General features: G+C 49.4%; 2 protein-coding genes and 1 pseudogene across 22 annotated transcripts; 1 reads left to right on the forward strand and 2 right to left on the reverse strand.

Moving 5' to 3' along the window:
* The first annotated feature begins 21700 nt into the window (after positions 1–21700).
* Positions 21701–51255, forward strand: LOC118585437. 21 transcript variants are annotated; one of them, XR_004945194.1, is made up of 11 exons: positions 21968–22126; positions 22218–24993; positions 28637–28827; positions 31247–31325; positions 38621–38722; positions 42489–42587; positions 45030–45117; positions 47555–47686; positions 48883–48992; positions 49334–49703; positions 50992–51255. XR_004945194.1 is itself a non-coding variant. In XM_036190007.1 (10 exons), the coding sequence occupies exons 3-9, from the start codon at positions 28679–28681 to the stop codon at positions 48987–48989; spliced, it is 756 nt and encodes a 251-aa protein (XP_036045900.1). In that variant the 5' UTR covers positions 21968–22126; positions 22218–24993; positions 28637–28678; the 3' UTR covers positions 48990–48992; positions 50992–51255. The 21 variants fall into 21 exon arrangements, 5 of the variants coding, with proteins under 5 accessions (XP_036045902.1, XP_036045904.1, XP_036045905.1 ...); XR_004945196.1 differs by having other exon boundaries at positions 49632–49703; XR_004945191.1 differs by having other exon boundaries at positions 21971–22126; positions 48883–49472; positions 49632–49703.
* Positions 51256–66480: 15225 nt separating this feature from the next.
* On the reverse strand, positions 66481–80678 carry Rhbg (Rh family B glycoprotein). Its single transcript, XM_036190344.1, has 10 exons — positions 80469–80678; positions 71964–72150; positions 71426–71576; positions 71175–71322; positions 69621–69787; positions 69231–69368; positions 68943–69076; positions 68190–68311; positions 67091–67164; positions 66481–66962 (listed from the first exon to the last, which is right to left on the reverse strand). The coding sequence occupies exons 1-10, from the start codon at positions 80647–80649 to the stop codon at positions 66894–66896; spliced, it is 1371 nt and encodes a 456-aa protein (XP_036046237.1). The 5' UTR covers positions 80650–80678; the 3' UTR covers positions 66481–66893.
* On the reverse strand, positions 68679–68807 carry LOC118586492 (annotated as a pseudogene).
* Positions 80679–116265: the final 35587 nt, after the last annotated feature.

The following is a 116265-nucleotide window of genomic DNA, read 5'->3' on the forward strand; positions in this document are numbered from 1 at the left end:
TCGGGAGGCAGAGCCAGACAGAACTCTGTGAGTTCGAGACCAGCCTAGTCTACAACAGAGCCAGATCCAGGACAGGCACCAAAACTACATGGAGAAACCAGGTCCCAAAAAATAAAAAAAATAATTGCTTTTATCAGCTTGGACTGTGGCCATGTCTGTGGGACAGCTGTCTTGATACTAATTAATGTCGGGAGGCGTGGTCCACTGAGGACAGTACAGGCAGGTGCTCCTGGGCTTTAGGAGTAGCTGAGCTTAAGCTGGGAGAGGAGCCAGAAGGCAGCATCCCTCCCTGGTCTCTGCCTCAGTTCCTGCTCAGTCTTCCATGTGACCGACTATGACACAGAAGTGTAAACCAAACCAACCTTCCCTTCCTAAGTTGCTTTTAGTCATGGTCTCTCACAGCAATTGATCAAACTGGAAGAGGCCTGTTTCAGAAACCGATGGCCAGTCTGTCCTAACCAGTACTAGTAGTTTCTTGTTACTCTGGCAAAATACTCAGCCAAGACCTTGAGGAAGGCAGGATTTGGGCTCACAGTCTGGGAGCTGAAGGCAGCTCCTCACCTTGCATACGCAGTGAGAAAGCCGACTGTTTATCATCCGGGGTCTACTTCAATTATCCTAATGAAGACCAATCCCACGGGCATGCCCAGAGGCTCCTTTCCTGGGTGATTCTAAGTCCTGTTGAGTTGCAAACCATCACATCCACCAAGCCCAAGTTCATTTAACCTTTACAATGGAGCAAATCAGCAGTCAAGTAGCAGCTTTCAAAATCAGGCCCTAGGGACAGTGATGTGGTTCAGAGATCTTTCCCAGTATACAGGAAGCCCTGGGCTCAAACCTCAGCACCAAAATACGTCAAGGGTAGTGCCACACACCTGAAATCCCAGTAAGAGGAGGCATCAGAAGTTCAGGTTCATCCTCTGCTATATAGTGAGTTCGGGATAACAAGGAATACATGAGACTCCGTCCAAGAAGTAAAGAAGATGAAACAGCAGGGTGGTAGTAGTGCTGCCTCTGGAGACAGTCAGGTGGATCTCTGTGAGTTCAAGGCCAGCCTGGTCTACAGAGTGAGATCCAGGACAGGCTCCAAAGCTATGCAGAGAAACAAGAGGAGGAGGAAACTAAATTCAGGTAGCAAACACTAATAATCCATCACCTACTTCTGGCCCTCCTCAGACCACACATACATGCACACATTTTTTAAAAAAGATATTTATTTTATTTTTTGGTTTTTCCAGACAGGGTTTCTCCGTGTAGCTTTGCGCCTTTCCTGGAACTCACTTGGTAGCCCAGGCTGGCCTCGAACTCACACAGATCCGTCTGGCTCTGCTCCCCCACCCCCGTGCCGGGCTAAGAAGATTTCTTTATTATGTATACCGTATTCTGCCTACATGCCAGAAGAGGGCGCCAGATCTCATTACAGATGGTTGGGAGCCACGATGTGGGTGCTGGGAATTGAACTCAGGACCTCTGGAAGAGCAGCCTGTGCTCTTAACCTCTGAGCCACCTCTCCAGCCCCCACACCATTTTTTTTTTAAAGGAAATTAAAAATATCCCAAGTTGTAACTTTTTGTCACTTCTCTCCTTTTAAGCTGAAGGGCAGGCTCTTTAAGTATTGCCATATAAAATGGAACTACGGTCTGGGTTTCTTAGCAGAGGCCAGAGGTTCTTAGGAGGCCGGCAGCAATGGGTGACGGCTGATTGTTCGAGCCACGGGAGCCTGTCCAGTCATGTTCTGACTCACCCTTAAGTCCTATGGGCTAACTTTCCTAGACTTGTGATTGTGTGGAAACTTAGTTAAGGAACAGCCGATGTGGAAGGGACCCAGGGCCATCCCACCTCAGGCTCTAAAAGCGGCTCCTGGTGGAGCCAGTACCCCGGCTTGAATGTTTGCAGCCTGCAATCCCCGGGTCTCCGCGTGGACAAAGGGCAAGTCCACTCTCCCGCCCTGTAGCGTGCACGGCCTCGGGTGTTCTTTGCACACACATGAGCGCGGTTCCTTGGCAGGCATGCTGCTGGTCAGCTCCGGCCTCCGAGGCAGAGCGAGGGTCGGATGGCCCCTGGCGCCGTGCTAGCTCCGCTCCACCTCCCCGCGTCTCCACCCTCGCAGCACAGCAGCCCACGACCACTCCTATTTAGGACATCAGCCGCCACGTGCACAGAGCACGCTGGCTGACCCTGGGGAGGGCAGGACCTGAAGAACGCCGGGACACGCGCCCGCCCGGCACCGCCCCCACGTGACCCGAGGTGTGTTCCGGCGGGCGGTGAAGTGCTTCCGGGTTCCAAAGCAAGCTTCCGTTCCCAGGAGAAAGGGGGAGGTATAGGAGGCAGGCTGTAGAGTCCCCTGACATCCATTTCCGCACGTTTGGCCCCACAGGCGTCCCTGAGCGCGTGGCTGCCGTTCCCGGGCTTATGCGCGCCAGAACGTGCTCCGCAGCGGCCCGCAAAACCCCACGGCGCCTGGAACAAAGGCCTCCAGGCCCCGCCCGGCCCCGCCTGCTGTTCAGTGGGAAGTAGGTACCTAGGCTCATTCCATTGGCCCTCCCGGTGAGTGACCCTCCCGGTGAGTGATGGAGGCATCGGCCAACCGCTGCCGGCACAGGACGCATGCGTGCTCAAAGAATTAGCACTCCAGGGTAAATTCGAGTTAAACCAGTGCTTTCTGCAGTCTCTCTGGGGCATCGAGAAGGTGCGCATGTGTGAATCGCCACAGTCAACTTCCTAATCCGATTGAGAGAGTCAGTGCCCCTCAGCCCTCTTTCGTAAGATTTATTTATAATGTATACAGTATTCTGCCTGCATGCGTCCCTGCAGGCCAGAATCTCATTACAAGTGGTTGTGAGCCACCATGTGGTTGCTGGGAATTGAACTCAGGACCTCTGGAAGAGCAGTCGGCGCTCTTGACCACTGAGCCATCTCTCCAGCGAGACCCACTTTGCAGTTTTAGAGATTGTCCGCACTGCCTAAGATCTGGCATTGTCATTGTCAAAATTGTTACCTACAAAGTTCACGCTGAGGTTGAGTTAATAAAAGAACGAGGAAAAAAAGGCCGGGCGGTGGCGGCGCACGCCTTTAATCCCAGCACTGGGGAGGCAGAGCCAGGCGGATCTCTGTGAGTTCGAGGCCAGCCTGGGCTACCAAGTGAGTTCCAGGAAAGACAAAAAGCTACACAGAGAAACCCTGTCTCGGGAAAAAAAAAAAAAAAAAAAGTCGTGGGGCTGGAGGTGTAGCTCATTTGGTAGAGTTCTCCCCCCGCATGCAGAGAGCCTGGGGTTCGATCTGGTATTGCATAAACCAGATACAGTGGCAGATGCCTATAATCTTGGCACTTGGGAGCCGGAGTGAGGAGGATTAGGAGTTCAAGGCCAGACTACGTACAGAGTTCAGGGCTATCCCGGAATATATGACACCCTTGCCTGGAAAAAAAATGCCACAAACGATTTTGAGTTGGGTAGTATTCATAAATACTCTCCGCCTTAATGGGCCACAGGTTGGACACGCCTGACTGTATTTTCCTGTCCTCTGAGAGTGAGACTATAGTGCTAATAGCCTGAGAGCTATTGGCCTGAATCTGTAGAAGCCACGTAGTAGTAAGAATAATGATTCGGAAAGGTCCCCACAGTCCCTCCAGTGGGTTGGAGGTATAGTTTAGTGGCAGGGCACTTGCCTAGCAGGAGTTCCATCCTCAGACTACAATGGCCAACTAAACCCAGTAGAAAGGTGGGTAACCAGATCACAAGTTTAGGATTAGGATGTTAGCATCCCAAAACTGTCAAAGTGAAGCAGCCTAGAGCCCCCATCTCCCCACCCAGGGCTTTCTTTCTTTCTTTCTTTCTTTTTTTTTTTTAATTTTTTTAGCTGAGGGTCGAACCCAGGGCCTGTGCTTGCCAGGCAAGCACTCTACCACTGAGCTAAATCCCCAACCCGGCTCTTTTACTTTTAGGAGCTACCTCCCTGCTAAGGAACTGATGTCAAGTAGGAGTGGTCTTCAAGGAAGAGCATAGTTACAGTCAGAACCCTGAGAAGATGGCTTCTCTGTGGTCTAAGAAGCAGGGGAGGGAAATGAGCACAGAGCACACAGCTTGTACCTGGAGGGGTCAAGCTCAGTGACCCAGGAAACCTCAGAGCACTGCCAACACCTGAAACCAGTGTAGCACGAATTTTAAAAGGTCTTATTAATAAAAACAAGCCCGGAGCCAGGTATTGGGGTGAACACTGGAAGATCAGAGAAACAGAACAAGCCACATCCAACCTCACCTCGTCAGTTCCTCAGCTGATCTTGTTTCCTCAAACTAGAAGCCTCTGAGTCCTCCTCCAAATGGATCTCAGCTGAACTGCAGCTCAAAAGCTAAAAGCTTAAAAAAGCCTCTAGTTCCTGGTCCTCACGCCTTACAAACTTTTCTGCTTCCTGCCATCACTTCCTGAGATTAAAGGTGTGAGTCACCATGCCTGGCTGTTTCCAGTGTGGCTTTGAACTCACAGAGATCTGGATGGATCTCTGCCTCCAGAAGGCTAGGATTAAAGGTGTGTGTGCCACCATTTTCTGGCCTCTATGTCTACTGGCTGTTTTGTTCTCTGACCCCAGATAAGTTTATGAGGGTACACAATATACTGGGGGAGACAGTATCATCACAAACCAGCTCTTACAGTTTAAAGACAACAAAATTAAAAAAAAAAAAAAAAAAGCTTTGGGAGAGTAGAGGAATGATAAGCATGGGATGTGTTGATAGTTACCCTGGAGAGAGAGAGAGAGAGGCAGAGATGGAAAAGAACACAAGTGGATGCTATGGGCAACGTCCTGGTCGCTGGGTTAAATCCTGGGTTTCTGGCTGTTCATTTTGTGTGTATAAAGGGTGATGGTGAATTGACCTAGTGACAGAAACTCCTGGGAAACTAAGGACTGCAATGCAAGCCTGGCCTGATCTGCAGAGCAAGTTCAAGACCAGTGTTCTAGTTTGCTTTCTAAAGTCGTGATAAAACCTTCTAACCAAAAGCAACTTGGGCAGGAAAGGGTTTATTTCAGCTTACATGTTAACATCCATTATCAAAAGAAGCTGGAACTGAAGTAAAAACCATGGAGGGAACACTACTTACTGGCTTGATCCCTGGCTCCCCTTCAGCTACGTTTTTATACTGTTTTAAAGATTTATTTAGGAGCTGGAGAGGTTGCTCAATGATTAAGCACACTTGTTCTTTCAGGGGACCTGAGTTCAGTTCCCAGCACCCACATGGTGCCTCACAGCCCTCCGAACTCCAGTTCTAGGAGATGGGACACCCTTTTATGACCTCCATGGGCAGCAGACACAGGACTGAGTACAGACATACAATATACTCATACACACAAAATAGATAAACCTAAACAATAAGATTTGTTTAGTATATGTGTGTGCTTATGTGTACCACGTGTACACAGGTGGCCAGAAGGGGCCATTGGACCTTCTGAAACAGAAATTACAGGCAGTTGTGAGCCACCTGATGTGAGTGCTAGGGTCCTCTACAAGAGCAGCAAATGGTTTTAGTCCCGAGTCCTCTCTCCAGCCCCTAACTACCTTTTTTGGTCCCCTTCCTTCCCTTCCTTCCTTCCTTCCTTCCTTCCTTCCTTCCTTCCTTCCTTCTTTCCTTCCTTTCTTCTTTCCTTCCTTCCTTCCTTCCTTCCTCCCTCCCTTCTTTCCTCCCTCCCTCCCTCCCTTCCTCCTTCTTTCCTTCTTTCTTTTTAAATATAACTAGCTGGGTGGTGGTGGCTCACTCCTTTAATCCCAGCACTCTGGAGGCAGAGGCAGGTGAGTTCAGCCTGGTCTACAAAGGGAGTTCCAGGACAGCCAAGAATGTTACACAGAGAATGTGTGTTTATTTATTGTGGTGCTGGAAATAGAACTCATGGCCTCATTCATTCAAGACAAGCATTCTACCTCCAGCCCCCAGTTATCTTTTTATACAGCCCAGGTCAACCTGCCTAGTGATGATAAAGTGGCCTGGGCCTCCTAAGTCTATTAGCAAAGAAGAAAATACCCCCAGACATGGCCACAGGCCAGTATGATGGAGTCAGTTCTTCAATTGAGGATTCTTCTTCCCAGGTGTTAACAACAAAGCTTAGCCATCGTGGCCAGTCTGGGAAGTTTATGAAGACTCTGTCTCAAAGGCTCACAACGATCTATCTAGACAAGGTGGCAAACGCCTGAAATCTCAGCAGGAAACTGAGTCTAAGGCCAGTCAGGGCTACATGGCAAGTCTTGTTTAGAAGAAAGAGGGTTGGAGAGATGTCTCAGAGGTTAGGATCACTGACTGCTCGTCTGGGGTATCAGGGCCAATTCCCAGCACCCAATGGTGACTCACAGCCATCTGTAAACCCAGTTTCAGAAGATCTGACACCTTCTGGCCTCGGAGAACACTGGGCATGTGCATGGTGCATAGACGTACATGCGGCAAAACGCCCACACACGGAATATTAGGAAGAAAAGAGAGAAAACGAGGACAGCAGAATGCTTACTTGGAGTGTGTCAGTCCCGGGTTCAATTCCCAGTACTTCAAAATAGGACAAATTAGTACCGAGAAGAGTTTAAGTAGATAAATTAAAACACAAACGCAAGGTGCCCAGTGTAAAATCGGGTGCTGATGGGATGTGCTGCCCTTTCCACTCTAAAGAACTCGGTGTGATGTTTGCCAAGGTTCTCAGGACTCTGTTGGTGTGGCCAAGTGGCAGAGAGCTTGTCAAGCATGCACACTGTTCTGGGACTGACTCCCCAGGAAGAGGGAGAAAAGGGCAGTGCCATCTGCATGAGTGTTTAATTAGACAACAAGAGCCTTGCATAGGCTGCACTTGGTTCATAAAGCGTTTCTACAAACTCTGTGGCAGGAGGCCCTCACACACACAAACCTTCCTGTGTTAGAGTTATTTATGTAGTTCTGGCTGTCCTGGAACTTACCATGTAAGGCTAGCCTTAACTCACAGAGATCGCACTGCCTCTCCCTCCCATGTGCTGAGTTAAAGCTACCATGATTTGCTGCTTGACTGGAGGAAGGTGCAAGTACAATTAAGTCGGTAACAGTAGAATGAGGGATTACCTGGAAGGATCTAGAAGGGCTGGAACTGGTTCTGAACATTGGCGTTCACAGAGTAAGCTGTTCTATGCCCTTTCCTTCTCTGTCAGAGAGGGTGGGCACTAATGAGAGCTGTGGTCTGTTGGCACAGTTTTAAAGTAGTCTGAGTTTAGTGGGGCATGGTGGCACACACCTTCAATCCCAACACTCAAGAGGCAGAGGCAGGCAGATTTGGAGGCCAGCCTGGTCTACAAAGTGAATTCTAGGCCAGCCAGGACCATATAGACCCTGTCTAAAAAAGAATCTATCTAAATTGGTTGCTAACATTTAAAAATTCTATTTCAAGGGCTGGAAACATGGCTCAGCAGTTAAGAGATCATGCTCTTCCAGAGGACCTGAGTTCAGTTCCCAGAACCCATTTCCAATAGCTCACAACTACCGGCAGTTCCAACTCTAGGTGATCCAATACCTCTGACCTCATCTGAACTCTGCAGCATGTGAACTCATGCACAGCCCCACACAAACTGGCATACGCATAATTAAAAAAATAAATAAAAATATTTCAAATAATTTGGATTTCCAGATACTTCTTTAAAACTGGAAAATGAGTTCAGCATAATGGCACACACCTTTAGTCCAAGTACTCCAGAGGCCGAGGCAGGCAGATCTCTTCAAGTTCCATGCCAGCCTGATCTACAGGTCGAGTTTCAGGACAGCCAGAACTACACACAGAGACCCTGTCTCCAAACAAACAGGAGACAGAAAAGTGCTGGGGTAAGTGGCACAGGGGAGTTTGGTTGTACCAAAAGTCCTTGTTTGCCACAAAGGGTGGGGGCACAAAACTGTAGCCTTCTAGCAGGTGTCCTGTCTGCCTGGTCCACACTTGTGTGTCCAGCCACTGGGGTTGAGCCCTGGGCTATTTCACAGTGTATTTAACACAGACATGGCAGCTTCAGCACTGAAGGCATCAATTTCTCCTAAACTGTGTTAGAGCTACTGTCTTAGATGCTCACATTATGTCTCTCTCCAAATGTGAGTGTGCACAGAAGGGGCGTGTAGGTAAGAAGGTATTTCAAAGACTAGGGACAGGAGGGGTGAGAGGGCTCAGCAGCTAAAAGCATTTGCTGGGCAAGCCTGATGACCTAAGGTTGATTCCTGGAACCCATGTAAAGGAGGAGGGAGAGAACTCACTCCAAAATCATCCTTAGACACACACACACACACACACACACACACACACACACACACCACACACACACACACACACACACACACACACACACACACACACCAGTTATCTCAGTGGTTAAGAACACTTGCTGCTCTTGCAGAGGACCCAGGATCCGCATTTGGTTCCTAGCATCCACATCAGGGAGCTGACAACTGCCTCCAATCCCAGCTCCGGGTCCAGGGAATCTACCGCTGTCTTCTGGCCTCTTCAGGCATGAAATACATGTGGTGCACATACACAAAAATCAGGCTCCGGTAACAGTAAATTTAAAAGAGCAATAACAAACATCTGTGACCTCCCCCCTTCCTGATTTCGGGTTTATTTTTGTCATGTTAATGAGTCCGTTTCTGCATCTTTTTATTTTAATTTCATAGGTATGAGTGTTTTGTCTGCAAGTGTGCTTGTGAATTACATGGGTATCTTGTGCCCATGGAAATCAGAGCAGGGCTTTGGATCCCCTGGGATTCAGGTCATCCATGTGGTTGCTGGGAATTGAACCCAGGTCCTTGGCAAGAGCAGCCAGTGCTCTTAAGCCCTGAGCCAGCTCTCCAGGAGTCCTCTCTCCTTGGGATGTTCTCTGTCAGCCTGTCCCTCCCCCCCCCACCATCACAGCTCTTTAGGTTAGCCTCACCATCATTTTTCAGGAAGATTCCCAATTTTACCTTCTTAATTATCGGTAAGCTTTCTATTTAAAGCATAGTTTTCCCCTCCTCAGTTTTGTGGATTTTGCTGTTGTTGTTGTTTGCTTGTTTGATTTTTTTCTTTTTGGTCTTTTTTGAGATAAGGTCTTTTTCTCTGTAGTTCCTGCTCTGTGTAGACGAGGCTGTCCTCAAACTCAGAGAATTTGGCTCTACCCCTGCCTCCTAAGTGCTGGGATTAAAGTATGTGTTCAGTTATATTTTGTTAATAGACAGTACTCTCCTCACCCCAGACAGCTCTTTATCAGATATTTGATACCTTCATAAAATCTTTGGCCTCAGTGGACTGTACTAGTGAATACCTTTAATCCCAGCACTCAGGAGACAGATAGGTGGAACTCTGTGAGTTCAAAGCCAGTCTGGTCTACAGAGCGAGTTACAGGACAGCCAAGGCTACACAGAGAAACCCTGTCTTAAAAAAAAAAAAAAGCAAAACAAACAAAAATCTTTGGCCTCTAAGCTTGAGCATGGAGCTTTGCTCCTTCAATAAATAATGTGACTTTCCTTCCCTCCTTCCTTCCTTCTTTCCCAATGCAGAAGGAGTGCATTCTGAAGTTCTTGTGAAGAAAACTGAACCCACCATGCCTCTGTGCAAGCCAGTATCTCTGTCAAAAGGCACAGTGCATTCTCATATTTGGCCGCACTGAACAAGGTGTTCTCTGAGCTCATTTGATGCGGGGGTCCAAAGGATTTTTCTAATAAAAAGAGTAAACCAACTGCTACTGATATGCAGCGTCATAGCACCCTCTCACTGTTGAGACAGCCATGTTTAAACTGAAAAACCTCAAAGCATGTTTTAAGCATCATTCTTCATGTGGTGAATCACACCTACAGTTCTAGCACTTGAGAGGCTGAAGCAGGGTTGCTGTGAGTTTGAGGCTAGCCTGGGCTAAAGAATGAGACATCTCTGAAAACAGACAAAAAAACAACAACAATAACAACAGGGGGTTGGAGAGATGACTTGGTGGTTGAGAGTTTTTCCTGATCTTGCAGAGGACCCAAGTTCAGTTTCCAGCACCCCAGCACCCCCATCGGATAGTTCACAACATCCTGTAACTCTAGTTTCAGACAATCTGGTTCCCCTTTTCTGGACTCTATAGGCACTGAACTCACATGTGTACACACACACACACACACACACACATATACACACACGAAAGAGAGAGAGAGAGGGAGAGAGAGAGAGAGAGAGAGAGAGGAAGGAAAGAAGGAAGGAAGGAAGGAAGGAAGGGAGGGAGGGAGGGAGGAAAGAAGGAAGGAAGGAGGGAAGGAAGAACAGGAGATGAAATCACTCCTTGTTAGTAAAAGTCTGTCTTGGTTACTGCTCTATTGCTGTGGAGACACATGACCACGGCAGCTCATAAACATAAGCATTGAATCGGGGGCTTGCTTACAGTTGCAGATGGTAAGACCATGATCATCGCCGTGGGGAGCATGGCAGTGGGCAGGAATGGTACCGGAGCAGTAGCTGAGCACTTACATCCTGATCTCCAGTCAGGAGGCAGAGAAAGAGAGACATAGAGACAGACAGACAGAGTGACTGAGCCTATCGTGGACCTTTGAAGCCTCAAAGCTACCCTCAGTGACACACCTCCTCCAATATGGCCAGTTCCTAACCAGTTCCATAAACTGGGAACCAAGCATTCAAACATGTGAGCCTATGTAGACCATCCTCATTCAAAGCACCAAATCTTAAATGACTCTTGTTGAATGAGTTTCTAACCTTTTAGTCTAACACCAGAGTGTTCCAGTCCTACCTCCTGACAGTGTTTATCATCTTCTTCTTTTTTTTTGTTTTTGAAGATTTATTTATTATGTATGCAGTGTTCTGCCTGCATGTGTCCTTGCAGGCCAGAAGAGGGCACCAGATCTCATTACAGATGGTTGTGAGCCACCACATGGTTGCTGGGAATTGAACTCAGGACCTCTGGAAGAGCATTTCTCCAGCCCTGTTTATCATCTTCTAATGGCAACTTCTAATTCAGTGTGGCTCAGTGGTGAACGCTTGCCTGGCATGTGCAAAGTCCTGAGTTCAGCTCCAGCCCCAAAGAAAAAACATCCAGGGCTCAGAGGTTAAGAACACTGACTGCTCTTTTGGATGTCCTGAGTTCAATTCCCAGCACCCACATGGTGGCTCACAACCATCTGTAATGAGATCTGGCGCCCTCTTCTGGCCTGAAGGGATATATGCAGCAGAACACTGTGTTCATAATAAATAAAATAAATCTTAAGAAAAAGAAAGAAAGAAAGGAAGAAAGGAAGGAAGGAAGGAAGGAAGGAAGGAAGGAAGGAAGGAAGGAAGGAAGGAAGGAAGGAAGAAGGAAGGAAGAGCACCAGCCACACATCCTACAGTGTCTTTGTGAAATCGAAGACCATTTAGCTGACAACGTGCATCTTTACCAAACACGCTGTCCTCCTCTGTTCTCGACGTTGCCCCTTCTGTTTTTTGTTTTTTGTTTTTTTGTTTTTGATACAGGGTTTCTCTGTGTAGGTTTGCGCCTTTCCTGGAACTCACTTGGTAGCCCAGGCTGGCCTTGAACTCACAGAGATCGGCCTGGCTCTGCCTCTCGAGTGCTGGGATCAAAGGCGTGTGCCACCATTGCCCAGCAATTTTTTTGTTTTTTGATGTTGCCCCCTTCTTTAAGGCGTTTCTTCCTCTACCCAGCTCCCACTGTCAGACCAATCTGTTGAAATCCTACAAGCCTGACAACCTGTGTTCTGCCCTGGAAGCCATGGTGAAGGTAGAGAACTGGCTCTCTCAAGTTGTCCTCTGCTTGCTACATGCATGAGGTGGCGTATGGGTGCACACACACACATACACAGTACGTAAATAAACAAGTGTTATAATTTTGTTTTGTTCTGCTTTTTGAGACAGGGTCTCGCTATGTAGCTGTGGCTAATCTGAAACTGTGTAGACCAGGATGGCCTTGAACTGAGATCCACTTGCCTCTGCCTCCTGAGTTCTGGGATTAAAGGCAGAATTAAAGGTGTGCATCACCATGCATGGCCCCTAATGTTATAACTTAAAAAAAAGATTCATTTATTTTTATGTGTATTGGTGTTTGCCTGCATGTGTGTCTGTGTGCCACATATGTGCAATGCCCACAGGCAAGAAGAGGGCGTCAGACTGCCTGGAACCAGAATTACAGATGGCTGTAAGCCGTCACGTGGGTGCTGGGAACCGATCCCTGGTGCCCGCAAGAGGAACAGGTGCTCTTCACTAGGAGCTGTCCCACTAGTCCTGTGAAACAGAAGTCCAGTCCAGCCGTCCAGATGCCCCCTTTCCAGAAGCCGCCTGTTAAAGCCCTTAGTGCGTCCTACCCCTCATATCCCTCTTTCCTCATCTCTGGGGCAATTGGTAAATGCCCTAAATGCCCTTTCTCTCTGGAGGCTCCTGCCTTCTACTCGGTACAATTGAATCCAGAATATTCTCTTCCCAACTACACACTATCCACAGCTTGCTGGTGGTGGTCTAGGGCACACATAGTCCAGTGATGGAATGTACACAAAGTCCTGGATTCAAACTCCCTCAAAACACAGAATAAAAATGTAGCGGTGTGTAATGTCTACCTTTTTTTTTTTTTTTTTTTGGAAGCTGAGGATCGAACCCAGGGCCTTGCACTTTCTAGGCAAGCGCTCTACCACTGAGCTAAATCCCCAACCCCAAGGTCTACCTTTTTTTATCTTGACAGATTTTAATTATTCAAGGAGAGGCTTGCCAGTTCCCATTAACCTGTTAACATCTGCATCTGGGCTCCATAAGGTGAGCGGTGTTGCTGTTTCCTGGGGTGTTTGAATATATCAGAGGTACCCCTAAAAAAAGGGGGATACTTTTTCTCCTAGGCTCTGATGTTAATAGCTCTTGCCTGTGGCTTTTAATTTTAATTCTACTGCATTTTAAATTTTATGGGTTAAAATCTTATTCATGGGGGTGCTGGAGAGATGGCACAGAGGAATTCCCAGAACAACCACATGGTGGCGCAAAGCAATCTATAATTGAGATCTGGTGCCCTCTTCTGGCACAGAGGCATACATGCAGGCAGAACACTGTATGCATAAAAAAATATATCTTAGGAATGTTTTACCAGCACGTATGTCTGTGCACCACTTGTGGGCCCGGTGCTCGTGGAGACCTGAAAAGGCTGTCAGATCCCCTAGAATTGACGTTACAGACAGTTGTGGGTCCTGGGAAACAAACCTGGGTCCTCTGGAAGACCAGCCAATGTTCTTAACCACTGAGCCATTGCTTCAGGCCCTAATTCTTGCCTAACTTAACTCAGTTGTTTCTGTTCTGAGTCCCTGAAGAAAATTCCTAGCTCCACTATGACTCCTTGTAGGACGGGGTGCTTGGGCTCTTGGAACCTACAAGGACTTCACGGGGTGGAAAGAATTAAACATAAAAATGTTAGAACAATGCCCAGGGAGCCAATGAGCTTTGAAAACTCTTAGAAAGGGTGTTAGTAAGTGGAAGTGGGTGGGTTTTGTCCCAGTGTGTCTGCCTTCCTGGAATCCCGTGTCAATGCAGTCAAGGGACTGCTTCCCGGTCACTGTCTCCTTGGGTCACACATGCACTTACAGAGGACGATGCTTGTGGCCACCAGGAGGAGCATTTGTGCCACAGAAGTCAGTTCAACTGTCCCACAACAAAAGCCAGCCTCAGTTTCCTGGCCACCTCTTGCACCTCTGGAGAGAACAGTTTGTGATGTTCCGTTTTGAGATGACACCGTCGGCCCCTTCCCCCACTGTGGTCCCGCCAGCGTGGAGCTCTCTAGTGAGCCAGGGGTGGTGACTCTCCCATTTTGCCTATGAGGGGTATTCATTCCATATGAGGCTTAGTTAGGCACTATAAATAATGAAATGGCGCTGGAGAGGTGGCTCAGAGGTTAAGAGCACTGCTGCTCTTCCAGAGGTCCTGAGTTCAATTCCCAGCACCCACATGGTGGCTCACAACCATCTGTAATGAGATTCTGGCCTGCAGACATACCGCATACACATTAAATTAACCTTTTAAAAAATGAAATACCCTGACGTAAGTCTGGTGCTCTGGTGTACACCTGCATGCAGCACTTAGGAAGCTGAGGAAGGATCGCCAAGAGCTTAAGGTCAGCTTGGGCTACATCATTAGTTCCAGGTCATTCTGAGACCCTGCCTCAAACAGGCAAACAACAATAAATAAAGTGATCGATATAGATACAAAATCCCTGTGTGAACTACAAGTACCCTGCCCTCCCTCCTACCCAGTGTCTTCTCGGTGTGCAGTCATGCCCAGAAGCCTGTGCCCTGGACTGGACAGGATCCCGGAAGCCCTTGTCTCCACTTCTGGGGGAAATGAGCACGAGAGGTCAGGACATTCTGAGGACAGAGGCTGGGCCCTCTTCACACAGAGCCATCAAGAACAGCTGGACAACATCATTTACAGAGACATCTGGAGCCATGAAATCACCTGGTCAGAGGGAAATTTTAATTTTTTTTTTTTCTGAAAAGTTGAGTGATTTGGTAAATAAAATAATGAATTAAATTGGGCATGACAGCCTGTAATCCCAATAGAGAGCCAGGAGTTCAGGGTCATCATTAACTACAAAGTAAGCTCTAGGGTAGCCTGAGCTATATGAGATTCCTCTCAAAAAATTAATAAGTATGAATGCGCATGTATGGTCCCTCCCTGGGATCGCCATTTCGCCCTTGGTACACTAGGTGGCAGCACAAAGCAGCAGAAGAGGAAACCAGGCTGGCCCAGGGTCCAGGATCCAGGGCTGCCCCAAGAAGGAGCCTTATTTGTATCCCCTGACTCTGAGCCCGGCTTTTCTCTCCCCACAGAAGGTCTCTCACTCCGTTTCAGTGTTGGGACACAACCAGCAGGGAGGAGGACAGCCTGGAGGAGCCAAACACCTAGGGTTCTTCTCAGAACCCCTGAAATTAAAGTCCTCCAGCTCTCAAAAGGAAAACTCGGGCCTGGCATGAGAAATGGGAATAAGAAGACATAGAACCCCTAATCTACACTGAAGGGGCAGAATGAGCCACAGGAGTGGCTCCCTGGGGAAGTGTTGCCTTGCCAACCCCGCCTCTCTAATTTCTTCGAATAGCTAGACCATAGATAGCTTCTCTAGCCGTGTTCTTCAGAGAACTTCATTTTCTGCCTATCTTACAGCGGATCTTTGCTATAGGACAGAAGCCAGGGGCCACTGGTAAACCTCTTATGGTCAGGAAACTCTGAAAAGCCACTCTTGGCTATAGACAGCTACAGGGAGTTGATCCAGCCACCTTTGCCTTCTGTTACAACACAGCACCACCCACTACTCTGTGGCTTCACTGTCGACGGGCTTTGGGACACTGAGTAAAACCATCCCCTTCCTGCTCCAGCCATTATACAGACTTTTATGAACAGCCACTGTGTGCTCAGCCCTACATCAGTCACTTGATAGAGGAATGAAGGAAGGGAACATGACACCTGCCTACACTCTGCATCTAAAGAATCACGGTTTTAATCATCCACCCCAAAGAGAATTCCTTCTTCATACCTTAATTGGCCATTTATGGTCTTTTCTGGTGGCTTCCGTGGTTTTTGTTTGTTGTTTTTTGAGATAGGGTCCCATATAGCCCTCTGCTGGCCTTGGAGGATGTCTTAATCACTGTCCTGTTTCTGGGAAGAGACACCATGACCAAGGCAACTCTTATAAAAGACAGCATTTAGTTGGGAGCTGGCTTACAGATTTTGAGGCTTAATCCATGACCATCATGGCAGAGAACATGGCAGCAGGCAGGCATGGTGTTGGAGTAGCTGAGAGCTACCTCCTAATTCACAAGCAGAGAGAGGGAACAAGCCTGGGCCTAGAAGGAGCTTTTGAAACCTCACAGCCCATCCCCAGTGACACACTTCCTCCAACAAGGCCGCACCTGTGTGAACCTATGGGGCCATTCTTATTCAAATCACCATACTATACTACTTTGCTTTCTGGTGCTTTGCTAAACGCCATGACCAAAAGCAACTTGGGGAGCAAAGAGTTATTTTGGCTTACACTTCCCCATCACAATCCATCACTGAGAGAAGTCAGGACAAGAACTCAAGGCAGGAATTTGGAGGCAGGAACTGAAGCAGAGACCATGGAGAAATGCTGCTCACTGGCTTGCTCCCCACAACCTGCTCAGTTTGCCTGCTTATACAACCCCACCTGCCCAGGGTGGCACAGCCCACAGTGGCCTGGGACCTCCAACATCAATCAATTAACGAAGATAATGCTCCACAGACCTACCTCCAGGCCAGTCTGACTGAGGCATTTTCTAAATTGAAGTCTCCTCTTCCCAGATAACCAGATCTGTGTCAAGTTGACAAAAAACTAACCAGCACAGAGGATGACTCCGAACTTAGGCTCTTTCGGCCTCCACTCTCCAGTGAGGAGACCCCAGATGTGCATCACCAAATGCTTGCCTGTTGCTCTGCACGTCTCGCCCTTACCTCCCTCATTCCCAATCCTGGTCCCAGAGTCTCCTGTATTGTTAGATAAGTCTGACCCTCTTCTGCCCAGACAGCCACTAACAACTACAGACAGACACCAGGTCTCCAGGAATCATTTCTTCCTCACAAATCTTCACCTCAGGAGACACTCTTTTTCTCAGAGTTGTTTGAAGTATTCCTCCCATGTGCCAGGCACTTTGCAAGGTCACGTCATCTTACTTAATGGTCACCATAACCCTAGTCTAAGATGCCGACAAGGGGGTGGGTGAGGTGAAGAAGCCAGCTACCCACTGCCCCACACCACCTCATGCAGCAAGGGCCTCCCTGCCTGTCCTCTTCCTGGGGCTGTCTCAAGAGCCAGCCTTCTGTTCAGAGGGAGCCCATCTCAGCGGCTCTTGTCTCCCCCTTTAGTTTGGATAAGGCCATTCAGGGAGCCAAGGACCACCTTAGCAGTCACATGGCAGGAGCGGCTCACAATGGGCTAATGGGTACCTAGATACCTGAAATCTTGGTCTCTCATACTGCCTGCTTTCCCCACACCCTGTGTGCTCTGTGACACACTCATCCTTTGGAGATAACCCAGCTCATACACCTTCTATGACAAAGCCATCCTGATTCTGCTCTGCTCTGGGGTGTTCTCTCTCTCTCTCTCTCTCTCTCTCTCTCTCTCTCTCTCTCTCTCCCTCCCTCTCTTTCTCTCTCCCTTCCTCCTAGCTTGTAGCCTCCCATGTGCTGGAATTGCAGGCATGTGCTGGAATTGCAGGCATGTGCTGGAATTGCAGGCATGTGCTGGAATTGCAGGCATGTGCTGGAATTGCAGGCATGTGCTAGAATTTCTACCTATATTTTCTGAGCAGTAATCAATGCCCCTGTTTTCACTTTTTTTGTTTGTTTTGTTTTGTTTTTTGAGACAGGGTTTCTCTGTAGCTTTGGAGCCTGTCCTGGACTAGCTCTGTAGACCAGGCTGGACTCGAACTCACAGAGATCCACCTGCCTCTGCCTCCCGAGTGCTGGGATTACAGGCGTGCGCCACCACCGCCACCGCCACTGCCACCGCCCGGCCACTCTTCACTCTCTTCACTTATGACATATCCCCAGACCAGACCTTTTTTTTTTTTGGGTCCCTTACTACCTTACACACGGAGGCACCCAGCAAACATTTGTCAAATGAATCAACTTAGGAACTAAGAGTTCATCATTTGTGTCTGAAGCCAAAGCCTCAAAACTTCCCATCTTTCTCTTAAGTGGATGGCCATCTCCTAACATCTGACTGGGGCTCATTCCCTGCCCCGATTCGCAGCCCATCAGGAATGCTCCCAGGCAACTTCCCAGCAGCCCTGGGGGCAGGAGTCAGAGGGCAAAGGGCACCATGCCCAAGATCCCACAGCTGGAAGGAGCAGAGCCATTTGCTTTCTCTGCCCCCACCTCAGCTCTCTTTCTAAATGAAGTATGTCCCCCTCCTGGGGATCAGTCATTCGTGGCCATCACCCCAAATCAGCAGTTGTTTGGCAGAGCTGGGGAGACTGGCTTCTTCAGATTGACCCCCTTCAGGTCCTTGAGCAGGGTAGAAAGCAACTAGCAATAGGTGGGAACAGCGTCAACTACGGAAAGTGCAGAGATGGGCTGCTCCTGGGATGTGGCCTCCACTGGCTCCATGCGGAACTGGCTGACCTCCTGACATCTAGACCATCTCCTCAGTAAGGCCCACTTTCACTGTCTTGTGCAGTTTTCCGTTTCTTCCCATGGCAGTCACTATCTTTATTTTTATTATTTCTTTTACTTTTTCTGTCAGTGTGTGAGTGAGTGTGAATGCATGGTGATGTGTGTGCATGTGTGTGCATGCACATGGAAGCCAGAGGTTAATGGAGGTGTCTCCCTCTATTGCCTTCCTCCTTTTGTTTTTGAAGTAAGGTCTTTCTCAGAACCTAGAGCCCACCTTCCTACCAGGTTGAACTCGACTGGCTGGTAACAACCCCCCAGGGTTCTCCTGTCTCAGCCTTTCTGGCTGGGATTGCAGGTTCATGCCACCAGCTTTTGCACCCTGCTGGGGATCCAAGCTCCGGTCTTTGGGCTCCTGTGGCAAGCACTTTGCCTCCTTAGTTTGGGTTCCTGTTGCTGTGATGAAACACCATGACAAAAGCAAGCTGGGGAAGAGCGGGTTTATTAGGCTTACTCTTCCACATCCCGGTTCATCACTAAAGGAAGTCAGGACAGGAACTCAAACATGGCAGGAACCTGGAGGCAGGAGCTGATGCAGAGGCCATGGAGGAGAGCTGCTTACTGGCTTGCTCCCCACGGTTTGTTCAACCCACTTTCTTATAGAACCCAGGACCACCAGCACAGGGATGGCACCACCCACAGTAGGCTGGGCCCTGTCCCATCAATCACTAATTGGGAAAATGCCCTACAGTTTTGCCTACAGCCCAATCTTACAAAGGCATTTTCTCAACAGAGGCTCCCTCCTCTCTGAAGATTCTAGATTGTGTCAAGTTGGCATAAAACTAGCCATCACACCTACTTATCCATTTCCCCAGCACCTCACTGTCTGTCCGTGTGTATTGTTAGGAAGGAGACTGATAAAACATTGTTCCTAACCTCCCCTCTGGTTTACCAAGTCCTTCTAGACAAGGGTACTAACCAGTGGCTGAGCAAGCGGGAATAACCCTCAGAATCAATGCATGGAGAGTAAAAACATATTAGTGTTTATTGAATTTTTGTGCCCTTTCCCCATAATTTTGCCAAGGGACTGATGAAAGCCAGACGTCAGTAATTATGTCCCGGTATGCAAAATAACTAGAAAGAGACCAGAATTGGCCTGGGCTAAGGTAGCCTCAAGGCAAAGACAGCAGGATGGTGGGGGACTGAATAGTCTGTCCCATACCTCCACAGGGGGCTGATCCTGAGAGACCCCTAGAGCTCTGGCCCGCCCCTCTCCCTATTCCCATCAGGGAAGGCTCTCTGGGAAGAAGGCAGGTCAGGAGCCTGAGTGACCTTTCACACCTCAGACAAGCTAAGTTTGGTTTCTGCCTTTCTGTCCAGGGCTCAGTTGGGAGGGGGTGGGGAGGATGGGGTGGGCCTTTTCCATTCTCTTAGTACAAATACCCCAGAGGGGCTGAAGTGGAGGGAGTAAAGGGTCTATTTATTTTGGCTCAGGAGGGACAATGTAAGCAGATGGTCTTTGATGGGATTAGCGGCGTAATCTCTAAGACCCTGGTAAATTGGAAAATGATCCATTATATTCCAGAACCTTTGGCGGCTTCAGCTCCTGGGGGAGGGAGGGGCAGGCCGAGGGGTACCTTGTTAGAATGGACCCCTCTGGGAGCAGTGGAATCCCGCTCTGGAGAGTTTGGGGGGAGTTCTTTAGACTCTCTTCCTTGGAGACAGAAAGGACCCCAGCCCTCCAGCCTCACTTTTCTTCGGCATGTGTCCCAGGACCCTCCTAACCCCGGGTATGGGAGTGGGGTGGGGGTGGCAAAGATAATGTCGCTGAATCTCTTGCCTAGGAAGGAAAGAAAGTCTGTCTGCCTCAAGATCTCCATTCATGTCCTCCCCAGCATTCCCAAAGCTACAGCTCAGGGCATCTCCTGGTCCACACTTAAGGGTTGTTACAGCAGACCCCAGGGAAGGCATCCACTGTGGGGGCATGGGACTGAGAGACTGGAAAGGATGGGAAAGGCATAGCAAACTGGGCTCCCTCCTATTGAGCTCCCCTGAGTGGAGCTCTGTCCAGACACCAGCATGGTGAGATTGTGGGTGTTGATGGAGGTTGTCTGTGGCCCCACTTCAGCTGACTTCTTGCAGTTTATACAGAAAGCTTGATTGCAGGATTTCAGGCCTGGAGCCGAGTGAGGAGACACTGGAATGGCTGGAGAGGGGGTGGGTGGTTTACCTGAGGTCATAGGGTAAGCAGCAAGGCTGAAACTGCCTCCACACCCATGGCTTTCCCGTGTCTCAGTCCTCTGTCTTCCCCCTGCTCTCTCTCCTGTTCTCCCTGTCTTCCGAATACAGAACCGAGCTGTGAGCCGCACCTCTGTCTCGTCCAGCTGTTCTAGTCTGTACAAGTGGGATAGTGTTCTTTGTCTCCTTCAGTTTTAGCCTCACATCACTGCTGTGCTGTAAAACCTATTCATGCTGATGAGCAAGTCCAAACTCTCCCTTTCCTGAACATCGTGTCCATCTAGTGTAGCATTGTAAGTCATTTCCCAAACATTTGTTTTGTTTTGTTTAAGACAAGGTCTCTACATACTTCTGGCTAGCCTGGAACTTGCTATGTAGATCAGGCTGTCATCAAATTTATGCGTTTCTTCCTGTCTCTGTCTCCCCAATGCTAGAATTACAGGCTTACACCACCATGCCTGGCCTACACATCCCAATTTATTGTTGCATCTGCCTCTGGATAAGTATCTGAGTGAATTTAGTACAGATTTTACTTTGACTATTAAAAACTAAAGCATGCTGGGTGGTGGTGGTACATGCCTTTAATCCCAGCACTTGGGAGCCAGAGGCAGGTAGAACTCTGAGTTTGAGGCCAGCCTGGTCTACAGAGTGAGTTCCAGGCAGCCAGGGCTACAAAACAAACAAACAAAAAAGCAAACAAGCAAACAAAAAACAAATGAACAAAAAAGCAAGCAAACAAAAAAAAAAACAAAACAAAACAAAAAAAACTAAAGCATAGAGCTAAACATAGTGCGGGGTGCATGTCATCCCAGTACTTGGAAGGTAGGAAGATAAGCAGGTCAAGGCTAACCTTGATTATATAAGTTTGAGGCCAGCCTAAGCTATATGGGCATTATCACAAACAAACAAACAAAAAATACAAAAAGAAAAAAACAAAACTCAAATCAAAATATGTACCATGTTCACAAGTCTCCTAGAAGGAATTCACAAATAAAAGAAGTGGGGGCTACGGATATAGCCCCATGATAGAGTGCTTGCCTACCGTGCACAAGGCCATAGGTTCAAGACCCAAAGCCCCCCAACACATACCCAAAGGAAAGAAGAAACAAAATACAGATTATTAAATACAAATTATTAAGCCAGAAGGGTTGCTATGAGTTCAAGGCTAGCCAGGGCAACAAGCAAAACTCTCTCGAAATAATAATGCTGCTCCTGGTGGTAAGCTTAGAAAGGCAGTACAAATTCAATTCCAAGTAGGAGGCACGTCAGTCTGGGCTGGGCCTCTGTAGAAGAAAAAAAAATCCCAACGTTTTAGAGAGTGTCAACTCTAAAAGATGCCTCAGGCAGAGGCCCTGAGAGGAATCTGATTCATACAGCGTTTTATGTCAGGCTATTTCAATGTACCGTGAATTGTTTTATGCCATTTTTTTTTAAAAGAGCGACAATATGCCATGTATCTGTTTATTTGAGAGAAATTGACGGGATTCAGAAGTGGGGTACAGGCAGAGAGGAGGGACAGTCATCCACCCAACCCTAAACTCCGAACCAAACGGAAAACCCGCGCTACCCTCCTGGGCGTGTGAGAAGAGCCCGGCCCAGGTACAAGACACCCGCCACCCTGCCACCCGCCACCCCGGGAAGCCGCTTTGGTTCTGAGCCGGACTGCGCGGCGGTCGGTGCCCTTCCCACCTGCCCCGGCCCCAAGCGGCCAGTCACCCCAGCCCGGCCCCCTGCGGGTTCTCTGCATCCCCAGCAGAAGCCAGGGAGTGGCCCACACCCACTGGCGCTAACACCCATGGTTTTGATGAGGTCCAGAACTTTGTGGGAACAAGTCCACTGACCCACCAGCTCAGGCTTGGTCTTGGAACTGCAGTCACATTTACTCATTCCCTTCCTACAGGAGGGGCTGCGGGAACCTCAGACCAGAGCCGGGAAAGTGGCCACGAGCTCGCGGCGGCCCGCTCGCCCAGCAGGAAAGACCTGGAGGCCCCGGAGGTTGCTCAGGTTTCGGGGAGAATGAACTGACCCAGCAGGAGAGTCCCGGTTGCTAGGGTGCGGGGCCCAGGACGCCCTCGGCGCCTCCAGACCCGGTGCCAGCTCGCCCAGCCTAGCCGTGGGATGCCAGCGGGAGCCGCGGCGGGGAGCGCAGCGTCCGGCAGAACCGGGCCGCTAGGGACGAAACGCGGGAGCGGCCGCGGTCCCGGCTCCACGTCCTTCTCCCGGGCCAAGCCTCTCGGCCACCACCCGGGCTCCGGACGCCGCGGGGCGTCACTGGCGCGGGCTCCGCGGCCCGCCCTGGGTTCGAGCCTCTGGCCGGCCTCGACCGCGCTCCACCGCGCCCTGGGCTGGGGCGGCCCCTGGCGCTCTGCTCTTCGTCCGAGCGGGGTCTGGGGTGTGGCGAGCGCCCCAGACTCTCGCTCCCGCTTCGTCCGCCCGCTCCGGCCCGCCCAGCCCCGCTTCCCACATAGAATTCCAACCTGAACGTGTCTTTGGTCGTCTTTCTTGCTTCATTTAGCGTTACTATGCCTTTTGTTAATGTTTTATTTTTATTTTTCCAAGTAGGTGTTTTAAATCTGTTTCCAGGCGCACTCCCCCACCCCCATCTCTCTCATCCTCTTGCTCCCAAGTCCGGGCTCTTTGATTTTTCCCTCCTCCCCACTTCAGGGACAAGACTCTCACGGAGACCTACATACCGCAGCCTCTTCTGTGAGTGGCAAGGGAGAGCGGTCAACGAGGGACAACCTCACACCCACTCGCGCACCGGCGCTCAGTGGTCCCACACTTTACTCTCCCCCCACCCCCCACCCCCAGAGCACCTAGCACATCCAGGCCGGTCTGCGCCACACTCTGCTCCATTACATGGACTCTGCTGAATTCGGAAGACTGAACCACAGGGTGGGGGGAGCGCCGCTGAGCGCCACACAGAAAGGCCCACTGGCTAGTCCTGCTTCCTCTGGCCTAGCCCAGGGCAGATAGAGACAGCAGAAACTGGGACTCCTAGGAGGTGGGGGGGGGGGGTCTTCAGGACCACAAGCCCTTGCCTCTACATCTAGTTACCTGGGAGTGCCACAGCCAACTCAAGCCAACTTTCTGCACACATACACACACACACACACACACACACACACACACACACACACACACACACCACACCACGCCAGGATCAGCATGTTACATGAAGCCCCAAACTATACACATAGACCCTGAATGTACGCTCAATCATGATGCATATATCCCCATCAGTACACACTGGCTGTGCACTGAGAATATAAGCAAGGCACAGACGGGTAAACCTACTTGCTCACACCCAGTAAGGGGCAGGTTTCAGTCTCAGCGTTAACTTAGAGGTCACGGGGACAGCGGGGACAGAACACCCACATACACCCACCCAGACTCCTTTCCTCTGCCAACACTGGGGCCGAGGTTGGAGTCACTGCTCAAGAGTGTCACTTGGGTTTTGACCCAGAGGAGTCCTTAGCCTCAGAAGTGAATCTCAGACGCAGGAAAGTCTGCCCACCCATTCTGCACCAGGAGAGCCAGGCAATGGACGGTCAGCCATTGTGTTTGCGTGCCAGGGGCAATGCTTTTCTGCCTGTACCAAACACAGAGACAGTGCTTGACCAGGGTGACAGCAAACAAGAGATGCATATGGTTCTAGGAATAAAGTAATGTGTGCAGATGTATGGGTCCTGACACACAGGCAGGGAGATGGAGAGCAGGAGACTCCTCTCCAGCTTCTGGGGACGGTAACAAGCTGGCATGCTAGTTTTTGCTTCTCTTGTTCCAGGATGGAGGAGACTGTGTGGTTATGGTGGTTTATCATTGATTCTTGTAGAGTGAATACATAATCAAGCTACCGAATGAGGGCATTTGGGCTGCTTTAGGGAGAGACTCTGAGGGTGAGGGTCTGTGTGAGCTGTTACTCCAGGTCTCAAAGGTACGTTCCAAAGCGTCAGTGAAAGTGGTAACTAGACATACCTGGCCGATGTATACAGATTACACTGGATAAAATACAGATCTGTCATAGGAACAGGAGCATCTGCTCCACAGGAGTCCTGCAGAAGACCAGCAGTTTCCAGTTACTGGTGTCCACTCTAGTTGCTGGGGGGAGTGGGAGGAGAGACGATGGGGGTTGGCAAGACTTTCTTGCATACACAGCTCCAGAGGTTTGGGGGTTAACTATCACGTGGAAGAACTACAGAGGTAGGAAAGTGTGCAGACCCTAAGTGAGCTGCCCACCTGTATGGAGCCAGTGTGGGAAGTGATCCTTCCATCATCCAGGCTCCAGGTCAGTAAAGTGCAGACTCTGCTTGGTGACATTGCAAATCTGCTCTCAGTTTCTGAAGGACAAAGCAAATGTAAAGGTCCTGTCGTCCCAGGTCTCTCCTGTGGGGCGGGAGAAGAAAGTTCAGCCCCCAGGGCTGCATGGCAGAGTGGGCAGTTGCTCTGTCCCTGGCTGTGCTTTGGTGCCTCCCAGCATCCTTTTCTCGGTCCACAGGCAGTAACCCACCCTGATTTTGTGTCTGTTTCTCCTGTTCTCTCCTCCGGTCCTTCCTCTTCAGCTCTTCCTCCATGCTTTCCCTGTGCCTCAGCTCTTCCACTGAACACGACCACAAAGACCCTGGCTGGATGCAGGAGTGAAGGCCGATACAGATGCTCACAGTGTCTGTGAAGTGGTGAGTGACAAACCCTGTATGAAATGCAGGTTTATTTTGTGGACACACACATGACGGAAGCCCCGAGGTCGTTTCCTTTTACCTGTTTTTGGTTCCTGCTTCTGTGAATATTTATATGCATTGCTCTCAGGGACATACATTTCAGACCCTTCCCCAATTTCAGTGACGCCCCCCCCAGTGTCGCCTTTGTAGAGTGTGACTTCGTTGGCAAGGGCTTTGTAGATGCCAGATGGATGGGCAAGGAAAGGGGGGTGTTGACAGAGATACCTCTAGGGATATCAAAAGTGTTGGGGGCCAGGAGAGGGCACAGTAGGCAAAGCAGTGCTTGCTGCCCATGACCTGAGTTCAATTCCTGGGGTCCACAGGATGGAAGGAGACAACTCACTCCTAGTTTTCCTCTGACCTTGTGCGTGCGTACAGTGGCAACCCCCACTCTAAAAAAAACAAAAAACAAAAAACGTAAAAGAGCTTTTGGGATCAGTCAAAAAGAAACACTCCCTTAGGAGTTAGAGGCTCCTTCTCAGCAGGGTGGAATAGAGTTTGATATCACTCTTGGATGCCCCGCAGCCATCCAAGGCCAGCAGCATCCTGCCTGCAAGGCAGAGGAAGACAAGTCCCATCCAGCCCAGCACATCCAAGAAATAACAGACAGGGAAATCAATAAAACCTGGAACTGTCCAGTCTCTCATTCTGGGTAGTGTCAAGTCCAAGTAACAGGGGGATGGACTATGAACCAGGGGCTGATCACAGAAAACCCAGGCTGGAGCTTCCACGGAAGCAAAGAGAGCTCTCCACCCCAGGGCTGGTAAGAAAGGCTCTCAGATCAGCCTTGGTCCTGGTTTGTATGCATGTGTTGATGACAATGAATAAATCCACCAGAGCTGCTGCTGGGGGGTCTTGGCCACTTACTAGGAGAAAAGGTTTGATAAGGGATGGAGGCTCGGTCAGTGGGTGTGGAGGTGTACCCCCCAGCTCAGCCCAGATACATAGATCCAAAAAAGATTCTCTATGCCTGGCCCCTTACCCCCTATGAACCTGTCTGTCTTTGCCTTAAGGCTGTCCCTGTCTTGAGTGCCTACCTCACCCTCTTTGTTCATTCAGTCTCCATACCAATTCTCTCCCTACTCTTCCCAAATAAGTAAAATGAGCAAAACCTTCCTGCTGGCTTTCACCATTTTTGCGTTTTCCTTGTCTCCCCCACTTCAGCCCCCTCCTCCAAGGCTACAGTTCCCTCTTACAATGTCAGGCAATTGCCGGTGTGCAGCTACAAGAGGAATCAGAGCTTATACCAGGGAAGGAGAAAGGGAAGAGAATAAATAATAATTTGCCTCCATTCAGTGTATATAGGTTGCCTGATTTGCATATATGCTAATGATGCTACAATTACCCTGCTGTTCTGGCTTAAGCTCAAGTTCTATAAATACATATGATAGCAGAGACAGGCCTTGCAACTCCACCCCCAAAATGATCAGGCATACATATGTATCTGTGTGCCTGTACTCCAGCCTACAAGCCCTCTTTGTTATTATGGGCTCTCTTCTGGCTATGAGGCAATTCGAAGCAAGGAGGGATAAGAAAACATTCCGAGTTATAGTTCATTCTTAGTATTAATGCCATTATGAATATGGTGGTTATTTTTAGGAAAAGCAAAGATTTCCCCACACTATTGAATTAGTTATTCTCATCCAAATGCCCCCACCTCCCATAGATCCACCTTTTGAGGTACAGATTATGAGCCAGGAAGAGGGAGACAGTATTTCCTGGGCCTAATAAGATTTTCCAGAAAGTGTCATCAGGGGAGAGGAAGTCGAATGGCCTAGTACTATGCTCGTCTCCCCCAGTGTGAGCCCCACACTCCAGCAGGAGCTGGGACCAGGATACACAGGGGGCAGATTTCTGGGTGATGGAAGAAATGGGGCGGAGGCTTGGAGCAACATAAAAGACGGATCCACAGCTGTCTGCTTTTAATTATAATTATCCCCTTTTGCTTCCTTTCTGGCTAATGAGGGGGGATTTAAATTTTTCCCCTTTTCTCTCCCGGAATCGAGGGTGGGGTGAGTGTAGGGTCCTCCCCTTCCTTCCCTAGCCCCTGGTTACTGAGGGAAGGCAAGCTTCAGAGGTGGCGACAGTATGAAGAGATTGTGGGAACAAAAGAAGGACAGGTTTGGATTGCTGGACACGTCCTCCTGGAGTTGGAGAGACCCCCCCATTCCATTGGCACCCCCTCCTATCAACCCCCCAGCTCCCTAGACAAGGAACTCAATGTCTTCCAGCCGGTGAGAAAGGAGCTAACGGGAGCCTGGGCTAGAGGAAAGGGGAGGGAGGGATGGGGTGCAAAATTAGTCTCAAAGGATCTTTATTTCTGAGCTAGTGAAGCAGATGTAATCAAGGGAGAGTGAAATAATCATAATGGGAGGGGTGGGGGAGGGGCAGCTGGACTGGAATGGGGAGACTGGTCCAGACGGGGCTGGGAGTTGGGGAATAGGAGACTTGGAAGGGGGGCAGCTTTTTACTAGGGAATGAGGAAGGGCCACTGTCCGAACACTGACACAACAACCCTCAGAGTCCCTCCTTGGGGCTTAGGGATGCCTGGGCCAGAGGTGTCTGGGAAGGCACGGAGAAGAAAGCCCCTCACACACTCCCCATTTGAGGGAAGCAGTGGGGAGAAGGGAGACTGAAAGCCGTGGGGGAGGGTGAGAGAGGGGAGCCAGCCAGCAGAGACTCAAGTGGCCTCCAGATCTGTGGGACAAAAGTTGGAGGGAGATTTGTGTTTGAGAGAGAAGGGAAGGGGGCCATGGGGAGGGGGGGCTTTGACAATGAACTTGAGACAAACTTCATTAGCATGCAGGCCTGCTGTCTGTCACTTTGAGCTCAGACTGAGTTCCCATGCAGGCCAGGAAGAGTGGGAGGGGGCAAGGGGGAGGGGCTGAGTGGGGGTGAAAGAAAAGAACCCTGACCATTGTACCATTGGGGCCTCACCTTCCACCAAATATTAAATCCTAACCCTGGAAACCAACCTCCAAATCGTTCTCGTCCTCTATGAACAAGATAATTTATCTCCCACTTTGAGCCTGTGGTCCCACCCTTCCTGTCTAGACATCCCTGAGCTGGTGGCCCCTGTCCCCAGTTCAGTTCTCAGCTTTATCTTCCAGTGGCCAGGTATTCCTTCACAACCAAGATCTGTGATTAATCCAGTGGTTGGGGCTAGCTGGCTGGAAGAGTTTGGGGAAGGAGGCACTGAACACCCAACCTCAAATGGCAGAGGGTGTCTTCTCTGGGTCCTTGTCAGTTCCACTCTCCACACGCCCGCCCGCACACATCCAATCAGAGCCTTAAGTTCAAAAGTGAATTAAAACTCAAAGATGCCTGGGGACAGGGACAAGGGTACTTCCGTCATTCATTCTCTTTCCCTTCCTTGGGGACAAGGGTGGCCTGGAGAAACAATAGTGTCCCTTGGCCCCCTCTTCCTGCATCTGGTTAGAAAAGGCAGCAGAAAGCAGAGGAGATGACAAAGACAGACAGACACACACACACCCAGGCTTGAGAAGGAAGGAGGAGGTGTCTCTGGTGGGGCAGGCTGTTGTTTTGGTGGTGGTCATGGTTCAGATAGGGGCAGCAACCCCCCTTTTTCCTGGATTTCCAGGGAGAGCAGCAAGAGAAAGAAAGAAGCAAACGAAATTCCTGAATGGATAGGAGATGCTACGTCAGCGTCAGCGGTACCCGGTCGCATCCTCCACTCCACAAGAGAAGAAGAGCTGGGAGAGACCCGCGGCGGCGGCAACGGCGGCGGCGCAGCCACGCGCCAGCATCGCCTCTTCGCCTCACAGAAGCAAGGTAAGTAGCCACTGGGACCCAGGGAGGGTCCTAACCCTGGCAGGCATCTGGGCTGGGATTGGGGAGCGATACCCTAGAAAACAGTCCAGGCATTCAAACCTAGACTTCCTCCTGGCTAATGGAGGCTGGTGCCACAATCACAGAAAGGGAAGCTGGTAAAGATTTAGAAGGGTCCATAAAAAGGAGGCAGGCAACAAGGAGGTGTGTGTGGAATTGGACTCTTGCCCATGGGTTTTCACCCCTGCTTCCCAGGCATCCAGGGCACCCATCGGGGCTGGAAGCAAGGGCTCTGCCCCCAGGCCAGAGGCCCCTGATCTCTCTCCCTACCCAGTCGCTGCCAGTCCAGAGTTCAGTAAATTAGTCAATGAGATTGGGGGTGGGAGGGTGGGGAGGGTCACCGTGCTACTGATCCTATTAATCTGCCCCTCCCTTCACTCCCCCCGACCCGGCCAACATCTTAATGCAGCAGAGGAGAGGCAGGGAGGAGATTGGCGAGGACAGAGGCGAGGGAAATGGTTCAGAATCTGGTCCTCTTCCCTGCTCTGCCTTATTCCGATCTGTCCCAGAGACTGGATTTTAGGGAAAACAAGTCTGGTGGGACTTTGGGGTGAGAGGAAAGTGCAATGTTTCTAGGAAGGTGGAAGCCAAAATCGGAAAAGCCCCGAAACCATTTTACAGAATTTATATTAATTTCATTCTTCTTCACCCTGTTCCCTTGAGTGGAAAGAGAGTGAGGGGCAGCCACGGGGCTGGGGGGGGGGCTCCCCCCCCTCTGTCTCTCTCTCTGTCTCTCTCTGTCTCTCTCTCTGTCTCTCTCTGTCTCTCTCTCTCTGTCTCTCTCTCTCTCTCTCTCTCTCTCTCTCTCTCTCTCTCTCTCTGTCTCTCTCTCTCTGCTTTCTTCACATTTACCTAATAGAGATCTTCTGTCTTGGAGTGGATTTTGGTTTTTGTTTTTAATTTTTTTAAGAGGCCCAGGATGCAAGGAAGAGGCACTCACTCCCCTGCCCTCAGTCCCCATTGACTTGGTGGTTTTTTGACACACAGTCTGGAATCCTGTGGAGCAGTGGAGATTAGAACAGAAAAGAGCGATCCTAGTGCCCCAGAGGCTAGGAGAGGCCGTCAGCTGACACACACACACACACACACACACACACACACACACACACACACACAGGTTCTGTGTACACTGGGCTGGCTTCTTATGTTGCCCTGTGTGAGCACTGTGTGAGCCTGGGGTTGGGTGACTGGGCTGCAAGGGTAAAGAGGGATTGCTGAACTCTCTTGGAATCATCAGAGGAGCCATCTGCCCTTAACTTCTCACAGGTTGGTAGATGGGGGAGGAGGGCTCTCTTGGATAACAGTTTCAGACTGAGACCTTCCCTGCCTCAAAGACTCTGAGCTGGTACAGCTGAGCTGGGTCAGCTGAGCACTCCTGAGTATGGGAAGTAGGAAAGAGGCCCACAGACTCTCCTAGAAAGCCGACTTGGGTTTAAGGTTCATTCCTGCTCCCCAGTCCCTTTTTCCCCTTTCAAATTCTTCTGCATTTAGGTTCCTTCCTGACAAGAAAGAAAGAAAGAAAGGAAGAAAGAAAGAAAGAAAGGAAGGAAGAAAAGAAAAGAATTAGAATGGATTGCATCTGAGTGTTTTAGGAGTTACCTTTGCTGTTCCCTAAACCCTAATGTAATCTGAATGTAAAGAACTGGAAAAACACTGTGAAATATGTATGGCGCACCATACCGAACATTAAATAATAAGCATTTCTTTGTATCCATGCCTTTTGTGTACATGAAACAAAGAAGAAAACTAACATTCATGGCATGTCTCCCTGGATCCTGAGAGATTCAAGGATTTGAAGACAGAGATGGGCAGGGAAAGGGAGATAATATGATTGTAAAGGTCCTGTTTCATTAGTATTTTTTCAGATAAGGCCTTGAACTTTTTTGATTCTCTCGACTCAGTTTATTGAGTGCTGGGATTACAGGTGTGTACCACCAGGCCTAGCTATGACTGAGACTGTCTTTAATGCACACAGCAGTTTACAGTTCAGAGTGTAGACAGAAATATATCCCTAGCCCAGGTCCTTCATTCCACCCACCTATGCACTGTGATAGCCCAAGAATGGCAGAAATCGGTGAGGAGAGGGTGGTGGGCTTTGGGTTGCTGTGAGAGAGCCCCTCCAGGCGGGCTCTCTCTCGGGGTGGAGCTATGGAGAAGTGGTGATAAGGATACCGGCTGTGAGGCCAGAGTCACCCAGCAGAAACCATTGGAGAGACCTGGAACTGCCCAGGCTTTTGTTGGCCTAGCTGGGCAGCTTTGAGCCCTGAGGATTGAATTGGGGAGTCAAGGGGGAAAACTGGGGAGGTTGGTGATGGTGGGGAAGAGGGCTGAACTCTAAGCTCTGCACTCCTTCCTTCCACAGGAGCAGCCGTCTAGAAGCAGGCTCCCCCATCGCTCACAGATGGATGTCGTCAGAGGAGGCCCGCATCTCTGGCTTTGGGGTATTTATCTCCTTCCTTGCTTCGATGGTGGTGTGGGTGCGGGAGGAGAAAGGGAAGCCAACCCTGTTCCCCTGGGTGCTCTCCCAGCTCTCCACCCTACTTGCTGTCCCTTCCAGACTCCAGCCTTTGATTTTGGTCTCTTCTGTAGTGTGACCTGCATTGTCAAAGCTAAGAGGCCACACAACAGCACAGCCTGGGGACAAAAGGCCACCCTGTGTCTGGTTCTGTGCAGAGGGAAGGTACTGCTCCACAAAGCACCCTCCTTTTGCTTCCATAGCCTCCTGAGGGAAGAGATGGAGGAAGTGGGGGGGGTTGGCTTGAGAAGGGGACAGAGAAAGCTCTATGGGTGAAGGTGAGCCAGGAGAGGAGTGCAGGTCGGAATGAATGGGACCCTGCGGCCCCTAAAGAGCTGAGTGGGTGGGCAGGCAGCGAGGCCCTGCACCTTTAAGAACTGGGAAGCGATACTGCTAGACTTGTCCATGGATGTGCCACTGAATCTGTCTGAGTTTATGGGTGCGAGTGTGCATGCCTGTGCTTGCATGACTGTGGGTGTGCTACACATTTACACACTCATGCTTATGGCCATAGCAGGTCTTACAGAGAGGCTGATATGGAGGAATAACTGCTCCTCACCATCTCTGTCACCTTGTCTCACCTCCTTGACTCTGTAGGAGCAGGACAATAGATAAGTGGGGGGGGGACCAGGAGTAGCTGGAAAGGCAGTATTTCCACTGGCTGGGAACGCTCCCACTCTTATGAGGAGGAAGGTTGTGTCCTCAGAGGTCACCTCCTCTAGATCAAGTCTGCAGGCATCCTAACCTCATCTATGCATATGGATAGACATTTAAAAAAAATTACTTGCCATTTTTTATTGACAATTATTACTTTAATTTGCCACAATTCTATAGCCATTGTAAATATTCAGTAACAGAATACTGTTTAATAGTGGTCATAATAATTAGCTTCTGCCTCAGAAATAAGTTCACCCTCTGATGAAGCTCTCATCTGTGTCTTCAAAGCAAATCCACCTTGCAAACAAGGAAAAACCATGTTTTTATTTAACTACCTATTTCAAAAACGTGCTTTAATGCCAAAATATACATAAGAACTCAAAAGGCTGCATCCAGATAGCATAACCATGTTTCTCTTTCTGTGGGCCCTCCAGACACCTAGACAATAGGTTGGCAGCTCTGTGACTGTGGCTCAATGCTTGGGGACTTACCTAGAATGTATTGAGTTCAGGGTGTGATCCCGGGGACCCAAAAGAATGAAGGCTCATATTAGCACAAAGAGCTGGGATGTTCTCTCCAGAATCTCCCAAGAAGGACTCACAGTGAGGTCTACAGGTCACCAGAGAGGAGGCTGCTTTGTGTTGTGCTGGAGGAAACAGACAGGACTCTGCTCCGGCTGAGGTCTCTTTTAGGACACTGAGGCTGGTGAGCAAATCTCACCCTCTGGAACTATTGTGCTCAGATGTGAGTTCTGCAGGCCTGCCTCCTCCAGTGGGTAGATGGGTCTCCTCTGACACAAGTATGTTTCTCAAATATTCTGCATGAACCTTACCTACTTTTTCTCTTCGTGGGCAAAGACTATGTCAAAAATCCTGTCCTGAGGGACACTTTTGAAGGGGTTTTTTGTTTAAAGCCGGAAGAGCATGATTTATTCATGGACTAATCCCAGTTAAAAGGAGTGGAGAGCCTCTACTTCCACCAAGCATAGATCCCCTTTGCACTGGCCTGAAGGTACCACTCACCCACACCCCTGAAAAGGAGCAGTGAGATGCTGGGCTTGTCCTGTGAACCAGAACAAAGATTGCTTCCTCAGGCATTGGCCAGGGGTGGGCATCTATATGCAGTGGGTCAGGACAGCTATGTGTTCTTTTCTAGGGTATCTTCTCTTTAATTTGGATGCTGTTAGACTGAGCTGCCTTTGAAAAGCTCAAAGCCATAATAAGAGGCAGCAGGGCTTTAGTCTGTATCTGCTGTCTGGGGAACATTTCAGAACCCAGCTGAGGGTGCTCATTTCTTCCTTAAGGTAATTTTGAGAAAGCCGGGTTGAGTCTGAATTTGGCCATTAGGAGAACAAGGAGGGAGTGGACCTCAGGGAAGGAGACCTTTGTGTACTTTCTAACAAAAGTACAGCAATGGTTGAGAGGAAGGATTTGACCTGTCCAGCTGCCTCTTACCTCTTGGCCTGCAGGACTCTAGGCAAGGACTTGAGCCCTGCAGCAGGCAGGGAATGGTAAAAATTGGCAAGAAGGAAGGGGAACATTTCAGCTAGCAGACAAGGCTGGCCCCAACCTCCACACTTCTAGGTGCTGGAAAGGGAGGGAGAGGGGAGAAAGGTGCGTCTGGAGCATTTAAGCAGGTTTTGTGGGAAGAGCAAATGTTCTTGGGGTGCTTGGCCAGTGTATGTGGAGAAGTTTAGTGTGCATGGAATGTGTGTGTCAGGCATCCCGTGAAAAGATGTGAGGTGGCATACAGAGAAATATTCAAGGGGTTGAGGGCATGGTGGAGAAATATGAAGAGCCTTATGGGGATGGACTTGGGGACTGCATTTAGCACCATGCTCAGAGGGGGACTGCCTAGAGGGTGTTTGGGGAGAGCTCTCTTTTTTCTGCAAGTGGGGCTCCAGGAGCCCCCAAACCTCCCAGGCACCCCATTCTGAGCTCTAAGAATGTGCAGGGGGGGCGGAGAAAAGAGCGTAAGGTATGCCTTTTTCTCTGTCTTTCCTTCCATCCTTGCCATTGGCACTGTACTTCTAGTTCTGGGATGGCAAAGCATTCAAGCTGGCAAAGCTCCTGGAACACCTCTCCCTTAGCTGGACTTGGTGGGCCAGGCTTGCAATCTCAGCACTTGGGAGGCTGAGGCAAGATGATCAAAATTCCAAAGCCAGTCTGGGCTAAAGTCATTTCCAAGCTATCCTGAGCAACCTAGTGAGACTGTGACAAAATTAAAAGTATAAAGACAGGACTGAGGGAGGGCCCAGTGGTTGAGGGCTTGCCTAGCCTATGTGAGGCCCTGCGCTTAATTTAATTCAGTACTTAAATCAATTAATTAGCCTCTCTCTTGGAAAAGAGCTCTAAGACACTGTAGAGGTTTAACAGAGAGTTCTGGCTAAACCTGGCCCTGAGAATGAATGCCCTGAGAGGCTGGAGCGATCCGACCATTTGCTTCAGCTTGCTATCACCGTTCTGGCAGGGAAACAGCCTGTGGGCTTTTTCTCATTTCAGACCTGCCCCACCCACACCCATGCTGCCAGCATCGATGGTGATGAGTATTCAAACTTTCTCTTGGTTTTGGGAGAAGCATCAAGTTAAGCCCACTGGCCATTACCTTCCATCTAAGCAAGACAAACACCACCACACAAGTCTGGCTTTGTCTTGGGTTGTACATGGACACTAGCAGATAGAAAAATCTGGACAGGCCTGCTGGTGAAAATGAGGGTCCCGCTGCTGGTGATCTAGTGTTTTAGGGTCCCTGGTTAAGGGAGCTGGCTGGTATTAATCTGTCCTGCAGGATTTGGGTACCTGAACCAGTTTTGTAGAAGGGACCTAGCAGAGGGTGAGTAGGAAGATGGAGGGGCAGCTCACTGGCAGACACAGCAACTTCTGGGGGTCTTGCTTTGAGAATGTCACTGTAGGAGAACCCAAATCCTGCCCAACAGCAACCAGCTACTACCCGGTGCCTTTCCACTTCTGCGGAAGGACCATCTGGCTGAATGAGCCAGGTGGACAAAGTTGAGGATGGGGACTGCGCTGTGCTGGAGAGTTTTCTTCCTGCTGGAGCCCAGCTCCTGAGCTGGCACAGTGGAGCCTGGAGGATCATGGGTATAGGGAGAGAAGACTTATGAAAGGCCTCCAGGGCTGGGGCCATAGTCCAAGTCTCAAAGGCGGCTAGGATTCTCAGCTGTGGTTATCTGTCCTCTCATAGAAACTTGATGCTGCAGACAGGTTCAAGAAGCGGTCTCCTGGAATGCAGAGAGAGGCTGCCTTTGCTCACCAATTGTTTCCTAGCAGGAGTCTCAAACTGAAGAACCTTTTCTTCAGTGTTTCGAGTTGAAAAACCTTGAACAAAAGAGACCCTTACCTCTCCTAGATATTAGGATCACAGTTTAGGAGGGATTAGAACTCAAAAAGACTCCCCTGATGGGAGGTGGCTGGGACGGATGGAGTCTCCAAGCCATACCCCTGCCTCAACCTCCCCAGTGCTGAGGTTACAAAAGATCACCTCTCTTTGAGGGAATTTTCCCCAATCGATTTTCTGTCTTTGCGAACTATAGGGTGCAACGTACTGTAGGGCCCAAATGGGAAATATAGGACCTCCAAGAACAGCGAGGGTGGCCATCAGAACCGCAAATGGTAGTGGATTACCAACGTGGCAGGCGGGTAGTAGATGTAGGCAGCAAAAGACTGAGGATCCACACGAAGACACTGGTTCCCACACCCCACCCCATTCTCTGGAGGAGGGGCACCCCAATTGCGAGCCTTGGACTGGCCTGGGGAGGGAGGGGACGGGGATGGGGGGGTGAGAGGGAGAAACGAGGCAGTGACGTCAGACCAGGTATAGCCAATCAGAGGCTGGCCTGAGGAAGGAGTGTGAAGGGATGAATGAAAAGTCCGGAGCCTGAGAGCGCCCCCGCCAGAGCCGCGGCCAAGGCTGAGGAGGGAGCTGGGACTCGAGAGCCCGCTCCACCCCGCCACCCCGCGGGCTCCCGCTCGGCCCGGTCACCTGGTAAGCCCCGGTACCCTGGACTCACGTCCTTGGCGCTGCCTGGGTGGGAAGGCGCCGACGACTGCGCAGGACAGCAGCACCCCTGGGCACCCTGGGCTTGGTGTAAGTGGCTTGACCCGCGTGGGGCACGAGGTGGGGGAGCGCCTCAGAGTGCAGCGCGCGTCCGCCACCGGCGACCACAGAGCTCACACCCTCTGCGCGGCCCCTGGACCTCCTCCGGGTCGGTTCAGCCCAGATCGCCCCCCGCAGCAACTAAGGGCATCGCTCGCTCAGCGCCCCCCCCCCCCCCCGGCACATTTTCACAGCCCTGGGTGAGCTCGGCTGCTTTTTGTGCAAAACCCCCTCGCGCGGTTCTGGGGGTCCAGAGCTCGGGGCGCCTGCCTGGCCGCCCTCTGCCCTTCCGTCCGCTCGCCCATCTCTCTCTGGGTGGGGTCTTTGCCCTTGGGAGACTCGCGGGAGAATCTCGGTATCACCTTCCACCCCGCCTCCAGTCCCAGGCTTCCCCTCTGGGCCTCGGGCTTCCCCAGTGCTGGGGTTCCCGGCCCGGGGGTTCGCGGCCCGCTCCCCTTCAGTCCGCAGCTCGGACCAGCTCTGCGAGCTTGGCTCTGCCGCACCCACGCCGGGCTCAGACTCCACCTTCCAGAGGAGGGTGTGGACCCCAGGGGAGGCTGGGGAGGCCTCTGCCTCGGTCCCTGCGGTCTTCCCGGGTGGCACGAAAGGCCCTGAAGCCCTTCCACGAGCACCGGGCGGAACCCCGCTTCTGCGTGGAGGAGGGAGCGGGAAACGGGCGGTCAGGCTTGGGGCTGCCTGGGTCCAGCCTAGATGCCCGACCTCAGAACCGTCGGCGGTCGCAGCCTTTCCTCGCCTTTCGAGGTCTCGTGGTGTCAGTGCATGAGGCCCAGGACCCCATCTCTTCGCCTCCACGCCACGCGCGTCCCCCACCCGCCGTCGAGCGACACGAGACTGCGGAGGTCCAGGCGGCGGCCGGGAGGCTGCGTGGAAGAGGAGGCGGCGGCCAGGAGGCGGGGTTGGTTGTTATCTTTGGTTATCTAGCTGTATGAGTGGTGTGGAGTCTTCATAAAGCTAGATAACCGAAAGTAAAAATAACCCCATACACTGCGCAGAGGGCCCGGAACGCTGGTGGCGGCAGGACTGCACGCAGAAAGGAGAGCCGTGCCAGGCGTCCCACGAGGCTGGGGCTTGGGGTGGGGGGCGTCTCCTTCGAGGGTTGCTTAGCCCAGGCCACCTTCGAGGTCCACCCAGGGCCCGCTGAGCTGAGAAGACATCAAGAAGCCGCTTTGGGGCAGCCTCTGGAGGCCTGGTCAGATCGGAGCAGACCAGGCCCCAGTCCCGGGGAGAGACAGAACTGTTGGAATCTAGTTACAAGGTTGGGGGGGGGGGCGTGCCAGCACTCCTCCCCTGCGTCGACACTGCTCTGGGGAGCAACAGCGGGCGACGGGGTGTGAGCAGCTTCCCTTTGGCTCTTCGAATGCGACTGGTGGAGTTCGAGGTTTGTAGGATATCTCTCTCGAAAGCTAGCTTTTGCTTTGATGGATTCTCTTAAGCCCACAGCTTATGTACTGGGAGCCGAGATTGTTCAGGTGGGAACTGGTCTAGGAGCTGTCACGGGGTGGGGTGCTTAAAAAGACACAACACACAACGAACTCATTCGGGAGCGGGGAGATGCGAAAACACACACAAGAACAAGGGCGGGGACTGGCCAGAGACCCTTTCGCCCCGCTGGAGTTCGGGGACCCTGGGGGCAGGTTCCTTGCTTTCACTTTGCACCTTAAGAACCTAAAGACTCTCAGGCTCCTTTGTCATTAAGGGCCAAAGGTGTAGAGTCGGAGGTCCTCACCTTCCAGTTCTAGCCTCATCTTGGAAATCATGTCCCAAAGGAACAAATGGCCTCGGGGAGCTCCGAGGATCTCAAACACAAAGGAATGTGGAGCTGTGCTGCCCGGAGAAAGCAAAGAATTAGAGAGATTAATTGGGGCTCCTGCAAAAAGAATCTATTTATCTGGCCTGACCTAAATATTTTAGTAAAAGAGGGTTTCTACAGCGAGAAGATGGTCTACCAAGCATGGCCAGGGCTAGGAATTCCCGCTGCACTCATATGGCTCTGGACCGGACTTGACCACCTGGCACTTGGACACAAGGGCTGTGAGGATTAATAAGAGGCAGAAAAACTGAGCAAAATGTCATTGCACAGACTCCCGTGTCTTTTGTAGATTTAAAATTTCCTCCCAGGACTCAATTTTATAGCTAGAAGATACTGATTCAATTTTGTATTACATGGGAGAAATATTGGAGAATCCAAATTCAAAATGTGGGGCTTTAGGGAACCCATTGCCCTTGTGTGTCTCCTTTAGAGGTTTGGGGAGGGCCTCCTTTAAGGTTTGGGGTGGCCTCTGGCAGTTTCAGAAGCTTGGAATTTGTTTTGTTTGGTTGTGGGGGGAGGTGGAGCCTGAACTGAGTAAAGGAGCTGGTTCTAGGCTGGGACTGATGGTCTCCAAGGCCACTTGCCTTTTTTTCCTTTTTTTCACCATCTGACACCGCCAGGGAGATGCTGTTATCCCATGTCACACAGACTCAAGTGAGAAGCCCACGTTACTCAATGGCTGGACACCCAACGCTCCGTCCATGGACTCTGTCATGGAGAAAGTGAGACCCATGGGCTTGAGGAAGAGGGAAGCAAAGAAGAGAAGCCTCACTGTTATTAGGGATTTTTGTGGAGGTGGGGGGGGGGGGAGCAGCACCAGGAAAAACAAGCTTCCTTATCATTGCTGTTTTTAATGTGTTCTGTATGGTGTTGCAGATGTGTAGCCCAGTCTACATAATAAATTCCGGGACAGCCAGAGCTACACAGTCCTCCTTCACATCACAGGCCTCTAATCTCAGCATTTGGGGAGTTGAGGATGATGATGATCAGGAGTTCAAGGTCATCCTTGTCTATATAGCAAGTCCCTGGCCAGCCTAGATCCCCTGCCCCCCCCCCAAACACACCAAAACAAAGAAATTTTAAAAGAAATGTATATTTTGGACACCCAAGGCTCATCCCGAGGAGACTTAGAGCTTAATTGCTAACCACAGTGGCCTGATTACCGTTGTCTCCCATGAGCACATTGAATCAAAGGCTCTCCAAGAGGCCAGAAAGCTTTAGGGAAGGAGGATGGTGGAATCTCAGGGCTTGTGTCTTTTTTAAGCGCACACTGTGTTTGCGTGGGTGGGGTTCTCAGCAGGGCGGTTTGTGGCTTTGTGAAGTACATGTTTCTGATGATGAGGATAGAGACACAGCAGTGTAGGGAATGGTGGGAGGTTGGAGTGTACAGCTCCATGGTGAGCTGGCACACTCAGCTGCACCACTGGGGATGCTAGGATGTGGCAAGAAAAAACCGAAAACAGCTGGCGTCTACTAACTGCAGGCATCAATCACAGTGATACCTGTAGTCTCCTCCTCGCCTTTATTTCTTAGAAAAATATTTGTTTTGAACGTTTTATTTCTTTTGTGTCAGAGAACAATTTGTGGGGTCAGTTCTTCCCTTTCAGCCATGTGGGTTCAGAGGATGGAACTCAAGTGTCAGGCTTGGTGGTAATCCACTGAAATGTCTCCCTGGATCTCTCTCTCTCTCTCTCTCTCTCTCTCTCTCTCTCTCTCTCTCTTTTGATTTTGAGACAGTGTAGCCCGGGCTTATGTGAAACTCAGGGCAATCCTTCTGCCTCAGCCTCCCAAATGCCAAAATTACAGGCATGAGCCACCATGCCTGGCTCACCACCCTCTCCTTCTCTCTATCTCCTTACCCAGTTAAACTCTGCAGAACTGCTTTCATGGGTGTTTACACTCCCCCAGCTACCCAACTGAGAAACCTGCTTTGTGTAGTTGCAGTCTGCCTGGGGCGAATACCTGCCATTTGTACCCTTCAAAGTTTGCTACATCCACTGGATTTCCTGGAAACCAAATTTACATCTGGTTTCTTCTCTTTAAAATTTTTTGAAAAAAATCTGTGTCCTGTTGGTGTTCTGCCTGTGTTTTTTCTATGCGCCATATGTGCATCCTTGAAGACAAGAAGTGCTGGATCCCCTGGAACTGGGGTTACAGATGGTTGTGAGCTCCCATGTGGGTGTTGGGAATTGAACCTGGGTCCTCTGGAAGTACGGCCAGTGCTTTAACCACTGAGCATCTCTCCAGCCCTCAGCTGGTTTCTTCACCCACTTTCCTTTAAGCTTTTGTCTTTGGTCCAGTCAGCTGAGGGCAATTTTCTTGTAAATATCTGACTCAAATTTTGCTTGATCACCTAGACCCAACCCAAAGACAATACCCTCACCTTTTCTAGACATCTAAAGAGTCTTGTTGAGAGTGTGGGAGTGGCACACGCCTTCAATCCCAGTGCTTGGGAGGCAGAGGCAGGCGGATCTCTGTGAGTTCGAGGTCTGCTGGTCTACAGAGTGAGATCCAGGATAGCCAGAGCTACATAGTGAGACCTTTTCTCCAAAAAAGCAACAACAACAAAAAAACTTGGTTTTGTTTTGTGAGGCTGACGGTGGAATCTGGTCTCAGGCATGCCACATACACACTACCTTTGAGTTGCTCCATCATTCTGTGTAGCAAAGGATGACCTCTCTACACCAGGTGGTGACATCCACGGGGAGGAATCCTTCACTGCAGAGGCTTGGCAGGCTGTAGCTTGGAAAGCTCCCTTTGGCATGGCTGTGATCAAGGAACTGTAAACTTTTGAAATGAGGGGCAGGAGGGGCCCATGGGAAGCCGCCTGTTGGGGAGAGCTGGGCCCCGTCACCAATCCATAGTCATCTTACCACCCACATCTCTCTGTCAAATTTTTGAGGCACAGTTTTTCTTTTAGCCCAGACTGGCTTAGAATTCACAAGGTAGCCAGGGCTGGATTCTAACTAATGGCGATCCTCCTGCCTCAACCTTCCAATGCTTGGATTACAGGCATGTCTGGCTTTGTGTTCTTTCTCCTAAGCAAGAGCATGTGTGACTGGAAAACTGACCTACACATCATGTGTAAGTGATAGTTACAACCGTCTGCCATTAAATGTCTAGATTCTACAGTGACTAAAAGCTTAGTGGGTCATGGCTACAATCCCAATACTCAGGAGGCGGAGGCAGGAGGATCCAGAACTCAAGGCCAGCTTGTTCATACTAAGACCTCATCTAAGAGGACAATTTTTAAAAGACTCCAACAATAGAGGAGATGAGGCTATCGTACCAATAGGAAAGATGGGCAAACATCCCCAGGAAATAAGTGGGTTTAGGTTAATGGTGGCTTCGAATCACTGCAGGGGAGGAGGAGAAGGGAGTTAGAAAACATTTTGGGCTTTTGAGGAGAATGGGGAACTCAGGGTTATGAGGAAGGGTGGGTGGGTGTGCTTTTGGCTAGGAGAGAGGTGAGAAAAAAGGGAGGCTCCTTGCCACCCAGGCTCTGCCAGGACTGGAGTGACACCCCTCCGCCTGCCCTAATCCCCCATTAAGGCAGCTCTGAGCTTGTTATGACAGCGGCTGCAGGCGGCTGAATCGCTGTTTGCGGTGTCTACTAATTGGACTGAAGGGCTGGAGTCTGGACACTGAAAGGGGCCATTGTTACTGTTTACCTTCCTCGGCTGCCTCCCCGGGACCCTCTGGTTGAGGGGAATGGCATGCCCTCAGGTTGTGGCACCCATTCCCTGTGTCTGTGAGAGGGCACCCTGTGGGGGCACTGCGCCTTGTGTGGTTTGAGTTTCCACAGCACAGAAGAGATGAGCGTGACACCTGATGGGGCCTAGGCGAGGCCCAGGGTCTCCCTCCCTGAGCCTCTCTCTTCCCTGTCCTTCCCTTCTGTAAGGGTGCCGCTTCCTCCAGCAGCTCAGGCACCTTCTCTTATCTGCCTCCTTCTGGACCTGTGCTTCTAGACTTGGCTACACACTAAAACCACCCTCCACCCCCATACAGATGTTTAGACTTGGCCCAGCCTAAAAATCAGAGAGGAAATGAAGCCTTGGAATCCACATCCCGGTACAGTCTCATCTCTGTGTGGAGACCACACACTCACCTTCCTCCCAAGCCCCTGCGATATCTATAATGTTGCTGCCACTGGCAAGTCGATCTCTTGTTCATCTTTATTACTAAATTACTTGTGGAGGCCTTAGTGTCTAGAATGGAATCTAAAGGCCTGTCTTTGGCCTCAGCCTTGTTCTTCCCTAAGGGCAAAAAGCTCTGGCTCAGCCTTGCTTGTTGTGCCTGTGGATTTTTCAAAAGGATCCCGAGGAAAGCTGAGCTAATCTGGAGCTCTTGAAGATCTAGGCTGAAGGGGTGGAAAGTTCAGCACTCATTGACTCCAAGGCTCTCCTCCCCTCCAATAGCAGGGAGACTTCCTTTAAAATTGCCTTTTCTCTTACTGTATCCAAATGTTTCTGCTTTTCTTCCCTTCAGCTTCTTCGCTGGGCGGGTGGGTGCTCCACCCTCCCGCCCTCTCTCTGCCCTGTGGACGTGTGGACCAGTGACGTCCAGCACCACGGACAGCTCCTAGTGGTGAGTGAGCCTGCTGACCCCTTTAGAAGCGTGGAGGTCTTCCTGTCTCCATTCCAGGCAGACATCCAGCGCTATATTCTGGGTCTGGGGGAGTCTCGGGAGACAGGCTGAGAGATGTGGCATGGCAGCCTCGGGAACACTGGGCTTGAACTTGGGAAGACACAGAAGGAGAGCTGTGATAGGAAGGTCAGAGGTCAGGAAGGATTCCATGGGAGTCATGGAAGACATAAAATGTACAGATCAACTGAAGCTAAAACACCAGCCATCTTCACTCTGTCATCATATATATACATATATATATATATATATACATCATCGTGTGTGTGTGTGTGTGTGTGTGTGTGTGTGTGTGTGTGTGTGTGTGTGACGCAGGTCATCCATCTGGTGAGTGAAGCTTGAAGGCTCTGACTTCTCTGCATCTGATTCCCCCTTTAGGAATCTCCGTGCCCAGTTCTGGCAGGAGTTTCACAGGGGGTGTTCCATACAAAGACAGGATGCATGTCTGGGAATGTGAAGTATCAATGGGGACCAGGAAGAGGTAGGACTGACTGTTCTCACTGTCTAAGAAGGCTCGAAGGGAAAGCCCTGCAGAAGGCATGGGGAAGGCTTACCTAGGAGAAAAGGCAAGGGGGGCACCATCTGCCAGGGGATGGAGGCCAGGGATGGCCCCAGGAGTCTCTGGAGGCCAGCAGGAGTCATGAAAACTGGAACGGGGCCTGGGAAAGGCCCTTCTGTGTGCCCATGCTTGCTCCCCCAACACCGTGAGCCTAGAAACAAAGGGACCATTCTCTCCTATTTGACGCTGCCATCTCCGGCTGGCAGTGCCAGGTGGCGGGGGCATCGGGGGGTGTCAATCCATTATCCACCCCCCAACCCCTAAGTCCTCTGGGGCTGAATGTTGGGGAGGTGGGTGTTCTAGGCTATGTTGCCATGGTAACCACCCCAACCCCCAACCCCAAAGCACACAAAAAGATAGCTCTCACCCCCACCTCTAGGAGAAACCTGGGTCTGCCTGGGAATCTTCCCCTGAGAATCCTCCTCTCTAATGCACAGCCATGCCATGCTTACGAATGGACCACCCTCAGCACCCGGAACCAAAGGCCCACAGGGCAGTGAGGCTGGCATATCCAGCATCCAGACAAGGGTAGACAGTGGGTACCTATCCTTTCTGCTTACTCCCTCTCTTCTTAAGCTCTCCAGTCCTTTGCCTAGAGCCAAAGCTATCCTAGGACTCCTCAGCTGAAGCAGTAGGCTGTGTTGGGACTTTGGCCTTCTGCACTTTCCCAGAAATGAGGGACACCTGCTACCTTTAGCAAACCTCCAGGCTGTGGGAACTGAAAGGAGGAGGGAGCCATTCCTGACACCCTCCATCTGTACCCTCACCATTACTCATTAGGCATTCTGCCCCCTCCTTCCGCTCGTTAAGCCTTATTTGCATATATTTGCATAATACAGTTCATTTGCATTGCAGGAGGCTCATGGTAGAAGCCAGGAAAAAAGAGGTGGGGGGGGTGGAGAAGAGAAAAAGGGAGAGATTTTGTTTTCATCAAAGTGTGGGGGAGATCTGGCGGGGAGGTGGCAGGAAGAGGCTAGAAATAAAAACTCATACTACTTTCTTTCTTCCCTCTTGCCCTCCCTCCCTGGGTGGGACTCAGATGCCAAAGAGAGATGCCAAGGGGCTGACTTTTCTGTCCTTTTTTTCTCTTGCTTCCTCTGGCCTCGGTTCCTCTGTCGGGGGCCCCCCACCTTGTCGGAATTAGGCTTCAGAAAGCAAGCCCGGTAGGACGGGAGGCTGTGGGAATGGTAACCGGGAAGAGGGAAGCCGCCATCTTAGGTAGCCGGTGTTTATAAAATGGCCGCTTCTGAGCCATGTGGGCCGAGAGCCAAGCCTGGGTGGTGGACATGAAGGAGAACAACACCACAGGGAAGGATTTCCTGGCTGACCAGAAATAGACCTGAACATTACTGTCGGTTAAATTAAAAAGGGAGGTAAAGAGGCAGGGAGAGGTGGGAAGGGGGCGTTTCCAGAAGAATATGAGGGTCAGCATCGAAGCAGGATGTCGAAGACTCATCACTGGGTACAGATACCAGAGGACTCAAGACTGTGGGTGATGTCAAAGGTTCTAGAAGAGTCGGGGTTGAGAAGGCCAGCAGGAGAGTAAAGGACAAGGTACGGGCAGGCAGATCATCTGGAGCGGGAGGGTCTCTGGGCTAAGGAAAGCCACTGTATACTAGCAGTGTATTCTTCTGCCCAGCTGGCCACTGCTACCTTCACAACCCTTGGAAACCGTGCCTTCTCTATGACCACTCACCGCCTCTTACCTGGCCAGCCGCTGTCCTTGCCCTCTGTGGACAATGGCCGGTTTGACCTCCCCAGCGTCTGGGTTGGCCTTGCTTCTCATGTTCTCATGAAGTAACTTGTTCCTACCTTTCTCCACTCAGGCCTCTGGGTCAGCCAGCTCCACACAGAGGTGTCGGCGCCTGATGTCTCCCTCGTGGTCACTTTGGTCATTTCAACCATCTGTTGAAGGTAGCAACTCTCACTCACTTCTTAAGTGACACCCTTTCCTCTTCCCAGTGACCTACCATTAGCTCTCAAGTCAGAGCCTAGAGCCTGAAATGGTGCCATGCCCAGGCCCTACTGTGAAGAACTCTGGGAAGGTGCCTGTGCTTCTAGCCTCTGGGGTGGCAGAGCTCAAGAGGGGTCCCACTCAGAGAGTCCAGTTGCTCACTGGCATGAGTTGTACCCACACTCTCGTTTCCTTTCCTCTAAACCTGTAGACCCTCAGGTTCAAATGTTTAATTTTGTGAATTTATTTCAGTTTATGTATAGGAATGCCTGCATGTTTGTATGTGCACCACATCCATGCCTGGTGCCCTAGGAGAAGAAAGCATTGGATCTCCTGGAACAGGACTTACAGATGGTTATGAGCCGCCATGTGGGTGCTGGGAACTTATCCCAGGGCCTCTGGAAGAGCAACAAGTACTCTTACCCCCTGAGCCATCTCTCCAGCCCCAGGTTCAAATCCTGAGCACTGTCTGGACTTGTCCTATGTCCAAACCAGTCTCACCGAGCCCTGTCATTCCCTCCGTGTGCCAACTCGGGTGTTCAAGCTTTTCTTCTCCTTATTCCTCCTCGTTGGCTCCTACAGAGTCGGCACGCTCTTTGGATGCCTCGTTCACGACAGGCTGGAAGAGACTCCCACAGCCCTGTAGAGCGGGCAGTCTAGTGGGAAAGTAGACATAACTCACCTCTGGCCAGAGGTTGCCCTGCAACATGCCAGTGGCTTCCCGGAGGGCACCGATAAAGCAGTAATGCAAGGTACTTGGGACTAAGTAGCTGTCAGAAAGGAAAAGCATGGTCTATCTGGAGACTTGCCTGTCCCTCAAAGGAAGTGGAGCCTTAGATGCTGAAGCAGGGAGGCTGGTTAAATAGTGGGGTCTAGGCTAGGATGTGGCACCTGGCTGCCAACTTCCGGGGCTTTCACATGCACACAACCTGATGACTTCTGAGCTCTCACATTAAAACCAAAAGATTTAAGAAGTCAAGGACTGGGGCTGGGCGGTGGTGGCGCATGCCTGTAATCCCAGCACTTGGGAGGCAGAGGCAGGCAGATCTCTGTGAGTTCGAGGCCAGCCTGGTCTACAGAGCTAGTCCAGGACAGGCTCCAAATCTACACAGAGAAACCCTGTCTCAAAAAACCAAACCAAACCAAAACAACAACAACAACAACAAAAAGAAGTCAAGGACCTGGCGTTAAAATGGAGAGGAGGAAGTTGTACTCAGAAACTTCCTGGAGGAAGCAAGGGATAGTGAGAGTTGGGGGTGGGGTCTAGGGCTTAGTCTGAGGGGATCCTCTGAGAGCAAGTCCGGGAGGGAGGAGAGGAAGGACTGCTGGTCCCCAAGCTGCCCTGTCAGCGAGATGCCAGGCTTTACACAAAGGCTTCTCTGTAAGTGGCCGGCAGTGGCTGTCAGGTGAGGGGACTTAGCTCCTGGGGCCTTCAGTGCATTGGGGGTAGGGCTGGAGGTAGCCTCAGGCTTCCAGAGGTCTGCAGGAGAAGAAAGAAGCTAGGCCTCGCCAGAGTCTTCCAGAGAGGTTGTAGAAAGCTGTTCCCAGGCCAGGTTCCTGGTCCTGCCCAGTCAGACCCCAGGTCTAGGCCCCACCTCTGCCCACTTCCCGTTCTTTCCAGCTGTGCCTCCTGGGTCATCTAGCTTCTCCTTCTCCAGCCCTCAAGTGCTCTCCTAGGTTTGGAGCCTGGTCCCACAGGAGCCTAGAGGGACTAGCACAGGGGACCTCTCACACCGAGGATCCCATAGTGGGAGAGTGGAAAAACAGCAAAAAGGAGTCTGAAGGCCACCTCCAGGTTTACATCACACTCACCTTCCTAAGCACAAGCTCTTTCCTGGACACACCTCAGTGCCCCTTCCTGCTTATCGGCAGTGAGGAGAGACATCCCCCTCATCATCAAGCCCTTGCTGCCTACCCGGCCCTTTTAATTGCTCTTTGGGTTTGAAACACTTTAGACAGTGGAATGACTTACAGGTCAAGGGTTCAAATCTACAGGAAGGACAGTAAAAGACAGCGTTAGGGTTGGACAAACCGATGGGGATACAGGTTCTGACTTCCCTCACTTGCTAGTAGAGGAGCAGAGAGTCAAGTGATCAATGCCTTCCGGACCTAACTTCTGTAGCTCTTTGTAGGATAGTGTGCAAATGTCTGGTGTTCAATGCTGAATGTTGAAGGATACAGTAAGAGGAAGTAGGCAGATCAGAAGTCTCCCAGAAGCCTGGGCCTTAGGATGCCAGCTGAGGGGAGTAGAGTCACACTAGCTGCCTGTCTAGTGACTGGAGTTGTCTGTGTCTCAGGTCTGTCTTAGAGGGTGGCATCTCTTGTTGGTACTAGTGATCTAGTCCACTAGGAGGCTTGCTCCCAGATTGCCTACAGCTAACCCCATTCCTTCCTTAGGTCCTCTCCTTGTTCTCCAGAGCAGCATGAGCCAGGCACTGTGGAATCTCTGTTCAGTGAAATGTATGAGGACCTGTAAGCCCTGGTCCACAGCCTTCCAGCCTGATTCTCCGGTCCTGGACACGGTCAGCAGTGAGCTACTTTAGAATCTGTGGGGATCCTTGGGTCCATGGTCCAGGGAGACTCTGAGCATGGAGGGTCTTTTGTGTGGACACAGGTCTCCCTTTTGTGCAAGCAGGAGTCAAGGAAGGATGGCACTGGTGTTAGCCCCCACCAGCGGCACCCGGGCATCCAGGACTGGAGGGGAGGAGCAGGCCGAGGCTGGCATATGGAAGAGAGCCTGAGCATGGTGGAGTTTCACCAGCTAGGGCTGCCTTCTGCTGGGCTGTCCATCTGGCACCAGCTGGCACACCAGCTCCGCCCCCACAGCCAACCAGACTCCTTTAGCTGTTGCTATGACAGTTGGCTGCCATCTTGTACTCAGGGCGCTACCTCCTCTTTGGATTTTCCTATGGGGCGCCTGAGGGACAGAAAACAGGTCCCTTAAAAATCCATATCAGTATCTGGTTTTTGCAAACGGCCAGGAAAGCTAGGCACGGTGCTTCATGCCTGTACACTCAGCCCCTAGAAGGTTGGGGCAGCAGAAAGGTGAGTGTGAGGCCAGCCAGGGCCAGATACTTAGACCTTGGTCTCAAAAACAAGCCGAATTTCTGGGTATGATGACACGTTCCTTCAATCCCAGCACCTGAAAGGCAGAGACAGGAGGATCTCTATGAGTTCAAGACCAGCCTGGTCACCATAGCAAATTTCAGAACAGCCAGAGCTACATAGTGAGACCCTGTCTCAAATGAAACAAAACCCATTAATTAATTACCATGTCAGGACAAAGGACGCAGCTCAGTTGGTATAGTGCTTGTCTATCGCACAAGACCCTGGATTCCATCCCCAGCACCACACAGACTATATGTGGAGACACACACTTGCAATCCCAGCACTCAGGAGGCTGCAGCAGAATTACTACAAATTCGAGGCCTGCCTGGGCCAGATTATGAGTTCCAGGACATCCTGGGTTATGATGTCAGATTGTCTTAAAAAAAAAATGGCAATGGCCAAAATAGGCCACTCTGACTGGCTCTGTGCTATACTGTATTCAGTGTGTCTGGAAGTTCAGATCCTGTTTCTGGGCTGGGGCTGTAGCTCAGTGACAGAGTGCTTGCCCTAGCCTGTACCGGTTCAATCTCCAGCTGCCAGGGACGTGGGGGGCAGAGCGGGGTGCGGGCAGATCCCGTTTCCTGATCCTAAGACAGACATTTTCTCTCTCTGGTTAGGAAGTTGCACAGTCTTTCTCATTCCTGGCTCTGGAACCCTTCCCAAGCATCTCGTCCCGATCTCTGTCGCTGTCACACCAGCTCTTAGCTCTCCACGGATGAAGTGAAAGGCAAGAAAGGGTCTACCAGCCAGCTTTCATCATTTTAAAGCAATTCCTCTCCCTGGATGGTGGGAAACGAAATGGAGGGTTAATTAACTTGGTAAGACGTTTAAATGCCCCTTAAAGACTTGGGGAGTGAGGACAGTGAAATGGATATGCTGGACCCACGTGTGGAAGGAAAAACTGATTCCCAAAAGTTGTCCTCTGACCTCCACCCATGTACCACGGCCTGCACACCACCCCCTCAAATGTAACAAAAAACAAACAAACAAACAAAAATTCAAAAAAGACGTGGGGATTTCCATTCAATGTCCCCAAATGTTTTGGAACTTTCTTTTCTTTCCTGTCAGCACCCTAGAGGAGGCAGGAGCCAGGGACTACCAGGGAGGGGCCATTTCCTAGGCTGGCTGGTGAGGCCTTAGGCCTACTGGGAAGGCTCCAAAGGGTCCCCAAGAACTCCAGCCCCTTCTTTCTATCTCCCGGCGGAGGGTAAGGAATGGCTAGCTGCCTTGGCTGGAAGAGTCCTTGGTACTGAGCAGGGCCAGCTGGCTGAGAAGCAGGTGGGGAGGGAAAGGACCCTGCTTAAGAGGGGGCTGGGTGGGAGGGCTGGGTAATTTATGATATCATTGTTCCCACCCCTCTTCCCAGCCCCCTGCCACTTTCCTGTTGCTAGGAGACCCTGGCTGGCCCTGTCATCTGGACTGCTCCTCCCCAGCCAGGGTAGGCCCTACCCCAGTCCCATCTATAACCTTTTCTCAGGCCCTGTTACACACCAGTTATCACTCCAGGTTCAGCCAGCTTGGGAGTGGGACCAAGGCGATAGGGGAGTGTGGAGGAAGCCAGGCAATAATTTTTGGGGTGGGGGAGCACTCTGAGGGCCTGCAGGTGACCTGGGAACCAAGCCTGGAAGAACCCAAGTTTATAAATACAATCCTTATCTTGGGGGGGGGGGACATGGGGGTCTGTCAGTGCCTACAGACTTCTCAGCCCAATTCCTCCAGTCAAGGTCAAGGTTAAGGCCTGGCAATGGTAGGGAAGAGAAACAGAGGGGAGAGGCTGAGGAGTGTCCAGGTTACAGGCAGGTGGTGTCACAGGGGTGTGGCTGAGATTCCCTCCTCTTCCTGGAATTCCCCTGTCGGAAGGCTAAGGTAGGTAGAGGACTTCTTAAGCTGCAGGCTGTGGTCACCTGTGCTTCTGAGCACTGGCCTAAATTTGGCTACCACTTGGCTTTTATCCAATTAATCTGCCCTGCAATCCTGACCCCAGGTTCACAGGCACAATCAGAGGTCCCCAGAGTCCCCAGTCTGCTCCCCAGAGTCACCAGCCTGGCAGCCCTTTGTGCTGTGCTTCGCCTGGGGCTCCTCCCTCCCTCCCAAGACTGATTTCCTGTGGACCAGGCTCCCAGCACAGCTGCAGGGCCAAAGCTCGGAGAACCAGACAGGCAGTCTCCAAGGGAGGCTCTGCCAGTTCCCAGGGGTTGAAGCAGGACTGGAGAAGAGGCTGGCCAGCCGCTGAACTCAGTTTCTCCTAGACTGCTCTCTAGCACGCTTCTGCCTTCAAACCGGAGTTCCCTGGGCTCTGGCCACAGTTCCACCATTCTTAGGATCAGATCCTGGACATCCTGCCCTCAGTGCTCTGGGATGGCCTAGGAGAGACGGTTACACTAGGCTCCTTGTCTTCTGGAGGAGGGATTCCCTTCCCAGACTACAGGTGGCTTTTTCCCTGTCTGCTCCTAACTGAGGTCTCCATCCATCATGAGTGTGAGTGTGTGTGAGTATGTGTTGTGAGTGTAAGTGTTCATATGTGTTTGAGTATGCATATGAGAGAGAGAAAGTGTGTGTGTGTGTGTGTGTGTGTGTGTGTGTGTGTGTGTGTGTGTGTGTCTTGATACAGGGCCCTGTTGTGTAGTTCAGGCTGGCCAAGAACTCAGAGCAATCTTCCTGCCTTTGGTTCCTCTATGCTGAGATGACAGGTCTTTTCCTCGACTCTTAACAATTTCTCTTTGCAGGCCAAAGAAGACCTGACCTCACTCTGCGCTCCCCTTCAAGGCGAAGTGTGTTCCCAGACTAAGAAAGGGCTGGCTCCAGCACGCAGAAATGGACAGAGACAGGGGTGCCACCTGACAGCTTCTCCCCAGAGCTACGGAACGAGGGCCTTGCTTACCCGGTCACTGCCAGCAAGTTGTCCCGCCTGGCCCATCTATGTCCCCTGTTGCCTCTCAGCTGGTCCCTAAATCCTATCCCATGTCCAATAAAGAGTGTTGCAGATTGAACAGCAGTAGTTGCCTATGGATGTACTGGGCAGGGACTGGGGAGTGCTGGGTTCTCCATCATAGAGCAACAAACACCACCTGCAGGATGGCATGAGAGCAGCCCCCCCCCATGCTTTCTGCTAGCCTCCAGCTTTACGAGAAGGGGTTCCAAGACCATCAGAGCAATAAACTCCTCTCCCAGCCAGGGGTGTACCAGGCAAGAACCAGAGTGGATCAGGGTTGCTGCACTCCCTCAGCAAAGGTTCTCTCATTGCTTCCTGGTCTGAGGGTCCACGGAGGAGGAGCACCCTGTCCCACACTCCTATTCTCTCACCATCCTCTCAGTAACACAGAAGGGAATGACTAGGGCTAGCAAGACGGACAGCAGGCAGGACTTCTCAGCCACAAGACCTGACGCAGCCTTTAAGGGAGCATGGAAGAGCCATGGCAGGAAACTAGGAGTGTGCTCTTGATCTCTTTCCCCTGTAATACCCACATCCAACACACTCCTGAAAAGACCAGTCCCTCCCACACTCTAAGAGAAGATGGTGGAGCATGAGCAGAGCCCAAACGGCACCCTTCAGGCTCTCCTGCCCCCAGCCTTTCCTGTCTGAACACAATTCTTCCATAAATTTCGGTCTGAACGCCAGATTTGTCTAAAAAAAGAAAATATGCTATTACACATGGCGTGATTCTGATAACTCAAAAAGAAAAGGAGGCGTGCTGAACCATCCACCCTCCTTCCCAAGAGGCAGCCATTAACTCCAACCCTTCCCAGGGAATAACCCACAGGCTTCCAAGCACTGTGCATGCTCGGTGCTTCCACACTACTGCACCCAACACTGCAGTGCTTCTCCACCAGCATCCCTGCACTGACATACACACACTGGACACTGCAGTGCTTCTCCATCAGCATTTCTGCACTGACACACACACACTGGACACTGCAGTGCTTCTCCACCAGCATCTCTGCACTAACACACACACTGGACACTACAGTCCTTCTCCACCAGCATCCTCGTACTGACACACACACTGGACACTGCAGTGCTTCTCCACCAGCATCCCTGCACTAACACACACACACCCTGACACTGCAGTGCTTCTCCACCAGCATCTCTGCACTGACACACACACACACTGGACACTGCAGTGCTTCTCCACCAGCATCCCTGCACTGACACACACACACACTGGACACTGCAGTGCTTCTCCACCAGCATTCCTGCACTGACACACACACTGGACACTGCAGTGCTTCTCCACCAGCATCCCTGCACTGACACACACTGGACACTGCAGTGCTTCTCCACCAGCATCTCTGCACTGACACACACTGGACACTGCTGTGTTTCTCCACCAGCATCCCTGCACTGACACACACCGAACACTGCAGTGCTTCTCCACCAGCATCCCTGCACTGACATACACACTGGACACTGCAGTGCTTCTTCTCCACCAGCATCTCTGCACTGACACACACTGGACACTGCTGTGTTTCTCCACCAGCATTCCTCCACTGACACACACACACCAGACACTGCAGTGCTTCTCCACCAGCATCCCTGCACTGACACACACCGGACACTGCAGTGCTTCTCCACCAGCATCCCTGCACTGACATACACACACTGGACACTGCAGTGCTTCTCCACCAGCATCCCTGCACTGACACACACACACTGGACACTGAAGTGCTTCTCCACTAGCATCCCTGCACTGACACACACCGGACACTGCAGTGCTTCTCCACCAGCATCCCTGCACTGACACACACACACTGGACACTGCAGTGCTTCTCCACCAGCATCTCTGCACTGACACACACACACACTGGACACTGCTGTGTTTCTCCACCAGCATTCCTCCACTGACACACACACACTGGACACTGAAGTGCTTCTCCACCAGCATCCCTGCACTGACACACACCGAACACTGCAGTGCTTCTCCACCAGCATCCCTGCACTGACATACACACTGGACACTGCAGTGCTTCTCCACCAGCATCCCTGCACTGACACACACAGGACACTGCAGTGCTTCTCCACCAGCATCCCTGCACTGACACACACAGGACACTGCAGTGCTTCTCCACCAGCATCCCTGCACTGACACACACACACCGGACACTACAGTGCTTCTCCACCAGCATCCCTGCACTGACATACACACACTGGACACTGCAGTGCTTCTCCACCAGCATCCCTGCACTGACACATACTGGACACTGCAGTGCTTCTCCACCAGCATCTCTGCACTGACACACACACTGGACACTGCAGTGCTTCTCCACCAGCATCCCTGCACTGACATACACACACCGGACATTGCAGTGCTTCTCCACCAGCATCCCTGCACTGACACACACACACACTGGACACTGCAGTGTTTCTCCACCAGCATCCCTGCACTGACACACACAGGACACTGCAGTGCTTCTCCACCAGTATCCATGCACTGACACACACTGGACACTGCCTGAAGATGGCTCTTCCAGAGTCATGGTAGCCTCAGCCTGCTCATGGGCAAAGAGTCTGCCTTGCATGCTCAGGCCTTGGGTTCTAAACCTGCTTGGGTGCCCTGGTCTAGTTCAATTCCTCGTTTTACAAAGGAACCAAGTCTATGGAGGGGTAGGACCAGCTGCAGAGTCCTCAGCATGTCACCGTTAGGAAAGCCCCTGAGACCCACGAGCCTCAGGATCCTCCATAAGGACAGGGCCTGGCGTCTGACTAGGGCTATGGGTGCTGCTGGTCTATTTAAGTTCATCGGGCCAGAATAGTGCTTATTAATGTCCTAGCATTCATTTCAGGCTAACCTTGACAGGACCCACCCTGGCCCCAAGGGTAGGTCCCTGTGCGGACAAGTGAAAACTGGCCATCACCTCCCACTACCAGGCTGGAGCACCAGTCTTCAGGGGCCTAGGGGTGGGAAGTGGTGGCCAGTCCAGAGCCAACCCTGTGCCTGCTCTAGCAGCTCCCTAGGAACCTCATGGGATCTGTGGAGGGTGGGTAGGGGTAAGGAGTTCTCTCAACAGACCAGGGAAGAGATTGGGATGGGAGCAAGCAGAGGCCGGAGGTAGCTACAGAGGGTGGGCTGCTTTTTAGTAACTGAAAGACCTAGCCAGACCCAGACAGGGTCAGAAGGGCAAGGGGGCCGAGGGGAGTCCCTCCCTGAACAGGGATTCCACGACTGAAGTGGGTGGGACCAGGCAGTCACTCACTCAAGTATACGCTCTCAGAGTCCCACTGAGCATATGCAGATGAGCCTGTCTGTATGCAGATGAGCCTGTCTGTATGCAGATGAGAAGAGAAGCATTCTCTTCTCAGGGTTACCATAGAACCTGCCACCCTCCCTTTCCCCTTGGGTTCCAGCTGCATAGTAGCTTGGGAAAGAGGCCATCCCCTGGGGAGGGGCAGCCTACAATGACAGGTTAGACTTCAAGAAGGACTGACCAAGGAAAAATGGTCAGTCTGGGAAAGAACTGGACACAGGAATATAGTGATGCTTCTGAAAGGTGAGGCAAAAAACATGGATGTGTACTGTGAAAGAACAGCCCAGGCTCAGCAACCACAAACTGGAAGAAAGTTTTGTGGGACACACGGGCCAGCAAGCTAAAGGAACCTTGGAAAGCAGCTGTGCTGGCCACCCTGGTCACGTGTCCCTGGATCCTGGTGATGCCCCAGGCCCTTGGCAGACAGGTCTGGGAAGCCAAGAGGGCTCCTGCGGGCCACACAGCTTGCAAGTAGCAGGTCACTGGTCACTGATTTGCAGCAACTTAGAAGTTTCTTAGGCCATGGTGCCCAGAGTGGAGTTGCTGTTCCTGCATAGCCCCAAGAACTTCCATCAGGAGGTAGAGGCAGAGAGATCAAGAGGGGCGGGGACACTAACCAGGGCAGAGGAAATTGAAGCGACTCAGAAAGGTTAAGAAAGTTGCCCCTTAGTTCAGCAGATCCAAGCCAAAGTTGGGCCTGAGCCCCAGCCAGGAACCCTAGCCAGAGCCTTCTCCTAGGGGTGCAACGGCCTTTGGGAACAACCTTGCTTTTCCTCGGGTGGCCCTCAGTTTCCTCTCCACCCCCTCCCATTCAACAGTATAGCCAAGGCCTTTGAGGAGAGGCCCTGGGGAAGAGAGGGCCCTTGTCATCCATTCATTCTGCAGGAGGCTTGGCCCATGCCAGCCCCGCTGGACTCTCCTTCCTGAGAGTTGCCAGCCAGCCCCCACCTACCCCATGGCTGCTCCCCAGTTCCATCATTTCCTGGAGCCTCAGGGTTTTGGCTGTGATCCCAGCCAAAAGATGGTGGGGAGTCCCATCTCCTACACCTTCCCTCACTTCCTCACTCACACACTGGCACCGGAGCTGTGGGAACGCCGGACAGCAGCTGGGCATTGGTGCCAGGCTCTGCCCAACCTCAGCCCATCAACCTTAGACAGGGACGACAAGGAACAGGCCCTTCCCCCGGGCCCTGGAAGCCCTCAGCACTGATTGTGAATCTGGGGACGAGCAAGGCATGTGTAAACCGGTCAGTAACAGGCCTTTCCTAGGAAGGCTTCTGACAGGCCTGCTTGCTGGGTCACTTTGTCTCTCCCCAAAGCTCTGCTCTGCTTGCAGCTCTGGGGATGAATACTCTGGAAGTTCTGCTGACCCCTCTGTAGCTGAGGGCTCCAGGGCCCTGAGAACAGGGGGTCAACACAGGGCCACTACTAAGAGATATCTATCCAATCAGGGATCTGACAGGTCTTGGTGGATCCCGGCCCAGACAATGTGGGTGAGTTGAAAGGAAAATAGAAGTCATTATGAAGGGGCCAAGGGAAGACAGTTCCAGAGAACTCAGAGAAACTGGGACAAGAAGAGACAAAGGGGCAGGGGGAGCCAAAGAAGAACGAGCTATCATAGACATCCCAGCCGCTGTACCCGGGCCAGAAGGTCACAGGACGGCAGCTTCCCCTATGGAAAGACTTCTTGCTGGATTAAAAGGGCTACTAGGGGCCACCGCAAGACCGGAGACAGCACAGCGTCGTACTTCTCGGAGGCTGGGGGGCCTTTGGCTAGAAAGGAGGGCTCTGTGAGAAAAGGGGCCCCTAATTGGGGGAAGAAAGGGAGGGAGGGGCTCTGCAGGGCAAAGGCCCCAGGGCCAGCCTGCCATGGATGGAGAGGTAGGCATTGGGGTTGGAACCAAGTGACGGGGCTGGAGCAGGTGGGTGGGGGCTGTGCTAACAATCTAATTGCTCAGTGCCTTTAGCAGGGTGTGAGCCAGGGCCTGGCTGTGGCGCTGTAATGAGTGGAGGTGTTCTTCCAGGGAGGTGAGTGAGAAGGTGAGAAGGAGCAGAAATGAGGGGCCGGTCAGGGATGTCTTTTTCTGCTCTTGAAGAGGCTCAGGCTCACGGGTTCATGTGCTCTGCTCCAGCCTCGTGCCTACCTAGAAAACCAAGGTGGAGTCTGTAGCCTAATGGGGGCCCAGGCTGTGCAAGGGGGTGCCTGGGTCCCCCCAAGCAGGAAGTGAGACAGCGAAGGTCACATGATAACTGTAGCACTAACTGGGCACACACTCAGTGCCAGCTTTGTACTAAGTCTTTGTCAGTTTACCTAACCCTCCCAAATACACAGACTGGGGAATCCCTGTCCCAAACCCAGCCCAGCCTTCTAGCTAAGTAGATACCAGGGGTCTTTCTGACCAGGGCCGACCCTTTTCAGACCCATCCTTCTTCCTAGGAAGAGACAAATAGTCAAAGCCTCTCTAGGCGTTGAGAGAGCTCAGTCTGCAGTTGACTGCAGCCCAAAGGCCCCTGGCGGTGGGAGGCTAGCTCAGCCAGTCTGCATGCTTCCTCTGTGCCCACACACCAAAAGGCCACTACAGTCCCAGAAACACAGCAGTGTCCCATCTAAGCCTCTGCACACACTGTGCCCTCCCCTTGGACAGTCATCTCCCTGCCCACTAACAGTCCTGTGACTCATCTGGCGTCTTCTCTGCCTGTTGGATGCCACTGAGAGCTGACCAATAACGGCTGCCTCCCACACATTCAGGACATACATGGATGCGCTAGCCCTGGGTGACTGTTTACTTTTAGAACTAAGAGGCCCGGGAGCAGGAATTCTGGGAGCCCTGTGAGAAGCAGGTATGCAGGACTCTTCTGTTCCATATGAAATGAGTGCTTATTCAGAAATAATTTCTTCTTGTAATGAGGATGGAACCCAGTGCCCTGCATGTGCCAGCCCACTGCTCTACCAGTGAGCTACCCTCCAGTCCCAATTTATTTTCAAATATGATTGATATTTTTAAGATTAGGGAAGGTGGTCTGGGGTTGGTGGCACACGCCTTTAATCCCAGCGCTTGGGAAGCAGAGGCAGGCAGAGCTTTGTGAGTTTGAGGCCAGCCTGGTCTATGTAGCGAGTTCCAGGCCAACCAAGGTTACATAGGGAAACCCTGTCTCAAGATAAATAAATAAAAGTAAAAATACATTTAAAAAGGAGGTCAGGAGGCCAGTCAGTGTTCAACTGTGAAGGCCAGGATATCAGAGATCTACAGATCTGAAGGGAACTAGTAAGGTCCAGTACGATCCAGTCAGGTTCTCTCCCGGTGGAGTCCCCCCCATGCTCAGTTCTTTCCCACTTTTCCTTAATAAATTTACCCTGCTCTCCTTCAAAAAGAAGGAAGAGGCAAAGGGAGGAAGGGAAGAGTAGGACTCCTCTTTGCTGTTCTGGCTTGGAGAGGAGAGGAGGAGTGTGTTTCCAGCCCCTCTCTCCCCACCTGCCTCCTCCTGGCTGCGGGCTTGGTCCTTGTCCCATGGTCTTCCCACATCCTCCCAGGAGTCTGCCCACTCCACCGCTCTAGTTGGGACTGTGGCTGGGTACCTGGAATCTCGCCAGGTGCATCTCCAAAGAACTAACAAGCACCTGTCTGCGGGGTAGGCAAGGATGGTCATTCTCTGCTGCTACTAGAGGGGTGTGTGAGCTCCTGCCTGCCTGGGGAGCTGGGGAGTCAGTCTTTTTTGTTGTTGTTGATTTTGAGATAGAATTTCTCTGTGTAGCTTTGGAGCCTGTCCTGGAACTCACTTTGTAGACCAGGCTGGCCTCGAACTCACAGAGATCCGCCTGCCTCTGCCTTCCGCGTGCTGCGATTAAAGGCATGCGCCACCACCGCCTGGCTAGGGGAGTAAGTCTTGTAGAGAGAAATCTGCTGCCAGCAGAAGCTGCTGTGCCGCGTCTTCTGAACCTCGGATGATCCATTCAAGGCACACTGCGCCCTTCCCTGTCTCTGTCTGCACAACTGAGCTGAAGACAAAGGATCTTCAGAAGCTGCCTTACCTTTCTCGTCAGAAAAATGGGAACAGAAACAGTAGCTATTTCTCGAAGCTGCAAGGAAACAAACTAAGCTAATATCTGTGGGGAGCCTGGTCCAGCATGAGTTGGGGCTTCACAAACGGTGGCTTGGCTTTTACGATTGTCATTAAACAGGAGCAGCCCTGCAAAGTGGGCTGATCCAGGGCGGGAACTCCTCACCAATGTTCTTGCTGGGAGTAAAGAGGCTTTGGGGTCACAGCTCTCACACGCATCCTCTGACAGGACGGACTGGCTGTGGGTGACTGAGAAAGTGAAAAGAGATGCAGAATAGAATACGAGGGGCTTAGCCTGGGCAGGACCACCGGGAAGGACCCTCCATCTACAGCCCCAGGTGCTCATGGGGCCCACAGGCCAAGAATGTGAAGGCCCGACAGCCCCTTCCCTGCTCTGAGGCAATTCAGAGAGCCTTCAGTCAGCAGGTCATCTAGGCCTGCCCTAATCCCCTGGAGTGGCAGGTGGAGGCAAGTGGCTTGTACAGGACTGTGCCACGGGGAACCCATGACCTCTGCTCTCCGAGTGAGACAGACAGGAATCCTAAGGCCAGGCAGTGCACACTGAGGAAAACGGTGTAGAGCAGGGAGAGCCGGGAGAGCCGGCTGCTGAGCTGCAGTTTAAAGCAAGGTACGCGTAAGGAGAGTTGGATTTTCGCCAGCTCTTGCCTTGAGGAAAATTTTGGCGGGTCACAAGGAAAACAGAACAGTGTGAGGAACCCCCATGCATCCACTTGTCCACTGGCTAGTGTCAACGTCTGCCACCTGGCTGCCTTTGTCCTCCTCGGCCTCTGCTGCTCCCCAGCGCATCCCAGTTCTGTGTCCTTTCACAGAGGAGGTGTGACTGCAGCAGAGCCCAAATGATCGCAGAAAGGGAGCTGTTCAGTCATCTGGGAAAGGGGGGTGTTTGGGTGAAGGGACAGGAGAAGGCAGTGCAAATGCCCTGCCTGGTGTGCAGAGGCCCCGGGGCACACAGCCCTCCACCCTGCCTGACTTGAGTGTGTGGTCTTGCTCGAGTCTCCAAAGTGCTGGATTTTCTGTATGGAAAATGGGGTTGATGGTGGATCCCACGGGGAGTTTGTAGGGGAGTGTTGCATGAAGGCAGAGCGAGACCCCAGAGTCAAGGTTCAGTGGCTGCTCCCAGGTAGGGCTGACCCCAAGGAGACATGTCTGAAGAGGTCAGACAAGGCCCCTGGTGCCCAAGATAAGGTGGTAGCTGGGAACATGGTCAATCTTCCAAAGAAGGCTTCACTGAGGGAGGGGCCTGAGCCCAGATCTTGGCCGTATTTGCTGTTCCTCACCCCCCACAAAAGAATCCACTGAATCCTAGGCTACTGGATCCTAGGCTACTGGAGACAAGAAGGGCCAAAGGCCTGAATGGCCACCTGTTCTCTAAGGAGGCTCTAAAGACCCTCGTTAACACCACTTCCCTCCCGGGGTTATTACAGGGTGGGAGGTCACAAAAAGACCCTCAACTCCTATGCTCTGGCAGAATAATGGGCCATTCACACTGAGGGAACCCCAGGCCCACACCTGGCTCGTTCTCTCTCAGGCAGACCCCAACTGCCTCATTGTCCCAAGCCCGCCACTGTGCCTTGTACCCGGGTGTCAGCCATGGGAAGCCTGACACCCCAGCTGGGGCATTCCTGCCCTTCCCCCACCTCTCCAGCCACTTGGAGACTCAGAGCCGATTTGGTGGGGGAGCACCATCCATTCCCCACTCCTCACTCAGGATTTCTCTCCGCTCAAAAGTCCTCAGAGAGAAGTCCTCAAACTATGGGAAAATAGGAGGGAATAATTAGGAAAGCCATTAGCGTCTCAAGGCCCATCTGAGAGGGATTAAAGGATTAAAGAAAGGCCTTCTAACAGGTCTCTCCTTGAAGATTGTTGCAGGAGTTTATTTTCAGGACTTTTCTCTCTTTCTTTCTCCCTGGGTTGGGGGAGACCGAAACCCTTGGTGGATCCTCTCATCAAAGCTGCAGGAAATCAAGACACTAATCATGTTCAGTGGCTGGAAGAGCCCGGCAAGGAGCAGGAGTGAGGAGCAGAGAGCTGAGAGACCAGGGGGTCCCTCAGGGAAGCCCAGACAGGCCCACAGGGAGCAGGTGCTCCTTACTCCTCCAGAAGACCCCCAAGGGCTCAGCCTTGTCTAGCAGGCCTCTCCCATGCCCTCTGGTTCCAGCTGAGGGCACACAGTCTCTCTGCCTCACTACTCAAGGCAAACTGAACCAGAGGGCTCCACCCTTTTCCAGACAGCCAGAGAGGCTGGAGGTCGGGGAAGGGCTCCACAGGGAGAGCCGCCGCTGTCTGTTTGCCTGAGTCATGGCCGCTGTCTTGCAGGGCACAGTGCAGCAGTTCAAGCTGCATCATGTGAGTGTGAAGGGGATATACAAATGTGGGTGAGGAGACATCCAGAGCAGGCAGGCCTCAGCCATTTTAGAGACAAGGACAGACAAGAAAAGGCCACAGTACATCTCCCTCCTACACCTCTCCGGCCACAGGGTGGGGACTTGTTGGCTGTCAGGTAAATGTTACAGTCAGATGTGTTCACCAAGTCCTGTTCCAGTCTATCTCACTGTCCTTCCTACAGAGATGATTCCCCAGGCCAGTGGCTGAAAACACATGGTTGAAATTCAAACATGTATCCCCTAGGGAAGCCAACAAGCAAGCAAGGACTCCAGACTAGATGGCACAGAGATTTACAGTTGCCAAGAGAAGTGGGGTACCTTAGGGTACACACCCAAGCTCCTCCAACCAGTCTCCACATACAGCATCCTGATCCCCCGGCGGGAGACCATCTTGCATCCACATACTAGCCCCCCTGGATCCAGTTTGTGGGGGCTTCTGAACTGCAGCTTGTCTCTCCCATTTCTAAGGAAAGTTCACTAAATGCCTTCCAAGCCTCTGTACCTACTACATTGCAGCTAGCAAGGCCTAGACTCTGGCCAGTCAGGGAGAGAGCAGCTGTTCCCAAGATGCAGGTGGGCAGCTCAGCACACGCCAAAGGGCAGGGAATAGGTGATTGCACTAGCAGTGACCTGGTTCTGCATCACTGAGGCCCATGAGTAGTGGTCCTGGTTAGCAACTGCCAACAAGAAGCCCAGGGCTTGGATTGGTGTGCACAGAAAGGCCAGGAGAAAGGATGAATGGCTGGTAGCCTGGGCCTAGCATAGTCAGACGTCACCATAGTGCTGGGTATCTGAGCAGTAAAGCTGGGGTCTGGGGGACCCTGCCCCCACCCCAGGGTTCCTTGACCCTCCACGGTGCAGCCTCCTCCGTGGTGTTGGGGCAGAGTGAAGCATGAGGAATTGTGGGGAGGAGGGGCCTCTGTCTGCTCCTTTAGAACCAAAACCCAGACAGTAGCCATGGGATGGAGGCCAGTTTGTAAAAGCCCGGGTGAAATGAGCTAGAAGGGATTGGGAACAAGTCCCACAGTGTCCTGAGGCACATTCCTTGCTCTAGGGAGACAGAGATGGACGGTGCTGAGCAGGGAAGGAGGGGTGGGGGTGGGGGGCTTCTCCTGCGGAGGACTCTACTGCCAAGAGCTGGGTGGGAAAGTAAAGTTTCTGGTCCAGAGGCTGCCTGCACAACAAAGCCTGCTTCCCCGCAGCCTCTGAGCCAAGAGGGGCCTCCTTGGGCACTGCCCAGGAACTAAAAAGCAGGTCCAGAGAGCCTGGAGACACAGGCCAAAGGGAGAGGGCCTGCAGGGTTGGGGGCTTTAGAAACTGACCCTGGCCTCTCTGGGACTGTGCAAGCAAGCCCCGCATCTGTAAGCACCCTGTGGGGGTAGGGCCCCGGGGGGGCAGTGTGCTCTGTGCTTTTGAGCCTCTTCCAGAGGCAGCTGCTGAGGGCCCCAAAGCAGCCTCTGTGAGACTAACTTTAGAGATGTTGGAGATGGATCAGAGAGCTGGACAGAAGGACTGGTTTCCAAGGAGCTAAGAGTGCAGAACACCGCCTGCTTCCTTAGCACCAGGAAACGCCGCAGCTTTTACCACTGATCCCCCGGCCAACTCCCATCAGAAACAGGTGAAGGCAGGAAGAACCAGCCTGAGTCCTGTAATGGGCCTGCTCGCCCCCCACCCCAAAGATTTCCTTGGAGACCAGCACCTTCTCCACCTCTCCTCAGCCTCAGCAGCGTGTCTGCTCACTGCTGTAGAAATCCTAGCTGCTTCTCTTCTTTATTTGATAGAATCTCATATTTCTGAAACATGCTTTGTAGTCTGGAGCAGCCTTGAGTTTCCTGCCTAGCTTCAGCCTCTCAAGTGCTGAGGTTACAGGTATACACCACCATACCTGGCACATGTTGCTTTCGTGGTTTTGTTTTGTTTTGAGACATGGTCTCTATTTAGCCCTGGTTGTAGTGGAACTAGGGTAGATCAGGCTGGCCCAGAACTCACAGAGATCCGCCTGCCTCTGCCTCCTGAGTGCTGGGATTAAAGATGTGCACCACCAAACCCCACCAGGCACACTTTTCACGTTTGGGATTATTTTGATGAATTCTGCCTGAAACTATTCGTGAGTCCTGAGGTGTCAACGCTTCAGGAAGCGAGGACTCTCCAAAGTACCCCTTACCGAAGTGGCTTTCACCTGGGAGCTTTAAAAAGTAAAAAGGTGGACTCTAGCCCTGCATCAGGGAATCTTGAACCTGTATCTGTGTCTTGAGTTAGGGGCTGTGCCCCCACCGCACACTCTGGCTGCTCTGTGAGGACATCCCTCTTGCTAGCAAACCACTGACTTGGTTAGAGGGCCACAGACTCCCTTCCCCCCCTCCAGCATCACTGGATAGTTTATCCTCAAATTTTTGCTTTAGCTGATTGTTCCTCCAGTAAAAATGGCCCGCTAAAATGGTGGCCGGCAAGAAGACAGGCCTGAGCAGTCCTGGGGCTGCTCACTTGTCACAGAAGACCCAACAAGATATGTATCACCTTGTAATTTGCTCTGTTTGGGGAGAAACCTTAAGTACGTTGCTCTGTGCCCTGGATCAATGTGATGTGAGAAAAAGCAGGGGGGCAGAGGTGGGTTAAGTGGGGTGAGCACCGAGCACCGATGGCTGCTGGTTTGAACCCCAGCCACGGTGGCTCAGAGGTGTGGGCTGCCAGCAGAGGTTTGCGTGGGGATTGGGGGACAGTGCGCGCCCACTCGGTCTGACCCCAAAGCCGAAGCTCCCGAAGCCCGTGCAGGTCCCCTTGCCACGGACCGCACAGACAATGGTGTTCTATTCCCGGAGCACGGCCGCCCCCTGCCCGGCCGCCCTTTTCAGGCTGGAAGCCGGCGGCGGGACGCTGGCCGCCTGGAGCATTTGCATACGGCCCGGGGACAGTAGCCCGCTTTGTTGGCTGCGCACGGGGGCGCCGGGCGGTGGGCGCAGCGCGCCAGACAAAGCCGCCGGGGGAGGGAGGGCGACGGGGGCAACCGGGCTGCACCTCGGATGCCGCGCCGTGTCTAATTCCTCCAAGGAGCGGCCCGCGCCGTGACGCGAATCCCAATGCGCCCGGCCCCGTCGCAGGTTCCTCCCGGCCAGGTAACCTTCCCACCCCAGACCAAGGAGGGCAGCTGCCGGAGCACCCTAAGGTCTTGGCCTTGGACATGGACCCTTGCTGTAGTGCACACACAAGTACACCACGCTAGAGTAGTGGCGTTCCTGGGGGTCTTCCTGCGATGCCTCTGGCTATGTTGGCCTCATCTCCCTAACAGCCTGCCTGCTCCTCAGTCTAGTCTCCAGAAGCAGGCAGGAGGTGAGGATCCAGCATTGTTCCCGGGGCTCAGGCACTGGGGCTCGCCCATGAGCAGGCAAATGTCCCCTTGTCCGTCATTGAGAGAGGGATAGCATGCTGCTCCGAGGGGCTGGGCCTGAGAAGCAGAAGTCTCATTGTCCTGAGGGATGACATGCCCCTGTCCTTGGCATCTGTTGACTGAATAGATAGGCCACCATGAGGGGGACCAGTGCTGATGAGGCCCAGGGGCTCCTGGCTGGAGGGAGGGGCCCCAGAGGGACCCGTCTTTCCTGTGCTTTCAACCCCCCACTGGAATCTACGACAGATGAAATGGAACACCCTGCAGGACCCACCATGTGTCCCTGCATTTAAGGCAAAAAGGGGAAAGAGAACACACGGTGAAAAACCAAAGGTGTCTTTGTAAAGAGTTAGGCCCTGGCTGGAGTGCCCAGAGCGGCAGGACCAGGGTGCCAGGGCTGGTGGGAGAGTTTGTGTCATGGTGCACACGGGGGTTTCATGACAGCGATGAAACTTAGAACTCACTGGTGACAGGACACACAGGGCGTGGCTTATGAGCATCCTCACCTCGTCTCTCTTATCAGTGACCTTTTGTCAGTGCCATGGGGACCAGCAGCCTTTTGCCCACTAGAAGCTGATTGAGAACAATTGTGCTGTCTGAGAAAGAGCTCAAATGTCCCTTCTCCAGGATTGAGATGGCTTCTCCCACCCAGTGTTGGAAGAGCCCATTTATTTTCAGGCCTGAAGAAAAGGCTTGGTTGCAGTTCAGAAGGAACCAGCAGCAGAGAGGGCCAGAATGTAAATCTTGGTGCCATGGGTAAGAGAATGTTCACAGCTTCCCCTTACCAGGAAGGCCTGGGCAGTAACTGGGGGCAGGGCAGGATAGCTGGCTGTCCATCACCCATCCGGAGCTGGGCACCAATTCCCCCAGCTACTTGTCCACAATGACTCAGGGCTTTCGGCTTCAATCCTGGGATCCTCAGCCGGCAATGGGCAGGGAACTATGGAGGAGGGAGGCTGAGGGAAGAAGAGGATAGCTCCCTGGAGAGCTTGTCCTCCACAATCTCCAGCTGAACCCAGAGAGCCCAGGAACACACCGGGCAACTTTGCCTTTCTCGGAGGGCTGGGGTCCAAGATATGTACTTCCTCTTTGGGTTCCTGGCTCTGAAGGACCTTAGTTAAGAGGCAGATGTGTCTGTAGTTGTGCTGACTTCTGCCAGAAGCCCACTGGCAGGTCCAGTGAGGGAAGGAAGAGGGGTCCTGGTGGGCTCCCACTGGATGAAGGGATGACATCTCTGTGAGTGGGGTGAGACATGGAATTTCTGGCATCACGTGACATGTGGAAGGGGTGGGCCTCAGGGAAGGCTGCGCATGGATGTCTGAGGACAAACACTGATGTAGCTTGGGAGGTTAGGCTGCAAGAAGGCCCTAGGTGAGACCCGGAGGTGGCATCTTCCTCTGGTGTTAGAGTGCCCTCTTGTGGTTCTATGATTTAGGCCACCAGGATCCCAGGTGCCTTCATTCACAGCCTAGAGCCTCATGCCCTGCCCTGTTCTCTGCTCCACAGACTCAGGGCGCAGCTGTGAACTGACACTAGGTAAGGGTTACCTCTGACTGCTGAGGTTTTGTAGCAGGCCACTCCTTCTGGTGCCCTTGTGGGCCTTTTCCTACTCTGCTCAGAAGGGGAGCCAGTTGAGGGCCAGGGCAGCAGCAGTTAAGGAAGGACCACGTAGGATTTGGGGGCAGCATTAGCTGGCTAAAATAGGCACAGAGTTTCTGGACAGTAATGGCCCCCTGGAGAGGATGAACCTAGTTGGGACATATATCCAGTAGGATGTGGTACCTTGGATAGAGTTCTGTGGATCCCAGGAGGCTTTGTCTTTTTTTTTTTTTTTTAGGTTTATTTATTATGTATACAGTGTTCTGTCTGCATGTGTGCCCGCCCACCTGAAGAGAGCACCAGATCTCATTATAGATGGTCTTCGAGCAACCACGTGGCTGCTGGGAATTGAACTCAGGACCTCTGGAAGAACAGCCAGTGCCCTTAACCTCTGAGCCATCTCTCCACCCCCACCCCCACCCCCTTTTTTAGACAGTGTTTCTCTGTGTAGCTTTAGTGCCTGTCCTAGATCTCGCTCTGTGACCAGGCTGGCCTCGAACTCACAGAGATCTGCCAAGCTCTGCCTCCCGAGTGTTGGGATTAAAGGCGTGCGCCACCCTGAAGCACTGAGGTCTTTGACTGCCACAAGATTTTGGCCTCAGGAGTTAAAGGAAAGAGGCACAAAAGAAGGTGTCAAGTCCTTGGTGATGGCGCTGTTTATCGCCCAGCTTCCCACCCAGAGTGGGTCTGTTCAGGTGTCACTGGGACAGGGTAATACTGGCCGGTGGGGTAACAGTCACCGAGGGCTGGCTTTGGCCTATTCTGGCTACAGGTGCAAACTAATGGGAATATGCCCCTTCTGGCTCTAGATTCCCTTCCAGATAGTAACAAAGGCTGAGAAGGACCTCTTGGCGGAAGCCACCGTCTTCTCCAAGGACAGGGTCATGCCTGGTGGAAGCCATCGTCTCCTCTGAAGACAGTGTCATGCTGGCAGCAATTAGGCCTGGGTGTCTGGCTCCTCGGCCCTCAGAGGCCTCTGGGCCTCCGCCTCCTGCTCTCCAGGTACCTGCAGGTCAGGGAGAGGTGAAGGAAGTTCCAGGGGATTTAATAAAGGAACCCACAAACAAGGAAAGAGGCAAGTGGTAGCCTAGAGGTAAGACCATAGGGGGTCAAACACCCATAGCTGTGTCTCACCTCCCAGTAAACCTGGTCTTCGAAGCATTGGGAGTCTGGAGGGGAATCCAGGAAGGGCAGCCTCAGCAGGAACCCTGGTTACCATAGGGAAGGATATGTAAGATTCCCCTGTCCCTACCCACGGGGGAGGTTGCCACCTAGGGGCACAGGTAAATAAGCTTGAGACAAGGCAGACCGAAGCCTATGCCAAGAGCTGCTGAGTACCACCGTTCTGAGAAGGTACAGCCCTGCAAGGTGGCTTCCCCTGAATTACCCACATAGAAGCCAGCTGGTAGAAATGAAGGAATGTGTTCATGTTGGCAGTCATACTGTGATTCTATCATAAGGCATAGCTGCTGATCTTTTTGTGGCTCCCCACATGGGAGGGACCCAGGGGATGTTACTGCATGAAATGTTTACTGCATGAAATGTGACCTAAGGACTAGACCACAGAGAATGAAATTTTCAGGATGGAGGTATGTGTGGGAGGGTAAGGATGTTGCATCAAGGTTTGTTCATTTTTGTCGTTGTTGTTTATTTGTTTTGTTTTTTGAGACAGGGTTTCTCTGTGTAGCTCTGGCTGTTCTGGAACTCACTCTGTAGACTAGGCTGGCCTTGAACTCAGAGATCCACCTGCCTCTGCTTCCTGAGGGCTAGGATCAAAGGCATGAGCCATCACTGCCTGGCTTAGGTTTTGTTCTTAAAGCCAGATATCAGGAGGGACCACCAGCGAGCAGACAGCTTCTGCGGAAGGCTTTGTGCTCTGGTCCAGGGTGAGCTATCCCTCCTTCCTTCCTTCTGTCTACAGCTGCTCAGAGGAGGAGGTGGAACTGGTCCCTTCCCAGCAGCTGGGGTTGGACTGCCCTCTTGTGGCACAAGGGAGCAGCACAGGAAAGTCAGAGCCCATAACCAAGGGCTTCTTCCCTTCCGGAGGGAGCAGTCTCCCACCAGCACCTCCTCGCTGGAGGCCATGCCTACCCTTCATTAGCACAGGCAGGTGTTCTGAAAGGATCTTGGTGGAAATGAGACTACACGAAGGGTACAGTATCCCTTGCTCTTCCCCCTGGGTACCCGTCCTTGGGGCTTTCACCCACCACCCTGCCCAGCTAAAGCCACTCACCTCCAAGGCTGCCACCCACAGAGGCAAACCCCAGTGTGACAAACATTCCAAAGAGCTGATATACGGCCTGAGATGTGGCGCTGCGCTGGCCATTGGCTACAAGCGGAAATACACTCTGCAGGCTGAAAGGAGACCAGATAGGGAAAGACGGGGATGGAACAGGCAGTCGGGACTGGTCACTGTGGCTTCATGTGTAGGCAAGCCAGAGGGTGTCCAGGGATCCCCACTGTCTCAGACCCAGGCCTTTGTTCAGCCAGACCTCACTTTTACCTTCCTTCCTAAGCTTCCACGTACCTTTCAGAACCCAGTCCAAGGTCCCTTTTGCCTGCCTACCCCAAGCTCACAGTGTAAAATGTAGATGGGGTGTGTGTGTCATTATCTCTTATTGGTCCAGAAGGAATGCTCAGCACTCTTGAAATGTTTTGTTTGTTTGTTTGTTTGGGTTTTTTTGGGGGGGGTTGTTTGTTTGTTTTTGTTTGTTTTGTTTTAACGGGGAGAGCGCGCACGCAGTCCCCCACTATCACAAATTATGCAGTCGAGTTTCCCGCATTTGGGGAAATCGCAGTGGTCAGCACATCTGGAATAAAATGATCACCCACCGCACTGACTTGAAGGCCAGGCCTGGGCAGGTCCTCAGCTCTCACCATAAGGTGGGAGAATGGCCAAATGGGTGTATGAGAACAGATGGGGATTTTTTGTCTTGGCTCTCAGAGAAGAAGGGAGGGCACTCTAGAGGGGTTAGAGCAGACTCACCCATCTCCATAAGCTTCGTGGGTGGCCAGCCAAGCCACCAGGACTCCCAGGAGGGCCCCCAGTAGCCCTGGCATCCCATGGAGGTTGTGGACACCACATGTGTCTTGCACTTTGAATTTGGATTCGAGGACAGGCTGAAGGACACGTTGGATAATCAGGCATGGGCGATCCACCTACCCCCTCCCCGGGACCTGGAGGGGAAGTGGCGGAAGGGCTGGGAACCCCGTGTCCCTGCTGTGGGTTCCTTCCCTCACATGCTTTTTTCCAGATCCTGAGAAGCAACCATACCGTAAAGAACTTGTACCCCAACGTGGAGACAGTCCCAGCCAGGAAGCCAGCTGCCACGGCCCCGAAGGGTGTCAGCATCATTTCGCTAGATGTCCCCACCACGACCCCCCCAGCCAATGCTGCATTTTGGATGTGGACCTAAGGGGACAGAAAAGGGCAAGGTATCTTTTCAGATCAACACACACACACACACACACACACACACACACACACACACTCCGGCCCCACCCATTACAGTGGCATCTACTGCTTCTAAAGTCCCTCTGTTATCTAGCCACTGGCTCTCCAGCTTTTAAATATGCCTCTCTCACTTAACCCACTCCCCTGCTTGCTCCCTGAGACCTTAGACATCTCTTCCCTTTCCCAGGCTGCCCGTCTTCTTGCCCATACCATGTCCAGTCGGCCATCCCCGCTGACAAGGGCTGACAAGGCAAAGGTGCTAAGGGTGCTCGCCGTGAGGGAGTAGTATGTGTTGAGAGCTGTCCGATGCTGCCCATCCCCCAGCTCTGTGGGCGCAGAGTTGAAGCTGGGCCAGAAAATCCACAGGAAGATGGTCCCTAAATAGTGGGTCGCCACAGTGAGCATCTAGTAGTGAGTGGCCCCTGTCACCAGGGGGCGCTGCACCGCCGGTAAATTATTGTGCAGCCTGTTTCCTCACTGATTCTTGGAATTGTTAGGAAAAAAAAAACTTCCAGGGTGAGAGTTGAGGGGATGATGCCTAAGTGCCTGCTTCATGGCCCACTAGGCCTAGCTGCTTGGCAAGGGCCTAGGTGAGGCTCAGTGGGACAGCAGATGCTTAGCACATGCCACACTCTGGCTTCCATCCCCAGCATATGCCTTCTCTTAAGAACCAGAGAAGGAGCTGAACTTACACACACACACACACACACACACACACACACACACACGCACACGCACACGCACACGCACACGCTCACACACACATGCACGCACACAGTTTCTCCATGTAGCTCTGGCTGTCCTGTAGACCCGACTGGCCTCCACCTGCCTCTGCCTCTGCCTCTGGAGTGCTGGGATCAAAGGTATGTGCCACAACCACCCGGCCCTGCTTTAAGTCTTACAGACTAATCTCAGAGGGGGAAGGAAGAGCAGGGACTTTGCAGGGTGGGTGGGCCAGCAAGGCAGGAGCCTGTGTGTGTAACCTGTGCCCTTCACTTGGGCTCAAAGTCCTAAATCTGCCTCAAGATAAGGACCTTCTCAGCGTCCTGTGCCCAGTTCTCAGGCTTCCGGGTAGAGAAGGCACCGACAACCTGGCCCCTCCTTCCCCTTCCCTGACCACTTCACCTGGAGACCTCATATGTGAAGGGTTGCTAAGGGCAAGGAGGGCTCAGCTGTTTCACAGTACCCTAAAACAGACACGCAAACCAAGTCAGCCTTGCTATGCAAGAGCAGGCCCTGAAGGCCATATTCAACACCCCAGACGAAACACGGACTCCAGATGGCAGGCTGTGAGGACATAGAGGCCAGAGCCACCAGAGGTGGGGACCTGGAGGAAACAGGCCCTACTGCTCCCTGGGGTGATCAAGGGCCCCTCCTTCCCTGCCTGGCATCGTGAGGCTTCATGGGTGGGGTGGGTGGGGTGGCGTTCTTAGGCTGAGGAGGTCAGCTCAAGCACAGGTGACCGGGGCTGGCAGAGGCACAGAAGAAAAAGGGCTGGGCAGTGGGATGAAGGGTCCGGCTCCACACATGTGGGCTGCGTAGCCCAGGAAGCTTTCAAGCAGGACTGAGGTAAACTTGAAAAGCCCCCGGGCCTGGTGTGGGCTTGTGTGTGCCCCAGCACTGAGTTAGGGGTGATGATAAGCATGGATTTCAGGCCCCTCTGAAAACAAGTAGGAAGGACCCAAAGGATGGCTGGCAGTGCCAGGAGACCTTCCCAGGCATGGTGCTCTGCAGCCCATGCCACGTCACCTCAGCAGGCCTCACCAATCATGGCAAAGAGGTCAGAATGGTAGACAGAGCTCTGGCGTTGCTTGCTCTTCTCCAGCTGGGATCTGTAGAGGACCCGTGAGAGAGACAGCCCGAAGTAGGCCCCAAAGGTGTGAATGGTCATGGACCCTCCAGCATCTCTCACCTGGGGACGATAGAGGTCATGAGGCAGACCCTGCCCCCACCCACTTTTCCTCTTTCAGAGCAGGACCGACACCGGGGTCTCACCCACTCCTGGCCAGACTTACCCCCAGGAGACTGAGCAGTATAAACTCATTGACACTGAACAGCACTGTCTCCAGTAGGGCCATTAGCAGCAGCTGGGCTGGCCCAGTCTTGCCCAGGACAGCCCCGAAGGAAATGAGCACAGCGCCCGCACAGAAGTCAGCGTTGATCAAGCTGCAGTTACACAGGATGGGAGAAGTGAAGGGGTGGTAGCTCAGTGGTTCCAAAGTGGCCGAGGGGCACGTGGGGCATGCAGGGCAGAGTGAGGAGAGATAACGCTGGAGCTCCTCTCCTTGGGCATCAGAGAGGTGCCACCCACCCTTGGGGAGGAGGGGCCCCTGTGAAGTGAGGGGCTAAGCCAACTCCTCCTGTCATACCCATATGGGAGGGGTATGTGAAGGTAGGGGTACACAGGTCAGACAGGGAGAAGGGACAGCAGCCCACAGAAGGTGGTCATGGGGCAAAGCAGGGGTCAGTCAGTAGACTTGAAGATCGGGGCTTGAGCAGGCACCCTTAGGGGAACAGGGCCTTTGAGGGAACCCGGGGCTTACTGTTGCCCACCTCTCCACACCAACGTGGATGTGGCCATCACGGAAAGAGTGGAGGAAGCCTTGGACCAGTGTGGCCCACTGTAGGGTGAAGGCGGCCACGAGGAAGGTGAACCCCACGCTGCTGAAGCCGTAGCGCTGTAGGAAAACCATGAGGAAGCCAAAGCCCACGAAGATCATGGCGTGCACATCCTGGAAGCCTGTGGGTGCACAGGGGAGGGGAAGGAAGAGGGAGGGGAGGTAGTGTCGTGAGGCCTGCTCCGGTCACACCCACCAACCAAGAGATACCCCGCCAGTGCCTGGCTCCTCTAGTCTGGACTGTCTTAAAGCAGCACTGTGCCTGTAAAATTCCCAGGCTTATGGAAACCACCTAGATGCCCCTCAACCAAAGAATGGATAAGGAAAATGTGGTACGTTACACAATGGAGTACTACTCAGCTATATAAAACAATGACCCCATGAAATTCGCAGGCAAATGGATGGAACTAGAAAAATAATTCTGAGTGAGGTAACCCAGACCCAGAAAGACCAACATGGTATGTACTCACTCATAAGTGGATATTACAAGTAAAGTACAGGAGAACCAACCTACAACCCACAGCCCCAGAGAGGCTAGATAACAAAAAGGGCCCCAAGAGTGATGCATGGATTTCCCTGGGAAGGGGAAATAGAAGAGATCTCCTGGGTAAAGTGGGGGAAGGGATGGGAGGGGATGGGGAGATGGGAACTTGAGGGAGAAGGTTGGATGGGCTGGGTGCAGGAGGTGGTTTGGGGGCAGGACGGAGGGCAAGGGAGAAACCTGGTGCCAGGGAAACTCCCAGGAATCCACTAGGATGGCCCCAGCTAAGACTCTTAGAAATAGTAGAGAGAGTGCCTGAACTGGCCTTCTCCTGTAATCACATTGGTGACTACCCTAACTGTCATCACAGAGCCTTTATCCAGTAGCTGATGGAAGCAGATGCAGAGACCCACAACCAAACACTAGGCGGAGCTCTGCGAGTCCTCCTGAAGAAAGGGAGCAGAGACTACAAGCTAGGGGAGTCAAGGTCATGACAGAGGAATCCACAGAGACAGCTGACCTGAGCTCATGGGAGCACATGGACTCTGGACCAACAGTTAGAGAGCCTGTGTGGGATCGACCTAGGCCCTCTGCATGTGTGTGATAGTTGTGTAGCTTGGTGTATTTGTAAGGCTCCTCAAAGTGCAATTAGGACCTGTCCCTGGAACTTAGCTGGCTTTTGGGAACCTGTTCCCCATGCTGGATTACCTCGATCAGCCTTTATCCAGGGGGAGGAGCTCCATACTACCTCAACTTGATGTACCATGCTTTGTTCAAGCCCATGAGAGAGAGGCCTGCCCTTTCTGAATAGAGATAGAGGAAGGGAGGGTGGGTGGGGAGGGGGTAGATGTGAGTGTGGGGGGAAACGGGAGGAGAGGAGAGAGGGGAAACTGGTCATTGTGTAAAATAAAGGAAAAATGTTACTAAAATAATCCCCAGGCTTAGCAGCCACCCATCACCACCCCCACCCCTGGCCCCAGCAGCTGGCACAAAGTACCCGGCCTGGAGCAGCAGGGCCAGGCCATCCTTGCCATCCCTTGCTCAAAGGAGGAACCAAACTCCTGCAGTAGCATTGGCTTGCCTTCTCCCTGGCCCATTTGCTCACCTGAGGAGGAAACTCAGTCAGTTCTCTCTGCTTCTGCAGCCCTGTCTCCTCTACACACAGATTCTTCTTCCTTCTTCTGAAAAGTCCCCCCTCTGTGTGCAGTGTGTACATGGTCTCATGTATGTGGGTGTGCATGTGTGTAAGAGGGCAGAGGTAGATGTCAGGTGTTTTCCACTCTCCTCTCTCCCTTGTATAATGTATACATGTTCTTATGTATCTGTGTGTGTGCTCACACACGTGTGCATATGTGTATAGAGGTAGATGTGTTTTCCTCCACCGTGCTCTACCTTGTACTGAGATAGGGTCCCTCAGTGACCCTGGACCTCATCCACACGACAGAGTAGGTGGCCAGCAAGCCCTGGAGTCTGTCTCTCTCTGCCCTCAGTGCTGAGGTCATGAACGAGCGCTGCAATCCCTGACTTCTACTTGTGTGCTGAGAATCTGAACTCAGAATCTGAACTCAGGCCCTGATGCTTGGGTAGCAAACACTTTACCTACTGAGCATCTCCCGAGCCACGAGGAAGCCCCTCTTTCTTTTTCTTTTTTTTTTTTCTTTCTTTCTTTTTTTTTTTTTTTTTGTTGTTGTTGTTTTTTCAAGACAGGGTTTTTCTGTGTAGCTTTGCGCCTTTCCTGGAACTCACTCTGTAGCCCAGGCTGGCTGGCCTTGAACTCACAGAGATCCACCAGCACTTTAAACCCAAGTGCTGGGATTAAAGGCATGTGCCACCACCACCTAGGAAGCCCTTCTTTCTTTCTTTCTTTCTTTTCTTTTTTTTTTTTCTTTTTCTTTTTTTTTTTTTTTTTTTGAGCTGAGGATCGAACCCAGGGCCTTGTACTTGCTAGGCAAGCGCTCTACCACTGAGCTAAATCCCCAACCCAGGAAGCCCTTCTTGATGTCTAACTTCTGTCTCTCATCTTTCAAAGTCTACACTTCCCTATCTTGAGAAGAAACTAAAAATAACTTAGGAAATGGCTTCGAATTGTTAACAGGGACTAACTTCACCCCCAAAGGAATTGAAGGGAGAGGGTGGACCACTGTGTGTACAGCTCAGTACAATGGCAGCCCCCGGACCTGGGCGTCATATAGGCATCCTCAGGAGGGGGACTGCCTTTCAGTTTGTTTCTTTCTATATGTTGGATTTTTTATGTTATACATTACACTTGCTCTGTTCAGATCACAGGGTCACACCATTGTAGTCCCACTGACCTCGGACTCTGGACTTCCTGCCTCAACTGCCCAAGTGCTGGGCTCACAGCATGGGACCACACATGGCCAGTTTTCCTTGAACTGTTGAGCATATTGTGGGGCTTCTGGACAAGAAGACTTGGAGCCTTTTCTCTTTGCTTTCTGCATAATACACAGTAACACTGAAAATAAAATTTATACAAATAAATTGTTGAGTAATTGGATGTAGAACCAGCGTTAAGGGAGCTGGGAGAGGTATAGCAGGCAAAGGCGTTAGCCACACAAGCAAGCCTGATGATCCCAGAACCCATGTAAAAGGCTGGAAATGGCAGCCACGTCTATAACCCCGGCATTCCTACAGTGAGATGGCAGGTGGAATCACCGAGAAGCTCGGTCCGGCTGGCCAGCAGCAGCAGCAGAACCGCAGAAACAAGAGAGCCTTCTGCAAACACGGTGAGTGGTTGGGCATGATGGATACTTGAGATGTGCCGAAGGAGGTCTGCCCCAAGTTCAAGGTCAGCCTAGGGAGGAAGAGCCTGTCTCAAAAAATCGTGACCAAAGCCAGGTGTGGTGGTACATACCTTTCATCCCAGCACTCTGGAGGCAGAGGCCGGCTGATCTCTGTGAGTTCAAGTCCAGCCTGGTCTACAGAGTGAGTTAGTTTCAGGACAGCTATGGCTACATAATGAGACTGTCTTTAAATAAATTAGTAAATGTCATGAACAAGCAAATACAAAACCCACCCGTAGAAAGCCTGTGGGAGTCCCCTTTCTGTAAATGTCTGGGGACAAGGGACATTACACTAAGCCTCCTTTCATTCTCCACATGAGAAATTGCTCTAGGGCTGAGAAATGTCACTTCCCTTGGGATGTCTGTTTCCCATTGGCAAACAATAGATGTGCTGAGCATCTGTGGCTGGGGCTCGGGACTACAGCTGCCACCACCAGGAAGTCAGTTCCTGCTCTCCAGGGTGGAGTCAGACTGGAGGATCAGAGCCCACAGGGGAGGCTGCTGGCTCTGGGGAGAATGCAGTTAGTGACCTTTTTCCTTGGCCACGTGTGCGGGAGCTGGGAGCCGTAGTCCCCGCTGCCACACGTCTACGCTGCCGCGCGTCTACGTTCTCACGTTTCTCACTTCAGATGTGTGCTTCATTCTTCTGATTGTTTTTCCTTATGCGAGTTCACTATCTAAACTGGGAACCCCAAATGCTCCAGAGTCAAGAGGTCTTCAGGCGTCAGTGCGATGCCATTGTGGAATATTCCACACCCACACAGGGCCTCATCCAATGGGCTTTACTCAAAATGCAGGCTCACTAAACACATTGCATGAAAGCACCTTCGGGCTATTTGTATAGGGTGTAAGTGGGACATCTGTGGATTGCTTGTCTAGACTTGAGTTCCATCCCCATGATATTTCATTATGTATATGAAAACATTCCCCAACCAAAAAAACACTCTGGCTCCAAGGATTTTCATAATGATATTCAACTTGTATACATTTTTTTAAAATCATAGATGACCTTGATATTTCTCAGAGGAAGAAGCAGATTCTCAAGCCCATGTTCTGTGTTGTTTGATCTCAAGAGGCACAGCAAGCTGAAAGCTGCTGCTGAACTTTGGGGTGCAAACAGGAGCCCTGAGAGAGACTAAAGCTTGAACCACCTTGGAGCTGTCTGCAGGTGTGAGCTGAGACAGACCCCAGCAGGACCTAGCTCACTCGCTCGCTTGCTCCTGCAGTTGGGGGTCTGGAGCCCTGGGGCTCAGGGAGTATTGGCCCAGAGGCCTCTGGTCTCCACCCCCAATGCACCACCACCTCCAGGATTGCCTCCTCAGGGTCACCCAGATCATACACACACACAACAGAAAGGAGAGGTACCCTTGGAACTCAGCAGGAGCCACAGTCTTTTTGCTTTTTCTTTTTTTTTTTCAAGACAGAGTCTCACTACATAGCCCTGGCTGTCCTGGAACTCACTCTGTAGATCAGGCTGGCATCATACTCACAGAGATCTGCCTGCCTCTGCCTCCCGAGTGCTGGGATTGAAGGTGTGTGCTACCACGCTCGGCTAGCCTACAGTCTTTCAGACTTCTCTGACTGTCGTTCTGCCTTGTTCAGACACGGCAGAGGAATTCTTTCTGTTCTTGTCCAAGGACAGCAAGAAACCACAGGGGGCTGGGTGGCACGCTTCAAAGACCATTCATGCAGGAACTTCTCCCAACTGCTCTGAGCTTGTTTTAAATGCCACTGCCACTGTTTGCACTGAAAACTCAATCCCAGCCAGGCATGGTGGCATACACTGGTAATTCCACCATGCTAGGGGTGGAGGCAGGAAGATGAGATCAAGGCCAGACTTGACTACATAATGAGTTTGAGGTCAGCCTGAGCTATATGACGCCCTGTCTCAAAAAAAAAAAAAAAAAAAAGGAGGTACAGGACAGAACAAATATGGCCCTCTGGGGCCACACTGCCAGCCTTCCCTCCCCGGCTTCTGCCTACTGGGGCAAGGCCATAGTTAGGAGGCCGTTTCAGCATCCAATGCAGCCAATCCCGTGACCTTGGACACGTGACCTGAGGCCTCTCTAAGCCTCAGGTGCCTCCTCTGGAAAAGGTAGATATAAAGCATGAGGAGGAGGAAGAGAGTGGGGGCTGCCATCTCTGAGCCTCTTCCTCCCTGGCTTCCAAACAGAGGCTGAAGCCTCCCAGAGCAGGCCACAGTCCCAACCTCCATCCATGCCCCCTAAAATGGCGCTGATTCTGTCTGGGACAAGTCCCCACTGAGTCAGCCCCACCCCCCATCTGAAGGACTTCCTTAGTTTTTCAGGACCCTGCTCTCACCAGGCTGCTCTGTGGCTCTTTCCCCTTTCACTTCAAATCACTTGCTTTGTAGAATAAGCGCTTTGTAGGCAGGGCACAGCCGTTCACACCTGTGTTCCTTAGTCCTTGGGAAACCGAGGCAGGAAGGTGGTAAGTCTGAGACTAGCCTGGGCTACATTGTTAGACCCTACCTAAAAGATAAGGTAAGCCAGGTGATGTGAGTGTGGCAGGAACTTCTAGATGGGGAATCCAGAGGCCACATCCCAGCCTCACTCTTTGTAACTTGCCATGTGATCTTGGGTAGGTGAGTGACCTTCCTGGCTCTCTGCCCACATCTGATCTGAGAGAAGTAGACCATCCTGAGGGCCCATCCTGTCCTGTCTGGGGAAATAGCTGCCATCTACAGACAGCCTCTTAAGAGTGTGTATGCCTGCAGCCTTGACCTGTCTCCACTAACCATAGAATCCTTTCATCTCCCGAATCAAAGCGTGGTTTCTACCCGCCCTCTGGCCTTGACCCTTTCCTCTGGACACAGGGCAGGTGAAGCCCCGGCTCATCAAAGCCCAGGCTTTAGGAACCTCACATCTCCCTCCTGCCTAGCTTTCTCCAAATAGCAGGGTCAAAGTCCACAAAATTGACCCCAGGGCAGACAGGCAGTGACTCTACCTTGGTCCTCCTTGCTGCTCTGTGGGGTGGAGAGCCCAGCACTGCAGCTGTAAGAGGCAGGATTCGTGGAGGGCTTTGGAACAAACAGGTAGGGTTGGTCGGAGGCCCTAACTGAAGCTGTTTCTGGCCAGCTTAGACTGGGAACCAAAGCTTGCCTCCCTCACCTCTCTGGCCCATTTCCCCCCAGCTCCCAGCCTCTACTGACAGTTCAGGCCAACAGTCTTAGGAGGCCAGTTTTAGGGCTTTGGTTTTGATCCCAGCTCATTCCCTGCCACAGCTGGGAATGAACAGTGGAAAAGGGGGTACTGTGGTTGGTTAGGGGTCTGGTGTTTCCTGCCACTATCCAAAGTCTCCCTCAACCCTCTATGTCCCCAGAGCCAGAGCCTGGACAGGGTGAGGTGATGACAGCCTGCTACCTCACCTTTTTTTTTTTTTTTTTTTTTTTCTCGGAGCAGCAGTCACTGCCTCCATGGTCCCACTGCCACCGTTTGTAGCTAGTCCCCAGCCAGCCTTAGCTTCTCCTTAGCAAGCCTCCCAGGCTGGCCTCAAACTTGGGATCCTCCTGCCTCTGCCTTCTTCAGTAAATCCTACTGGTGTGTGCCACCACAACCATCAAAGTGTAGCTCGGGCCTGAGCTGGGGCCCACAAGGCCACAGGCAAGAGGCTTTTTCGTGAATTTGTACCACGAACGTTGGGTGCCAGATGTAGCAGGAATCTTAAAAGTTCTTATTAATAAAATCAAACCTGAGGCCAGTTATTGGGGTGAATTCTGGAAGATCAGAGAAGCAGAACAAACCACAGCTACCTCACCTCGCCAGTTCCTCAGCTGATCCTATTTCCTCAGGCTGGAAGCCTCTGTGTCCTCATCCCTCATCCCAATGGCTCTCAGCTGAACTGCTGCTCAAAAGCCTGAATGCTTAACCAGCCAAATACCCCACCTCACCTTTTTTGTAGAAAGTGGGTGGTAATAGTCTTGTTGCTTTATGGCGCGGGGGGGGGGGGGGGGTGGGGGTGGGGGTGGTGGTGTTCTCATACCCCAGGCCTTATTTGAATGTGCTTCAAACTGAGACATTTTTCTTTTTCCTTTTTTGTTTGTTTGTTTGTTTGTTTTGTTTTCCAGACAGGGTTTCTCTGTTTAGTCCTAGCCATCCTGGAACTCACTCTGTAGACTAGGCTAGCCCTGAACTCAGATATCCACCTGCCTCTCTACCTCCCGAGTGCTGGGATTAAAAGCATATAGCAACCCGCCCGGGGGTCCTTTTTGTTTTGTTGAGACAGGATTTTGTGCATCCCAGGTTGGTCTCAAACTCACTGTGTAGCCAAGGCTAGCCCTGAACTCCAGATCCTCCTGCCTTCACACCTGGGTGCTGAGCTTACAGGTGGGAGCCACCGCACCCAGCTTCTTCCTGTTGCTCTATCTAACTGGGATCAGAATAGGTTGACTTGGGCACTAGTGGAGGATAGTGTGCTTGGTTCTAGATGCCCAGAGCCTCAGTTACAAACTTGAGGGAGATGGCCTGTCTCCATCTGGGGGTTAACTCCCTATCCAGAACCTTGTCAGGAGGCAAATGGCCCTTGGTGGAGGAATTTATGATGTCTAAGCCCCCTCCTCACTGTTAGACCCATGGTGGGTAATAACAGGCACACCACAGCCACCTTATGCTGTGCGATGACACAATGCCCTGCCAAGCATCCCCCCTACACCCGCTGCACGCTGGCCTTGAATCTGGAGAGCTGGTCCAGTGTTGTCTCACCCTCTGACCCTCCGTGCCCAAACCAACCTTAGATGTCCGAACCTGTGGGGGTTTCACGCCTCTCTCTCCACTATCTCCTCTAGCGCCCTACCTGTCAGTCCCAGCAGGCTTCTCTTTCCTGTGGTCAAGCTGCACTCCTAGACAAAGCCAAATTAGCCCCAGTGGCAGGTGAGACAAGACACTGGTTAACACTGTGTGACCCTGCCGAGTGACCTTTCCTCGGCCCGAGATAGTAGTGCCCGGACCATCCCCAGCAGTGCCTGGAACAAGACGCTAGAGAAAGGGGGCTGTTTTACAGCCTGGTTGTCATCTCGGTGGGAGGAGGACCCACCTCATTCAAGCGCCCTTCCCAACACACCGGGGCTGGGGTAGGGGGTCGGGGGTGGGTGGGGGGGTTGGAGTCTCTGCTTCCCGCGCCCTCACCCACCCTCACTCACTTGGGTAGCGAAAGTAAAACTCGTTGTCCACGTTACTGTTGTTGCTCCAGTGCCACAGGGCAGCGTCTGTTTCGTGGTTGTAGCGGACGAAGACCGCAAAGAGGAGGGCGGTGGCGCCCTGGGAGAGCAGGCACAGCAGCGGCAGGACCAGGCGCCGGTGGCGGCGAGGAGTGCGGGCCATGGACGCGGTTGTGCTGTCCCGGGCTCCAACAGGGCTCTGCCCGCCTAGCCTACTCCTGCGGCTGCATGGGCGAGGCCCCGCCCCGGAGGCCGAGCTGCTCCCGGGGGAGCCCCACCCCTCAGTTTGAGGCTGGCAAGGACTAGCCCTGCAGGTCAGGTCCTGTTTCCCATGGTCCTGCTGAGGCACAAGTGATGTGTGAGCTTCCACCACTGGGCCCCAGCTGCCAGAAGGGTGGCGGGAGGAGAAAGGGGTCTGGCCTCCTCAAACCCAGCGGCGTGAGAGATTGGCATCCAAGATACGCGCGTCCCTTCAAAGTCCTACCTGGTTCCTCCAAAGTTAGGACGAGAGGTGGAAAAAGTAAGAGCTAGTTGACCCACCCCCCCACCCACAACCCCCCACTGCCCGCTGAAAAGGACAGCTGGAGAATGGAGTTAGATAGAGCTCCCCGGGCTTGGAGGACTAACCAGCCACTTGAGGCTCAGCGGGGGGTGGGGGGTGTCTCTTGCTGTCCCACGCCAATGGGCATTCCCTGGGGGGATGGACATCTGGGAAGGAGTCCCTTCCCACTGAGCTGTCCACTGGGGTCCTGGCTAACAGTAAGGAATCAGATCCTGCTTTGCCTGGCTGTGGAGGTAAACCAGATGGCCTCTCTCCTGTACCCCCTGAGTGTTGAGCTGAGATTGTGGCCCCAAAAGGAGAGGCTGCAGAGCCCACAGCGTCATGGAAGGGGCTGCTGTCTACCGGGTGCTGAGTCCCTGAAGGACCCTAGCAGGTAGAACACTGTCCCTGTCTGTGCTGACACCTGTATGTAGTCCACAGGGGCATTGTCCTTTCTTAGAAACAGGCAGGGATGATAGAAGGATGGCTTGCTGACCTGCTCATTCTCCACTGCCCAGACTGGACCTGAGCAATCTGCCTGAGGCTAACTCGGGGCCCAGCTGCCTATCGTGCGAAGTCCAACAATTTGGAGGAGTTGATGAGATTGCCCTACTGATCAACCTGTTCAGCTGAGATCCATTCCTGAGAGGTTTCAGAAGCCTGCAGCTTGCAGTCTGAAGAAACAAGATCAGCTGAGGAGTTGGTGAGAGAGCAAAACTTGACCTGAGAACGCAAGAGGAGCCGTCCAGCCACCGAACCAGATCACCAGAATCATAAGCCTACCCTGCACGACTGGGAACAGGTAAGGCCCTAATTCCGGACTGGCAGACCAGGTCTCTAGCCTCTAGACCCCAGCCATTGGAGCCCCAGAGACCAAGCAGCTACGTTTCCCTGCCCCCTCGAAAAAAAAAAAAGCCTCCGTGAACCCAACAACCACAGGAGTCATAAGCCCACACCACACTGACTAGGAACAGCCATTGGAACTCCAAGGACCAGACAGCTGCCTCTTTCCCTGCCCCCTCGCCAAGAAAACCATCCCATGTGACACCAACAACCACTGGAGCCATAAGCCCACCCAGCACCAATTGGGAACAGCTGCTCCCTGAGACAGAACCCACTAACACCTATTGGACTAAGCTGCTCCCAGAGAAACAGAGCCCAACAACACTGATTTGACCAAGAACTCCTAGTGGACCAAGACTATCAATTAGAACAAGAGAGGCACCTTCAGACACAGACACTGCCTGCACCGGGCAGAGGAAGAGATGAGTAGACGCCAATGCAAAAATACAGGCAACAACATGAAGCCCTATATGACAACATCACAACCTAGTGATTCTACACCTGCAAGACCTGAACATACCAAGGCAGAAGAAATCAATCCTAAAACTGACTTTAAGATGGCGGGCAGTGATGGTGCATGCCTTTAATCCCAGCACTCAGGAGGTAGAGCCAGGTGGATCTCTGTGAGTTCGAGGCCAGCCTGGGCTACAAAGCAAATTCCAGGAAAAGCCCAAAGCTACACAGAGAAACCCTGTCTCAAAAAAAAAAAAAAAAAAAAAAAAAAAAAGATGATGATGATAGAGGCCCTTAAAGAGGAAATGAGGAATTCCCTTAAAGAAATGGAAGAAAAAAAAACCCGAAAAGTTGGAAGAAACCATTCTCCACTGCTTGTCCAGTTCCTCTACGGTCTCATCAGGGACTTGAGCCTCTGTCCCACCCTTGTGTGGACTTAGGAGAACATCTGGATTCTAGTTGTCCAGTTTCCTGTCAGGGGTCCAGCCAGGCACGTGAAAGACCAGGGGTCAGCCTCTGTGGCACAGTGCTCAGCTGGTACATGTAGGGGCCATTCAGACTTTCCATTATTCCTCAGTCAGCAGGAAGGTTGCTTTCAGGTCCCTTCTGGAACCAGGGAGACATCTGGTAAACCACCTTTAGATAATGGCTCAGTATCTATGGGACCCCCCACCCCAGTCACCTCCTGTCCCAGGGGTGCCTCCTGAGCCCTGCTTGGGGTCAGCACTTGCTGGGGTTGCTCCAGCAGGCCTACACAGGCCCTGGGAGGGAACAGCCTTCCAAGCTTCCAGCACTAGAGAACAGGGAAGAAAGGTCTGGTCTGATGCTAGCTTCCTCTCTCTGGATACCTCCCTTCATCTCACACTCCTCAGGACCTGATTTCCCCCTTTTCTCTTCCTCATTCATTCATTCATTCATTCAATAAATACTCACTTCGTGTCTACCCTAGGCTAGGTCCTGAGGCTGAAACCAGAAGTTCTGGTACAGAGCTAACAGACTTGGGTCCTGGAGGACCCTGTCCAGAAGGTGTTAGACCTTCAGTTGCTAAATCAGGAGAGGGCTTTAGAAGTTCCTTGGAAGGGCAGGAGAGCTGGACCAGCACATGGTCAGCACATGAGACTTGCACTTACTTGTGAAATGTGACCTTGATGCACTAACAATGTGTGACAGACACCAGCTGGCATCCTTTGTAGTCCAATAGAGCAAGACCCCGAAGTCCTTCCCTAAGGCTCCCCTGCCAGTCTGCTACCTAGGAAGATTCTCCAACCCACCACCCACCAAGCAGTAGGAGAGGCCCAGTCCTGGCTCTCTTCAATCGCCTGCTGATGTCAGGCCCTTGGTCCTCTCTCCTCTGTCCCTGTGAAGTGATGGCCTTCAGCCCTCACAGCTTTCTCAACCGCAGGCCTCTTAGGGACATCCATATCACTAGTTTCCATTCTGTCTAATCTGGAGGTCTGCCTAATCTCTGACTTTCCATCTCTGGCTTCCAGTCATGACCAGCCAAGCATTTAAGGGGCCAAGGGGAATTGGTATCTGCCCTGGCCCGGCCTAGGCAGGTTGTCCCGGGGAATCAAGTGTCTGAGGTTACTGAGTAACTCAGTGTTGCTCCAGGATGCTCTCCACAAGGGCCGCCTCCTTCCTCTCCCAGCTGCCTCTGTTCAGGGTCCTAGGACCTGCTGTCCCCATTAGTCCCATTGACCATCTTCAGTGTGCTTAGGGGACGAAAAAGAAAATCAGTGGAACTACAGTCCCACAGGCATGACATCCCTCCCTTCTCTTCCTTCCTTCTGCATTTCTATACTGTACGATCTCAGGCATATTATCCAGGGCTCTTTGGGCTCCAGGTTCCATGTCTGTAAGAATTTCCTGTAACATTCCCTACAAGGAGTCCAATAATCCATACAGATTGCTGGCATTTTGGCAAGCATTCAAAAGATGTGGTGATTATTTTAATCTAATTGGCTAAGCAAGGTCAGCAGATGGATCACTAGCATCAACACTCTGAAGCCCAAGGAAAGAAGTAGGTACAGGGCAGACGCCGTCCCCATGCCGACAGTAGGAGCTGGGAACCTTGTGGGTCTAGGATAGGCATTTCTGGAGACATACTCCCTTGTTCCCACTTTTTTTTTTTCCTTTGAGACAAGGGTTCATGTAGCTCAAGCTGGCTTTGAACTTGCTATTTCGTGGAGACTGACCTTGAGTTTAGGATCTGCCCACCTCCACTTCCCCAGGATTATAGGCATATGACATCGCACCTGGGTTATTTTTTTTGTGTTTTGAAACAAAGAGTCTCACTAGGCAGCCCAAGCTGACCTCAAACTGGAAGCAATCCTCCTGCCTTAGCCTCCCAAGTGCTGGGACTATAGGTGTGTGGCAATGTGCCAGCTAGACACAGTTCTTAAGCAGTTTTAGGCAAAGGAAGAATTTCCTTCATTCAACAAACACATATTGAGTACCCGCTATGTGTCACTCACTGTATTAGACCTTCCCTGAGCAGGGTTCATCAGGGAGACGAGCAGATACATCATGCTGTAAAGCACTATGATACAGAGCCACTCCTAACCTGGGACTCTGGTTTGAGGAAGCAGTGCCTGTGCTGAGATCTGGGAAAAGGGGGGGTTCCTTTTTACCCCAGCCCTCTCCTGTGTGAAGAGCAAAATGGCTATACCAGGGAACTCATCTCTTCCTGTGTTCTATGCGGATGAACCCCAGACTTCAATCTCGTCCAGACCAACAGCCATTATGGCACTGTCCAAACAGAATATGGTCACACATGCATATTACATAGCAATGCAAGACAGGGCAAAAATTCCACAGCCATTCTCTCTAGAGGATTGCCATGTTAGCCTCTGTTAAAACTTTTTCAGGGGGCTTTAGGGAGATGGTTTAGCCAGTAAAAGTGCTTGCCTTAGGTCCCAGGAAAAAGCTAGATGTGGGGGCGCACATTTGTAATCCCAGCACTCTGTAGATGGGAAGTAGAGACAGGAAAAGCAGCCAGAAGTTCACAGACCAGCAAACCTGGAGTATACAGAAACAAAGGTGCAAGGTGACAGCGGACCCCCAGGATGTAGGCTGAACAAGAGTAGATCTAGCTTCCAAGGTCAGAGACAGTGGCCCTGATTCAGTGGCTTAAAAGTTCAGTGACTCAGTAGGTGAAGGCATTTGCTGCCAAGCCTGATGACCTGAGTTCAATCCCATGGACCCACATGGTGAAAGGAGAGAACTAACTCCCACACGCTGTCCCCTGATCTCCCCAAAAACACCACACATGTGATAGGTAAACAAATGTAATTTTTAAAAATGAAAAAAAGAGGGCTTGCTGGGTAGTGGTGGTGCACGCCTTTAATCCCAGCACTCAGGAGGCAGAGCCAGGTGGATCTCTGTGAGTTCAAGACCAGCCTGGGCTACAAAGCGAGTTCCAGGACAGGCATCAAAACTACACAGAGAAACCCTGTCTCGAAGGAAAAAAAAAAAAAAAAAAGAGAGAGCTGGAGAGATGGCTCAGAAGAGGTTAAGAGCACTGACTGCTCTTCCAGAGGTCCTGAGTTCAATTCCCAGCAACCACAAAAGCATTGTGTTCCTGCTGGGGGTGGTGGGCTTGATGCCTGAGCCGGGGAGCTGTGAAAAAAGGCGACAGCATGGCCTCAAACAAGAGAAACAAGGCGGGGAAGCGTGTCTCCGTCCAAGGAAACCTTCAGACGCTTTGCTTAGTATGGTTTGAGCCTCAGTTTCCTCGCCTGCTAGACAGAGACACCAATAAGCACTAACCCCATAGGCAGTGTTGATGGGCTGGCAACCCCAGAGCATGGATGTGGCTAGTAGTGACACTACTAAAGGAATGCAAATGAATTGGATAACTATTTCTGGTTTTCCCACTGGTAGCTTGCTCAGACATGGACTCAGTTTTGTTTGTTTTGGAGATAGGGTCTCAATGTAGTCTTGGCTGGCCTGGAAATCACTATGTAAGACCAGACTGGCCTTGGATTCAGAGATCTGCCCATCTCTGTCCCCTGAATGTCAGGATTAAAGGGGTGCACCACCGTGTGCCTGGCTTTTTTTTTTTTCCAGACAGAGTTTCTCTGTGTAGCCCTGTCTGTCCTGGACCTCATTCTGTAGACCAGGCTGGCCTCGAACTCAGAGATCGACCTGCCTCTGCCTTCCAAGTGCTGGGACTAAAGGCGTGTGCCACCACTGCCCCACTCTAGTTTTGTCCTTTTTTATGGGTAGGGAAGAGGTGCTGGGAGCCTTCCTCTATGGATGAATCTTAAACAACTGCTGGAAAGTAGGCTATGTCCAGCTTAGTTGTTAGTTTTGAACACCAGCAACAGTTCGCCCACGGCTCTCCTGTCCTTTGAGGGCTGTCATCACCAAACCCTCCAAATGTCCTCACTCCAAACAAGTGAAGAGAGCGGTGGCCCACCCCACCCCTCTCCTTTGTTCCCTCTCCTAGGCCTGCCTTAATACAGTTTTTTGTTGTTGTTGTTTTGTTTGGGACTGAGTCTCATGTCTTATGTAGCTCCTCAAAATAGAGCCCAAATTGGCCTTGAATTCTTTTTTTTTTTTTTTAAGATTTATTTATTTATTTATTATATATACAGTGTTGTGCCTGCATATATGCCTGCAGGCCAGAAGAGGGCACCAGATCCCATTACAGATGGTTTGAGCCACCATGTGGATGCTGGGAATTGAACTCAGGACCTCTGGAAGACCAGCCAGTGCTCTTAACCGATGAGCCATCTCTCCAGCCCAACTTCGAATTCTTAATCCTCCTACTCAATGGCAGGATGATAGGCAGGAGCCTCACGCTGCATTCCTGTTGGCTTTTTCATGGACATCTCTGTTCTCTGAAAAGGGAACAACCAAGTAGAAATGTTTCCTACACATGGTCTGGGACAGGAAAGTTGTAAAGCTTGTTGATCTCTACTTGAGGTCTGACGGGGGAGCACAGAGACAGGAGGTTGTGTGATGGATGCAGGAGGCGAGGTCTGGCCAGAGCTGCTGGCTCTGAGCAGCTGGTGGCCACCAAAGGGATCAGAGTAAACTGTGAACTGAACTTGGCCTCTGTGGTACACTATTGGTGAAATTATTAAGGCCACTCCATGTAGTTAAAAGGGGGGTTTATTTTGTGGGGTAACTTACAAATGAAGGGGTAGATTGCAGGGTCTGGCAAAGGTATAGCACAGTCTGGCGGTGTTCTCTGGAGAACTCTGCTCGGTCTACCTCCAGCGTCCAGCGTCCCGGAACCACAAGAGCGACCTTCTCCTGATCCTCGGTCTTCTGCTCCCTCCTCTGCCCCGCCTTGTGGGCATGATCATTACCGAAGCCTCAATGGGGGTTGGAAGTTCCAGGCCAATGCTGGGATGGCTATCCACTACAGTACACATCCCCCTCTAGGGGCAATTTTCATTCAAAATACCACAAGGGGTAAGAGTCTGGAACTCTTGCCCAACACCAGGACACTGTTGAAATGTTCCACAGATGATGATGATCACTAAATGCCAGCACTTCCCAAGTCACTACCCTGGCGTGGGGACTCTGGATTGGCATCCTACCCCTGAGTGCACACGAGAACTGCCTCTGCCAGCTTTTGACCCCATCATATGTGAGTTTTTACCGAAGAGGTTTGAGAGGAGCCTCAGACTGTCCAGACACCTTCAGTGTGCAGGCAGAGCACAGCACTAATCTACAGTGACAGCTGGGCCTCCACCCTCTGGGCAAGGCCCAGAGTTTGGAGAAGAGTTCTTGGGCCCTGTTCTGGTCCCAATGAGTCAAAAACCCTGGTGACTGTGCTGGACATCAGCGTTGGAGAACCACGTGTCTAGGGGAACCCCATCCTATCTCACTCTTGAAGCCCAGGAATGTGTGGGAAACGAAGGACCAAAGTCTCCTACTCTTAAGCAAGAAACCTGTTCCTGCTCAGCCTACCTACAGGACAAACCAGTCAAACCTGAGAGTACAACTCTTTACCTGTGTTCTTCTCATATACCATAGAAAGCAAAATAGCTGGGTGTGGTGGCTCAAGCCTGTATCCCAGTGCTTGAGGAGGAGGCAGAAGGATTTCTGTGAGTTCAAGGCCTTCTCTTCCTTTTTTCGTTTTCTTCCTTTTTTTTTTTTTTTTTGTTTTGTTTTGTTTTTTTCAAGATAGGATTTCTCTGTGTAGTTTTGGTGCCTGTCCTGGATCTCGCTCTGTAGCCCAGGCTGGCCTTGAACTCAGTGATCCACCTGTCTCTGCCTCCCAAGTGCTGGGATTAAAGGTGTGCCACCACCACCCAGCCTTTTTTTTTTAAAAAAATACTTTTTTATATTTATTTTTTTATTCTGTGTGTGTGTGTGTGTGTGTGTGTGTGTGTGTGTGTACACCCAAGTGTGCTCAAGAGGACACAAGGATGCCCATGTTCTGCATGTGGAGATCAGAGGACAACTTTCAGGAGTTAGTCATCTCCTTCCACCATATGGGGCCCAGGATTTGAACTCGGATCACCCGGTTTGGCCACAAGTGCTTTGTCTGATGAGTCACCTTGACAACCCTCACTTTCTTTTTTGAGACTGGGTATGGGTATGTAGTCTGTAGATGTAACCGTCTTGTTAAATAAGAAACACAGAGCCAATTGCAGAGTTAAAAGCCAAGAGGTCAGAGCAATAGTTAAGAGCTATAAACCTTACCCTTCACTGCTGCTCCTGTCCTTCCCTCAGCAAGAGAGCTACTTTCTGTGTGTTTGTCTTTTTTATAGACTTTCTGTTCTGCCTTCTCATTGGTTGTAAATCCAGCCACATGACCTCCTGTCACTGCCTGTCTGTACAGACCTCCAGGTCTTCTATGGTTGGTATTGAGATTAAAGGCATGTGTCTGCATGCTGGCTGTGTCCTTGAACACACAGATATCCACCTGGCTCTGCCTCCCAAGTGCTGGGATTAAAGGCGTGCGCCACCACCGCCCAGCTTCTGCTATGGCTTGCTCTGACCCCCCCAGGTAACTTTATTTATTAACATATAAATAAAATCACATTTCAGTACAAATAAAGTATCACATTTCCCCTTTTCTATCTTAATAAAAAGAAAAAAGAAAAAAGTTATAAGAAAAACTGTATACAAAAGTACAATAACTATATACCATATATACAAGCAATACCTAAACAATGTCTAGTCCATTTGCATTTGACAAATTCAGAGAAAATAATTCCATTATATATCCTATTTTGGTAAGTCCAAAATGTACCTGAATCACTTTCTATCCTAACTTCTATTACTAACAGAACTGTCTTATAACGTCTTTCAAATTTATACACTTACACCTCTTAGTGAGTTTCTTTTCTGAAATTCTTAACAAGAAAAATTATAACTAACTGATCTTCAACTCCCTCAGAGACCCAAGAAGGAAATAATACTACTTAATAAAAAATAAAAACAGGAAGTGCATGCAAGCAGCTTCAAAAAAAGAAGTGAGTTGACAGAAACAGCCAGCTGCCTGGACAGTCACCTGAGGTTTCTCCACAGTGTTGGGGCATCATCTTCAGCCTATAGGCTTAGTGTATCTGACAGACTCATTTGTGAATTAGGATGTACACAAGGTCAACAGTTTGACCTCACATTTGGTGAGAGCAGTCCATGTACCAGAAACACCTGAATTCCACTAGTGTCATGTCATGATTCAGGATTTTAAATTCTGGAAATGGTTGATGCTTTTTTTAATTCAGCTGTCCATTCTTCTTGGCTGTGTGTGTGTGTGTGTGTGTGTGTGTGTGTGTGTGTGTGTGTGTGGTTTCATCTTGGCATCCCATTCTTCTCCACATCCCTCTATTAAATGCCAGTCTACTATTAAGAGGTGTGAGCTTAGTTACTCTTCAAGAGTAACTGTTTCCTCTGCTGTTCCACTGCACCTCAGAAGCCATCGGCCCACTGCCTGTTCAGCTGCCTTCAAAGAAAAGGGCACACAGTACATTTTCCAGATTGCAAAGGCCACTTCAGGGATGATGCCATATTGTCCTGGCTTCAGAAGATGCCTTTTGATAAAGCCACAACCACACTTGTTTTGGCAAGAATCGGTAGTCCTTCGTTTCATCTCCTGTCTGTCCTGTCTGTCCTGTTTGTCAGCAGTTGATTCGAGGATATTTTGTCCAGTGGCTAACTTTTGCCACAATGAAAATTAACTCCATATGCAGTTTCTTTAATGCCCATATTTTCTCTGAAGTAGATTGGTACTGCCAGGAGCCAACAGGTCTCATAGTCATAACAAAAAAGAAAAATTTTCTAAGTTATTAAAACATTGTAAAGATTGGGGATTTAGCCTAGTGGTAGAGCACTTGCCTAGCAAGCACAAGGTCCTGGGTTCGATCCTCAGCTCAAAAAAAAATCATTTTAAATGCCATATTCTGTAGATCTCTGAAGGGTTTGAAGATGACTGTCTATCTAAAATATATCTGCTCAATCTTGAAAACACACCTAATATGACTGCAAGTTCGATTGTAGTGTCTAACTACTAATTTTCATTTCTTTATATCCTAATAGTTGGTAATAATAACATTCAAGGATCAGCAAATTGCATTACATTGTTAAATGAATGGTATAAGTACAATATCTTGAGCAAGATTAGAAATATATGTATGGCATATTCTAACAATCTTAATCTCAATATATATAATTTATATATAATATAAAACAATCCAATCCAATGTATTTAAAGCTAGTAATTGTCTTTTTCTTTTTTTTAAACAAGAACCTTAAATCTAATCTCCTTTGCTTAGCCCTATTTCTAACCTTTAATAACAACTTGTAATCAACCCTCCTAAACAATGAAAATTATCCCAGACCCAAAACCCATTAAAAGACAAAAAAAACCACCCACCCCACACCACCTCTTTGGGAATGTGGGTGTCATATTCTTAAAATTGGGTATGGGTGAAGGTATCTTTATTCTGAAAAGAAAAATTTTGGGTTAATTGTCAAATTCTAGAAAAGGTAACTATATCCCTTGTTGTCCAGTTTGAGCATTATGCCAAAGTTCAGGGTTTATCTCAAGTCCTTATTCAATTAGTCTTTAAAACTGGATCATCTCAGCTAGCCATCTCAAAATTGCTCTGTGCACTTTGTAGTCCAAAGCTGATCTGTAGATGATGTTTGTCAGCTTAGTGATGATTATTATCCACGTGGAATTATTGTTGTGGGGCCCCATCTTCCTCCTAGAGATTTCAGTTAATGTTAGGCCTGGCCGTGATTTCCTGTAGAAAACTGGTAAGTAAGAGACTCGAACACAAAGACATATATAGGCAGCTAATTGAAGCCTTTTTTCAAGAATTAGTTAGTACTCTATATGACTATATATATATAATATATATATATATATTATATATATATCTTGTAAATTTTGATATAAAATTCATACTTTAAGAAAAGTTTAAAGAATCAGAATAGTATCAAAGAATTGAGATTAGTAATAGAATAGTCCCTTAATTAATTTGGTTTTTCTCCTGTCCCATGTCAGAAGATGGCTCTTTCTTCTGGTGTGATACAGGGACTTTGCATTTGAGTTTAAAGAAGGAGAGAGCCATTCTCCAACTCCAAAGTCAGCTTTAAATTTTAATTGAACTGGGACTACATGAAGACCAATAGTGTTAATTTTTTTTAGAGAAGAGCAGAAACATTTAGGAAGACTTATGAAATTTTGTAGATGATATACCAATAGGCCATTTTATTCTGTTTCCTGGGATAGATGGTTTGTCTCATTTGTCCAGTGTTCTTCAGATTCCTTAGCCTTCATTCTCCTAAAAGACAAAAACAAAAACCCTTTCCGAAGACTAATTTTGGGGAAGTCCCCCTTTGACAAGTTATATCTGATTAAATGAAAAGGCATGTATTAATGGTATAAGTTAGTTTAAATTGGATGGTCATGTTGGTTGATGAACTATCACCTCCTCTAATTAAGAGGTCTGTCTTGTTCAAATCGAACCTTTATCAATTTTGATGGTATCCACAGCTTATCTTCTCCTGCAGAAACAAAAGTAAAACATAACACAACATAACACATATCCTGGTTTCCATTCTGAGGTCAGAACATCCTTGAGTATATAAGCTGATTTAATTCTGTAGTATCTGACATTCCTCAAACCTCTTGAAATTGCTTCTCCTACCCACATATTATCGTGATCATGAGCCTCAACATTAACCGTGTCTCTAATCCAATCTTCCAAGGGTACAGATCTTGCCTTTAACAGCCTGATTATTCTCTTGCATGCTGCATTTGCATTCTCAAAAGCCAAAGATTCGATTATTATCTGGCTAGCTTCTGAATTCTGGACCATTCTATTTACTGCTGAAGTCAGTCTTTGTAAGAAATCTGTGAAAGATTCTTTTGGGCCCTGTATAACCTTTGTAAATGACTCAGTTTTCTTTCCTGGTTCCTCAATGCATTTTCTGTCCCATGCATTCAAGGCTGCCATTTGACATAGAATTAGGGTTTGAATATCACATAAACATTGTGTTTGTGCTGCAGCATGTTGGCCTTCTCCAACAAGCTGATCCTGGAAGACTTGTATACCTTTATCCCTACATTGTTTTGCTATGTTTTTAGCTTCCTCTTTGAACCACATTTGCCACTGGAGCTGTTGTCCAGGTTCCAGAACAGCATGTGCCAGCTCCTGCCAGTCCTATGGTATAATTCTATTATAAGTTGACCAGGAGTTTAACATTTGCTTTACATATGTGGAATGCATGCCATAAGATACTATTGCCTCCTTAAACCTTTGTAAGTCTAAAATTTCAACTGGAGTCCAAATATTTTGTGCATTCACTCGACCAGGTAGCTACTGTATGGTTACCAGATAAATTAAGGGTGATTGTGTGAAAACAGGCTTTCTTTCTGTAACCTTATAATCCAATCCTGAAACAACTTCACTGTTAATTTCTTCTGTCTGAATCTGAATTTCTCTATAATTCATTTTAACAGATTTAACAGGTTTTTCTAAAATTTTTATCCTGGCACTTAAATTGACTATCTTTTTAAATAGTAAAATAAGGATAAGAAGGGTAATAATGTGCATAATTCGATCAACATTAATCTCATATAGTTGTTCCATTGTCAGACTGCCTAAAATTTCAAACAAAGCCCAATTTTCTTCCAATGTACACATAAAACCCATTTTTTTAATGTGGAAAAAAATCTCTTTTAGTTTCCTTTAAAATATCTGATATAATTGACTTACCAAGTCTGTGTAGAACAGTAGAAATCCAAAGGAATTTCAAAACAGCTATCTAGCATCCGAGGTGGGGAGGGGGAGAGAGAGAGAGAGAGAGAAAGTGTAGCTACGTTCTGGCTAAAAGCTTGCATCCAACCATGTGTTCCCGCTTGAGCCAAGTCAAGCTTCCTTAAGTTCTGACCATGTGCGTTGGCATTTCAGCCAAAAGCAGCCTATCTGCAGTTGTGTGTAGCTACTGCAATTAGCGGTAGCTCCGGCAGGCCTGAGTTGTTTGTAGTATTGGCTTTTTAAGCAAGTAACTCCAGCTGCGGTGGTAACTGCTTGTAGCTAAGGTTGGTTGGGCCTGAGTCCTAAGCTGAGCTAGGCCTGAGCTAGGGAGCCGGGCCCGCCCAGGTGGGAAGCTGGACCCACTGCCAAGCCAAGCGGTTTTTAATGAATTCTTGCCACGTGGGCACCAAAAGTAGATGTAACCGTCTTGTTAAATAAGAAACACAGAGCCAATTGCAGAGTTAAAAGCCAAGAGGTTAGAGCAATAGTTAAGAGCTATAAACCTTACCCTTCACTGCTGCTCCTGTCCTTCCCTCGGCAAGAGAGCTACTTCCTGTGTCCTGTCTTTTATATAGACTTTCTGTTCTGCCTTCTCATTGGTTGTAAACCCAACCAGATGACCTCCTCGTCACTGCCTGTCTGTCAGACCTCCAGGTCCTCTATGGTTGGTATTGAGATTAAAGGCGTGTGTGTCTGCATGCTGGCTGTGTCCTTGAACACACAGATATCCACCTGGCTCTGCCTCCCAAGTGCTGGGATTAAAGGCGTGCACCACCATTGCCCAGCTTCTGCTATGGCTTGCTCTGACCTCAAGGCAACTTTATTAACATACAAATAAAATCACATTTCAGTACAAATAAAATATCACCACGGTAGTCCAAGGCAGTCTTTGTCTCCCAGTTGTTGAGATCACAAGTGTGCACCACTAACTCCTTGACTTTTCATCCCATTACCAAGATCTGAGTCTTGGCACCAGGAAGGAAGCACTTGCCCTTGAAGAGAATCAACTCAATGACCTGGTCACTGTTCTATTGCTGTGCAGAGACACCACGACCACGGCAACTCTTACAAAGGAAACATTTAACTGGGGCCGGCTTTCAGTTCCAGAGGTTTAGTCCATTATCATCATGCCAGCATGCAGGCAGACACGGTGCTGAGAGTTCTGTATCAAGATCTACAGGCAGCAGGAAGAGAGAGACAGAGCCTGGCTTGAACATTTTGTCAGGGACTATGGGGGTCCAGCCTCTTGATAGTCCCCTCCCAGGGTCTGGGAAGAATCTATAACCAGCTGATAATTAATCTTTGAAGAAAAGAAATGAATCTATGTACATGAAACTCCTTAGTTCATACACTTTATTACTCTGTGATAGTTTTCTCTATATGCAGCTTCTATTCTGCTCTCATGTCTAGCTCCTTTCTTGCCTGATTTCTGTCTAGATTTATCTACTGTCCCCTCTAGGTTTTATCTTAATTCCTTCATCTAGTTCTGTCCCTTCTAGGTTCTCATCCATCTAGTTCTTTCCCCTATCAGCTCCTCTCCTGTCTCCTTCTCTCTCATCTGGCTCTTCCTCATCTTGTTCTCCATCTGACTCTTCCTCATCTTCCATCTCGTTCCTCTAGTCCTCTCTTCTAGTCCTTCAATCTAGTTCTTCCCCATCTCAGTTTGTTCCTCTCAAGTTCTTACCCATCTAGTTCTTCTATTCTCTTTTCTCTTCTCTGTCCCATGCCCTGGAAGTCCTGGTATAAGAAGGGAGGGTCTGAGCCAAATTGTATAAAGCTATTACTTAATGTCCACCTGACCTAGGCGGTGTCTCCTTGTGGAATTTATCTTGTCAGGAGACTTATATGTGGGCTGCTATCATTGTTAGTCCTTGAAAGTTAGTCCTTGAAAGGAAAGAAAAGAAAAGAGAGAAGAAGAGAAAAGAAAAGAAAAGAAAAAAAAAGAAAAGAAAAAGAGAAAAAGGCCGGGCGGTGGTGGCGCACGCCTGTAATCCCAGCACTCGGGAGGCAGAGGCAGGTGGATCTCTCTGTGAGTTCGAGGTCAGCCTGGTCTACAGAGCTAGTCCAGGACAGGCTCCAAAGCTACAGAGAAATCCTGTCTCGAAAAACCAAAAGAGAGAGAGAGAGAGAGAGAGAGAGAGAGAGAGAGAATGAGAACGAGAAAGAGAGAAAAAGAGAAAGAGAAAGAGAAAGAGAAAGGCAAGGCAAGGCTCCCTCCAGCTCCAGCACTCTGGGGCTCCAAGAAAATAACCACACCATCCAAAGCATTTCAGCAAGGCAGAAACTTTTACTATCATAGAGGGTGCACAGTCAAACAGGCAAGCCCACTCAGGGGTGGGTCTCCCATTTTTCATTTCTAATACAAAGGGGTTGATAGGCAGTTGATAAGCAGAAAGTGATCTTGAGCACAAGGTGAACCCCGTGCACATATTTTGATTTCAGGAAGTGCTGACCCTGGAGAGATTCAAATTTCTGCCAAGTGGCTTCTTCACACTTTTTTTTTTTAAAGATGTATTTATTTATTATGTATACAATGTTCTGTTTTCATGTATCCTCACAGGCCAGGAGAGGGTGCCAGATCTCATCACAGATGGTAGTGAGCCACCATGTGGGTGCTGGGAATTGAACTCAGGACCTCTGGAAGAACAGCCAATGTTCTTAACCTCTGAGCCATCTCTCCAGCCCTTCTTCACACTTTTTAAAATGAAGTAGTTGTTTTGTTTTGTTTTTTGATTGTTTGTAATTTGTTTTTTCGAGACAGGGTTTCTCTGTGTAACAGCTCTAGCTGTCCTGGAACTTGCTTTGTAGACCAGGCTGGCCTCGAACTCACAGAGATCCTCCTACCTCTGCCTTCCAAGTGCTGGGATTGAAGACGTGTGCCACCACACCTGGCTGAAGTCTTGTCTTACTTAACCCTTTGACAGAAAAAGACAGGATATTTCTGTTGCATTTCCCACAATTTCCCACTCTTTATAATACATTTTACTCCTTTCTTCAAATTCAATTATGGTTGTCATATTTTCCTGTTCAGTGGTACTCAACAGTAACACTTTATGATCAGATGGAGGAATTTAGGCAGTTACCACTGTTTCAGTATGGCATGACACCCAAATGAAGTCATGACTCCTACGTCTAGGGTAAAAGGTCTGAGCCTATTTCCAGGTGACATCCCTGACCAAAACCTGGCCAATCCCTGAGCCCCCTCCAGGCTCAGGACTTGAAATCTCACCAATCCTGCCCTGGAAATTTCCACCCTAAAAACTCCTCCTTCCAAAATCCTATATAAGCCTGCCTTTTTCCTAGTTCCCTGCTGCTTCTCCCAGGAGCAGAGGTGGCCACCTTGTGCCCCTCCCAATAAATCTCTTGTGTGCGGGTGTTGTGTAGTGTCATTTGGAGGTATGCCTTGGCTCCTGGCTGCCAGGATGCCTTTCCCTTCAGAGCTGTTAACACTTGCATCAGAGAAACCTTCCCCCTCAGAGCTGTAACACTTACACCATCACAAGGGAAGTCAGTTCTGAGGTCCTTATCCCTATTCACTTTCCAAGCCATCATTCTTTTTCTCTTTTCTTTCTTTCTTTCTTTCTTTCTTTCTTTCTTTCTTTCTTCCTTCCTTCCTTCCTTCCTTCCTTCCTTCCTCCCTCCCTCCCTCCCTCCCTCCCTCCCTCCCTCCCTCCCCCTCTCTCTCTCTCTCTCTCTCTCTCTCTCTCTCTCTCTCTCTGAGACAGGGTTTTTCTGTGTAGCTTTGGAGCCTTTCAGTCTGTCGTCCAGGCTGGCCTCAAACTCACAGAGGTCCACCTGGCTCTACCTCCCAAGTGCTGGAGCTAAAGGCATCTTTAAGATTAGAAAAGGGAAGGCTGCAGAGATGGCTCGGCAGCTAAGAGCACTGACTGCTCTTCCAGAGGACCTGGGTTCAATTCTAAACACAAAACAGCTCACAGATGTCTATAACCCTAGTCACAGGTGATCCAGAGTCCTGTTCCAGCCTCCTCTGGCACCAAACATACATATGGTGCACAAACATACATGCTGGGAAAACATCCATACACATTAAAAAAAATATATATATATATATATATATATATATATATATATATATATATATATATATATTAGAAAAAGGGCGGTTGCAATTGTTCCTTCAGGAACTGCATTGTGGGTAATAAAAATGCACCGCCTTCCTCTCCTCGTGCTGCTGGTAACATTCGGTGTTCTCCCAAGCTGCTCAGCTGCTGGCATCCAGTTGGCATAGGTGACAAATCTGTGTTGGTTACTTGTAGCTATTTGATTTCTAGCCTTAAATTCTTTGGAACACCCTCTGAGGGCTCTGTCGTGTGTCAGTTTCTTGCTACATTGAAACATCTTTCAAGGAAGCTCCTTAAGACAGAAATAGCTTCAGGAATTCCCCCAAAACTGAATAGATTCACTAGACCCCTCCCTCCCAAGAATAACAATAAAGACTGCCTAGAGTCATTCCTGGGTGTATGGCAAAGAAGTCTGAGAGCAGCCAAGCAGTCTGAAAGGGGCAGAAGCCAGCCAGCTGCCTGGCAAAGGTTCAGTCCAAATGAACCATCCAGAAAGGACACTTTGCCACCTGTTGAGCTGCGGCAGGCTGCACGGGATGCCCCAGTGCCCAGCTTTTTATTTTTGTGAGCTGTCACCCATGCTGGGGTGGGCTTTGATGGTGCAACTGTCTTTGAGTCACTTCTGCTCTGGCGAGTAACCTCCACAAAACTCCTTGGTTTACCAAGTTGGACTTTGGTGGTATCCACACTCTGGTCTGTGTGGGCTTCCCCATCCGGGGCGAGGAGACTTCGTGTTTGTCATGTCTCCCCAGAAAAAGTCTGTCACAAAACTATAGACTCGATGTCAACATCAAAGGACCCAGCTATGGATCTCATGGTCCTGAGATTAGATTTGCTAAGAGGAGAATTCAAGTCCAGGGCAGAGTACGGCCAGTTGAAGCAACAGGCAGGTTCCACACCAGTCAGGTGGAAAGCTTGAGGAGTGTTCTCTTGTCCACAGCGCCATCATGTGTCAACTCAGAAGACAGTAACTGCAGAGTAAGTGCCAGTTGCCCCGCTGCTGCTTGAGACATTCAGGGTGTGGGTACAGGCTTCAAGATCCTGTCCAGTGACTGTGGGATTACTTCACTATCCCTACGGAGGAGGAGGTCCTGATGGGATTCTCAATACTGCAGAGAAAGTGCAACAGACTGGCCAGTCTCACCTCCCCGTGCAGCCATATCCTGTAACGCAGATAGCAGGCAATTTATTCCATCGGAGCCCGTGTCACACCCGGGTGAAAGGGTGCTGTCGGAGCCTGGGGCCCTCCTGACCTACAGGTGCATGCACTCTCAATTTAACCCGTTTTACACACATGCAGTTTTCCAGGTGTTTTCCACCAGCACACTCATTTGAAGAAAAAGCCACTGTGAGAGTGTCCGGAAGCTCAGCTACAACAGCAACCACAGAGGAGGTGGGAACACGAGAACCGACTTGACATGGTGCTGAGAGCCTCAGAAAGCCAAAGAACTGCTTGTAAGTGGACGTACTATGTGAGACTCAGAGACCCCACCACCTGATGGCTTTACAGGGCCCACCGAATCCCTCTCCCTCCCTCTCGCCCCTCCCCCTTCTTTTCTTCTTCTTGTTGTTGTTTTTCGAGACAGGGTCTCTCTGTGTATTTCTGGTGCCTGTCCTGGATCTCACTCTGTAGCCCAGGCTGGCCTTGAACTCACAGAGATCCGCCTGCCTCCGCCTCCTGAGTGCTGGGACTAAAGGCATGTGCTGCCGCCACCACCACCAGGTTTGTTTGGGGTTGTTTTTATTTTGAGATATGGTCTCTCTACATAACCCTGGCTGTTCTGGAACTCAGACTAGGCTGACCTCAGACTCATAGAGCTCTTCCCTCTGCCTCCTGAGTGCTAGGATTAAAGGTATGTGCCACCATGCCGGCTCCCAGATCCTTTTCTAATGTAATAAGAAATGCACTAATAGGCAGGAGGTATAGGTAGGACTTCCAAGCAGACAGAAAGAGGAATCTAGGCACACAGCAGATGCCAGGGGATGCAGAACAAGTCAGAGATACAGAATTAAAGAAAGGTAAATAAGCCACGTGATAGAATGTAGATTTTTTTTGTTGTTTTTGTTTTTCTAGACAGGGTTTCTCTGTGTAGCTTTGCACCTTTTCCTGGAACTCACTTGGTAGCCCAGGCTGGCCTCGAACTCACAGAGATCCACCTGGCTCTGCCTCCCAAGTGCTGGGATTAAAGGCGTGCGCCACCACCGCCTGGCATAGATTTTTAAAAATGGGTTAATTTAAGATGTAAGAGCTAATTAGGAACAAGCCTAAGCTATAGGCTGGACTTTCATAATTAATATAAGTCTCCGTGTCATTATTTGGGAGCTGGCTGGAAGGACAGAGAAAGACATGTTGCAATTTTCTACTCCTAAAAAGCAAGAACAAATAAAATCTGCTGCAAGTGTGATTCAGGGGGCCAGCATTTAACTCAGTTTGGTAGCCAAGCTTGGAAGTGTTCTCCACATGGTGCTAGCTTCAGAGTCATGAAAGATACACTAGTGAATGGTTGATGTAATCTTCCTCTGTTGTTAAGGAGATCTGCTGAGGCTAGATGGGTGGCAGAGGAGTCTCTGCATGGTGGCCCTGAGTGGCCACTGCATGAATCTGAAAGAGACGCCTGGATTGTTTAGGAGACCCCAAGATGTTGGAGATGCCAGAGCCATGGATGTCTTTCAAGAGTGTGGAGGATAATGCTATGTTTTTAGTTTAAATTACTGTTTTTAAGAGATCTATGAAGCAAAAATGCCTTATTTAACCTATAAGTCCCATTTGCCCGAGGACAAATAATTTCATGAAATGCTGGGGGCTGTTGTTCATGCAATATTACAAGCCATATATTTTCACTTCTGTTAAAAAGGTTGGTTGCCCCGACTGCACAGGATGTGCTTGATCATATGTAGGCAGGAAGTATGTCAGGATATATGCTTGCCACCCAATAGATGGAGGAGGGAAGTTCATGGCCTTGTGGGTTTTGCCCTTATGAGCACCTGGCTAACATCTATGGTTACTCTCTGGGAATCCCAGTATGGACCTGACCAGTGCCCACTGTCCTCACAAGTATTTAAGAAAGCTTGCCTCAAATTTGGTTCAAAACTGTGGTAGTGGTCTTATTCTTTCCAGACACTGCATACAAGGAGTAAAACCAGCCTGTACTAGCTGGGGATACCATTGCGGTGATGAAATGCCACCACCAAAAGCAAACTAGGGAAAGGGTTTATTTGGCTTACACTTGCACATCACTGATCATCACTAAAGGAAGTCAGGACAGGAACTCAAGCACAGCAGGAACCTGGAGGCGGAGCTGATGCAGAGGCCATGGAGGGGTGCTGCTGACTGGCTTGCTTCACAGGACTTGCTCATCTAGCTTTTAAATATGGCATTTAAAATGTTTTAAGAATTTAGACTTTTCTCTACATTGAAACACATCTGCTCCTGGCAGCACCAATTACTTCAAAGAGGATGATGTCATCAAAGAAACTCCTCATGGAGTTTGCTTTCAATGTGGCCATTTGGGCAAGAAACTGCTCTTGCCTGGACTGCTTGACAGGATGCTGTATAAACTGGACATGCAGGACCCATAGGAAAGTGACTGCTGAACTTCACCAACACAAAGTGGGATGGTCCTTCAGGGTTTCTGCTTCACAGAAGAAAATGCTGGACATTCTGCAGGACCCAGAGGAAAGCAACTGATGAACTTTGTCAATATAGGTGGAACAGTCCTTCAAATTTCTTGCTTCACTGAAAAGTCTGCCATATACTCTAGGCCTGTAGGCTGAAGATGGATGCCCCAACATTACAGAAGAACTTTGGATGACTGTCCAGGCAGCCAGATGTCTCTGTCATTTCTAAAGTTTTAGAAGTTGCTTTGCGGGGCTGGAGAGATGGCTCAGAGGTTAAGAGCACTGGCTGTTCTTCCAAAGGTCCTGAGTTCAATTCCCAGCAACCACATGGTGGCTCACAACCAACTACAATGAGATCTGGTGCCCTCTTCTGGCCTGCAAACTGAACACTCACTGTATACATAATAAATAAATAAATCTTTAAAAAAAAAGTTGCTTTGCAATGCACTTCCTGTTTACTCAAGTAATATTATATCCTTCTGGGGTTGAAGACTAGATAGTTATAATTATAGTTTTCCTTAGTTATGATAAAAGGTAAATTAAATACGAAACCTTAGACTCACAAAGATATGATAGATGATATTTTCTTTAATTTTGCCAAATACAAGTAAACCAGATATTGTAACTGATTCTTACTTAATAATTGTTTTTGTTGTATATAATCTTACTATGTTAAAGTTAAAACCTTTCTTTTAATTACACACAAAGGGGGAAATGCTGTGGAATAGTCCTCATGTACACTGTAAAGATTTGTCACTCTAACTGGTTTAATAAAATGCTGATTGGCTAGTAGCTGGGTGCTGTGGATATTGCTCTGTGTAAATAAAGTTCTGATTGGCCAGTGGCCAGGCAGGAAGTATAGGCGGGACAAGAGAGAAGAGAATTCTGGGAAGTAGAAGGCTAGGGAGAGACACTGCCAGCCGCCGCCATGAGAAGCAACTTGTAAAGACACTGGTAAGCCACGAGCCATGTGGCAAAGTATAGACTAACAGAAATGGGTTAATTTAAGATAGAAGTAGATAACAAGAAGCCTGCCACGGCCATACAGTTTGTAAACAATGTAAGTTTCTGTGTGCTCTCTTGGTTGGGTCTGAGCGACTGTGGGACTGGTAGGTGAGAGAGATTTGTCCTGACTGGGCCAGGCAGGAAAATCTAACTACAGCTGGGCAGGAAGTTAGGCAAGAAAGCCAAACTGAATGCTGGGAAGAAGAGCAAAGTCAGGAGTCACCAGCCAGACACAGAGGAAGTAAGATGAGAATGTTGTACTGAAAAAAAGTACCAGGACATGTGGCTAAACGTAGATAAGAATTATGGGTTAATTTAAGTGTAAGAGCTAGTCAGTAATAAGCCTGAACTACTGGCTGAACATTTATAAGTAATATTAAGCCTCCAAGTCAATTATCTGAAATAGCAGCTGCTATTTGGGAATTGCTGGCAGGATAGAAACCTCCATTTCCACATATTCTATGCTCTTGTATGTTAGAAGTATGCAATTTGCTTTTTGATTTTACAAGGGGTTACAGTTAAGAGATTGCCTTGACTCTCAGAAGAAATTTTGAACTTTGGTCTTTTAAACCAGTGTTGAGGCTCTGAAAGACTATGTGGAGTTTTGGAGTTGAACTAAATGCATTTTGCATTACTGTATGGTTACAGGCCTATGGGGACCAGGGAGTAGAATGTGGTTTGTTGTTTCTTTGGTTGTTGTCTTTGGTTTTTGTTTGTTTTGTTTTGTTGAGACAGGGTTTCTCTGTATTGTCCCAACTGGCCTGGAACTCACCCTGGAGACCAGGCTGGCTTCAAATTCACAGAGCTCCCCCTGCCTCTGTGACTGTGGTGGTCTGAATGAGAGGGGCCTCCACAGGCTCCTATGTTTGAATACTTTGTGCTCAGTTTGTGTGACTGCTGGGGGAAGTGTCTCTGGGGTGGGTTTTAAGGTTCTAACATCCTCATGCCATCCCGTCAGCTCTCTCTGCCTTCTGCTTCTGGTTTGAGACCTGAGTGCCCAACTGTTCCTGCCATAATGCCTCCACTCTGCCATCACAGACTCTGACCCCCTGGAACCATAAGTCCAGTTAAACATTTTCTTTTGCCAGACGGTGGTGTAGTGTGTAGCCATCCCAGCATTGGCCTGGAAGTTCCAAGCCCCATTGAGGCTTCGGTAATGGTCACGCCCACAAGGCAGGGTGGAGGAGGAAGCTGAAGACCAAGGATCAGGAGGAGGTCTCTCTTGGTTCCTGGACCCTGGACACTGGAGGTAGACCGAGCAGAGTTCTCCAGAGAACACTGCAGGACTGCACTATACCTTTGCCAGACCCTGCAACCTACCCCTTCATTTGTAAGTTACCCCACAAAATAAACTTCCCTTTTAACTACATGGAGTGGCCTTAATAATTTCACCAATATCTGGCGCTCACGTGGGGCAAATTCCAAAGGCCCAGGCAGCTCCCTCCCTCAGCCTCCTCCCCGGCTGGCAGGTACCTAAACCTGCCTGCAAAGTTCCATTTAACCAGGGAATGCCTACACGGTTCCATTCCCAAAAAAGGGAGCAGCTAGTCTGGTCTCAGTTCCCTAGCTTAGCCCCCAGACCAGCGAAAACCGCTGTGGGTGAGGCGTTCCCAGTCATCCCTGAGTGCTGGCTCCCCACCATCTTGGCTCCTGCCTTCAGCTACTGCCAGCCAAGGTCGCCAGCAGGCCCTGCTTTGGAGCTATACCAACGCCTCCTGCTGGCTGAAAAGTGCTACTGCACCACCCAAAACCACGGAAAGGTAAGCTTATTTCAAGAAAAAGTACTTGATAATTTTACACCTTAAAACTGACTAACAAATTTTGTGTAATTCTTGTAATATGGCTGACAACATATTGGTGAAATTATGAAGGCCACTCCATGTAGTTAAAAGGGAGGTTTATTTTGTGGAGTAACTTACAAATGAAGGGGTAGGTTGCAGGGTCTGGCAAAGGTATAGCACAGTCCGGCGGTGTTCTCTGGAGAACTCTGCTCGGTCTACCTCCAGTGTCCAGGGTCTCGGAACCAAGAGAGAGACCTCCTCCCGATCCTTGGTCTTCCGCTTCCTCCTCCGCCCTGCCTTGTGGGCATGACCATTACCGAAGCCTCAATGGGGGTTGGAACTTCCAGGCCAATGCTGGGATGGCTATCCACAATACAAGACTATATACAAAGAGATGGTTATCAAATATTGTCCAGGAGTAATGAGGGATAATGACCTAGATAAGTTGGAATTACAGTAAGTGCAAACAATATCAAGCAAAAAACACATAGTAAAATCCAGGGAAGTCTAGGGCATGGGTAGGTGGCATGTTACAAAGATCATTCCAAAAGGTGTCCTATCCTAAAGAACCTGAGTCTGATACTTAATATATTCTATCTAAGATATTATATATGTATATATACTAAGTTGTAACTATAACTGCTAATCTCCAACCTCATCAAAGACCTGAGAAGGAATATAATAATACCTGAGAAATGGGAAAAGGACGCAAGCAACTTTCGGGAGTCTTGCAAGAGTAGACAGAGACAGCTAGCAGCCTGGACAGTCACCTAATGTTTCTCAGCATCGTTGGTGCATTCAAATTGGCTACAGGCCTAGAGTATCTGACAGACCATTTTCAGAAGCAGGAATTCTGAAAGACCATCTTACCCTGTCTTGGCAAAATATAGTGGTCGCTTTCCTTGTGTCCCGCTTGTCCAGAAAGGACAGCATTTGTACTGTCAGCAGTTGAGGCAAGGGCAGTTCTTTGCCCAGTAGGCCATTTTGTGCCAAGAAGACAAACTTCCAAATGGAAATGTCTTAGAAGCCCAACATTCTCTCGGGAACAAATTGGTGCTGCCAGGAGCAATTGTGTCTCACGTCAACAGAATTCTAAGTTATTTAAATGCCATGTTCTCTAGGTCCATGAAGTGTTTGAAGATTACCTGTCCATCTGGCCTATGTATTTATAAATCTGGATAACCTAACTAACATAATTATAGAGATGACAAGCATAGGTGATAATAACTCTGTAAGTCTCATCTACCTAAACAACCTAAGGACTAAGCTTCCTATAAATAAGGCAAACAGTCTGTAAGCCAATGTACAGTAAAAGAACAATGACTTTAAATTGTGACAATACACAAATTATCTTTAACAGAGGTAGGAATGTATAGTGCAATATGCAATACGATAATAATCCTAAATATATATCAGTATACAGAATATCTTAAACAGAAATAGAACATACATACAGTATGACAGATATAAATTCACATTTGTATCAATATACAAATATTTCAAATAAGAGTAAAAATATGTGTACAATATAACAAACTTAGTTCTGTATTTGTATCAATATACAAATTATCTTAAATAGGAATGTTAAAAGTTTATATTTGTATCAACATATAAGAATTCATAACAGTGCAAAGGCTGCTATATTACTAAATTTGTTTACTAATGTATATGATAGTCTACCATAATATCTTATACCTATCCATTCCATTTCTTCTTTTCCCTTTTTTTTTTGAGACATATTTTCTTTCCTTAAGGAGAGTACTGAGTTTAACAGTTTCTTCCACCCCCAACCCTAGAACTATTATCCATAACCCTGAGAAATATGAAACCTTAGGGATAAGGGGCGTTGTTTTCTTAGAACTGCTTCCTGCTGTTTAGGGGGCAATGGTATCTCTGTTGGGTATTGTGATCAGATAGTTAAATCTCAGTTAGACTAACTGTAGATTCTGTAGCAACTCTCAGAGTAATGGGTAAGATTGTCTGAAATTCTGGCAAGAAGTGTAGTATGATGATGATTACCATTGCATCATTCTGGATTGGGTAGAGTTGTTGTTGGGGCCCCATCTTCCTTCTAGAGACTTCAGAGATTGCTATTGGAAAAAACTTATTTTTTATCGGAATGGAAGGTTTGGATTTAAAGATGTCATGACATGTAAGAAAGGATTCCAAGAAATCAAGAGTAAGCATGGAGAGAATTAGAATCTTGAAGATAATGGTCCCTTATAATTGGTTTCCTTCTGTCTCACACCAGAGGGCTCTTCTGATATGGGACTGAAGAATCTCTCAACCTTTTCTTTTATCAATATGCTTGGGTTTAGAGAAGGAGTGAGCCAATCCCATCTCCAAATCCAGCTTGGTTTATAATTAAATTGGAACCACAACTATTCTAGATTGATAGAGATATAGATGTTAGACAGTGATATCTTACCCTGTGTAGATTGGTACCAATAGATTCTTTCTTTCTGCTGTAAACATCCGGATATCCAAGGCCTTATGATTTCTGGAAGATGGGTATTTCTATTATCCTGGAAAGACAAAAACAGAACCCTACCCCAACCTTTGATTGTTAAATTTTTCTTACAACCTGAAGAGATGTCACATTGGTGGATGATCTTTTACTTCTCCTCATCAAGGGGTTTCTCCTGTTTGAATCGAATGTTTATTAATTTTGTTGGTATCCATAGCTTTTCTTCTCCTGTGGAAACAAAAGCAAAACCCCTTCCCCAACATAGGACATATCCAGGTTTCCATTCTGAGGTCAACACATCTTTGAAATAAACCAGTTGGTTTAGCTCAGGAGTTTTGTCTGTTGTCCAATGTCTCTCCGCAGCTGTTGTTCCTTTCTCATCAGCATTAAGAAGATTCAAGGTTAATTAAGCACTATGCAATCTATTTCTAGGAGTCATTGTTACCTATTGCTGTTTATTTAGCATATCCTTTAAAGTTCGATTGGATCTTTCTATGACTGCTTGGCCTGTGGGATTGTGTGGTATACCTGTAACATGCTTTATATTGTAATAAGCAAACAACTGTCTCATTTTATTGGAGACATATGCTGGGGCATTGTCTGTCTTAATTTGTACAGGTATTCCCATGATGGCCATAACTTCTAATAGGTGTGTAATCACAGAATCAACCTTTTCAGAACTCATAGGAGTTGCCCATTGAAATCCTGAATAGGTGTCAATGGTATGGTGTACATACTTTAATCTTCCAAATTCTGCAAAATGAAACACATCCAACTGCCAAATTTCATTTCTTTGTATACCTTTTGGATTGCTTCCTGCAGGTAATGGAGTTTGGTTATAGAAGGAACAAGTAGGACATTTTTTCACAATATCCTTAGCTTGTTGCCAAGTAATGGAGAAATCCTTCTTCAAACCTTTGCTATTTACATGGTGTTTCTTATGAAATTCTGAGGCTTCTAGCACATTACCTATTAGTAACTGATCAATCTCATCATTACCTTGTGCTAGAGGTCCTGGCAGACCTGTATGGGATCTGATATGTATTTTATATATATATATATATATATATATATATATATATATATATATATATATATATATATATATGATGTTCCCTTTTTCTGATGATTTCCTTCAATTGTATGAATAATGAAGTTAATTCTGTATTATCAGGGATAAATTCAGCAGTTTCAATGTGTAAAACAACTCTCTCTGCATATTGAGAGTCAGTGACTATATTGAAGGGTTCTGTGAAGTCCATCAGTACCATAAGAACGGCATACAGTTCTGCCTTTTGTACAGAGCTGTATGGACTTTGTACCACTTTACTTAAGTCTCCTGATTTGTATCCTGCTTTCCCTGATTTATTTGCATCAGTATAGAATGTGAGGACTCCAGAAATTGGCTTGTGAGGAAGGACCCATTCAGTCTTCTTTATGAATTCTATTCTCTTGCTTTTGGGATAATGGTTGTTAATCTCTCTCAAAAAGTTACTGCAGGCTCTCTGCCAGTATTCATTATCTTTCCATAGTGACGAAATTTCCTCATTAGTTAAAGGTACTACAATTTCTGCTGGGTCCATTCCTGTCAACTGATGAAGTCTTAATTTACCTTTTTGAATCAAATCAGAGATCTTTTCTATATATGTCTTTAATTTCTTATTTGGTTTATGTGGTAGGAATATCCATTCCAATATAATATCTTCCCTCTGCATCAAAATACCTGTGGGGGAATGTCTGGAGGGGAATATGACAAGAATGCATTTAAGTTCTGGATCCACACGATCCACATGTGCTTCTCGAATTGTCTTTTCTACTAGAGCCAATTCCTTCTCAGCTTCGGCTGATAATTCTCTTGGACTATTTAATTCTTTGTCCCCTTCTAGAGTATTAGCCAAATTTTGTAGTCCATCTTTGGGTATTCCCATGATACCCAATAAGTTGGAAATGCTTCCTAACAACTTTTGAAAATCATTAAGAGTCTTTAATCGATCTCTCCTCAGTTGAACCTTTTGGGGTCTAATTTTTTTGTAACTCTATCTTATATCCTAAGTAATTAATAGAATCTCCTCTTTCTATTTTTTCAGGAGCAATTTGCAGTCCCCAGTGAGGCAAAACTTTTTTTACTTCTTCAAACATGCTTTCTAATGTGTCTAACTTTGGACCAGCTAATAAGACATCATCTGTATAATGATAAATTATGGATTGTAGAAATTTCACAAAAGTTATCTCCAATGGATTTTGCACAAAATGTTGGCAGAATGTAGAGCTGTTTAACATTTCCTGTGGGAGGACCTCCCATTGATATCTCTTGACAGGTTGGAAGTTGTTATAATTAGGAACTGTGAAAGGCAAATTTTTCTCTATCATTTTCTTGTAAGGGTATGGTAAAGAAACAGTCTTTTAAGTCAATAACTATTATAGGCCATTCTTTGGGTAGCAGAGAGGGCAAGGGCATCCCAGTCTGTAGGGAGCCCATTGGCTGAATTACTTTATTAATAGCTCTCAGATCTGTCAGCATTCTCCAATTACCAGACTTTTTTTTCAATAGCAAATACAGGAGAATTCCAAGGGCTGGTAGATTCTTCAATGTGTTGAGCATTTAACTGCTCTTGAACCAGCTGTTCTAAAGCTTGTAGCTTCTCTTTTGTCAAAGGCCATTGTCCAACCCAGACAGGTTTATTAGTTAGCCATTTTAAAGGTAAGGCAGTTGGTACTTCTGAGAGTTTAACAGCAGTTGTGCTCTGTTTGTGTACAGCCTGAATGGTTGGTGACTGTTTTTTATAGCATGTTATGATATTATTCCTAGAAACATGCATTGGCCTGTATTCCTTTTCTGAGAGTGTAGGAATTTTAATCTGGGTATTCCACTGTTGTAACAGATCTCGGCCCCATAGATTTACTGCTACATTTGCTACATATGGCTTCAGCCTTCCTCTCTGTCCTTCTGGCCCTATGCATTCAACCCATCTCGAACTCTGTTTTATCTGAGATAGGGTGCCAATTCCTAAAAGTTGGACATCTACCTCTTGAAGAGGCCAATTTGGATGCCATGATTTTGGTGTAATTACAGTCACATCCGCACCTGTGTCTACCAGGCCCTCCAGAACCAAACCATTAATTCGAATTCTAAGCTTTGGTCTTTGTTCATTTATGGAAATCTGCCAAAATGTTTGTTTTATTGTGTTCTTTGTAAACTGTGATTCATCTATCAGAGCTGTTTTATCATCCATTGCAGTATCAGTTTTTACATTAGACATTGGTTTATTCAGTTGTCCTGGAGAGGAATGTCTTCCACAGTGGCTGGGAATGTTCTTACCACATTTGATTTGGGGGCCTGCAAGAGGCCCCCTGAGGCGTTTCCCACTACTAAAGGGTTGCCTCGTATATCTATTTTTGATCTGCACTCACTGGTCCAATGTCGGCCTTTGCCACATCTTCTACATAATCCAGGAGGTGGTTGGGGTCTTCTGTTTAGGCTATTCCTAGAAGGAGTATTACTTCTAGGATTACCCCATGTACAGTTTTTACTTATATAACCTGGTGTACCACATTTAAAACATTTGGTACCACGGGGCCTTCTTACACCTCTGGGATTTGTCTCTCCTATCCAAGCCTCATTACTGTAGTTAAGAGATTCAACACTATTAGTATACTGAATCCATTCTTCCAAAGGAGCTGATCTGATCTTTAATGGTGTAAGTATTCTTTTGCATTCTGCATTAGTATTGTCAAATGCCAAGGACTCAGTTAATACTTTTCTTAATTCTTTATCTGATACAGCTTTTGTTATAGCCTTTGTAAAAAATCAGTGAAGGGTTCATGTGGTCCCTGAAATATCTTTGTGTATACCTCAGTTGCTTTTCCAGGTTCTGGAATTTTTTCCCAAGCATTTAGAGCTGCTGTATGGCATAGGGATATTGTATGCTCATCATAAATGGCTTGTACATTCCTGTCAGTGAAACATCCCTCACCAAGTATTTGATCTTGGGGGATCTCAAAACCTCTGAGTTTACCTTGTTCTAAATTTCTTGCCTCTTCTCTCAACCAGTTTTTCCACTGTAACTGATGGCTATATTCTAGAACAGCTGAAATTAACTGATGCCAGTCATCTGGAATGATTCTATGTGAGGTAGACCACGAATTTAACATCTGTTTTACATATGTGGAGTGTATCCCATATGTAACTACTGCTTCCTTTATATTTTTAAAGTCCCTTGTTGAAATTGGTTGTAATGTGTATGTCGTATATGGCTCGGGGTGTGTGTCATCTGCTGGCTTCTCATGGATGATAACAGGATAAGCCATTGTATGAGAGCCATTTGGAGATGTTACAACCTGTATGGTCTTGCCCTTCTGCTTATTAGGTCCCTTGTCATGTTTATTGAGAGTTTCCTCTAGGGCTTGTAAACGAGCACCTAGGGTCTGTTCCAGGGAGTAAACCTCCTCTCTTGTAAGGGATTCCAGATTTTTCATGGAATCATGGAAGTTTTTATGTTCTTCTGAAACACATGATTCCATGGACCTTATCTTATCAAGTAATGATAATTTTTCTTCCTTAAATATTGTCTGAGTAGCTACAACTTCACTCTGGAGAGTTAGTGTTCTATCCATTAAATACTCATATTTATTATCAATAAAAGCAATTTTGGGTACAAGCTTGTTTTGTAAATTCTAGTTAGCAGATTCCAGAGAGAGAATCTTTTTATGTAAGTCCTGGCCAGAAGATTCTAGAGAAAGAACCTTTTTCTGTAAGCCTTCATTGCTATCTTTTAAAACCTGTAAATCCTGGTTAGCAGATTCCAGAAAGAGAATCTTTTTATGTAAGTCCTGGTCAGCAGATTCCATAGACAGAATCTTTTTCTGTGAGCCTTCATTGTTATCTTTTAAAGCCTGTATCAGTCCCAATAATGACTCATCTTTGTTCTTATTATTAAACCAGTGTTTGAACACTGTTTGAATTATTACAATGAATGTCAAAATGGTACAGGCCAGATATGTCTTAGGGAGGTCGTATATTTCCAGGAAAATGTCATTCATCATACAGGCAAAAAGGTTTTTAAATTCTTGTGAGGTAATGCTGTCAGCCATATTACAAGAATTACTCAAAATTTGTTAGTCAGTTTTAAGGTGTAAAATTATCAAGTACTTTTACTTGAAATAAGCTTACCTTTCTGTGGTTTTGGGTGGTACAGTAGCACTTTTCAGCCAGCAGGAGGCGTTGGTATATTTCCAAAGCAGGGCCTGCTGGCGACCTTAGCTGGCGGTAGCTGAAGGCAGGAGCCAAGATGGTGGGGAGCCAGCACTCAGGGATGACTGGGAACGCCTCACCCACAGCGGTTTTCGCTGGTCTAGGGGCTAAGCTAGGGAACTGAGACCAGACTAGCTGCTCCCTTTTTTGGGAATGGAACCGTGTAGGCATTCCCTGGTTAAATGGAACTTTGCAGGCGGGTTTAGGTACCCGCCAGCCGGGGAGGAGGCTGAGGGAGGGAGCTGCCTGGGCCTTTGGAATTTGCCCCACGTGAGCGCCAGATATTGGTGAAATTATTAAGGTCACTCCATGTAGTTAAAAGGGAGGTTTATTTTGTGGGGTAACTTACAAATGAAGGGGTAGGTTGCAGGGTCTGGCAAAGGTATAGTGCAGTCCTGCAGTGTTCTCTGGAGAACTCTGCTCGGTCTACCTCCAGTGTCCAGCATCCCGGAATCAGAGAGAGACCTCCTCCTGATCCTTGGTCTTCCGCTTCCTCCTCTGCCCTGCCTTGTGGGCGTGACCATTACCGAAGCCTCAATGGGGGTTGGAACTTCCAGGCCAATGCTGGGATGGCTATCCACTACACGGTGGTTGTACATGCCTTTAATCCCAGCACTTGGGAGGCATCTCTGTGAGTTTGAGGGCAGCCTGGTCTACAGAGAGATCCAAGACAGGCACCAAAGCTACATAGAGAAACCCTATCTTGAAAAAAAAATTGTCCTTTATAAATTGCCTTGGTTATTTGTGTCTTTTTTTTCTTTCTTTTATTTTTATTGATGCTTCATATAATATATTTTGATTGTATCCTTCCCCTCCCAAATTATGGTGTTTTATCATAGCAATTGAAAAGTAACCAAGACACCTATGAATGCACTGTTACCAGCTGCCTCAAGACAGCATCATGACTGGCTGCTGTGTCTTCAGACTGCGAGACAGAACAAATACTTCCTGAAGCTGGTTTGCCAGGAATTTTTCACATCAGCCACACGAGTAAATGATGCAACTAAATGGGGCTGTTGCTCTAATAACACTGACCATGTGGTTCTTTGGTACTGATTTGTGGAAGGCATGTGGCAGTGTGGAACTTGGAGGTGGAAAGAACTGTAAATACGGGAAGCAGAAGTTTCATGGGCCGTTTTGGTGGGAGTCTGGAGAACAGAAGGTTGAAAGAAATGTGCACAGTGGAAGCTCAACTTGTGAGGTTTCAGATGGAACAAGGCTCAGATCAGGAATGTTAGAGGCCCTTCCTGTGACAGTCTGGTAAGAAGAAAATCCCGCTGCATTCTGCCTGTGGCTGAGGGCGTGGCGGAGGCCATCCAAGGCAGGGCCGCAGCATCAAGCTGTGGCATGGGTGCTGCTCTCTGTTCTGCTTTCATCTGGGTCAGCAGTGAGAGAGCAGAAATCGGAGCAGAAACACGTGAAAAACGTGCAGTGTGGCAAAGAAAATAGTGTGCTAGCGTTAGAGACAAGGCTAGTTCAAAAGGAATGCTCACTGTTCTGTTTGAGACAGTCTCACACTAGCCAAGTTGACCATGATAACAGACGTCCTTTTAGCTCCTCTATCTCTATTGTCTTTGGCCTTTGGGTTTGTCAGATCAGTTTTACCAGTCTGAAAGAAAAGCTTGGATGGAGGGTGCGTCTGACTGCTTATTTATTTATTTATTTATTTTAAATTCTCACTATGTAGCTGTGGCTGACCTGGAACTCTCTTTGTAGACCAGGCTGGCCTTGAACTTACCCATATCCACCTACCTCTGTCTTCTAAGAGCTAGGATTAAAAGCATGTGCCATCATGACTGGCCATCTGCTTGCTTTTTGCTAGCTGGGGGATGATACTGAAGGTTAAATTACCGATTATTGGGTTTTTTTTTTAAAAAGATTTATTTTTATTTTATGTGGATCAGTGTGACGGTCAGTTTTTGCCAACTTGACACAAACCTAGACGTAAGTGAGAAGAGGGATTTAAATCGAGACATGGCCTCTATCAGATTGGCCTGTGGCACGTCTACTGGGGTCTTAGTTTTAGGGCTACTATTGCTGTGATGAAGCATCTTGACCAAAGGCAACTTGGGGAGGAAAGGGTTTATTTCACTCCAGTTCCATGGGTTTTTTTAGATTTATTTTTATTTATTATGCATACAGTGTTCTGTCTGCACATATCCCTGCAAGCCAGAAGAGGGCGCCAGATCTCATTACAGATGGTTGTGAGCCACCATGTGGTTGCTGGGAATTGAACTCAAGACCTCTGGAAGAGCAGTCGGTGTTCTTAAATCAAAAGCAGTGAGGGCAAGAACGCAAGCACGGCTGGAACCTGGAGGCAGGAGCTGATGCAGAGGCCATGGAGGGGTGCTGCTGACTGACTTGCTTCCCACAACTTGCTCAGCCTGGTTTTTTTTGTTTTTGTTTTTTTGTTTTTTGTTTTTTGGTTTTTTTTTAAGATTTATTTACTTTGTGTCCATGGTACTCTATCTGCAGATATACCTGCAGGCCAGAAGAGGGCACCAGATCTCATTGCAGATGGTTGTGGGCCACCATGTGGTTGCTGGGAATTGATATAAAGCTAGACAATACAGCCAGGCATTGGTGGTGCATGCCTTTAATCCCAGCACTCGGGAGGCAGAGCCAGGCGGATCTCTGCGAGCTCGAGGCCAGCCTGGGCCACAGAGTGAGATCCAGGAAAGGTGCAAAGCTACACAGAGAAACCCTGTCTCGAAAAAAACAAACAAACAAAACAAACAAAAAACAAAACAAAACAAAAAAAACTTCTTAACCAAATTCTGAGGAAAGCACTGTTATTTCTTTTTGAACGGTTATTCTAGTGATGTTCCAGCCTCAAACTTGGTGGCAGATTTTCCTCAAGAGGACCCCACGTCACATCATCAAACACTCAGCATCTTGACTTCCATGGATCCACAATTTTAGCTATATACAATACATATTCAAATTTCCCACCTTTTACCACACATTATCAAAAGTTAGCAAAAAGAACCACCATGACCAGTTTTGGCAGGGCAAGATTGGAGTGGATTTGTGGAAAACTAGAAACCCAAGACCAGAAGTAACTTAAAATATTCCATACACAAATGCCATGTGGTGTGCTTTGTACCGCAGGATACAAAGCTAGGCCCCTGCATGGAAGGTTATGCTGATGGACATAGTCTCTCCTGATTCAGTACCCTACTCGCTTCTGGTTAAACAAAAAAAAAAAAAAAAAAAAAAAAAGTTATTTCACCTCTTTTTTTGTTTTTGTTTTTCTTTTTTTTAATTATTTTTTATTTTATTTTTCTATTATCAGCTTGATACAATACAAATTCTTATCCTAATAGTGAAATGTTTCATTGAGGCTTGCCCAGTAATTGAGTAAAACCAAAACTTATTATAAGCCACAGTCATCCTAGGGTCCCCCTGCTGTATAGTCTTCCTGGATCCGTGGGTTGCAGTCTGATTGTCCTTTGCTTTATATCTAGAATCCACTTATGAGTGAGTACATACCATGTTTGTCCTTCTGGGTTTGGGTTACCTCACTCAGGATGATTTTTTTTCTAGTTCCATCCATTTGCCTGCAAATTTCATGCTGTCATTGTTTTTCTCTGCTGAGTAGTACTCCATTGTGTATATGTACCACATTTTCTTAATCCATTCTTCAGTTGACATATAGGTTGTTTGTAGGTTCTGGCTATTACAAATAATGCTGCTATGAACATAATTGAGCATGTATCTTTGTGGTATGATTAAGCATTCCTTGGGTATATGCCCAAAAATGGTATGGCTGGGTCTTGAGGTAGATCATCCACAATTTTCTGAGAAACCACCATACTGATTTCCACAGTGGTTGTACAAGTTTGCATTCCCACCAGCAGTGGAGGAGTGTTCCCTTTGCTCCGCATCCTCTCCAACATTGACTGTCATTTAGTGGGTTTTGTTTGTTTGTTTGGTTGGTTGGTTTGGTTTTTCGAGACAGGGTTTCTCTGTGTAGTTTTTGGTGCCTGTCCTGGATCTCACTCTGTAGACCAGGCTGGCCTCAAACTCACAGAGATCCACCCAGCTCTGCCTTCCGAGTATTGGGATTAAAGGCATGCACCACCACCACCTGGCTCGTCATTAGTGTTTTTGATCATAGCCATTCTGACAGATGTAAGGTGGTATCTCAGAGCCATTTTGATTGGCATTTCCCCTGATGACTAGGAATGTTGAGCATTTCTTTTAATGTCTTTCAGTCATTTGAGATTCTTCTTTTGAGAATTCTCTGTTTAGCTCTTTAGCCCATTCTTTAATTGGATTGTTCAGTATTTTGATGTCTAGTTTCTTGAGTTCTTTATATACTTTGGAGATCAGTCCTCTGTCAGACGTGGGGTTGGTGAAGGTCTTTTCCCATTCTGTAGGCTGTCTTTTAGTCTTATTGACCACGTCTTTTGCCCTAAAAAAAGCTTCTCAGTTTCAAGAGGTCCCATTTATTAATTATTGTGCTCAGTGTTTGTGCTGTTGGTGTTATATTTAGGAA

The sequence above is a fragment of the Onychomys torridus genome, chromosome 6, assembly GCF_903995425.1.
Source record: "Onychomys torridus chromosome 6, mOncTor1.1, whole genome shotgun sequence".
Classification (NCBI taxonomy): Eukaryota; Metazoa; Chordata; class Mammalia; order Rodentia; family Cricetidae; genus Onychomys; species Onychomys torridus.

What these genes read in the sequence shown, in the direction of transcription:
- LOC118585437 (XM_036190007.1), top strand. Translation starts at nt 28,679, where the DNA reads ATGGATAGGAGATGCTACGTCAGCGTCAGCGGTACCCGGTCGCATCCT. An exon ending in CTTCGCCTCACAGAAGCAAG is followed by an intron (nt 28,828 to 31,246) that starts GTAAGTAGCCAC and finishes TTCCTTCCACAG; the next exon opens with GAGCAGCCGTCTAGAAGCAG. An exon ending in GGTCCTGGACACGGTCAGCA is followed by an intron (nt 47,687 to 48,882) that starts GTGAGCTACTTT and finishes CTCTCTGGTTAG; the next exon opens with GAAGTTGCACAGTCTTTCTC.
- Rhbg (XM_036190344.1), bottom strand. Translation starts at nt 80,649, where the DNA reads ATGGCCCGCACTCCTCGCCGCCACCGGCGCCTGGTCCTGCCGCTGCTG. An exon ending in TGACCTCTTTGCCATGATTG is followed by an intron (nt 69,788 to 71,174) that starts GTGAGGCCTGCT and finishes CCCACTATTTAG; the next exon opens with GGACCATCTTCCTGTGGATT. An exon ending in TGGGGTACAAGTTCTTTACG is followed by an intron (nt 69,077 to 69,230) that starts GTATGGTTGCTT and finishes CGTGTCCTTCAG; the next exon opens with CCTGTCCTCGAATCCAAATT.